This window comes from Diplotaxodon limnothrissa, linkage group LG18 (genome assembly GCF_057381915.1).
Source record: "Diplotaxodon limnothrissa isolate DT_005_m linkage group LG18, D_limnothrissa_male_GT1.1, whole genome shotgun sequence".
NCBI lineage: Eukaryota > Metazoa > Chordata > Actinopteri > Cichliformes > Cichlidae > Diplotaxodon > Diplotaxodon limnothrissa.
The window spans coordinates 18,674,327-18,816,008 of record NC_140613.1 but is presented as its reverse complement, the minus strand read 5'-3'; the positions used below and the strand labels follow the sequence as shown (position 1 = coordinate 18,816,008).

The 141,682-nt window shown below is 41.1% G+C and overlaps 9 protein-coding genes and 4 non-coding genes across 21 annotated transcripts in view; 8 read left to right on the top strand and 5 right to left on the bottom strand.

Annotated features, from left to right (window-relative positions):
- The window catches only part of LOC146613430 (solute carrier family 12 member 9-like), an 11,572-nt gene extending 3,287 nt beyond the window's left edge, over positions 1-8,285 (top strand). For both annotated transcript variants that reach the window (XM_085377745.1, XM_085377746.1), the window contains 12 exons: positions 394-531; positions 611-717; positions 972-1,173; positions 1,370-1,477; positions 2,256-2,367; positions 2,699-2,856; positions 3,287-3,369; positions 6,133-6,257; positions 6,383-6,575; positions 6,678-6,852; positions 7,106-7,252; positions 7,399-8,285. In XM_085377745.1, the coding sequence (XP_085233871.1) occupies positions 394-531; positions 611-717; positions 972-1,173; positions 1,370-1,477; positions 2,256-2,367; positions 2,699-2,856; positions 3,287-3,369; positions 6,133-6,257; positions 6,383-6,575; positions 6,678-6,852; positions 7,106-7,252; positions 7,399-8,285 (2,435 nt within the window). The remainder of the gene's footprint in view (positions 1-393; positions 532-610; positions 718-971; positions 1,174-1,369; positions 1,478-2,255; positions 2,368-2,698; positions 2,857-3,286; positions 3,370-6,132; positions 6,258-6,382; positions 6,576-6,677; positions 6,853-7,105; positions 7,253-7,398) is intronic.
- Positions 8,286-21,372: 13,087 nt separating this feature from the next.
- On the top strand, positions 21,373-59,597 carry per2 (period circadian clock 2). 5 transcript variants are annotated; one of them, XM_085377806.1, is made up of 25 exons: positions 21,373-21,539; positions 24,582-24,714; positions 27,828-28,394; positions 44,034-44,126; positions 44,319-44,473; positions 44,964-45,085; positions 45,206-45,407; positions 46,349-46,400; positions 46,926-47,068; positions 47,550-47,628; positions 47,731-47,837; positions 47,933-48,086; positions 48,232-48,346; positions 48,582-48,722; positions 49,348-49,438; positions 49,572-49,752; positions 50,049-50,173; positions 50,358-50,564; positions 51,839-52,102; positions 52,654-53,546; positions 53,852-53,968; positions 55,860-56,055; positions 56,816-56,942; positions 58,293-58,443; positions 58,530-59,597. In XM_085377806.1, the coding sequence occupies exons 3-25, from the start codon at positions 27,946-27,948 to the stop codon at positions 58,677-58,679; spliced, it is 4,314 nt and encodes a 1,437-aa protein (XP_085233932.1). In that variant the 5' UTR covers positions 21,373-21,539; positions 24,582-24,714; positions 27,828-27,945; the 3' UTR covers positions 58,680-59,597. The 5 variants fall into 5 exon arrangements, with proteins under 5 accessions (XP_085233932.1, XP_085233930.1, XP_085233931.1 ...); XM_085377804.1 differs by lacking the exon at positions 24,582-24,714; XM_085377805.1 differs by having other exon boundaries at positions 21,373-24,714.
- Positions 59,598-62,791: 3,194 nt separating this feature from the next.
- hes6 (hes family bHLH transcription factor 6) lies at positions 62,792-64,040 on the bottom strand. The gene is made up of 4 exons (XM_085378262.1): positions 63,875-64,040; positions 63,714-63,800; positions 63,530-63,611; positions 62,792-63,207 (listed from the first exon to the last, which is right to left on the bottom strand). The coding sequence occupies exons 1-4, from the start codon at positions 63,947-63,949 to the stop codon at positions 62,792-62,794; spliced, it is 660 nt and encodes a 219-aa protein (XP_085234388.1). The 5' UTR covers positions 63,950-64,040.
- A 1,886-nt stretch (positions 64,041-65,926) lies between these two features.
- Positions 65,927-69,971, top strand: itm2cb (integral membrane protein 2Cb). The gene is made up of 6 exons (XM_085377031.1): positions 65,927-66,051; positions 67,880-68,017; positions 68,132-68,323; positions 68,420-68,530; positions 68,689-68,839; positions 69,545-69,971. Exons 1-6 carry the CDS (start codon positions 65,965-65,967, stop codon positions 69,634-69,636), a joined length of 771 nt encoding a protein of 256 aa, XP_085233157.1. The 5' UTR covers positions 65,927-65,964; the 3' UTR covers positions 69,637-69,971.
- Positions 69,972-73,032: 3,061 nt separating this feature from the next.
- LOC146613426 (G protein-coupled receptor 55) lies at positions 73,033-74,726 on the bottom strand. The gene is made up of 2 exons (XM_085378775.1): positions 73,971-74,726; positions 73,033-73,257 (listed from the first exon to the last, which is right to left on the bottom strand). Exons 1-2 carry the CDS (start codon positions 74,724-74,726, stop codon positions 73,033-73,035), a joined length of 981 nt encoding a protein of 326 aa, XP_085234901.1.
- Positions 74,727-81,830: 7,104 nt separating this feature from the next.
- snorc (secondary ossification center associated regulator of chondrocyte maturation) lies at positions 81,831-87,178 on the bottom strand. Its single transcript, XM_085379015.1, has 3 exons — positions 87,100-87,178; positions 82,126-82,284; positions 81,831-81,940 (listed from the first exon to the last, which is right to left on the bottom strand). The coding sequence occupies exons 1-3, from the start codon at positions 87,176-87,178 to the stop codon at positions 81,831-81,833; spliced, it is 348 nt and encodes a 115-aa protein (XP_085235141.1).
- Positions 87,179-91,542: 4,364 nt separating this feature from the next.
- On the bottom strand, positions 91,543-111,990 carry gigyf2 (GRB10 interacting GYF protein 2). 3 transcript variants are annotated; one of them, XM_085377697.1, is made up of 29 exons: positions 111,908-111,990; positions 110,019-110,070; positions 109,686-109,848; positions 109,400-109,495; positions 109,103-109,211; positions 105,760-105,865; positions 105,617-105,657; positions 105,486-105,518; positions 105,164-105,340; positions 104,522-104,733; positions 104,226-104,373; positions 103,205-103,444; positions 102,937-103,109; positions 101,305-101,461; positions 101,037-101,203; positions 100,581-100,675; positions 99,691-99,819; positions 99,452-99,582; positions 99,265-99,365; positions 98,959-99,099; positions 98,086-98,244; positions 97,754-98,002; positions 97,548-97,670; positions 96,286-96,525; positions 95,150-95,355; positions 94,847-94,998; positions 94,546-94,745; positions 92,410-92,551; positions 91,543-92,326 (listed from the first exon to the last, which is right to left on the bottom strand). In XM_085377697.1, exons 2-29 carry the CDS (start codon positions 110,054-110,056, stop codon positions 92,259-92,261), a joined length of 3,996 nt encoding a protein of 1,331 aa, XP_085233823.1. In that variant the 5' UTR covers positions 110,057-110,070; positions 111,908-111,990; the 3' UTR covers positions 91,543-92,258. The 3 variants fall into 3 exon arrangements, with proteins under 3 accessions (XP_085233823.1, XP_085233821.1, XP_085233822.1); XM_085377695.1 differs by having other exon boundaries at positions 104,226-104,376; positions 111,908-111,987; XM_085377696.1 differs by having other exon boundaries at positions 104,226-104,376; positions 105,239-105,340; positions 111,908-111,987.
- Positions 111,991-113,677: 1,687 nt separating this feature from the next.
- Positions 113,678-113,749, top strand: trnap-agg (transfer RNA proline (anticodon AGG)). Its single transcript has one exon. It is a non-coding gene; the product is annotated as a tRNA-Pro (tRNA).
- Positions 113,750-114,032: 283 nt separating this feature from the next.
- trnaw-cca (transfer RNA tryptophan (anticodon CCA)) lies at positions 114,033-114,104 on the bottom strand. Its single transcript has one exon. It is a non-coding gene; the product is annotated as a tRNA-Trp (tRNA).
- Positions 114,105-114,444: 340 nt separating this feature from the next.
- trnai-aau (transfer RNA isoleucine (anticodon AAU)) lies at positions 114,445-114,518 on the top strand. Its single transcript has one exon. It is a non-coding gene; the product is annotated as a tRNA-Ile (tRNA).
- Positions 114,519-114,805: 287 nt separating this feature from the next.
- Positions 114,806-114,877, top strand: trnag-ucc (transfer RNA glycine (anticodon UCC)). Its single transcript has one exon. It is a non-coding gene; the product is annotated as a tRNA-Gly (tRNA).
- A 4,323-nt stretch (positions 114,878-119,200) lies between these two features.
- kncn (kinocilin) lies at positions 119,201-124,408 on the top strand. 2 transcript variants are annotated; one of them, XM_085378939.1, is made up of 5 exons: positions 119,201-119,348; positions 121,388-121,456; positions 121,553-121,624; positions 123,024-123,117; positions 124,339-124,408. In XM_085378939.1, the coding sequence occupies exons 1-5, from the start codon at positions 119,201-119,203 to the stop codon at positions 124,406-124,408; spliced, it is 453 nt and encodes a 150-aa protein (XP_085235065.1). The 2 variants fall into 2 exon arrangements, with proteins under 2 accessions (XP_085235065.1, XP_085235064.1); XM_085378938.1 differs by having other exon boundaries at positions 119,201-119,354.
- A 3,049-nt stretch (positions 124,409-127,457) lies between these two features.
- tmem275a (transmembrane protein 275a) lies at positions 127,458-128,093 on the top strand. Its single transcript, XM_085378807.1, has one exon. It carries the CDS (start codon positions 127,473-127,475, stop codon positions 128,091-128,093), a length of 621 nt encoding a protein of 206 aa, XP_085234933.1. The 5' UTR covers positions 127,458-127,472.
- The last annotated feature ends 13,589 nt before the right edge of the window (positions 128,094-141,682 follow it).

Sequence of the window (141,682 nt, the reverse complement as noted above, 5' to 3'; positions counted from 1 at the left end):
AACACAACCATCTCGAAGGTTTACGGAGGACAAAAAGAACGCAAGATCAGAAAGCGGCAACAATTTGCACAGCCTCACTAAAACTGGACAATCGAAGACTATTTAAATAAGTCCTGAGATGCAATAAAAAATACATCTTTATTAACATGATCAGTTCCAGCAGTTGTAGACCATTAGCTCTTTCTCTTTTCTTGTAATGATGGTCCACTGTATTCTTTCTCAGGAGATTAGAAGTGAAGCATTGAAGAAACTTTCATTCTAATTTAGAGCTTTCATCCATGTTCATGACACTTGAACACTTTAGGTCATTTCAGTCCTTTAAGACCCCCCAGGGGAAAACTAATTATTCCACTGCCACCCTCAAGTCAGAAATTCCTCAACTTGGACCACCAGACATGATCAGCCGAGCCCTGGGTCCAGAGTTTGGTGGCAGCATTGGGATCATGTTTTTCTTTGCCAACATTTGCAGTAGTGCTCTCTACATTTTGGGTTTGGTCGAGGCTATTACATCTACCTTCGGGGTCCCAGAAGGTGAAGTCTATTGGGACAAGATGGGACATGTAGATGTTTTGGCTTGTTTATGCACTAACTCTGTTTTACTGTCACTCAGAGGGGGCTGCAGCTGCTGCAGGTCACCATCACATGCTGCCATCAGGATACTGGTGGTCTCTGCTTTATGGCACCGCCCTGCTTTTCCTGTGTTTCCTTGTGTGCCTGGTGAGATTGGAGTTTTTCATTGCCCTTCTTTTAGATATATTCTAAGATTATTGAGATATTTACTGTATTGTATGAGAGCTAAACAAATAAAGAACTGAGGAATTTGAATGTTTTAAATCAACAATTATTACTGTTCCAAATTTATTTTTTAAGCTATACTTTTCTTTTAATATTTATATCTGAATTTTTGATTCATGCATAGAAACAATGTATAGATATTTAAGTGGAGTAACTTTACCAGCTTATGATTACAGGTGGGAGCCCACATCTATGCAAAAGCCACCTTCATTATCTTCATCGTAGTCATGACGGTCCTGGCTTCGATCTTCATTAGTTTCTTCATTGTGGGGCCCACCGTGGTGACTCTGTCACACACGTCTGCAGTGAACACCACCAGCATGAGCACTGCCAATTATACAGGCTTCAGGCTGCACACGCTGGAGGGAAACCTGTTCTGTAAGCATTGGACACGTCATCAGATGTGTTGATTGGCTTTTATTTAGTTTTTGCTTTGTAAGGAGACAGAAAAATGCAATTACAGATCCAGTTTTCCAATAACGCTTTGAATTAGTAAAAAATGCTGACATTTACATTCAAACATCCTTTTTGTTTGTATAAATGACACAGTCGAGCCTCCTGTTACTCCCTCTAGCCGCCTACACGGTGGACTACACCACTGGTGCCATGATGAGTTTTACCAGAGTGTTTGCGGTCATGTTCAACGGCTGCACTGGAATCATGGCAGGGTCCAACATGTCAGGTAAAACTTCATTAAAAAAAGATGAGGGAAAGCAGTGGTGGCTTTCTCTAGCTGTATGTCACTTCAGGAATGATGAAAACAACAAGTTTAACATGCTGAGTGCTATAATTCTCGCAAAAGCCATAAAAGAAAGTCCTGTCAGAGGATCCATAGGCCAGAGAGTAAAAGCCTGTAGTTATTGTACTTTATTTGATATTAATCATTTGGTTTTTAAAATTTACCACTTTTTTTTTTTTTTTTTAGCTGCTGTGGTGTGTAGAAGTATTTTCCTCCCAAATTTATTTTTTTCGTTTTGTCACACAGATCATCAAATTAAGTTATTCATCAAATCTGCATGGGTCTATGTGGTATAGCATTTTTTTCTCTTAATAAAGGAAATAATTTAAACTGCATTTTGTATTTACTCTGGTTATTTTTGTCTATTGTTAAATTCTGTTTGAAATAAAACATGCGAATGTGACTCGCATGCAAGGAAATCAGTGAGGGGAAAAATACTTTTTCACAGCACTGTATTGACCAGCAACTGTTGACAGCCTGAAAGGAAAAATGGAAAAATATGCTGTGAGAGTGTACGTATTAAGCTGTAGGTAATCGCCTGCTTGCAGAGCAAAATAATGGGTTGACTAACGCATCTCTAGAACTGCAGGTTTTTCTTGGATCCAGGCGCAGATTCGGCACGCCGTGTATAATGTGGGAAAGGTCTGAGTTTGGCCAAACCTTAATGTTTCTATGTTTAAATGTGTTCAACATGGATGCTGATTTATTTTTCCTCCTTCAGGTGATCTGAAAAACCCTGGCTATTCCATCCCGAGAGGAAGTCTTGCTGCTGTTTTTACAACTTTCATCACATATAATGTGCTGAGTCTGCTGGCGGCATGGTCCTGTGACCGGTTAGACACACAACACACACAGATACTCTGAAACAAGTATAAACAACTACTCTTGTTTAAGATGTTGACAGTCACTGCTTTCAGAGTCGGATCTGTGAAAACAAAACTGTCTGTTTTACAAAAAAAATTTTTTCCTTCCCACTGTCACTAAGTGCTTGCTCACAGGAGGTCGTCTGATTGTTTCTTTCTAATGTTATAGCATCCTTACCTTACAATATAAAGCACCTTGGGGTGACTGTTGTTGTGAATTAGAACTATATAATTAAAATTTAATAAACTTTTTAGACTTTACAACTAGTTTCACATGTCAAATTTTCCCAATTTCTCCTAGTTATCTTCTCCAAAGAGACTACAGCTTCCTGGGGGACATTAATATATTGCCACCCATGGTCACAGTTGGCATTTACTCCTCGGCCCTGTCTGCAGCAATGAGTAACCTTATTGGAGCCTCCAGGGTGCTGTACGCCCTGTCCAAAGACGACCTGTTTGGTGAGATTCTTGAGCATGCGTTTTGCTGCCTGATGATTGTAATTTGGATTTCTTGTCTCTAACATTAACAATTTCCTATAAGAAGCCATCAGATGTGGATGCTAACCTTTCCTGTAATAAAAAGGAGTTAATTACTAATGATCAGGCTGTGAAGTGTTGATCTGGATTATATAAAAGCATATCCAATTCATCTGGTCTTCTGTAGCTGAGTCGACATTTTAATATTCAGCCATCTGCTGAGCTGGGTCTCCATCTCAAATGTGCTCACATGTTAATCTGGAAAGCTTCGTTTGACAACAGATGGCACGCGGTGTTGACTTTCTCAAAAGGAAAAAAAGTCCTCGTGTGACTCAGTTATTTATTGGATTTGGGACGATGAGCGAAACAGACAGAGAGACTTTGCTTTTGTTAGTTGTCTAAATCTCTGCAGGCGGTGTTCTGGCTCTGGCAAGGAAAACCTCTCAAAGTGGAAACCCCTGGGTCTCAGTGCTTGTCTCTTGGTTGCTTGTGCAGGTAGGATATCAGTATCACATCATATGTTTGCATTTTCCTCTGTGTTTGAAGTTTAGACAGTCTCGCCTTGAAAGCAGATATCTCATTAGCTTATAGGCTGAGCCATCTTACACTGATTGTTTACACATACCCAGTAATCTAGGATACAGCAACCAATTCAAAATACCTGATGAAAATAGATGAATGGTAAAGGGCAGACACATCATCCTCCAATTCTTCTTGGTTATACTATGAAGTCCTTCCAAACACCTCAGTTCAGCATGACACACAGGTTTTCTTTCTGCAGTCTAACGTCCTCTTCAATCAGTTTCTTGCGTCAGAGATGGTCCGCCACAATACCTCTTAACATCTGTGTCCCACAGCGAGGCAGCCCCAGTTGTCTCATGTTAAAGCATCACATGGCCATCATGAGGTAGTCAGTGATTGCGGGTGACACTCAAGATCTTCAGTAGGTTCCTGTAGGTGATGGGGCTCCTCCTGGAAACATTTAGGATGGCACGAAAAGACTGCTGGGTGGCAGATGTGGCTAATAACCTCTTCGTAGGACATGCTCGTTAACTACTAACTGAAAACACTGCAGAGTTCATTCACATCACCACAGACGGCAGCCTGTCTTGCAGCCTGTTCATCACTTTGAAAACTAGTTTTTGAGCTCTCTGGCAAGAAAACTGAAGAAATTTTCATATAAAGGTGCAGGAAGACCCAACACTTGGAAAATACTGCTTTCTAAAACTTCTCTCCACTGATGTTGAGGTCTGTCAGGTATAGTCCGTGTACTAACAAGAGGAAACCTCACCCTTCTTGAAGACTGCAGTTGCCATCACCCTTTCTTACAACCACCTTCTGCTCAAACTAGTACATCAGTATGATCAACATTGGCCCATATTCTGACAACGCAGAGTCCTGGAAGAGGCCACGGCCCCTGTAAGGAAGTCTGTCAATAGAAAATTGTACTTAGTAGTCAGTATAATCTTTTAATAATATAAGTTTACATATAGTAGTGATAGGATATGCGATCCTTAATAGTCTGCAAAGGCTTTGTGTGCATTCCAGAGTGCTCTGGCATTCACACCCACATCCTGGGAGCATGGGAAAGGTCGTACCTAAACGTAGCTATGTCAGTTTTAGTCTAAGTGCCTTTTTTACATTTAGATGAACTGTTGGATTTTCCAGACCAGCAGGTTTAGGGAAGTCGTTTATGGGGGGACACACACACACACACACACACATACACCTCCACATTCCAATGTAAGGAATAAACACCCACTGATGTATGAAATAAAGACCAGGGCAGTCTCAGAGTGCGAGTCCCTGAGCCCTCACTCTCGTGCGAGAGCTCAGAGCTGCCCTTGCTAAGCAACAAGTAAAACTGTGTGTTTCTCCTCTCTGATTCTCAGCTAAAGAAGTGTTTTAGAATACATCTCTTAACAAAGTCATGCTTTATTGCCTTGAAGATCAGTTGTAATATATTGTTGAAGACCCTGCTGGAGTACAGTTTCCCCCCGACAGTCACTTGCACCTTTAAAGTTATATCATTACACTCGACACGCTTTGCAGTACTGATGGCCCCACTAAGAGAAGGTTCCCAGCATGCAGCTGTTATCCTTCAGAACCTCGATTTTGCAGATAACATCTGCCTTCTTGAAGACACGATTGAAGTTGCAAAATAATTTCTGCACAGACCCAAAAGTGCTACTCAGTCTGTACCTTAACACTTTTAAGACCAATGTCATGCACATCAGTGGACCAGCTTATTGCCCATTTGCCAAGTATGGCTCTGCCATCAAACCGTAGACGCCCTCAAATGCATGAACATGTTTACAGTGGCAACTGTGACTAGGCGAAGCTTGGCGAGCTTCTTGTAGCTTTGCCAAAGTGCAGAAGGCTCAGATTCAAAGGTTAACCAGACTTAAAGTGTCCAAGTCACATTTTGAAGGGATCTTGTTCTCTTGGTCTGAATTATGGACCCTGAATAAAATTTGAGGAAACTAGTGAAAAAGTCAGTAATAGCATATTAAGAAAAGTAATTTAAAAAATAAAAGAAAATCTTTCCACTTCCACCCTGTCTTCTGTTTCTAATACAGGTGGGGAAAAATAAATTAGGATGTGTGTAGTGATGCTGCATCAGCACTGACGTCATACACTGTTTGCTAAAGGTGCAGTGCTGTCTGCAGTTGATTGTAAATGAAAGCTGGAACAGAGGAAGGAAAAATCAAGAGCAGACAAACTGATAGCTCATTTAACTTTGCTCATTCTTCAGCCGCTGCTCAGCGATGCAAAAAGACTTTGAGCATCATTGTGCTCAGCTTCAGATTTTCGCTCATTTGTCGAGTGAAGAGGACTCACAGCTTGAAAGGTTCTGGCAGGGAGACGGAGCTGAATGTTGTCAAACTAATAAGTGAATTCTTACAGTACCATGCTGCTTAACTTCAGCTCATTAGCTCGAGTGAAAGGATTTTTGTATTTTAAATTTTATCCTGTAAATTCAGATACAGTGTAGCTGTTTAAATTTGTGGTGTCGAGGCAGCCGGGGGTTCAAAGCTATCATAGTTGACGTATGGTGAGTTTTATTGTTGCAAACATTGTTCTGTTGCATTTTAATGGTGCATGTCAAAGCCTGTTCACTTGGTATCATTTGACTGGATATTTTTCTGGACTAAAACAGGAGAATTTTTGGTCTCAATGGCATATCAGTTTGAGATTTTCTACTAAAGCCACTCTTAATTTTCACTAAAACCTGTTTTTTCCAATCGCCTCCACTAGATGGTGCTATTTGCAGGTAAATTGAACACCATTGCTGGTATTGTAACCATCTTCTTCTTGTTGGTGTATGCTGCTGTGAACCTGGCCTGTTTGGCTCTTGAATGGGCTTCTGCACCAAACTTCAGGTACAGTGCAGCATAAGGCAGTGGCTTACCTTTCTGCTTTAGATTTTATTTGCACAGGTAAAACCAAAATGGAACATTTTCATACATGTTCTTTCATTTTTGTTTATTTCTTGTTTTATATTTAGACCCTCGTTCCGTTTCTTTACATGGCACACCTGCACTCTGGGCATCCTCGGCTGCCTGGTCATGATATTTTTGATCAATGCAATTTATGCATTTGCCAGCATAGCCTTTATGCTGGTGCTCTTGATGCTTATCCACTACCTGGGGCCCATCAGCAACTGGGGCTACATCAGCCAGGCCCTCATCTTCCACCAGGTGCATAAAGTGTTTTTCACTCACATGAATCACAAATGTGACATAAATATGCATGAATCACTTATATTTAATCATTATTTACTATTTTCTGTAATTACCAAGGTGCGTAAGTACTTGTTGATGTTGGATGTGCGAAAGGACCATGTTAAGTTCTGGAGGCCCCAGGTGCTTCTGATGGTTGCAAACCCTCGCAGCTGTACAGGCCTCATGACTTTCATTAATGATCTGAAGAAGAGCGGCCTCTATGTGCTTGGACACATAAAGCTGGGCTTGCTGGGTAAGAAATGTGTACGCTGGAGCCCGATCTAGTGGATTATTGAGTACTTTAGGTCTTAGAGGGAGATATTTGTACCTCAGTGATAGTCTTTGATGAAAAGAGCTGTTATTTCTGAGTGTAAATCAGTTTTAATGAATCCTAACGTTAACGAGATTTCACAGTGAGAGGGAAAAGTGTTAAAACAGAAGTTTGCTTGTTTTTCCTATGAAAGTCTGATTCTTGTTATATTGTGTGTGCCTCTGTGTGTGTGCAGATGAGCTGCCCTCTGATCCTTTGCAGAGTCGATATGACTCCTGGCTCTGTTTAGTGGATCATTTGAAAATCAAAGCGTTTGTCAACCTGACCCTGGCTGACTCCGTCCGACACGGCGTTCAGAATTTGCTTTTCATCTCAGGCTTTGGTAGGTGGCTTTACCTTTACTGTTGTAGGATTAGGTCCTGTCTGTCACTGAGCAGTAGTTATGGCAGCATTTCCAATATAATACATCATTTTATCATTCATATTTTTCTTATTCAAAGCACAGTTGATACAAGTCTTTGATTCTAGGTGGAATGAGGCCCAACACCCTTGTCTTGGGTTTCTATGATGATTGCACTCCTCATGACCACCTCCAAGGTCATATTCTCCTGTCTACAGGCCATAGCTTTGATACGGTCTGTCCAACCAAAGTCCCTGGAGAGCAACGCTCTCCCTTCTTTCCCAGTCTGCGAGGTGCTGAGAACCCCAAAGACCTCCAGGAAGAGGAATACGTCTCTGTGATTGCTGATGCTGTAAAAATGGGAAAGAATGTGACTCTGGCTCGGTGTTTCGACCAGTTCAACCGGGACAGAGTCTTAGGGTCAGGAAGAAAGATCAGAGGTGTGGCCGGGCCATTCATTGATGTGTGGCCTATGAATCTTCTTCAGCCAGACAGCCATAGTTATGTTGGCATCTGCTCATTGTTTCTTCTCCAGCTGGCTTGTGTGCTTCACGATTCCCGTGCCTGGAACCAGGCGAGACTCCGACTCTTCTTGTGCATGGAGGCTGGCTACAGTCTGCAAGAAAAGGAGGAAGCAAAGCTCCAGGGTATGCTTAGGGATCTAAGGATCTCAGCTCAGGTGCAGATGGTGGCTTGGGATGAGGTGGTGGCGCTACACTGGCAGAGGCAAAGAGAAAGGGCTGAACAGAATGAGGAAGATGAGAGAGAAGACTGTAACCAGACATATCCCAATAATGCCTCTCAACTTACAGATGAGTACATCTGTGCCGTCAATGATATGATTTGCCGTCATGGTGTCCCTCAGCCAGCTGTGCGTTTCTTGTATTTGCCACACCCCCCAGCTGATAGAAGCCGTTACCGTGCCTACCTGCATCAGGTGGACCTGTTGAGTCGAAACCTTGGTCCGACATTGCTCGTTCACGGAGTCACTCCTGTGGTTACGACTGACATCTAGAATTTTACTAACTCTTTGTCATCGACTAGCAGAATCTAGTATCGTTCATGGACGGGGCTGTGCCTGTTGCCTCCCGATTTATTGACATGTTAGTCGTCAACCACAGTATTACAATAGATGAAAACACTGCAAATCTCAGTTTTAAACTTTAATCAAACATGAATGTTACACACACCTATTCCTCCCACTAATACACCAACAAACATGAATGCTTGAGGGAACTGAGGCTATCCCTTTGAAACTGAGATTAGGCCATAGTGGCATTAAGAAAATTAATCTGCACTTTTTTGTGTGAGAGGAGATGATTGTATTAGTAGAAAGCTGATTGGATGTTAATGTATTAGATTCTCATTTATTTGCTAAAATATTGCTGCCACAGTTGGGTGCCATCTTGCTATTGTGTGCTTTAAATTTTGCACAGATTTATAGAAAAATAAACGATTGTATTACCTGAATGGCCTGTTTATAGTTAGTAATTGTTAGGTACTACAAAAAAAGTTACACCTGAGTGTTTCCTGTTGAACCTGCAGAGGGCGATATTTGCCTAGCAAACTGCCCACAATCACAGCTATACAAGTAAGAATTTACAAGGCTCTTAGTGCACCACAATGGTGCAAATACCATGTAACTGAATGTGTACTACAAATAAGCTAACATAGACTGATCTGCTCATTCAGAACTCTCCACGTGGTCGGTCTGTTTATGATCGGCTTTCTTGCCAAGATAAAGAATGCAGTTCCCAGAAAAACGGTTGAAAACTTTTCAGGGCTGACAGGATCTCCTTCTGAGTTGTAATTATGGACCAAGGCAGTCTTACTAAACTAATAATAGAGTCCTATGTGTTCCAAATTAAACTTGGAGTCAAGTGTTTTCATTATTATTTTGGATATGACTTCTAGGAGGATTATGTTTGCTGTATACAAACAGCAAAGCACCATTGGCTTAGCACTGAGGGAGCTAAAATTAAATCAAGAAATATTAGGGGCGAATGTCAGGGCGCTATGCTACAGACTGGGTCATCCAACATGACATTGACCTGGGGTGCACAAATAAATGAACAGATGGTTTAAAGGAAAAGAAACAACAATTTTGGTCTGTAACCACCTTGAGATGCTGTGGTGTGAGCTGAGCAAGGCTGGACAATCAAGAAATCCCCCAAATACTCATTGTGCACTTCTTATCAGCATCTCCAGGAAATGATGCTGTTGTTAGAGAAGTTTCTTTGAACTACTAAATTCAAGACTTAACTTAGTTTTTCCAGCCTGAGCTGTGAGTGATTACTGAACACGATCATTAAAGACATGACTGTTTTATCCAGTCAGACTGTGTTGTACTATCATTATTTTATAATGGAATTTTTACTTGTAGTGCAACTTTTTGCCCCTCGGAATAAAGCCAGTGTGCAGATGTCGTATCTTTAAGTGTTTTTATGCCACAGGATAGTTTTAAAATAAGAATATGATGTAGATTGCTTGATAACAAGGCAAACTCATCTGTTGCTTTAAAAGATAATTAAAATACAGTGAAGATTTTCTGAATGACACTATTGTTTGGCACATGTATGCTGTGGTGGGTAAGGCGGCGCATACTGAATAGGAGCCAGCGGCATGTCGCATTTAGAGAAATTCTAATGGGTTTACAGCAGAAAACAACACCCACCTACACATTACTGTCAAACAGTATGTGGGAGGGAATTTGTTCACAGATGGCAGCAGATCCAAGGACACCGAGGCACCTTTTTCTCCACTTTTCTAATGAGTGCATTTACTTAGAAGTCACAAAGAAGCAATAGTGCACCAGCACACGGTGACTCCTGTGATCTGACAGTGTGGGCGCACATCGAGTCTGGCCCATCTTTTATATTTAAGGTTTTAAGCTGAAGGTCGGACTCGCTTCAGCGCCGCTGGGAGAACTGCTGGTGCAGTAAAAGTGTAATAAAAACACTTCCGGGCTGTGATACTTTTAAATACAGATTGCTGTAGTCCATGAACAAAAAAGTAAGAAAGTACTGTTGTTCTGACATAGTGTGAAATACTGGGTATGAATACATTTTTTTAGAGCTTGTAACGGCTTAATCTTGAGCTCCAAACACTCGCAGAAGTAAAGATGCTTGATTAGGTAGACTCCAAGCTATATTAGTGACTAAAATTATTGCTTAAATTATAAATTGCTTAAAATACAAAGGAGTACAATGCTGTTTGTTCTTGTCTGTGATTGATTTAATGATGTTGGGATTGGTCTACAGCAGGGGTGGAGAACTCCGGGCCTCGAGGGCCGGTGTCCTGCAGGTTTTAGTCATCCATCCATGTCAACATGCCTGAATCAAATGATTAGTTCATTACCAGGCCTCTGGAGAACTTAAAGACATGTTGAGGAGGTAATTTAGCCATTTAAATCAGCTGTGTTGTCAAGGACACATCTAAAACCTGCAGGACACCGACCCTTGAAGCCTGGAGTTCCCCACCCCTGGTCTACAGGCTTCTGGTGCAGTAAATCTTTCCATTTTAGGGCTGTTAGCCTTGCTTATGGTAGAACATTACAATGTTTGACGGTTAGGCGTGAAATATTACTAAATTAAAGACTAGAAATCTTAAAAATCTATATATATTTTTAGGATTATAAATCTGCACACATTTCCTTGACACATCAGTGTCCAAAATGACAAATAAGAGCCAGTCAGGGGTTATAAGAAAAGCAAGAAAAATGCTCCTAACATAACAATTATGTTTACTGACTGTTTTTTTTAGAAATGAAAACATCTTCTAGTATCCACCCCTGAACATAAATCTTTCCAAACAATCAGACTCTCCTCGTCTGTGTGTGTGTGATTCCTGGTCCAGTCTCCAGGAGCAGTGAATGAGATGAGCAGCCACAAAAACAACAGACGGTTTCTTGAATGTAATTATAAAAAAGCCAGGTTAAATACACACAGAGTCTAACTCTCTACTTAGCTGCTCTTTTAAACATGCAGAGTAATTATATGCGCAGCTTGATTTGAGTGGGGAACAAGTCCAGTGGGCATTGGCAGTCAGGCAGAGGACAGAGGAAGAGATGACAAAAAGACAATTGGAGGTCTCATTGCTGGGCAAGGATTTAAACACAGCAGTTAAATGGAGAGAAATCACACTCAGAGGATTAGTCAGAATGAAAGACAAATACTGAGGGCCCCACTTCAGCACCAAACAGCTGTGTATCCACCCAGCATCACCAACTTTGTTCCACTTTCAAAATGTTAATGAGCACCTGATCTCAGTCATTCGAGCTGACCGGGGAGCTGCAAAGCTTATAAAGAGTTTATAAAGAGATAAAGTGAATAATGAGCAGAAACAAGTTTATTGCTGCGGTCTTCCACAACAGTCCCAGTCCCTCAGTGTGGCTCCCATGGGGAAAATTAGTTGCCCACCAGTTTGGCATGACACTGAGCTGGCTGATGCAATTTGCCAACAGCAGATTTAGTGATTGTGGGCAACAGCTATAATGCATCTTGTGACGAAAAGACGGTGCCAACTGTTGCATACGTCACATTTGCTGCAGAGCTGCATATCTTTCGTATAAGTGTATCGACACCCGCCTACACCTCACTGACAAACTGCGTGTGGGAGGGAGCACGTTCACAGGCGGAGGCAGCCTGGGCTCTGAGCACTATAAGGGGATGCCACGTTTACAGTCATAAGAGTAACTCGGAGTGTTCAACTATTTTGGACTGGATACAACGTGCAGTAGTCCTACATGCCTCCTACGAGGAGAAGACTTTTTGCTTTTAGCGCGTATTTCTTGTGCAGCACTGGGGACTGGTTTGAGGGGGATTCCTTCATGCCCACAGGTTGACTCACTTCCGACTGACCAGCTGTAGAATGGAGAAGTGCTGATGTATGAAAAGTATAAAGAAGGATCAGTAATGAAAGAAAAAAAAACTGGACCTGCCTTAAGTCTTTAATTAGTGTACCAAAAACAAAATACTATAGACAGTTTGAGAGAAGGGGATAGATTAATGCCCTCCTGGCAAAAAGTTTAAATTAGGTCCAAAACCTTACATATAATTCAGGTGGTCAAATCAAATTTTTAACCTCCAACTTACCATAAATGGTATGAGAAACATCAGAGAAGCAGATTGTAGATATGGCAGCAAAAATGGTAATGACTAAAAATAGTTAAGCTGCTCATATGTTGCTGCTGGGATGACGATATATTTGCTAAATTTCTGTTCAGAAATCTGTTTGCTTGGATTTGAGATGGTCGGACTGCTCGTCTTCCTGTTGGTTCGATTCCCTGCTTCATGCCAGCCCAAAAGTTTGTATGCTGTTTCTACAGCCATAAGTAGCGTTCCAAAGGATGTATTGTATAAATGATAAGTGAAAGCAAATCAAATGCTTCTGCATATCATCCTCTACAAGCAGTATGACAACGATTTTTGATTCTTTCACTTTGTCTTTGAACAACAGTCTGTGACAAAGAACGGCAAATTTGCAACCTGCCATTAATATACAAAGAGCAGTCTGGGAAATGAAGTATATTTCATGTATAAATTCACATGCCATTTCAGTAGGCACACCTTGCTAGTACTGGGTTTGACCACCCTTTTCTTTCAGAGCTGCATTAAGTAATTGTTTCACAGTTTCAATAAGGTGCTGGAAACAGTCCTCAGAGATTTTGTTCCTTATTAACGTGATTGCATCACACAGTTACTGTCGATTTATCAGCTGCACATCCATGATCCAAATCTCCTGTTCCACAACACCCAAAAGGTGCTGTATTATTCTGTGATCTGGTGACTGTTTCTGTGTCACGCTCAAGAAACCAGACTGAGGTCATTGGAGCTTTGGGACATGCAGGAAGCAGCAATTAGAAAATGTATACACTGTTGTTGTAAAAGTATAGACATGGACAGCAGCAATACTCGTGTAGGCTGATGTGTGTTTAAATGATGCTCATTTGGAACTAAGGGGCCCAAAGTGTGCCAACACAATATCCCCTATGAAGAAGGCATTTCCACTCAGCTAATTCCCTGGATAATTTTTGTTTTTCTGATCACTCTCTGTAAACCCTAGAGATGACTGTGTGGGAAAATCCCAGTAGATCAGCAGTATTCACTCAGAGCAGCCCGTCTGGCACCAACAACGATGCCATGTTTATCATCTTTCTTTCAAAATTCTGATGCTTGGTTTGAATTTCAGCAGGTCATCTTGACCATGTCTCCATGTCTAAATGGAGTAAATTGCTGCCATGTGATTGACTCATCAGATATTTACGTGAAAGAGCAGTTGAATGGGTGTACCTAATGAAGTGGCAGTGGGTGTAATTCACCAGCTGATAGATGACGGTGTGTTTTTGTCACAAGTGTCCTCACGTGTCTTCAAGCATTGCGGTATTATCAAGTCTTTTCCGAATTTCCTTCTCTGACATCTCCTCTGTAGTCTTGTCATTATTAAACCTCTGAAAAGACACATCTATAAGTTCTGATTAACCATGAGCTGCATTTTCTTAAAGTATCAGGACCACTCAAGTGAAAAATAGTGTGAGTGGGAGCTGGCCGCATAGTGCTGCCAATATATGTACGCTGATGTAAAATTTTCCCACATCATCTGCCTCTACTCTCTAGATCTGCACTAGTGACGTAGTTCAAACTGCTGTTACTGTGGAAATAGCTCCACTTCATGTGAGAGTGGGCGGACTGGGAGGATATGTCGACAGTTTAGTCCTGTGGAAGTGTACGATTCTTTCTCCTCCTGCTGCCACAGCATCCATAGGCCTAGTTCAGGTTGAGATTTTACTAGAATCTTTCATGCAAAATAAACACTTGATCTTAAAAGTTTCACTTCCTGGTTAAATACATGTTAATAAATAATCAATTCCTAGCATATTATTTAGTTTGTAACTGGGGGATAAACAAAAGAAGGCTTTATGAGTTTGTCCTGTCAGTTAAATAGACAGATTTTTGTCAGATGTGGTCATGACTTAAAGGAGTAAGTGACTCGTTTTAGATGCATTTGTGTCTCCATTTACTGCCCTACATTAAGCAAATATAACTGTTATCAATTGAGACCACAGCAGGACCTTGGGCACAGTGTCAATAAAAATACTGATAGCTTTGGTGTATGTTTGCTTTCAACTTATTCACTGCTTTTATTTGATAGTCGTTTACTGTATCACATTGCTTTATTCTTTGCACACAGGTGGCTAAACTGGGGCACTTGGTCGAACCTGATGCAGCTTTGCCTGAATAAACTTTCCTTCATGAAGGTTATAATGTCCATTTTTAACCCTCTTGGAGAACTGGTCTAATTTCAGACTTAAATTTAAGGTGCTGCTGAAGTGTAGCTCATTACATGGATGGTCCTTTTGATAACAGAAACACCTCTCTGTATAATACAGTGCAGTTAAAAAGCAACACAACCTGCCGCCTTCAAAGACTGACATGGAGTGGCATTTCAAGTCTGATGGTAAGCGTTAAACTATTCCGTCATACAGCACTTTATTCTGCTGAGCTGTCTTTGGACTGTAGTAAGAAGCAAATGGAGAAACTCCACACAGGCGCAGTGGAAACATGGAAATGTCATAAAGAGATGCTTTAGCTAAAGTTTGAACCAGGAACCTTTTTAATGCGATGCGGCAGAGCTCACCAAAGTGAACACAAAGTTTAGGAAGCACTATCAGATGATTTTAGAACTAATAAAAAAAGAAAACAACAACCTTCTTGAAAGGCAATTGTGTCAGTGAGGTGTCCCTAATAAATTGACAACCCAATTTCAATTGCCACATAAATGTTTAGCATATGCTCAACATTAATACATACATACATGCATACATACATACATACATACATACATACATACATACATACATAAAACTTCACCCTCAATAAACTCAAAATAACAATTTTATTTAACATGCAAGTCAAATATTTAAAATCAAAGGTTAATTAATTCAAACAATTCATTATTAAGGTAAATGTGCTCGGTTTAAACTGAATGTATATGAATCAAGGAAGTTTCAGTTGACCGGATTTCATCAAATTTAGCATTTTATGTTGTGTTTATGTAACAAAATAACCTGCTTAAATTTACAGTCTGTGTGTTTTCAAGCATCGTGGAACACCATGTCATCATGGGGGCACGAATGACACCACAGAGGCTCGGAGATCTGCAAAATAATATCTCAGACCGGAAAACTACCCAGATCTTAATGGGACCAAGGATCAGGGGTTAATCATTGAACTGTGATCAGCTTGGAGCGTTGATATGGCAGGAATGGATCTCCACAGAGAACTACAGGGGTTACAAAGAAGAGTCAGCACTGTAAATCCTGACTCTCTGCATATACTTGATTTATTTACCAATAAAAGTCTTTGAAATTTAAAAAACAAAACATGACCTCGGGTCTCAGCATCTTCCACAGGCTCAGCTAGAAGTTTATTAGCCACTTTTGACCATAGGAGCTCAGGAAGTTGCCACTGTCAGACTTCATTTCTTGACCTTATCAGGATTCCTTTAGATCACTTTATGTAATAGAATATTATCACATGCCTACAACAGTAACTTGTATGATCCTAAATTACTCACTGTTTGCCTTGAGTGATTGTGATGGTCATGCAGTGGCTGTCTCACACCACCCCCACATAGCGGGGATGCCCTTGTTTTTATGGAGGCCTTGACAGCACCGTGGACCGATGGGCTGATTTGCGTCAGTCTCACTCTTTTACATCTTGGGATCTAACAAGGGAGCTGCTTATGTTGCATCATGATGTCTCATAATGTTTGTCAGCCATCAGCAGTTTACATGGGTATTACTAATCCCAGTTCAGTGAAATATTAGGATGCCTGCGTCACTGATTGCGTAGCAGTGGATTAGTAGGTTTACGTTTAGGAGCTCTGCAGCAGTGGCACTGGAAGCACTTTAATCATCCATCCATCTATTTTCTTCCATCTTCCTAATGCAGGATTGTGGGGAGTCTATCTGAGTTTTCACAGGGTCACTTTACTTTTACTTTACTTTTTGTTACGTTCAATCTTTAGTTTATACTGTATGGATTAAATGGAAAGACTTTCTCTCTGAATAGCTTCTTTCTTCGTAAATATAAATCGACCTTCTGTCTTTTTACATTCGTCATGCACGAATGTGTGAATGAAAGAGGATGTGACTGGAGTCTGGGTGTCATCTTTGTTTTTGGGAGGTTGCACATGTCTGGCACGCCCACTTTCTCGCCTTTTCGCATTGCCCGGCTCAGCCTTCTGCACAGCACAAACCACGCGGCACAAGCCAAATCTGACTAGTTCTTTCTGCCATCTGTTGCTCTCTTCCTTATATGGAAACAGTTTTTCTGTGTAAGCACAGACAGATGATCTGTGGACCCAGATAATGGTGAACTGAATGATACCGGAAGTTAGACCACAACTATTTTGATTTGGTTTCAGTAAAAGTTTAGAAGTATACCTCAAAAAACTTTTATGTGCTCTATTGGTTTTTATTTAAAGGGTTTAGACCAGGCTGGCTCATTTGGAAATGTGTGCACCACGCAATCATTTTACAAATCTTGAGATCAATGATGTCCAACAATCATAGATGTTCAAAACCTTCTTGATTGTATTTGTGAATACAAAACAACATAACTTTCAGATTTTAAATTGTGATGGGATGAGATCTTCTACAGTGCTTCCTTATTTATACCTTGTGCTATCACCAACTTGGTGCTTCACAGTACGTCTCTGAATCGGTGATCAGAGGTCAGAATAGTGCATGAGGTGTGGCGTTTGTTGACCAGTAGGATTTTTAGCACTAGCACTGTGACAGTGAAGCTGCGGGAGCAGAGGCAGTGAAGGTGGAGGGGTTTAAATACCTGGGGCCAACCATTCAAAACACCAGACAGCACAGAAGAGAGGTAAAAAAAGATAGTGGAGTGGGTGGAGATCAGTGTCAGGGGTGATTTGTGACAGGAGGATAGCAGAAAGGGAATGTTTACAACCTGCTATGATGTATGGTTTGGAGATAGTGGCACTGATAAAAAGACAGGTGGCAGAATTTGATGGGAATCAGCGGGACTCAGTCATTTTGAGACAAAGTTATATGGTTTGGACATGAGCAGAGGGGGGATAGTGGATACCCGGGACACGTTATGGAGCTGCCAGGCAAGTGAAAAAAAGGATGATAAAAGAGGAGGTTCATGGATGCTGTGAAGGAGGACATGCAGAGGGTTAGTGTGACAGAAGAGGATGCTAGGGAAAGGGTGAGATGCCAGAGGGCAGATCATCCTCTGTGGCGACCCCTAGAGGGAGCAGCTGATAAAGGCAAAATATGACTTTGTATTGCATTTTACCTGCGACAGTGAATGCATGTATGATCAGTGGCCTTCTAGCTTAAATTGTACTACAAAAGGAATATGAGGGAGTGCTGCGTGGTAGCTTTATGGTTAGCCACTCTGTGTGAAAAGATGAGCAGCACGTGTCACCCTTTGTCTGTGTGGGCTTCCTCCAGCTGCTTCTGTTTCCAGAAGTGCAGGCCAGGTGGAGACTACAGACCACTTGTAGGTGTGTGTAATGTGTCTGTCTGTCTTCATGCTGAGGTTAGCTGGGATATGCTCCAGCCTCTTACACATGATGAGAAGTTCAGTGTAGGATGAGAGATAGCTTCACATAAATCAGTTGGATTAGTTCACTGAAACATAATCGGTTGTCGATATCACACACAGGAGCAAACTGTAGAAAAACAAACTGGCTGTACATAAATATGGGCCATAGGCAACATACTCTACTCTCATGGCAAGCATACTGCAAAATGAATAATGTGCAAGTAACAAAAAATGCGGGTAAATTCATGCAACCTAGTTTGAGATCTCAGTATTAATCACAGAGCTGTTTGATACACCCACAGACAGTTAACACAAAAGACTTCCAATATGTCACCAAGCTTCACTAAGAAGAATGTGGGAAGCCACTATGTGACTGATTTTTTCCTGCCTCTAGTCAAGTGAACACACACAACTTAGTGGCAACTGGAACAAATGTAAGTGCCTGCTACACCAGCTACTCCAATGCTACACATTTAAAACTTGGCACTGCCTCACACAGTCAACCTGTGATACGTTACTGTAAACACAGAACAGGAAGAAATAATATCACAGTGCAAGCATCAACACAACCACAAAATGTGTTTAACTGTAAGGATTTACAAGTTAAATTATAATGTAACTGGAGCAAAAGCGAAGGGTAAACATGAATGTTGGTCTCGACCACTAAGACTTTGGGGCAAAAGACAAGTCAACAACCACAAGCGATGTACAAAAGAGACCCCTGAAGGGACATTTTAACTTTGATGATTTTGAATTGCTTCCTCCTGACTGTGCTAAGAGTTGTTACTGGGCAATATGAACATTTTATGCATTTATGTATGTAAAATTTGAATCATGTCTTGCTGTATAATGGACTAATTACTATGTAAGAACCAGTATATAGATATACTTTATTTACAAGAGTCTTTTCAGCATGAGTACAAGCTATACGTACCACCAGTTTGTTCACCTTTCTAGTACTGGGCTGGACCTCCTTTTACCTCCAGAAAATCCCCATTTCTTGATGGTGCAGATTTCCTATGGTTGCTGGAACATTCCTCAGAGATTTTGATTCATAAAGATGTGATAGCGCCACTCAGTTGCTGCAGATTTGTTTGCTGCACATCCAAGAGATTAATTTCCTGTTCCTACTTATCCTAAAGGTGATCTGTTGGATATGACTGTCATATTAAATAAACCAGTTTTAGATGTGTTGAGCTTTGTGACATGGTGTGCTACCTGTTGGAAGTAGCCATCAAAAGATGGTTAACGACAATACGCAGATTGGCTGTGGAGTGCATCCCACACACCATCACACCGCTACCAGTCTGAATCAGTGATACAAAGCAGGATGGGTCCATGTTTTCATGTTGCTTATGCCAAATTCTGAATGTTCATACTATTCTTCGTCTGGCTGTTGCATCAGAAATCGAGATCACCAATGTTTTTCCAGTCTTCTGTTTTGTGACGTGTAGCCTCAGTTTCTTGTTCATAGCTGACAGAAGACCCAGACAGCAGACCCAGACTTCTGCTGCTTTAGTCCATCTGCTTCAAGGCTGGACATGCTGTTCATTCAGAGAATGCTCTTCTGCATACTTTGGTTCTAACATGTCTGTGCTTGAGTTTCTGTTGCCTTCCTGTCAACTTGTAGCAGTCTGGCTATTCCTCTCTAACCTCTGACATCAGCAGGAAATTTTCACGCAGCTGCCACTCACTGGAAATGTTCTCTTTTTCACACCATTCTCTGTAAACCCTAGGGATGTGTGGAAAAAAACCAGGAAAATCAGAGTTTCTGAAATACTTAGAGTAGGTCATCTGCTGCCAGCAACCATCCCATGTTTAAAAGTCACTTAGATCACCTTTCTTCCACATTCTGATGCTCAGTTTGAACTTCAGCAGGTCATCCTGAACATGTCCACATGCTTTAAATGTGCTCAGTTGCATGACTGAGATACTTATGTTAACAAGCAGTTGAATGGGTGTATCTAATAAAATGGCTGGTGAAAAATGAGGACTTGTAAAATGTTTAGGTGCATTATTATTAAATAAGAAATAAACTGGTTCCTATATAGCACTGTTCTATTCTAACTGAGCACACAAAGCACTTTTTTATATAAATCATGCCACATTCCCTTGTTTCTATGCTTTCTATCTACCATTCATACAAATTCACATCAGAGAGAGACTTGGAGTTAGTATGTTGCTCAAGGATATTTGGCACTGGAGAAGACAAGGAGTGAACCCCCAGCCTTCAGCTTAATAGGTGACCTGCCCTATCTCCTGAGCCACCTCAACACTTATTATTATTATTATTATTATTATTATTATTATTATTATTCCATCCACCCATTCGCTTCCGCTTATCCTTTTCAGGGTCGCGGGGGGCGCTGGAGCCTATCCCAGCTGTCATAGGGCGAGAGGCAGGATACACCCTGGACAGGTCGCCAGTCTGTCGCAGGGCCAACACACAGGGACAGACAACCATATTATTATTATTATTATTATTATTATTATTATTATTATTATTATTATTATTATTGTTGTTGTTGTTGTTGTTGTTGTTGTTGTTGTTCTTTTATTATTATTTTTTTTCTTTTTCTTTTTTTTCCCCTATAGCTCAGTATCCAAGTCCACGATATCTAAAAAAAATTTTTTTTAAAAAGGCAGAAAAAACCTACATTCAGCCACAAGAGGGACAGGTCGTCCTGCAGAGAGTGTGCCTCCCCAAAGAGCCCTGACCTCAACATCATCCTGTCATTATATGAAGAGACAGAAGTGAAGAGACCTGTGTGTATGCCTACCTGAAGGAACGACAACTCTGAGAGGAACGGTGGTCACACCAAAATATAATTATCATTTATTATTTAATTTTACTGCTTGAGTTATGTGACTAGTCTGCAAACAGGAAAAACAAAAACAAACAAATACAAAAAAAGAACAAAACCTGCCTTTATATCTTGATACGTCATCGTCAGATGATTTTGCACAGTTCTGTGTTACGACATATCTTAGAAGCAGCTTCAGCGACAAGTTCCCACTTTTTTATGTAAGGGTGACTGTAATTAGGTAACAGCCGCGATCAATGAGACCTTGGGTTATATCACATTATTTTAGGAGAGTCAAGGAACTTTTCTGCTTAGGCGAATGACTGCGCACTTCAGCCACATTGGTCATACGCACACTTGTATAACCGTTTAGATAACAGTCGGCCGCTCTGAGCCGCTGTGAGCCAACCATCGCCACTGCTTCATTCACCGGCAGCTGCGTCGTAGTGATTTGCTCTCGCTTCTCTCACGCCGGCAGTAGCCGTGGGTTTCCACGTGAAAGCGGTGACACACTTATATAAAAGGAGTGGCATAAGGGGGGACCAATCACAGTGCGGAGCGGCGGTTGGAGCCCCGCCCGTGAGGGGGCGGCTGGCGCTGATTCGATGCGAGCGCCGTGACGTAGAGACCGACAGGTTCGTGGGCCAATGAGCGAAGGAGCTGGAGGATGGCTGTCGAAATGAGGTCACTGCCAGCGCTGGAGATCCAGGCCAGAGTCCCGGTGTGAGTGGGAATCAGGACGGGGTAGAGGGCATCGCTGAGAGACGAACGCAGGGCTGTCGGGACCCGCTAATCATCGCAGCACGGATCCAACCGCAGAACTACACCAGAGGCCAGCCTTTATTTCCCGGAGACACCCGGAGCTAAAGACGATCAGCCTTCTGTCAGGTTGGTGGGAGTTTCTCTTTTCTATCTTTCTTTGGTGCGTAAGACGCTGCAGCGCTTCTCCGGGTTGTAGAACGTGTAGGGGTGAAGCCGACTCCACTTTTATCCAGCTGTGCTCTGAATGTGTAAAAAGGCTCTGCTGTGGTGGTCTGGAGGTGAAAAGTTGCATAACTGTGTGTTGCCGTGGGGGTCAGGAGACTCCAACGGGACACCAGCTGTGCCTATGTAACAGCGGGAGCGGAACGAAACTCGCCGCACTTTAAGGTGAAATACCGGTGGTGGCCTGCGCTCAGAGGACCTTTAACATAAGGGTTTAATCTGGCAGGTATTTCACAGCGGCGGAGATGCATAGGGCAGCGATGGCAGAGTCGCATATGGCGCACTGTTTGTAGTGTCACTGACACATGAAAACTCCTGACGACTTACATAAAGAGGCTACTGCAGCAGCACATGGCAGAAGTTCACACGCAGTTCCTATTAGAAAACCTCTGGGCTGTGCGCCACGCTTTTCTGAATAGGCAGAGTCAGGCTGCTGGTATTCGCTACAGTGAGACAATCCTTATATGAAAGCATTCATTCATCTTCAACAGCAGCAGCAGCAACAGAAGTCCTTACAAGGGAGACTGGAGAGAAAACAAAGTAAATGCTGATTTTTAATTTTGCTAAAAGAGGATAAAGACAAGTCAAAATGCGGCATGCAAATGTGGATCATAATTAATGGAAGAAGTGTCTGCGTGGAAGGCTTAATTTGGGTGTATTCACCTTGCCCTTTGTGACTGAGGAGGGAGGAGAAAGATGAGTGACGCAAATAGGGCTCAGTGGAGATCTCATTTATGCATTTTTGTTTTACTGTTGCAATAAGAACGGTTGCCTTGGCACAGCACTCCCTGCCCACAATCGCAGTGGAGCAGGAGATGAATTTGCAGATTTCTTTCTCTTTTTTTTAACCATATGTCACTCGGAGTTTATTGTTATGATAAATAGTTAAAAACATCTTAAAGCACACAGTGCTGTAGGACAGTCTAAGGGAAAGGTGCCAAAGCAAACGTGCAGCAGTTTTGATGCAGTCGTGCTGAAAATAGTTGGAATTTTCTGCTTGGACTCTGGTGGTCTACAGCAAAGAAAGTCTTAGGTGGTCTCTGCAGGTGTGCGCGCGCGCACTACGAGTCTTATTTACCGCAAGTTTTTGAGCTGTCATCAAGGACAGATGTAGGTCAGGGAATTATGAAATAATCCCAAAGAGCGACTGCAGTCATGTCTGCACGTGAGTGGAGTCATGGTGCATACAAGTCATTGTTTTGCACTTTTTTGCATGCATGTAAGAACTGAGACGCTAAAGTAAAAACATACCATCATATTAAAGTGTGCAAGACACACCATTCACACACTGGTGGAAACCCCCACATTAAATCCATAAGACTTCAGACTCCTTGAGACTAAATCCTTTAGCCTCTCTTTTAGTACTTATAGGTAGTTTATAAATTAGGCTTTTCAGCCTCCATCTGCTAATTTAAACATGCAGTTAAATTTTGTGGTAACACAAATGATGGTGTAAGAACTTTGCCTACAAAAACAAATCATTGGACAAATATCTTGAAGTGGTGTTTATTTTTTATATTAAGCTTCTAAAGTCATTATTGCATCATTGTTTCAAGGGCAACCCCATGAATCTGAGGTTCTCAGACATCATGAGGGGGGCAGAGTGCCAGAAACACTTTGAGAAACACTGCCTGTGTGATAATAATGGAAATGTAATGGACTCCTTCTGCACGATGCACATAAATCTGCATCTACTTCTGTGCAGTTATACGAGTTGTTTTGAGTCCAATTAAAGTGTAATAAACATATTAATTATGCAGTTGTGGTGTGTAAAGATTAATTATGAATGAATCCTTAGAACGTCTTTCATTTGGCACAGTTGTGTAATCTGGTGCTGGTTATTTCCCCTAGAAAAGATGAATTACATAAAAATCACACGAAGGGGAACGTAGTGAGCAGATGGCACAGAGTATCAATGAATGTTATGAAATAAAATTACAGCTTGATATGGAGCTGTTTGTAAAGCTAGAGCATTTTTGATCTTATGGACTTTTTCATATTCAATTTCAAGTCTAGCATGCAATATGCAGTAAGGAATGGGTAATATGGTTTGTTTTTTTTGGTGAGAGTTATTATGATATAATCTCAGGTTCCTGTATAGGTAGCAGTTAAAACATCTGGAAGTCAGCTGGTACTCACAGTGTATTACCAGTACGGTGACATTTGTACCTAACATAGTGGATCTTATTAAGTCTTATTGTTAGGATCTCAGGTTGGAAGAGTTTTGACTTTTTAAACAATGAGTCTGTTGGGGTTTTTTTTAAGTCAGCAGCAGGAGGTTTTAATATTTCTGGTAACTCTGAATAAGACCAGCAACAAAACAGAAAAAAACTCTAAGAAGGACCAAGGTTATCTGGAAATATGTTGCAGACAGTCTGTTTTTCCAGCCGTCTAGGAAAACTGCGGTGACGACTAGAGCGATGAATAGATTCAGGGGGCTGAACACATGTAATCAAATCTTAATTTGCCACCTTAATTACAACCTTAGTTTTAATGTTTTAAGCTCTAAATGGGACATTTTGTCCTTGAAGATTCAGAAAGGCCAAGTGAGCATCGTGTTCCCGGAAGAATCTGATTGCATTAAATGGATTGAAAGTGTTGGCGAAGATTTGCTAATACAGAGGCTGTAATTGGGTTATGTTTCTGATCTTACCTTGTTTGTCACCTGTTACCTCGTCTGCTTACCTCAGTGGAGGATATAAAGGCTTCCTGACCGCTTCCTTTGACAAGAACTGCATTGTAACTCAAGCTTAATAGTGTCACTGCCTGTGTGTATTGATTATGCAAAGCTGGTGAAAGATAACCAAAAGATAACCCTGCACAAATGTCACGTGAGGGACGAGTATGAGTCAAGGTCCCTGCGAGCTTACCCAGTTAAAAATGATGATTAGTTTCTTAATGGGCAACAGGAAATCCATTTCGTTCTCTCCTCTGCTTCCTTGGCAGCTCAACTGGATGGAAAAGACCCAGTTAATGACAGGAAAAAAGGAACAATCAAAGATGCTGAAGTGGCCTCGGGTAACCTTGACTACAGAGAAGAAACGGACATCCATGGGCTTTTTTGAGAAACGATTAACAGGTGGTAGGCCAAGAGTAAATGCTGAAAATGAACCACCGTTAATGACTTTTATTGCATGGGTTTATTGACTCTTTCTTGTTAATTATCTTTTACGCAAATAAAAATTAGAGAGGGGGATCTATTTTGAGTAAGTCCTCAGCTTCCATAAACAAAATAGTGTAGTGTAGAGCAATAAATTACATAAACTTCTCAGTGTTGCCAGAGTAGCTTGGATTGTCATTGCTGGACCATCATGTACTATGTAGCCTACTTTGAGGATGGATGAACTTTCTCTCTCTTAGCTTTTCTAAGTATCTGATCCTGCTCGTGTTTGGTAACTGTCTCTCTTAGTATCTTTCTCAACCGACTGTCTGCTGGTATTGAGCCAACTGGCATGATAATGAGCGATAGAGGTCAATGTTTGGTAGGTAGTTGGCAACCAGTGCGAACTCCTGGACTTTGTGACTGTTAGAAACATTGCCAGTCAGCTCTTCAACTTTGGACCAGACTTGCTTTTGCATTTTTTGCTTCTGCAGCAGCGCCTGCAAAAAACCCCATCCATTTAACTAAAACGAACTGGTCAGCGGTCAGTGAAGAATGTTCAGTATGTACACTATGTTGGGTTTAACAAACTCTTTCATTTATAATGTCCGCTGTGCATCATGATGGACTTTTTGTGTGAAAGGAAAGACTGAAAAAAAGCCACAAAGCTCATCTCACTTTGCAGCGATGACAAGTCATTGCCAAACTCACTGCTCCAGTTAAGCTTGCCAAGCAGTCTAAAAACTACAACACAAGTTGCTCACTTGTCCCTTAATTGTCCCTATTATTTGGCTGTACGTTGACCCAGTTCACAGAGAGAATATGCCTACTTCACAGCATGTCAGGGATATGCAGGCTGCTGACTGCCAACTGCTTTCTGCCATTTGAAAAGGCCAACAGAGCTGCTCATTATTAATGCAAATACCTCAGTACCCTTGACAAAGTAAGGATGACTGTGTGATGTTGCGCAATCGATGGGCCAGCCCGATTTGCAGACAATCACGTGCACACATGCAATAAAAGTTTAGTAAGTGATAACGTTTTTAATGCAAAGTCAAGAGGTCAGTGTTGCAACCTTCGCCTTGAACTCTAAACTGCTCAATGAGCCAAATTTTTCTGTTTTCTTTTCTTTTTTTTGTATCTTTAATAATATTTTTGTGTGAATTTGAGAAACTGAGTCGCGCTGCTTGTGTGGTCCTTGTGTTTTTAGTTGTATCGTGCTTTAAGAAAAGTATCAAATCCCTCTGCGCTTGCTCAATTCTTGTCAGTCATTCTGTCTAATTTGACCTGTGTTCTATTTTAAGTAAAAGACAAACAGATGATGGTCGAACTTATCGATCAGGTGCAACGTGAGTAGAAAGTAGGACAAATCTGCAGTTTTAAAAACCCATCAGAAACAACATGAAAAACACATTTTTGTCAAGCCAGCAACTTTTTTGTCACATACTGTACACACACACACCTTTCAAACAGGTCATTACCAGATCAATAGACAACAAACATTAGTGACATCCAAACACCTGCCTACGTAAAAGTCGTTGCACTTCTATGGGCTTGACGTTGAAAAGCTAACTCTGTGAGGCTAAATCCACTTCTGCTTCCGGGCTTAGTGACTTAAGGAGGGCATAGAGCTGCCGTGTGTCTTCAGGCTGAGGAGAATATAGACATTTTCCATTGCACGGCTGGGGAAAGGCATTCTAGTGACGAGGGAGATTATTCCTGGAAGGCATCCAAGACTAGAGGTTAAACACGGGCACAGTGTGGCTTTAACTTCAACATGCTGCCCAGAAACAGAACTGAGTGACTGATAAGATTTTATTTGAATGACTGTAAATCTCAAGTTTGAATATATGTTTTGGGAACATTCATCTTTCTTTGACTAAAAGGAAAAAAAAAACAATATTTGAACTTAGTTTAGTGAAAAGTTCTTGCACACCAAAGCAATCATACAAACCATGGGTTACACTGCATCACTGTGCGTAATTAGTTTAATTCTGTATCATTACAGAGTGAAGCAGCACATACTGCCTTTTTAATCTGCCTTTTATACCATTTGGTCTTGCACATGTCATACACGTGACTCTCACAAAGGTTCTCACCTGACTGATTTGACTGTGCAAATTCTCTTGTAAATTTCCAGTCTTTAGCTGTGATTCAAAGTGCTGCCCTTTAGAAAGAGTTTCGCTGCTGATAAATCAATTTCCAGAAACGGCCTGTTGAGGGAAAAAACTTTTAGCCGCTTCTTCTGATCATAGCCATCACCATGGCCTTTTTCTTGTTTACTCCAAACACGACACTGTTGATGTTCTCACCGAGCTCTGCGTCACTTACTGTAACCAGAAGTAATTCCAACCACCAGTATTTGGGAATCTGGCTTTTGTACTGCATCATTATTTAAAAGAGCACAGATTTTGCACAGTTTGTCAAAAAACCACAGAAAACAGGCCAAAGCCCCTTCACTGTTGGCCTGCAGTGTATGATGGCATTCAGCTTGTCTGGTGTTTCATGTGTCCCAGAGTGAAAGATCCTTTGAAAGGGTTGGTGGGCTCACATGGGACAGGCCTGCTGTTCTTAAAGGCCACGCTGTCTGTACCACAGAGCCATTTTTACAGTACATCAGAGAAGAATCTGCAGGGCTCTTCACAGGTCAGGGGTCAAAGAGCACAATGTGCTCTGATTTCATACCAGACAACGACGAGACAGCTTTTTGAATGATGGGCGCAGCATTGATTTGTGTCTCAAAGACTTTCTAAAAATATGTTGTTGTTGTCTGCAAATGAAATGCTGGTGGGTTCTTTATGTTTTGACTAATTAAATGCAAATTGCGTATGGTTTGGAGTAATCCTGACCAATCTCGCAAGCATGTGTTTGACTGACCTTGCTTCACCCAGGCATCTATTGAATTCAATTTCTGTTGGCATTAACAATAATATAATAGCACATCAAAACTTAGTTGACTCAGGGTTTTTTTTTCCACTATCACTTCATTCCATCATATATTACCCATTTATTTACATATAATGCAGTCATAAAATGTGGAATGGACAAGTTTTACTTCATTACTAACATGTGTACTCTCTTTCTCTCCGCAGATCAGTCCACTTCTTCTTTATTTCCCTCGGCTATTACCCTTGTAAAAATGGGGTGATTGGGTTTTTTTTTTTATCATCTAGTAAACTAACCTGGAACAAGGCCTGTGTAGATCTCCTGATGTCAGAAGATTCAGACTCCAAGCCCTACTGCTTCCCAGGTTTGGAAGATCAGGATGGAGCCTCGAGTTGCAGAGCGTCCACTTCATGCAATTCTATCCCAAGGGGGGACTCAGGGTGCAGCTCCATGGCACAGCTGCACCGTATGGGTGCCTTCAGCCAAGGTAGGCCTGACCTGGGCCTCCCTTCTGAGGGCAGCGACAGCAGCGATCAGGACCCTCCCGCTTCACCAGACAACCATCGCAAGAACGCTCGCTCTCAGTCACTACCCGAGGAGGATGTGGAGATGAAGAGTAGCGGATCGAGCGGGAGTGGGACCGAATCACACGGCAATGAAAGCCACGGCAATGAAAGTCATGGAAACGACAGCAACGGCCACGAGTCGATGGGAAGCTCCACCGGCAACAGCAAGGACTCGGCACTGCTTGAATCCTCTGAGAGCAATAAGAGGTCAGTGGTGGTTGTGGGAATGATAAAACCATTATGAGGGTTGCGCTTCGTCTTTGCATAGTAGCACATACAGACAATCAACCAAAGTACTGCGTCTTTGACAAGTCTTTGGCTGGTCTGACAAGCCAGCAGTAGGAGATAATAAATGGGGTCAAGACCCGAGGTTGCTATCTCGGGAATCTGCAGGTAGTTCAACAAAAAGAATGATCACAGCAGTCTGTGTCTGTGCTTACAAATTACCGTAGCAGCTGATAAATGTTTTTTCAAGACCCCATTAGATAAAAAAGAAAATGCCAAAAATGCCAATCCGAAGATAACACCAGCTTTCCTCATGGGAAAAACTGTGCTGGGTTATTTATGCTCTTTCCTTTTTCCTTTTTCCTCTTACGTAGTTACGTTTGCCCTTTGCTAATGAGTGACAACAATCGGCATAAAAATTGACCATCAACATGTCACAGTCATAATAAATGCAGTTAGCAGCGGCTGATGCATCCGCCCCCATTGGCTAATGCATGTAGATGAGTGAGTGAACCAAGGCTTCAGTGATGGCTGTCGTGCTCTTCGCCCCAGAAGCCCAATTGAAATGTAATTGTACACATCCTGTTTGTCATAAAATGTTACGTTGGGACTTTTGCCAAATGAGGATTAATTTGACATTATTTAGTGTCACCGCAAACATGTTCTCACTCCCTAAACTAGATCTCATTGCCAGCTCACATTGCATAGAAGTGAGTCATACTAGGAGCAGTTGGTGTCTGTTTTTTGCACTTTTTATAAAAGAATCCAACTTGATAAACATGAGCTGATTTCTATGTAGGACACACAAAAAACATGTTTTGGCAAGATACGTCCATGTGCTCCACGCTTCTGTTCGTTCTGGAGTAAACAGGTTGAAATGCAAACACTTGTACTGTGATGCTGTGTGGTTAGTGTTTAATTATAAAGGCTATTTTCATGAATTGTGAGGTGGTTTCAGCTTTATGTTTAAAGATGATCCTCACGAGAATTTAAAGGGTAGCATGCTGTGTGTTTTTCTGGATTTATGTTTACAGATGTGTTCTAATGTTCACTTTTCTCACTCTGAGTGAGAGTTAATGTTTGCTTACTGTCCACGGCACACCTTAAAGTTTAACTTAATGTTCAGTCACATCACAGCCTTAGTATCTGAAGAGTTGTTGGTTACGGCATTTCTCAAAGAAAACTTTAAATGACTAAAGTACGAAAAAAATTTAAAATCCCCTGCCTCTCCACAAACGTGCAGACGTGACTTCATCATGATTTAAAAAATGTTCAGACGCAGTGCAGCCTGCCCAAGGCATGACTACAGCAGTGGAAAAAATAGCAGATGGGTTGTGTCATGCTCGCCAGCTCCTTGACATTTCTATGGCAACAAAATGTTTGTCTTTGTTTACTGGGTGGCACCGGCCAAGTGGAAGGCATTGACGTTATACTGCCTCACTTTCAGCCTTGACTGGCTTACCTCACTTGATCTTTTCACTATGGAGTTTTTTTTTTTTTATTTGTTTAAAAACCGCTCCTCTTCCTGTCCATATGCGCCTCGCACGCAATAGCTCCCTCCCTCAAAAAATGCTATTACTTTTTTTTCCTCCCTCTTCTTACTCACGCCGCTCTCTTTATTTGAACTTTTAACCTTTTGTACCAGTTTTTTTGCTATTTTTTTCCCTCAGCATCTAAAAAATACTCCGTCTTTCTCTGTGTTTAGTACCTTGCTACCTGCATCTGTTGCTCTTTCTCATTCACCTTCCTCATTTAAATAGCAAAATTTAAGTGACAAAAGGGGGTTGGACATTTTGGTCCTTAGTGACACGGCGGCATCACACATTTGCTGCAGAGTTGTCAGCCTCACATCCATGATATGGATACCAACTTACCAAAGGTGCTCTATCGCACTAAGATCTGGTGATTGTGGACGTCGTTTGAGTACAGTGAACTTATTGTTACGTTCAAGAAACCAGTGTGAGATGATTTCAGCTTTGTGTATTCAGGTTGGCTGTGGTATTTAAATGATACTCAGTTGATGCTAAGCAGCCAAAAGTGTACCAAGGAAATATTCCCCACAATTTACCGTCAGCAGCCTGATTCGCTGATACAAGGCAGGATGGATCCATGCTTTCATGTTTCACTTGTTTACTCCAAATTATGGCCCAATCATCTGAATGTCTCAGCAGAAATGGAGACTTGTCAGACTGGGAGTCGTTTTCCTTCTGTTCAATTTTGGTGACCTCGTGCAAATTTGAGTCTCAGTTTCTCATTCTTAGCTGACAGGAGTGCAACCTGCTGCTGTAACCAATCTGCTTCAAAGTTCAGCGTGTTGTGCATTCATTCGCCTTCATACCTTGGTAATGAGTGCTTATTTGAGTTATAGTTGCCTTCCTATCTGCTGAAGCCGTCCTCTGACATCAACCAACAATTTTCACTCAGAGATCTGCTGCTCACTGATTATTTTCTCTTTTTTGACCATTATCTGTAAACTCTAGAGATGATTGTGTGGAAAAATCCCAGCTGATCAGCAGTTTCTGTAATACTCAGACCAGCCTAACTAACAATCATGCCACATTTAAAGTCACTTACAACACCTTTTTTCCACTTTGTGATGTTTGCTTTGAACCTCTGCAGATTATCTTGACCATGTCTGCATGTCTAAAGCTTTGAACTGGTGATTGGCTGATTAGATATTTGCACGAACAGGCAGGTTATCATGTGCACCTACTTAAGTGGCTGGTATTTCACCCCATATTTTGTGTAAAGAGTAAGAACTCAAGTCAAATCATGCTTCTAATACACTGAAGCAAAAAATTAATGAAAAGGGGACAAAAGTAAAAGCAGTTAATGAATAAATACACACTATACTCTCTCTGAGCCTGTAGCTCCAGGCTCAGGTCCATCACTGGTCTGTTAGACAGTTTCATGTTGTGAGACCTGCAGGAGTATCCTTCAATTTTCCCCTTTAATATCCCACTTTATCCACCTGTGATGCTCGAGAGTGAAGCAAGGAGGGGAATGTACTTCAAGTAATAGTGTTATATGTGTTAAAGTAGGAGCAGACATTTGACCTTTAAAAGCATAGGTGTGAAATTATTCGTACAGCCAAATCCAGAAGAGCCACTGTTATGTCACCTGTCCTTTTTCTCCTGCGACAAGTCAAAATGTCTTCTGAGAAAAAGTAAATCTTTGTCGGCTGATATAACTCAGTTAACAGCCCCACATTTTAGCGAGCGTGGGTGACTGCCACCAGTTCTTCAGCTTTTAACATTTCTGTCGAGATTTATATCTACCAGACATACAGAGATAAGCCAGCACGCAGATTTGAAGGAAGGGAAAGTCCAAAGTAAGAAACAGGTTCACGTTTTAGTCTTTAACAACTCTGGATCACAGTGCATCAAATGTGTAGGACATGTATCAAAATGCACCAATATGAAAGATATAAAAGATATATTTTATAAGTATTTATCGCTTAGTGTGGACAGGTGTTTCCATGTATGTATGCAGGATTTTAGACATAAAAAGGTTAAAAATCTCCATTTGTAAAGATATTTACTTTCCATCAGTACTCCAAAGAGGAAGTCAGTCAGAAATGGGTCTAAAATATATTTCTTTGGAGTAAATAGTTTAACTATATAAAGAATCTGCACAGCTATCAGTGAATGAATAACTGTTTGACAAAAGGCTTTGAATAGAAAATTGCATCCCTACAATCACTCTCTGTGTAGGAGTACGTGCGTCACGTCTGCATACTCCTCTGTAGAAATAATTACCATGTAGTGCCAGAACTGGATATCACTCGTACACTGCTATTTTAATCAACTCCCTAAAAAAGAAAATCAAAATTTTAAGTCACATTTCTTGTTGTCTTTTCTCACTATTCATATAGTTCATATAGCTTTATAGTCGTCGTAGAGAATGAGCCACTGTTTTTAAGCGCACTGCAGTGTAAACTTACCTGTGTTATGGCTTCCCTGGGTTATTTATGTCTCTCAAATGCGCATAAAAACTTGTCGCTCTGCAGTTTAAACAAGACCGCCTCACCCTGATCATCACCTCCTGTCTCTGGTGCACAGTGTAAAAATTAAAGTCTCTTTGAGCCTCTTTTTTTTTTTAACTAATTGAAATAACTCAGAGTTAGAGCCACATTGTGAATCAGCGTGTCGACACTAACGCATGGTCACTCTGTACAGTCTAAAACCAGCTGTTGCATTTCCGAAGGCAATGTTTGACAGAATTGGGCTCTAATCGTGTTTGGACAGACTCTTTGTAAATAATATGTTTTCTATTCTTAGCCAAGTGATGAGGTTATTCATAGCAGCTTGCCGAGTTATAGTTCAGGTGAGTCAGTATCGCATAGCGGATACAGTGCAGTGCACCACTGATATTTGACAGTTTATACATATTTATCTTGAACTTTTTAGCCTTCTTTGAGATATGACTGTGGAGAAAGGACAGAAAAGCTGGAAGAAAGAGCCAGAAAAGACACCGCAAATAGCAGATTCAACCCAAGGTCTCTGCGTTAGCCTTACAGAATATAGGTCATCTGCTCTACCCAGTGAGCTAAACTAGCACACAAATGCCAATATGCCCCAGTGTTTGTAGGAAAACTAATATCAGTCTCTTTGTACCCATGGGCAGTGGGCATTAAATCACTCCCAAAAACTAATTAATAATAAACATGTTGAAGTTTAAGTTAATTGTGGAATTTAATGATCCATACTCCAAGTTACGATCTCTGCTTCCTCTGGGTTGCTTTCTCCTCTCTCGCTCTCTGTCCCTTTCTTCCTCTCTGCCTTTGCCAGGATACTGTTTGCTCTGTCTCTCCCTCTCACTGTGTGTTCATCTGGAGCCTGTCCCAGATCACTTTGAGTGAGATGAGACATGGTACTCCCCTGGTCTAACACAGAGATCCAGACAATCACACATGCTCACTTTCACACCTACAGCCAATTTACAATCACAAATTAGCCTAAAATGTTTAGCCTGTGGGAGGAGGTCAGAACACCTGGAAGAAAACCTCATAAAAGGTAGGGAGAACAAAGCCTGTACAGAAAGTAGTCGTTTTAAATAAGTCTGTATGAGGTAACACCACCCACTACAACCTGTTACTAAGAGTACATGGTGTTTACCATTGCATCCCAGCAAAGACCCACCTAAAGAAAAATGATCATCCATTAAAGTGGACACCACACTTGTAATATTTTCATCACTTTACCTTGCTGCCCTTTCCGATCGGTAACTGAAGCCATTATTTTGATCTCCTCCAAGCCACAGGACTGAGTTGTCAAGCAGTTAGTTTACCTAGTAGAACATGTGAGTTGCTTCTTTGCAGCTGCCTAATCTGTAATCACTAAACTTGATTATGTTTGTGACTTTGACCTGTTAAAATAATTAATTTAACGGTGGCCAGATTTAAATTAGTCATTTTTGACAATAGTTTGGCTGTTAGTTATTCAGCAACTACTTTTTTGCTGCCTTTTGATATCCTTTTCTTTGGTAATAAAAGGGTGAAATGATTAAAAATTGACATTTCATCTGAATTAACTTTTGCCAGTATGCACATAGTAGAAAATACAGTTCTGTGGTTTTGGACCATTATGTTACATTTTAAACAAACATGCAGATAAATCTGTTTTAACACCTGCTGCAGAAATGTGACTTCTTTTTCCATTAATACTCTGAACCTTAAACAGGATTGGCTCAGTTTGGCCCAGAAAGCCCAAACTGGGGTTGTTTTCCACTTATATTCATTCACGTAAAGAACTGTTCATTTTAAAACCTGCTTTTAGGCCCACTTACGCTGGCCTTATTCATGTCTGTGAAACATAAGAAAACCACAGAGTCATTGTGCAGTTCCTAATTAAACAGGATGGCATTGCCCTGATTGTCACCTTGTGTCCCTGCTGCAGACTAGCCTCTTTGAGCACGCTCTTATTGTAACTAGTTTAAACGACCTACAGACTTACTACCACAATGTGAATTAGGCTGCTCAACGCAAATACATGGTCAGTCTGTACAGTCTAAAACCAGCTGTTGTATTTCTGAGTACTGAAGGCTATATTTGACCGGATTAGACTCCTATTTGTGTTTGGAGAGGCTGTTCGTAAAGATGTTTTCTATTCTTAGTCAGGTAAGGAGGTTATTCATAGTAGCTTGCTGAGTTGTAGCTCAGGTGAGTTAGTTTCTCAGACAGCTGTTAATAGTCTTTAGACAAGCTTATTGGCTAATACGTGCAGTGGACTGGCTGCTTTGTTTATGTTCTGACTTTGTAGTGTTGCAACAGAACAGGTGCTCTTATCTTTAAATCAAATTGGTCAAAAAAGTATCAATGAGTACATTTATTTTATTTTTTGCTGCCTTTTGATATCCTTTTCTTTGGTACAGCTTGGTGTCCTGGTGCCTGCAAATTGCACAGAAACATATTGTTGCTTTTGAAGATACTAGTGTGGTGAAATACTAAATATTTACATTATATATTTTCCTTTTTCATTCCCTAACATTAACAATACTGTGTTTGTATGTATTAATGCATATAATATACTAATAGAGTTATAGTCAAATGGGAAAATGATGGTGAGATGAACTTTTTGGTAGCTTACTCTTAAATTTATTATTGCATCATATTTGTGAGGTTTTATTACTCCTGGTCCTGCCTTAATTTCCACGTCAGTCTTCTGTGAAGTACTTTGAACTGCACTTACCTGCTTTGGAGGTACTATACAAATATAGTAGGATTGACTGATTACTTGCTGCCTGCACTGTGGTGTGATACCAGTTAATCTGTGACAGACCAATACCAGCTGACACACATATATATATGTAGGTCATTCAGAAAAAGAGGGTTTAAAAAATGCATATATATGCAGCATCAAAGTGTAATAGGTGCATGTCGTAGTAAAAAAACAAAAACAAAAAACCCACCAAGGGTCTAAAGAATAAAATGTTATTAGGTAAATTATTTACACCAATGCTGTCTATTTCAAATATTGTGTCACTGGAAAATAACTAATTACACCTTTGAGATACTTGTACTTGAGTACTTTTTCCACAAAATTAGCTTCACTTTTTTACATTGGCATGGAAATTTGAGCACTGACTGAAATTGCAATATTACCTAGCCCAATTAAGAGACAGCTTTTTTCATTGAAAATATTTGATACCTTTGAGTCCTTCATGGAGCACGATTTGAAGCGAACTCAGAATAATAATAAAATTGCGACACAGCTCAGGTTCTAATTACTGCCAACATCTATGTGGAAACTAAAATGAACTATGTACTGCGGTGCTCAGAGAGTGGCACACAGACTTAGTAAGTGCTCCTTTGCAATCTAGCCTGCTTTCAAAAACACTTTCTAAGTCTCACACACTAATACATGCTCAAGCTGTCCAATCTAAAACCAGTCGTGGCTCAAGAGTTGGGAGTTCGCCTTGTAATCGGAAGGTTGCCGGTTCGAGCCCCGGCTCGGACAGTCTCGGTCGTTGTGTCCTTGGGCAAGACACTTCACCCGTTGCCTACTGGTGGTGGTCAGAGGGCCCGGTGGCGCCAGTGTCCGGCAGCCTCGCCTCTGTCAGTGCGCCCCAGGGCGGCTGTGGCTACAATGTAGCTTGCCATCACCAGTGTGTGAATGTGTGGGTGGATGACTGGATATGTAAAGCGCTTTGGGGTCCTTAGGGACTAGTAAAGCGCTATATAAATACAGGCCATTTACCATTTAGCAGAATTAGAGACTCACCTGTGCTTGGAGAGGCTATTTGTAAAGGTTATTTCTATTCTTGGCCAGGTAAGCTTGTTATATACAGTAAGCTGCGTGATAGTTAGTCAGTGTCCTCGAGCGCTGTTGATTTTATTGTATTAGTGTAGTGTTAAGCTTGTAGGTTAACACCTTGGGTCATACATGTACAGTATAGATGCATCAGTCGACATCAGGTTGTGCAGAATTAGGGCTCTAACACAAGATACAGAAGACGGACCGAGGAAAAAAAAGCACACCGTTTTATCCAGAGTAATCACAGAATTGTGCACAGGACCGCACACTGAGAAGCATAACAGATGTTGAGCCAGAGACTGAGAGGAAGGCATGACTATTTATGCATAACGAGGTAATCGGGGAAGTGGAAACAGGAGGGCAACAAGACACAGCTGAATGAAATCAAGCCAATGAGATAAGGTGGGAAGTAAAAATAAAAGTGGGCACAGGAAATGACCAACTATCAGAGCAAAACGGGAATGAACCCAAAGGATAACTACTAAACACATGAACTCATGCTGAGGCAGGAATAACAAAGTCACAATAGAAACTCAAGAGCTAACAGAAAATTCATCACCAAGGAAACCATGAGTAAAAAATCAGACACAAATAATACAAAAAAATACATAATAATTCAAACAGACTCTTTAAGAAATAAATGGGGACATTAAAAGGTCAACAAAACAGAACTCTAATCAGAAATAGCATTTAACAAACTGGCCTAACCATATGAGACAGATTGATCTAATATACTACAGGAGTAAAATATTTTAAGTTCAAAGTTGGATACCACATGAACAATGACTAAAATACATATAGAAATGTAAAGACCCAAACCCCTTTGCTGCACTCCCAATGCAGATTTATGTAAGGTCACCACAGAGGGAAAACCAACCTTAACTATACTTACAGTTGAAGAGAGCTTCTTTTGTAACCCAGCTATTTTGAAGCTGCTGCTGGGACACCGATCACTGATTCACATTCACAAAGGCAGAAAACAGCAGCTTTCTTTAGCTCAAGTATAAAAACCCTGTTGTGAGTTTGAGTATACTTGTTCCTTTATTATAAGAGTTACATGTCATTATGTTAGGTAACTTGAGTATAGAGTACTTATTATTTTATTATTAGATATCCAATATTCTTTTGGGTGATGTAATCACTCTAGAAGTGTTTGACCCAGTATTTTGAGTTGTTAAGTTTTGGTGTGTTTGTGCATTATGGATTGTTTTCTTATTCTCTTGTAGTGCTTGTGGTGATGATGATTATTAGTTTCATGTTTCTGTTTATCCGTGTTTAAGGATTTGTTGTTTCATGAATTGTTTGAGTTGCATGTGTCTGTCTGCCTCTCTGTCTGCGTCTTTGTTTAGTGGTTTCTTGTTTCCTGTTTTATTGTGAAGGTCTGTGTCTCATGTGAGTGTGTTCAGTTCTGTTAACGAAATTGTCTCGTTAGTCCAATTTCTCCCAGCTGTGTCTCCCTCCTGTTGCCCATTGCCTGATTACCACCCTGTGTATATTAGCCCTGTGTTTTCCTCTGTTTTCCTGTGCTCAGTGTCGCGTGGTACCCTTGGCTTATGCCTGCACTCAAAAAAGTCAACTAAGGCAGTTGTTTGATTAATTCAATAGACATTTGTCTATTTAACATGAACATATTGAGTTTAGGTTTTTAAATCATTATCAGTTGTTGGTTTAACATAAAATAACAAAAAGTTTAATGAACTAGATTTGCATTCTTCAGTTCAATTAAATGTAATTATTTTAAATCAACAACTCTAAAACCGATGCCTAGTGCGCATGCTCAAACTTCCCAAAAGTGAAGAGGCGGGAACGCGGAGAAGTTATGTGTTCAGTGGACTGCCATTTCCCTCTGCGGAATCTTCCACAATACAGGTAAGTAATAAATAACTCAAAATATCTTAGTCAAACGAAGTTGTTTTGTCCATTAATTGTTTAACAATGTTTTTAATTCCAAATGTGTAAGTTGTCATTAGACAGCGGGAGTGGAGCAAATACAGTGAAAATCTGGTATTAGACGGTGCCAATCGGTACCGTCTAATACCTGATTTATAATCCGCTCTGGGTATATTTATACTATTATTAGCATGTCCACTTCATTGTTTTTCTTTTTTTTTTTTTTTTACCCGTTTTTGCAGTTAGTCTTATAGTGTTTTTAGCGGTTATTGATATGTTTAATTCAATATTTAACACGTTTGTAATTCACTTTCAAAGTAAATGAAGTTAGCTAAAGCTAGTATGGTTGTCTCATTGAACTTCTACCTAGCTCTGTTAGCATTCACTTTGGTTTTAAACGACGGTTATTGCAAGACATGGTCTTTGTTCACTTTTTTTATTATCATTTGCATTTTTTCTTTCTTTCTTTCTTTCTCTCTCCTTTTATTTTAAGCATTCGGCCTCTCACAGTAATGCAAGTTAAACTAGCATGCGCGATTTGCTAAATATTAGCTGTGTCCAAATTCAGGGGCTGCATCCTTCGAATTGACTTGATGCTAGTGCATGGGAAAAAGAGCATAAACACGAGGTCAGAGGAAAAGGCAATGGCGGATAGTTATGAAAATTGCCTGTCGGACCTATACCGCAACTACCAGCATCTTTATTGCATAGTGTGAAACACTGCTATTACATTTGGCAACAGATTGGATATTTATCTGTGAATTTTTTATTGCAAGAGGTATTTATATGTATTTGTATTTTTTTTATACATTTGCAACAAAGTAAAAAAAAATCCACTGTGGAATTTTTATAAAATAATTTTTTCTGTTTTCTTTACCATAGTAACACCACAAAGAAAGCTGACCCCTTTTTCTGATTGTTTGTGCCTCCTCTTTAATACATGGTAAGCCTTTTACCATCATATATTTTTTATGATAGTTTTATGATTTAATCAAAGTGAAAAAAAGGTGCCAATAAAACTATCCTTAAAACTGCTTTTCTTTTTTTCTTTCAGTGACTTGTATGTGGCAGTGCAAGCGTTGTTCCATCAGGGAGAGTAGTAGGTACAATTATTGAAACACTGTACAGGGCTCGCAAAATGGCTAGCCCGACGTCCCAGGGCTAGCGATTTTTCCAGTCGGGCTACCAAAATCTATCTCTGCCCTGCCCGTCGGGCTGTCATAAGAAGGAAAAATATATGTCAATGCTTCTGCATTCTTTCGGAAATGTAGCTGGGTAATTATGTCATTGGCATCGGTGAGCCACTGTCAATATGTGACATATTGAAATCGCGTTTGAATTTGCGCTTGTTTTTTGCTTTCACTTTGCAATCGCGCGACCTGTGTATAGAGAGCGACAGCACTGATCTGTGAGTGATGATAATTTGTGCACCAATTCCTCTGACATCGTCTTATCAATCGTTAGCTTACTATGCAAACATGACAAGTGAAATCTCCCGCAGCTTAAACATGTGAGAGGTTGATCGCGCAGACAATCGCTGAGTGTTATGTGAGTGCGTGTGTAAAAGCAGCAGGATATTAATTGTAGTTCTGCTTAGCCAAATAAGACAGGTCAGGGTGAAGAAGTGACAGCCAAAGAAAAGCTTACCACAAAACGGAAAAGTTATGACAAATCAGACTATAAGGCAAAAAGAAAGTGCAGCTTTATGGTTTCATGGACAAAAGAATTTCTGTGGCTGCAACATGACGAGCTATATAACCGGGGCTGCACATAAGTGGTCCGCAAGTGCGTATTTGCTGTCAAAATAAAAAACGCGCACAAGATAAGAAGTTGCAACGCGTGTTTGCATACATAAGATTTTCTGGAGGAGGACATATTTGTTTAGAACTCTTAAATATGTCGAAGAAGCTCCTTTAAGCAATTACTTTGGTTTTCCTCCACCTCCAAAGAAATGTCAGAAGGAGTCCGAACCACAAAAGAAGCGCGTATTCTCGCAAAAGTGGTTGCAGGAGGTGAGCTGGCTTCAAACAAATGATGAACACACAGATGTGGTGCAGAATGTGCCGTGAAAATCCCACTCTAGCGGACAAAAACAGTGCCTTTTATATGGATGCAAACGTGCGTTGCAACTTCTTATCTGTTGCGCGTCTTTTATTTTGACAGCGAATGCGCACATGCGGACCACTTATGTGCACCCGTGTAAATAACATAATGTTCTGCCGGGTGTGTTGTTGGTTTTCCCTCGATTTCTGAGTCGACAAGCGCCTTTGTTACTGGGACCAGTCATTTTAAGAAAGGCCCCCATTAGAAATGGATTATTGCTCAGTCTGCAATATCTTTCCCAGAACAAACACCAATTGCAAATAATATACTAAAAATAAACCTGAAAAATCTGTTTAGAACAGCATACTGTGTTGCAAAGAGTGAACTACCACTGGTGCAATTTAGCAGTCTTTGCAAACTTCAAAAAGCAAATGGCCTAGATCTTGGTTCCACTTGCCTCTTACTTGTGACTTTAGTGGAAATTTCAAATTCAGTATCTGACACAGACTGATTCATGTCCTACACAGACAGCACTGATGTCTGCATGGTCTTCTAAAAGCAGCTTTAGTCAGCTTAGATGTGAAGTGAGTGAAATATACAGTTGCGTTTTTAATCAATGTATTTGTTCTCTATTGCAGATTGAGAAGGAGTTTCTGCGAATCACCACAAAGCCTCTGCTATCTACTTTCTTTGCCGAGCTTGACCAATACGCGCCACGCTTAATGGAAATCTTTCTGACCAAAGGAGGGACACGTGGAAAGAAAATAAGAGGTCTCATGCTTGCCATCTCCAAGGTTTGTATTAGGATTGAGTAGACTTTGTCATAGGCAGCAAAAATAACTTTTATTTGGAGATGAAGTTGTCAATTTTGTTTCGGCTTAACAAGTGGTACATGCCAGGTTCTAACCTAAAGAATAATTATGCAAGTTAACTGATTACCCTAGCTTTAAGAAAAACAGACTGGTTTTGGCTCATATTATCTCCTCCTCCTCTCCAGCATGACAACATCCATACCAGACGAGCATGCATCTTGAAGTCTTTGTGCATCCACCTAAACGAAGACTATGAGAAGTTAATAAAGGAGTACTTGGTGAGCCATTGTGACAGCATGTTGTCTGTAACATTCTCATACAAATTGTGACGTTGCCTCAAATGCAAATCATTAAAATTAAAATTTTGAGATTAGCAACAAGACACCTGGTATTGGGGAAAGGATGTCTTGAATACCAAACAGTATTAAGCGTTGCAATAAAGAATTTCTGGAATTTGGTATTGGAAGGAAAGAAATTTATGCCTACTTAAACTTGATACACAAACATACAATGCATTTAACATGCATCAAGACTATATTGCTTTTGAATCTGTACTTGGATTAAAACAAGTCCTGTTGTTTTTTCATTGTTATGGTCATCAGTATTTGTAAATAGAAATGTCTATGAACTTTGAGCTGTTTAGTACTAACACTTCTATACCTGTTTTATTTTAGCAGCTGAGTTAGCCTTTTCTCGAGTCCTGTCCCCCTAAGTTACTCTTGCTACGTCCGACAAACAAATGGTTTCCTCTGCGCACCAATGGGTACCCGAATGTGCGAGCAGACATGCGTCATAATGTTCGGTACATTTACCTGGGAGTGGGGCCATACACACTGTTTAATCCATTCACGTTGTTTTTGACTTTGTGAATGGAAAGAACACAACTCCTCCAGACACAATCTCTCGGCGTATCGGTGGGCACACCGCTTCTCCATCTTGCTTGAGGTTAATGTTTGTCAGACACAGTAACGGTTGCTATAATGTGTAATTGGACAATGGCCCTTTCGGGGGAGGGGCCGGTGAGAGGTCAATTATGCCACCTCTTTTGACATGAGAGGTGTATTTTATAATTTATGTATTGGAGTAATTACTAACAACTACTTTAGTGGTGTAATTTTCTGTTTATTACTTTGACTACTTGGATTTTATGAACAGCATAGAAACAGTTGTTTAAACAATCTCTTAAATTTTACTTTGTTGTCTTATACTTTTTCATGTAGGATACGGACAGCGAGGCAAAAAGCTGCATGGAGCAAACTGTGATGGGGGTGTACGTCATCCCGAAGGAGGGTGCTGAACCTGAAGATGACCCAGAGGACGTTGGTGTCGTGATTGAGGGTGTGGAGGCTAACACTGATTTGGGTAACATTGCACAAGCATGTGCTCTGTTGTTTGGACTCATATACCGTTTGAACCTGAGCTACCCACCAGAACTTAAATGCACCTTTGAAGTCCTCCAGAAGATACTTTTAAATCTTGATGGACAAAAGCTGTCTTCAAAGGTACAGTTTCTGAAAAACAAGCTTATGGGGTGAGAGCACTTGAAAATGACTGATAGGTCTTGAATGGTTCATTGGTGCAATGGTGATTTCCAATATATAATGTTAATATTTGAGTTGTTTATATTTTTTTTCTTTCATTTAAAACATTTTTTTTTTAAGTTTTTGGATTCTCTCTGTTGGGCAATTCACCTTTTATACAGCACTGCAGATGATTTTTGTTTGTCCTTATATAGATGGCTCAAAATGGATCAGAAGTACTGACAGAAGTACTATGTTGTGTTTATGTATCAAGGTCCTGTAAAGTTTAAGACCACTGCCACCTGTTAAGTTCACTGTATTATTGTTTCCATTTTGCTTGCTAGCATGTTTTAAAACACAGCAAAACTATATTGCTAGCTGTGGAGGACTGCAACCAAAATTAAAAAAATAAATACAGAAATATAAAAATTGGTCAAACTAATAATTATTTCAATGAGATACACCAAACAAATATAGATTTTCATCACCTATGGAATTTTTTGTTGTTGTTGTATTGCCCCCAAAATATTTCTAATTATTTTATTTTATTTTTCCAAATTCACACAATTCGATTTTGTCACATGTTTTAACTTGCCAAGTGGGAGATGTATTTTTATCTTTTAGTTTAATTTTTTAAAATGCAGTCGATATATTGAGCAAATTTTGCATCTGTTTTTAGTTGTGGAAGCTTTGGTTCCAACATATTACCTATGTAAATAAGTATTCTAACATTTTACCTTTTGTAGTGGCATAATGCTTGCAGGTGTACAAAAATGGTAAGCTTTTATATTGTCCACTAAATCCAGTTAATAAAGATAATGTTATCATAATCTGATTGTGACTTTTTTTGTAAAGTAGTGGGTTTCTAAATGTGTAACAAATGTAAACAAATCTAATTGAAATAATTTGGTTGAAATGAGTGAAATCATTGCCTTGATTAACAAAGTAGTTGTTGAAACAACAAGATTTAATTCTGTTTTCCTAAACTTTTTAAATTGTGTAGAATGAATTAAAACAAATTTCACTCTACATACTTAAATAAATCACTTCAAATCAATGTAAGTATAGTATGTTGATCCAACGTAATCTGATTACATTAAACCACCAAATGCTAAATGTGTTGGTTTGACATGATCGAAAAGGGTTTATTGTACTTGGTTAAATTGTGTGCAAAAAGGGTGCCATGATTAAATTGTGTTCATCCAACAACAGATTTTTTTGAGTGTGTGTGTTTTTGGTCTCAGTGGTCACTTTATGTTTTGTTTGATGCCAGCAATAAAGCTGTGGTTTTCAGTTACATTTTTGTCTCCGAGTCCTGCACTTGGATCCACATCTTCACCTGCTCACACACAGAGCCCTGACAAGAAGTGCATATAAAATATAAAACATATGCACAGAAAGTCACCTCTTTTACAGTTAGTTTCCTGTTGTTTAGTTATTTAATTATGAGTTGGTTTGGCCCACCTTTACAGTACAAAAAGATCACTTTAATCTATTACCTTGCACGCAAAGCATATACACCAGCACTCTAATAATAAAGATGATGTCGACTTTCATTTGCAGTGTTAAACTAAACTGTCCCTGTCCTCTTTTCCCACACAGTTCGAACTCCCATAGTCCATCTCCACCGAGCAGTTCAAACGCCTTCAGCCTGCTGAGCTCTGAGCAGGACAACCCTTCAACCAGCGGCTGCAGGTAAATCCACCACCTGTTGCTGTATAACTGAAGAAGCTTCTTGTCACTTCACGGGACATTCTCACTCTTTGGGCCACAAGAACACCTTACATAATAACACAACCAGCTATTGTGCCTGTTATTTAATCGCTTTCTGAGGGACTGTTTTCCTTGTCTGACTCGCCGCTGTGCGTGTATGTGTGCAACTTGCAGTAGCGAGGAGTCTGCCAAAGCCAAGACGCAGAAGGAGGTGATTAAAACTCTGAAAGAGCTGAAGTTTCACCTGCCTGCTGACAAGAGACACAATAACAAGTCGACCACGCTGAACACCCTGAAGTATGCACTTCGCTGTGTGAAACAGATGGAAGGTGTGTACTGTCTAAAAGCGTCAGTCTGAGTTCCTCTTGTTTCTGTGGTCTGTTCCTCCTTCTTAGTAGCTACTTTTTTATTGAAACACTTAACATTCATGTGTAAATGTTTGCTTTTGACTCCTATTTCTGCCACAAGAATGTCCTCTGCGCAATTTACAGAATTTGCTCAAAGCCAAACCCAAAAAGAAATAAAGGCATAACTTTGAGCAGGAGGGAATGTTTATGTAGGCAGTTTCCAGGTAATGATCTGTAAATGCTCACCTCATTCCTGCTGAAATGCTTGCAGATGTTAATGGGTGGGCAGATGTTTACTTGCGACGCATTTCAGCATAGCACTGAGATTTAGGATTACAGACTATTACATCAGCTCTGTCTTGATAGTCTTATGTTGATACTATTTTGTTAGTTTTGCTAGTTTTCATCTACTCTGAGCTTATATTTTGAGCATATTCTGACAAAAATGTTCTGTGTATATTTCTTCTTTCAGCCAATGAGGAGTATTACCAGCTCCTGATGACCAATGACAGTCAGCCTTCAGGCCTGGATGTGTCTTCATACACAATAGAGGAGATCGATAGCATCACCTCTGAGTACACTCTCAAAAACAATGTAAGATCTTGAAGTAGCTTTTAAAACTGATTTGTGCTCTTAAACAATAACAAAGATGCAAAGAAAAAGTCTTGTAATTATTATTTTTTTCCTCAAACCACAATTTCATGTCTTCAACAGGATATGTTTGCAGTTGCCGTGTCTCTTATCACTGGAAGGATAGTCTACATTTCTGACCAGGCTGCCTCCATCCTCAACTGTAAGAGAGATGTGTTCAGAAACACCAAGTTTGTGGAGTTTCTTACACCGCAGGATGTCAGCGTCTTTTACAGCTTCACGACGCCTTATCGCCTGCCCTCCTGGAGCATGTGCACTGGAGCAGGTATGGTGACGACAGAGATCTCTGAAGTAATTGTTCTTATGGACCACCAGAAGGGATTTCAACGTTAATATAAGGACAGATTTCCAATACAATAGTTTCAAGAACAGTTACAGTATAGCAAAAGAAAAGCCAAATAAGTACAAATATGGGTTTATCCAAGAGGGCTTAGCTTTTGAGCGTTTAAGTTAAATTCAGACAAGTAATAAGAGGATGATGTCAGACCATCCATTACAAGTACCAGAACTATATAAAGACTTCACAGAAATAGAAAAACATCTGAGAGTCTATAATGAAGAGGCTTAGAGGTACTTTATTAAGTTTATGTTCAATGGATTCAAGTTATCCATTTAAAACCGCTGATGTTTACCCCTTTTCACTCAGCTATATGGAACAGATCGAGCTGTCTCAGTCGTTAAAGCATAATCTGGAAATTATAATGGGTTGCCAAATGGGGAAGCTTTTAAAAGTCCACAAAAGAACAAAACGTGCAAATGTCCAAGACACAGTTTGAAATCGGATAATGAATACCCTTCATTTAATTTTCCCAGAGAGACTCTGTGTAACGGATAATGGCCAGCTTCACCAGTCAGTGTGGTGCCTTAAATCTTGTTTACGCACAAAGACCCTTTTAGAGGTCCTGCATTTAAATCCCAGATGAGCCCTGTGTGTGGGGAATATGGTGCTTGTAACACAAAGTGCTCAATAAGACTAAATATACTCCATAAATCATTTACTCTTTCTCCCAATTAGGCCTGGAATTATTTTGGCTGGTGTACCATGTATGTTTAAATTCATTTAAAGTAAGTGCAGGGCTAGGCTTCCAAAGGATGTTTATTGATGGAATTAATCAACCATTGGACACCTACAGGAGACCAGACTCTCACCACCATTTGGCTGGATCGTGTTGCTTTTGAATTAAAACGTTTCTCTTCCCATTTCAGAGTCGTCCCCGCCTGACTGCATGCAGGAGAAGTCCTTTTTCTGTCGTATCAGGTGGGTGGGTGCTGGGTCAAATGCAGTGTCGGGCCATCTGCTGCTCGTACCTGCTCTTAGTTCATATTCATACTTTCTATCCAGGCTAGATGCTTTTTCAATGAGTTTGTGACATCATATGCATAAAAACCTGTAAACAGCTGCTTTTTCCAGGCCAGCGTTAAAGACCATTTACATATTAACAACACACTTAGCATTTGTTAGGATGTTCCACAGACTTCTATAGCATTCTTTAAATCTTTTATTTTAAAGAATTCTTTTATTTAACTATATTTTTGAGTATTGGTCTGATTTATGGGGTCACATCAGAGATCTAAAACCTTAAACAGAACAGCTATTTAAAGTTGTGCACACAAACATTCACTCCTATTTACTGATGGGTGGAAAATGACCACAGAGCGCCCCCATGTGTTCAGATTCTAAAATCCAAAAGCGATTAAACTAGAGGGTATTTGTGCATACTTGACTCATGTACCCAGTCTCATCTTTGTTTGGCTCACTTTACCTCTTTTGCCTAATATCCAGCAGTGGTAAGGAGTGTGAGGGTGACCTGCAGTACTATCCATTCCGCATGACGCCTTACCTGATGAAGGTCCAGGATACAGTGCACACTGAAGACCAGTTCTGCTGCCTCCTTCTGGCTGAGAGGGTCCACTCTGGCTATGATGGTAAAAATACTGAATATGAATATGTTTCTCCTAATTTGGCTTCTCTTTACCGGCTCCCTATTAAATCCAGAGCTGAATTTAAATTTCTTCTCCTCCTATAAAAGGTCTCGAGATATCAGTCATATCTTAAAAGCCCTATTAGTACAATAATATCCTAATGGAGCACTTTGCTATCAAACTGCAGGCTTACTTGTGGTTCCTACAGTTTCTGAAAGTAGAATGGGAGGCCGAGCCTTCAGCTTTCAGACTCCTGTCCTGTGGAAGTGACTCCCAGCCAGCGTTTAGAAGACTAACACCCTCTCTAATTTTAAGATTAGACTTAAAACTTCCCTTTTTCTTGAAGATTGTTGGGGTTTTCTCTCTGACACCGTAAGGTCTTCATCATACAATTTTAAAAAGTGTGTTAAGAAGACTGTCGTTGTGTTTTGGTGCTATAGAAATTAAAGTGAACTGTATCTGTATATTTTTTTTTATCCTTAAGCACCCAGAATTCCAACAGACAAGCAGATCTTCACCACCACTCACTCTCCAAGCTGTGTGTTCCAGGATGTGGATGAGAGGTAAGCCAAGAATGCTTTTACTGCTGAATTTAAACTAAGTGATCTCTGAAAAAGGTGCAAACATTTGGTGATGTTGGCTGCTAACACTGCACTTTGTTTCAGGGCAGTACCTCTTCTTGGGTACCTCCCACAGGACCTGATTGGCACCCCAGTCCTCTGCCACCTGCATCCCAGTGACCGCCCGATCATGCTGGCTATTCACAGAAAGAGTGAGCCCACACAAAATTGACAGAAGAAACATCAACATCCAGTGTAAGCAGGGGAAATCAGCGCCTGTCTCAATCTGTTTGTTTTTCCTCTGCAGTCCTCCAGTGTGCAGGCCAACCGTTTGACCACTCGTCCATCAGGTTCTGTGCAAGAAATGGAGAGTACATCATCTTAGACACCAGCTGGTCCAGTTTTGTCAATCCTTGGAGCCGCAAAGTCTCCTTTGTTATTGGGAGACACAAAGTCCGCATGTAAGTATTTATTACCTAAACAAGTTGATACATACATTTAAATCGATATTAGATTAATATTTGACCACGGCATATGTGACATTATAGAAACAAGTTCTTAATTGGATGACAAAACTGCTTCACGTAAGATGTGCTTGTTTACCAGGGGCCCCGTGAATGAAGACATTTTTATGGGCCCAGTCTCAGGCGTCAGAGAGGTGAAGAACATGGACTCTGACGTCCAGGAGATTACTGAGCAGATCCATCGGCTCCTGCTACAGGTGAGGAAAAAAACAAAACTAATATAAATTTTATAAGCTGAAAGGAAAAAAATTCAGTTGGAAGGTAAAAGAAAGAGCAACATTTCAAGACCCTACACAGACTAAGGATTGATCGAGGGAAGGAGATTAACAGTTACTGTTATTGCAGGTGCAATGTCCTCTCTGTCCCTGGAAATAATCTCTTCATTTGTTCCTGTTTAATCTTTTTCTTTTGTCTTGTTTTTTATGTAACCAGCCTGTTCATAACAGTGGGTCCAGCGGCTATGGTAGTCTGCACAGCAACGACCACTTTCTTGAAATAGGCTCCTCTAACGAGAGCCTGTCGTACAACAAGATGCATCAAGAGGAAGAGGACATGAGGGGCAAAGCCAGACCTGTGAGTAAACCCACAAACATGCATTATTTCTTAAACGCTGCATGCACTGCATTTATTGTTTGACATTTTAGTTTAGCATCCGAGTTTGAGTTCAGCAGCCTTGAAAACAAGGCACGTGTGCATGCATGTCGCAGATCAAACACAGTCCAAATACATGCATGTTAGGTGCACTGGCAAGTCTTACCCTGCATGTAAGGGATATGAAGCTCTCGAGTTGTATAGAAAAAAAGCACTGTATGTGTGACGAGGTAAATGTGGCTTGTAGTCTAAAGAGCACTGAGTAGTGAGTCATGCTCACTTTCTCTTTATGGACGTCTGATTATTCAACAGTTGGCAGTGAAACTATTCAGAATCTTGAACCTCAAGTTGCTGCTAACCACTAAGTAAATTATTCACTTGATTATATGGCGAAGAAGTGACTAAGGAAGGGAATTAGGTCACTGTTACAGCTCACTGCAGTGAATCCTTACCCATGTGGTCAGGGTAACAGCACTTTTGCCTCAGGATTATGAAACAAATTTAGCCAAGATTAATATGAATTTAGTCTTAATATTCTTGTATTATTATTTTGAATGAAAAGTCTGAGCAGATTGTAAATGATTGACTCTTGTTTGTCTATTACCAGCGAACTTTTCAAGAAATCTGCAAGGGAATTCATCTTCAGAAGAGAGAAGAGCAGCAGACGGCAAAGCCAGACAACAAAAAAAGCAATGCCAGTAAGTCCAGTGAATAATTATCTGCATATTTGCTAGGTTGCAGAGCTAATTTTTTGCAAATTGTTCAGTCGCTGATACAATGATGTGATTTCATATTAATCTTAGACACTAATGCCTAATTTGTCTGCTGCAGAGTCTGTACAGAAGAAGAGCCAAGCCGTGGTGCGACCCAAAGACTCGGCTGCTCCTGTTAACTGGAAGGAGGCGGGATCACCTATGGAGGAGAGCAGAGCCTCTTTCCAGGAGGACCTGGCCTTCAATGATCAGACTGTATACTCCTACCAGCAGATCAGCTGCCTGGACAGTGTTATCAGGTACAGAGATGACTCATTAGAAGAAAATGCCAGCCATTAGCATTGCCCATCCCATGTAGAGGGACTTTATATGTTCCTGTAATACGTAATGGATACAAAGAAAGTTCAGCAAGTTCTCTGTATCATATTTCTCTGTTACTGTCCACATTCATGGTTTTACCAGGGAGGAATTGGAAAGAATTGTTACTATAAAATTCAACCTTTACAGAGTTCCTAAAGTTCTTGATTGTCTTTGACTTTTACAATCGGGTATTATCAGCATAAATACTAATTTTGTGATTGAAAAATCCCTGTAGGTACTTGGAGAGCTGTAATGTTCCCATCACCATGAAAAGGAAATGCCAGTCTCTCTCTAACACCACGTCCTCAAACTCTGATGAGGACAAACAGAAGGGATCCAGCAGCATGCAGCTGTCTAATGGTATGTGGCACTACTTCAGATCATCTAAAATAAGAATAACACAAACCTCTTACCTTTTTTTTTTTATCATGCAAAGTTACAGCCTTCTAAGGCTTTCAGACTCTTCCCTTTAAACTTCTCTATCAGACTCTTCTACAATACCACTTCCTTGTCAGTAGTTCCTGTTCTCTGTTCTCTTTGGCAGAATCATCCTTGTTGAAGGATCAGTCTGGTCTCTCTGCTTTGGACGATCAAGATAAAAAGTCCACTGACGCAGCCACAGCGGTAGTGGGCACTTCGCGGCCCCTACCTGTACCAAACAAACCAGAAAGTGTGGTGTCCATAACCAGCCAGTGTAGCTACAGTAGCACCATAGTGCATGTTGGGGACAAGAAACCTCAACCCGAGTCAGGTACAGTGACGTGAAAAAGTACTGACCTCCAACCAGATTCCCTCTATTGTTGCATATTTAATATACTGGAACTCTACAGGTATCTGATTATTAAGACAAAAAAAATGTTGTTCGATGTGAATCGCACACTCTTCAGCTTATTTCTGTTTAAAGAGCACTACAGAGTACTGAAAAATCACTGATTTGGAGTGATATTGGCGACTGTAACGGATGCAACAGATTGTTTTTTTTAAACCTATTACTGTGGATATTTTAGTGCTTTTTACTTCATGTATGCAAAAAATCCGTTTCTGCCTCTTGGAGATCTGAAACGTCTCAGTGTGGAAAAATATTCAATAATAGAAGAAATCAGAGGAAAATGGCTTCTCACAGCACTGTAAATGCAGCCTGTATGTGTACGTGCTGATTTATGTGTGTCTGTGTGTTTGTGATGCTGTAGTTTATCAGCAAAACCTTCAATACAGGAAAAAAAAACAATGGCAAATTTTCAGTTCAAGTTCCAGTATGTATGAAGTGGGTTTGTGTCCTATTTGAAATAACTGCAAAGGTTTATGATGGGGGGGGACAAAGACACATGCACACACACTATGGCAGTTTAACACACTAGACTGCCATAAATATACTCAGTTACAGAGAGTTTAGACAGTCAGTAGGAAAAACTGCAAAAAGCTAAAACGGCTCGATTGTCTGCACCAAAGCCCAGTATGACTTAAAAAAGGATTATCTTAAACTGAAACCATGCAAAGCTACTCTGCAGTTCAAACATGTAACATAATAATCCACCTTAGTTCAGAATAACAAAACCAACAGTTATGTCTATAGCTTCTGTTCTCTGAAGGAGAGGACTGAGGTACAACACGTGTAGTATAGGATATCGCAACGCATACTATGTGCTGTACTGAGTGAATCGACTGAAAATGAACTGAGCTATTTATGCAAAAATGCAGCAAAACTCTCACTGATTGTGCACCGCTTCATCTTAATACCTCAGCCCAATTTCTCTATATTCATTGGCTGTAACTGTTGTACTTCACTGCAATGTCTTAACTGTGCAGTTGCTTTACAGACTGTTGGCTTTGAACGTGGTTCCCAATTTGAGTGAGCCTTTCTTTCAGTGTGTCATTATATGTTCCAGTGTAGGCTACTGCATTGTTTTCTCTATGTTGCTTTTGTCTTTGTCGCTTTTAATAATAAAATGTTGTGTTGCATTAAAAACCCCACCTTCTGTTGCTTTACAGCTTATTAAAGTTATTCTCTTGCTGTCATTCATGCAGAGATCATAGAGGACGTACCGGGCACAGGGGAAGTGGCCGAATCCAGCCAGAACCTTGCGGCTCCTCCGTGTGCATTTTCACCTCCCAGTCAGGAGAGAGAGTGCTACAAGAAGCTGGGCTTGACCAAGCAGGTTTTGGCAGCACATACGCAGAAGGAGGAGCAGGCCTTTCTGTGTCACTTCAGAGAGCTTCGCAGACTCTCCCCCCTCGAAGCAAACTGCTCCGAGTACCTGGAGCGTCAGAAAGAACAGATCGGCAGCGATGGTACAACTAAACACCAACCCCATACTGACACAGGAAGGATAATTCTGGCTCACTGCAATTTACGTCCATGTCTATTTATAACCTGTTTAATCTCTATTTATAATTTATGACTCATTCCATTGATTAAACATCTTCGGAGATGGTGACACAGCTTTAAAAGACTAGAAATAGAGTAACAGACACAAACTAACTTTGAAATCAATCCCAAAGCTAGAGGAGTTTTATTTTGAAGAAAAAAAAAAGTGACAAAGAAATATTATGAGGAATATTCTCTACAGTTTACTGACTGGCTCCCTGTTTCAACCTTAATCTGTTATATTTCCACTAGCTATGACTGCACAGTATATTTGTTTCGGTGCAGCAAGGATGTTTTTATGTGGTTTAGATCACCTGCTTCCAACTTTTATGATATTTACAACAATATTTTTTACTCTCTCCTATCCTATTATTCATAGGAGGAATCTGTAAATTGTCCACTCGGACAATGCGTGAGGAAAATTTTCATGAAAACTTTAAATAAAATATTTTTTTTCATTTCCTTGATCGTCTAGTTGCACCTGCTGTTCGACCCAAACAGGGTGGAGCGTTTGCAGAGCCAACCACACGGAGAAGCACGCGGAATAAGAAGACCAAATCAAAGAGGGCTAAACAGGTCGAGTCCTCCGACAGCACAGCGTCCCATCAAGGACCACAGCTGCAGCGGCCTTCTTTTCCAAACTACAGCCTTAACCAGACATCTTGGTCTCCCTCTGAGGCAACGCAGTCGGCTTTTCCCATGGCCTACCCTACCGTGATGCCAGGCTACCCTCTCCAGGTTTACCCCAGAGCTGAGTCCATAGGTCCACGGACAGATACCACTACACAAAACTTTAGGGACAGCCAGGGTGCTCAAGCCACTCCTGGCCCCTCATCCATCCATTCTGCTCCCTACACCTCCCCCATGGTCACCCCCATTGTGGCTCTAGTACTCCCTAACTACCTGTACCCTGTAATGGGCCCCGGTCCTCCACCACAGCAGCCAGTGTACCAAGCAGAGACTGGGGTCTTCCCCACCCAAACATTGCCTTTTGCTCAGGCTGCCTTTCCATTCCCACCTTCCTTCAGCGGTCAGACTCAGTTCAACGTTCAGACCAATTTCACTCCTCCTCAAGCAGCAGGCAGCTCAACTCCATCATTCTGCTTCCCACCATCCTCGGAAATCCCTAAGCCTTCCGTTGAAGGACAGTCTCGGTCCTCAACGCCACAGTCTGGAGGAGCTGAAGGCCAGGCCTCCCCTCGCTTATTCCAGTCACGCTGCAGCTCACCCCTTAACCTGCTGGAGCTGGAACTGAACGTGGACAGGCAGGACGGCGCGATGCTCCCCTCTGGAGGACGAGGAAATACTGCAGCTGAGAGGGAGCAAACAGCAAGTGCCAGCCAGCCTAAGGAGAGGGAACTGAATCAGGTAAACAAGGAAATACAACTTCCCTTTGTCCTGTTTTTTTCCCACCTGGATCCTTCTTAATCTGTCAGCAGCCCACAGTGTCAAAGAATTTTAACGTCGTGGGCTCCCTTTATAGGCTGTGGCATGTTCCCCCATAAAGTTCACTATATATGCATCTCAGTTTGTGGGCTTTAATGGCGTTATGACAGTGATTTTATCCAAAATTATTTCCACTAAATAACTTCTGTTTTGCTATTGTAAAAACTCCTCCGATTAAATGTGGCCCAGGGTGTGTTAATCATGTTATTATTCCTTACACCCTTTAGCCATCTCTCAGTCTCCTTGGTCCTCCAGGACCGTTGTATTTCGGGGGTACAGCCTGTTTCTGTGAGCGTTTGTCTTGGGATAAAGTGTGCTCTAGGCTGAGTGCTTTCAGCAACGAGGTAGGCAAATCATCGTAAAACCTCCGCACTTTTCAAATCCCATTTCTTCCCGATTCCATGTCAACTGTTCCAGTTACTGTTTTCCTTTTCATGACTTATGAGTATTATTATTGCTTGTTCAGTAGACGCTGATTTTTAGCTGAAGCATGACAATGAAAACCGCCTAAGAAGCATAATAAAACCTGGAGGCACGTGCCCTCTTGAGGAAGTTAATTACAGGATAGTATTCTGTATGTGCACCTTTGGAATAATCCAGTTTTAATAATTGGTTATAAAATGAGAACTGATCTTTATTTAACTGACCATTACAAACACCAAAACACGAACAATTTAAGTTTTCTCTGTTTTTCAATCAACACAGCCATTAAGTATTTGTTGTGCTAGAAGGAAAATAACCCAAAATGCTATGTTTAACTGGTCAGAAATGCTCTGGCAGAAGAAACTTCAAATGTTTTTGGTAGCTGTGGGTTGAAGAGCATATTTTTCTGCCAAATTTTGGACTTCTCTTCCTCAGCTTAGCCAGATTCACAAGATGTCTGAAGTGAAGCGCTCTCTTGAGTTCATTTAACTGTGTCTCTGGGGTCTGACTGGATACTGGACAGATTTTTCTCTATTTGTAGTTATTCTGCAGTGGGTTTATTTCCAGGCCCAGAAAAACTCAAATCATGATCTTTTTTCTACCGTACAGCGCACATAGCGTGTATGTTCTCCCCCAAGCAATTCAACCTAACTTTCCTCAGTTCAAAAAAAGCATTATAGAGTGTCATATTGACAAGTCGAGGCACACGGTAAGATCAGCTTCCGCTGGCGTCCTGCTGCAGATCCCATCCTTCATCTCTCACCTTTTTAAATAAGTCAATTCAATTCAATTTTATTTACACAGCGCCAAATCACAACAACAGTCGCCCTACAATAATACATACAGAGAAAAACCCAACAATCATATGACGCCCTGTGAGCAAGCTCTTTGGCGACAGTGGGAAGGAAAAACTCCCTTTTAACAGGAAGAAACCTCCGCAGGACCGGGCTCAGGGAGGGGCGGGCATCTGCTGCAACCGGTTGGGGTGAGAGAAGGAAGACAGGATAGAAAACATGCTGTAGAAGAGAGACAGAGATTAATAACAAGTGCGATTCAATGCAGAGGTCAAGTTCTCTCTTCACACATGCCAACAGTGTGGTTTGACTTACTGGATTGGATATCTCCAGTGGGGTTTTTAAAGCCTGTAGCCCATGGGTCTACTATACTGTGGGTGTTTGAACTATGTGCTTCATATTACTGAAGACGATACACTAATTTGTGTGTTAGTCCTTTAAAAAAAATGCATTTTTCAGAATTGTTACTTTGATGAAGATCAGACCACGCTTAAACTGATGCAGCTACTTCTAAATGGTTCACCTTCGTATTTTTTCCATTGCACATACACTGATTTTAGCATGACCTCCACAGCTGTGGGAACCTGATTCACAATTAAACATGTGGAAGGGGGTATTGTCGTTTGTATTGTACCGAGATGATATAATGAAGAAAGGAAAAGTGGTTTGCAGCCATCTTCTGTATTTTGCAAATGCTTTTCTAATTATAATATACATATTGCATTCATGAATTATTGACTTCCCTCACTTTAAATTAGCTGGAAAAGGATCAGGATCATGTATCTAATTTAAATCAACTACACTGGTCTCCTCGGTCCTTGTGAACCAACGAGTGTTTGCTGAGAATGACAGTTTTTTATGATTAAGCAGAAACATGCTCCCAGGTGAGTCTTTAAAATCTGAGGCAGGATGTAAAACGGCAAGAGAAACGGCGTCTGCGAGTGTAATGAATGCTTCAGTGTGAGGACCTGAATCCTGCTCCTCTGATGTGGTGTTCCTTCAATATTTGTTTTTGCAGACAAGCTCGCAATGTGACGCTAACAACAGCGATGCCAACTCTTCATCCAGTGACATGCTGAACATTATCCTCCAAGAGGACTCCTTTTCGGGCACCGGCTCAGCCACCTCAGGGTCCATGGGCTACAGAACGTCAGCCAGCGGCACTTCGAATAGCGGGACATCTGAGGGCAGGACGTCAGCCAGCAGAGTCTCAGGTAGTCCTACAGTTATAACCATGTGTTTTAACTTGTGATTGCTATACAGATTTGAAGTTTTTGTCCAAGTTTTTTTTTTTTTTTTTTAACAGAGCAAGCAATGTTTAACATTTCTAAACGCAGTAGCGTTCTTTAGAAAGCATAAATTATTTCTGTTTGCATACAATAACAGAATTATTTCAAAAGAAAGACAAAAATTACCAGAGTTAGTATTATTAGCCCACCTGAAAAGCTGACCTTTTATTGATCCATAATGTAAACAACAGCTGTGGAATGATGTGCTTTAACTTCTTACTTTGCAAAGCTAACAAAATCAAGTTAAAAACTGAGGGTTTTCTTTCAATTTACACACAGTATAAAAACTTCAGCGAGGGTTCGAGTTGTCACTTGAGAAAGCATCCTGCTAAAAAAAAATTAAATCAGTTTAGACTTGAGAAAAAGAACCGCTGATGTTTAAAGAGCAGGAGATGGAAATGCTGTGATGACTTTGTATAGCCAAGTGTCAAGAACTGAACTGAGAAATCTCATCATTAAAGAGAACCACACAGTACAGAGTGAGCGTGGTAGAGGTAGGAAGTGAAAGGTTTCCAAAACTCTGCGAAATTAATATTTAGCCTGTGTAAAATAAGCATTGTCCCCTCAATGATAAATGTCCTGTTATTAGGTAGGCCAATGGAAAGCTTTTAAAACTACATAATTTGTCATATGATCATCAACTTACTTGGCCTCTAACAATACTCTGCTCTTTGGCTCCTCTCAGAAAGCACCAACAGTAGCAAATACTTTGGCAGTGTGGACTCATCGCTGCACAGCCAGAAGGTCAAAGGTCATATGAGCGGCAGAGATGGAAGACGCGGCAGAATGGAGCAGAGCGACCATATCACAAAGTATGTACTGCAGGACCCGCTGTGGCTGCTCATGGCTAACACAGATGAGAAGGTCATGATGACCTATCAGCTGGCCTCGCAGTGAGTGGGAGAATGGGGCTCAGCCAGTGAGGAGTAGGATAAATGGCCCTGTAGACACTGTGGTGTGGTAGTTATTCACCATCTGTTTGTAATGGAAGGTTCCTCAGTAATGCACTAGTGATAAGGCTGTGTGCGTGTGCAGGAAACTTGGTGTGGGATGCCTGAAGGCAACAGCTTGCTAAAAGACTGTTTAACATGTTTAACCGAGTCCCCACCATTGGAAAGCGTATGCGCAGTTTTAACCCACCCTGTAAAACTGCTTTACATTCATCACTAGCTAGCTTTGATCTCAGGTGAACCACTGGCTGAATAGATGTTTAACTACACATTTAATCCCATTTAATATAAAAAGAAGTGCAATGTCAACAGTGAGACTCTTTTTTTTCCTGCACGATGAAGAAATGATGCTGTCGTATGATGATGCTGTCTGGTGGTGGTCAGAGGGCCCGGTGGCGCCAGTGTCCGGCAGCCTCGCCTCAGTGTGCCCCAGGGCAGCTGTGGCTACAGTGTAGCTTGCCATCACCAGTGTGTGAATGTGTGTGTGAATGACTGAATGTAGTGTAAAGCGCTTTGGGGTCCTTAGGGACTAAGTAAAGCGCTATACAAATACAGGCCATTTACCATTTAAATGCAAGAAATCTGTCAGTACAAATAAATAAATGTGTTAAATTACAGAAAAGGCCCACTGCCCAGAAAATATTCAATATAAATTCTGGCATCCTTATTCTAATAGGATTAGATTAGTGCTAGTCTACAAGGCTTCTACTGGGATGCTGACTGACTACCACATCTTCCAGAGAAAGAAGATGCGATACTTTCAATGAACCCTTTTCAGGCAGCATCACTTGATATACTCAGACTCTTTATGCATCTACCACACACTCCCTTAACTGTGGTAGCAAATGTTCATCTTCCTGTTGTGTTGCATCATCTCTGTGTAAGAGGGAGCACGGAAACCTTTTGTGTTCAGTGTTTGTAAATGTGGAGGAAAAGAGAAACTGCAATCTGTAATCATGACACAGAAGCTCCAACCCTGATGGTTGTAGTAAGACTTTTGACCACTAGATGGAATCCTCACAACAAAAGAGATCTGCTGTGTTGGGTGTGAGGAGCCTGACAGCGAAACTTTGTTCGAACATAAAAGTAATAAATTATCCAAAAGTGCAACATAAGCATGCAAATCGAAGCTTCCAGTGTTGTTTATCTGAGCATTTGTCACACGTGTGAGCTGAATCGTGACCGTGTCTGTGCGTTTCAATGTGTCTGCAGTGATATTGAAAAGGTGCTGAGAGAAGACAAAGAGAAACTGAGGCAGCTGCAGAAGAGCCAACCGCGCTTCTCTGAAGAGCAGAAGAAGGAGCTGATCGAGGTTCACCCCTGGATCAAGAAGGGAGGTTTACCCAAAGCCATAGATATCAAGGTAGAATTGAATACCCCTTCCAGTTCAGATATCCACTGTTAATGTAAACATAATGCCTCATTTACACCTGAACATGTTTTTTCCAGATGTGCTCCTGGTGTGATGACGCCTTAGAGGCAGCGACGGCGGTACAGGATCAGCCGTACCAAGACCTCGATGAATCTGAGACCGCCGGAATATCCTGCCACGGCTCTCCTTCGGCCTCCGACTGTCAAACACAGACGGCGGCACAATAAGCTTCTCAAAGTGTCCAGAGTGACTTTGTTAGCCACTGGCTTACAGCCTTTGAAGAGGGACCAGTTTTAAATGTGCTCTTACTGTTTCTCTCTTGCTGTTCTGTGAGTTCTTCTTGTGTAGGTGCCAGCAAGAAAACTGGATAAAACAGTCCAGATTTTTGTAGAATGTGAACATGTGTAGTAGATTCATTACATTATATTTTAATCTACTTTTTAATTGTTCACTGTGTTGTTGCTTGAGGAATTGCTGGTCTCTAAGACTGCGCCTGTTTGTTGCGTCATCCCTTTTGTAGCATGTTGCCACGTGCGGCTCTTAATGGTTTTTATATAGACTTGATTACCAGATGCTGAGCCCAATAAAGGGAAAGAGAAAGTGTGCTCGCATGCCAGGCACCACCACAGAGGTCAAACAAACATCAGTCAGCTGGGGGCTGCTCTCGGTGGCTCTGTGGTGTTTGATGAATTCAGTATTTCGTGGCGTTTCCCCGAGTTGCAACGACACTTCTGTCATTCATACACATCAGACACCAAATGAGCACAAGTGCACTTTGCAGTTTAGTATTTATAGTTGAAAGAAATCTGATACTAAGGTAACTTTTTGAATCTTAAATTGTATATTTCTTCCCACTGGGTTGGATAAAGAAGAATGTAAATGAGACTCCTGTGGGTCTGATATTCATTCTGCTGATGCCTGTATTCAATTGGGGGATCTCAGCTGTTAAACATAGAGGGGAAAGATGTCCAATGTAGTACAAGCATTGCTGATCAAGTGATGGAGTTGATTTAAGTTTGCACTGAGTTGGGGGTGGGGGTGTGAGGCACATATGCTACACTGATTCACATAATGTCATACTTTAAAAAAAAAAAAGCTCATTTCAAACTTTTTACACTTCTGTCATTTGGTGACACGTCACTAAAAGCAGCTCTAGATTATTATTTTTTTCATTCAGCAGATTTCCTTTCATCTGTTTCTGATGAAATGCAGCATTTTTGTTTTTCAGCTGTGACACTCACTTTAAAGATTTCTTTTTTTTTTTTTTTAATATATTTCAAAGCTTGTGTTGGTGTTTGCAACACTCTCTGACTCTAGGCATATGTATAGGCTATATTTTTACATAAAATAACTGATAACTGTTTCTCTATAAATGAGTCAATGTGTTTTTAAGTTATAGTATTAAAAAAAAAAGTTTAAAAAGCAAACTGGACCAAAAGAATTAATATTATTTATTATAAGCTCTATTTTGAAAATGTGAATTCCATAATCAACACTAGGAAAGCCGCTCATCACAAACTGAAAAGTACCGAGCTGCATGTTTAGGGTGGGTGGTTATTGTAAAGAGATTATTGTGGTTTTCCCCAGTTTTGAAGTGTGCTGCATGACGCTCGACGTGGTCTGATGTTGCAATCATAAACAAGGAGAGGAACATCCTGAACAGACTGAAGCTCGTTACTGTTCAGAACAAACACTTCAGGCTGACTTTAGGGTAATTTCACTGTTACAAAGCAGCTTGGACGTCAGGTGGCTGAAGAGTTTTTTCACTTTGAAGCCTACGCTGTTGTTTGAGTCTCTTTGGGAACTTGAACATTTTTGTTCAAGTTTTTTGGGGGGGGGGTGGTCTTCAAACAGACACTGACATACACATTTTTATTTTTGTTTTTCTTATTTTTTAAAGGAAATGATTCCACTATGTTTGCTAACTTTTCTCAAAATAAAATGTTGCATAACTTAAAGCAAAGTGTGTCGTGCACCTTCTTTGCCAGTCCAACAACGACGAATAAGGAAGAGACGGGATGATTTCTGCAGACTGGAAAAAAAAGAAAAAAAAAAAAGAATGTTCCGACATCTTAAACTTAGCTTGTTACAGTTTTTCTCAACAGTGTCTGCAGAGCCCTAAATGCAGTTTAATTACAATTCTGTTAATCTTAGTGCCCCAAATCCCTGGATGAATATATGGATAGCAAAGTAACCTGATATATTTACTTGAATAAAGTACAGTTTTATTTTGGATACAAATGTTTTGTCTTGTACTTCATATGATTTATCTGCAAAATAAGTAAGGCTTTAATATAATTCTGCAAAGTGTCATTCCACACAATGAACACATTTAGTTAACTATATTTTTGTTATACTATATCTTCACTGTTAAGCTACTTAAGTCGGATGGAAATCATGCCCCATGTTTTGTACAGCATATTCCTACACTGATTTTTAACTCTGATTAAATAATCTGACTACCTGTGCCCTCCCCTCTTTGCCTTATTATGGGTTCCCCCTTGTGCCACACCATTTAAAAATCCTGGGAACGCCCCTGCTGCCGCCTGTCTTATACATATTTAAATGTTAAAGTAAAAAGACTCATGCTTCTCTCTGTCGTCACTTTTACCTTCGCAATGCAAATGTCTGTCTGTCCAACCACCGAAACAACAGACTTCTGCGCAGATCCTCCTGATCAAAGCGACCCTTGTTCACACCTTCATACTTACTTCAAACTGAGCGTGAGGTGCGAACATGCTTAAAAAAAAGAAAAAGAAAGAACATCCCCCCCCCGGACAGCTATACCTTCGGTGATATTTTAATACGGTGATATTTTAATACGGTCTGGTCACAACACAGCGGACTACATCAAGTTTAGCAAATAATAGGACCAAAACAAGGATGTATGGGTCGTCATTTAGTAGTTTATAATTTGAATTATGATAATTTACTTGTGCTTTCTTGCACTCGAGAAAGCTTGTTATTAATTTAAGTGGTCACAGCTGGGTTTAAAACGAAATATCACCTTTTTACATAAATAAACAACTATAAAAATACCAATGCTTAAAGTTTAAAATATAGGCCTTCTAACTTTATCGTATGGTAACACCGTTTGATATTTATTATAACAGTGTGTCGATCTTGTTTCTAGCAAGGGGGATTACAAAGAACAACAAAAGCAGATCGAAATCTTACCTGATTGTATTACCTCGATGTATAATTACTACTCTATCTGCTAAATAGGAGAATGCTCCACTATTCAATGCACAGTGTATTAGTCCTTTTCTTCTCATTTCACCAGTGTCCCCTATTAAGTCGGGGGTGGGGTGTAAAGACGTGACTCACACTCCACGTGGCATATGAATAGACTTGTTTTAGGATTGCTGGCTTTTCTTATTCATGCCTAGCAGTAGGAGCTAGGTGGTGCAGATGCAGAACACTGTCTGTGGCTCTCACTGAGACCACAGAAGTGATGTCTGACATCAAGCGAGCTGTGAAAGTCAGCAGCAATGGCAGCCTAACCCACTGCTACGAGATGACATGCTTAGATTTCACAGGTCTAAAATTATGTTCACTTCCACAGGCTTGTGCACCACTCCAAACTTGCAAAAAGAAAGAAAGAAAGAAAAAGATGACTGTTTGTGGATATCACAGCGCAATACAAAGCCAAACTTATTCCAGAGTCATGACTGTGCAGGTTATGTGCCCACGTTATTTAAAAAACGAGTCGAGCAGAGTTATAAATTCCATTTGTCAAGTTCTCAACCAGGACTATATAAGGAGGGAGTGAGTGGATTACTCATTTCACACCTCACAAATGCCTACGACGTGCTAAGGGATCTTGGAGAGCCTGTGCACACAAATGGTCCACAATTGCAGAGTAATAACAAATATCTTGGAAACAGCCGTGGGTGGGTGGTTAGTGGGATTCTTGTGTGTGAAATGAGGTTTTTTTTTCTCCTGAAGAGTCTGCTGCACAAATGGAGTACAAGTCTTTTTTTTTCCCCTAAAATATTTATTTAAAAGTTTTAGCTTAACTTAGATGAGGTAGCCTACTAGCAGTCAACTGACATGTATAAATAGAATTTTCAACAGATCCTAATTAGGAAATAATTTACACACACTCATATTAGTGCATTTCTGGTGGGGGTCTACTTTCTATACAGCAGTTATATTGAACAAGTACATATTTACATAAGTCAGCAGGCCCAAACAAGGTCACTAAGCTCTGTAAAGATATATTAGAATATCTTTACGAAGAGTTTATCTGATGCCCATTCAGGCAGTGTTGGCCTATTTCTAACCCAAGCTATTGTTTCGACAAAAAAACCCAAACTCCTATTCCACCTTAAATTGTCTACCATGGTCTCCACAGAGCTTTAGAGCAAGTTAGGCAGGGCAACGCTTCTTGACCGTCTGCCTCCTCAGAAGAAGAAACCTGGCTTTGCTCTGAGTCGGTCTCATCCAGGTCAGAGCAGAGGTCGTCGCTGGAGGTGGTGGAGGGTGCCGGGGACACCAGGGCTGTGTGAATGCTCTCAGACAGGGACCAAGTGCTGCTATAGCAAGGGCTGTCCGCTACGATGTCCGGGAGCATCACTCGGTGGTACTCGTTGTTGTTAAGTGGCATACTCTCCAGAAGGTGCTTCAACAGCTCCGCTGCCACTGTTGGGTCAATCCCCGGGTAGTAGGACACAAATGTGTGAACGTCGTGCATACACTGGATGTATCCGGCAGCGAAACGCTCACAGGCCTCCCGGTGTACAGCGTCTGCTTCTGTGGACAGACAGATGGAAACGACCGTTAAACCTTAGTTTCTAACGTGTAATTACTAACAGACACTCTGTGCTCTGATTGGCTGCGCCACGGTCGAAGCGCACCTGTGGCGGCCACAGTACAGTTGATTAAAATATTAATCCGCCAAGAGCAATGAATTAATCAGTAGTTTTACTAGTTATAAAGAACTATATTACTTGGCGGAAGAATGATTTGTAAATTGTATTACTGTTTATATGTCTCTTTTTTTTAAATTAAGCTTATGGTTAATACTGTACACTCAAGTAAATAAAGTTAAATAAGGTTTATATGTACGGTTTACCTTGAGCACGCCTTTGAAGAGTGCCTTCCACTCGTTTCACTGTCATCTCCAGCACTTCGGCATTCTCCATCTTTGACTGTAACTGCAGCAACAAACATCAGGAACACAAGCTAGCTTAGCCACAACACACTCATCAGTTTAATTGCTGTTGAGCAATGGCGCTACATAAACAACAGCAACTTACGTCTTCGTCGGCGATAAGGACTCTGAGTTCTTGTAAACTTTCATTGATGCGAGCCCTTCTTTTCTTCTCAACCAGAGGTTTTCTTATCTACAACAGTAAGGAAAACTGAGTTGTTTTGCCCCCAGTTCAAAGTAGCTCTGAATCCTCACATGGGATCTTACCTTTCTGTCAGGTCTGACCCCACCGCAATCATCCACTCTGTCCAGGCCGTGTGTGCTGCTGCTGATGGGGGCCATGTTTTTGCAGGCGCTGCCAGGAGCCGACCAGACTGGAGGTTGGTTAGTTGGTGTGTAATCCAAAGAGCCGTTAGAGGCCGTCAGTGGGACAGATGGCCGGGGCGATCCCAGCAGCAGTGAGCACAGAGTGGAGGAAACTGGGTGGGGTGGGGAATGCACTGTGTGCAGTGGGTTCATTTGCATGTGAATTGTTGAACGAGCAACGACCCCCCAACACATGTGGTCACTTTAAATTGTGTCACACACGATGTCTTAACCATGGAGCAGCATGCAGACATAAGAGTGCAAAATATGGACAAAGAGGCTGCAAAGGTAATGTCAACAACTCTGAAGGTTTTAGTTTGTAGTGGGTGAAAGAAAATAGTTTCAATAGCTTTTGACCACATTCAATCAATTTTGGTAAACATGTTACTTATATTAAATTCAGTTTTATTTATTTATTGACTGATTGATTGATTGATTGATTGATTGGTAATTTATTTCAAACATGTAAACAATATACAGGTACATATAGAAAAGAAAATAAGAGAGAAAAAAAATACTATACAAAAAAATCAATACATTTCAATATTGCTACCGTTCTGATTAATTTACATGTTGAAAGGGAGTGGGAAGAAGTAAACACTTATTTATATAGTGCTAAATCATAACAATCGCCTCAAAGCCACCTTTTTACTCAAATTGAGCACTCATAGTGCTTTCTACTACAAGTCTCATTCACTCAGTCTCACGTATACACATCCATACTATGCTTTTCTGTATGTGCTTTTTCTAAAATTTTACACACATTCAGATCAGCATCAATTTGGGGTTCACTCTGCCACTTGAGCCACAGCTCCTAGGGCTATAGACCGTATGTTTGCCAGTCCACACATTCATGTCTTTTGGAGCTTGTGAGGCATCACCCCATCTATAGTACTAGATGGGTCCCGGAGAATATGGACCACTCTTATGTGTAAAGCGCCTGGAACCTCTTTAAAAGTTATCAAGACCAGAAAACAGTGATGACACTGTGGAGAGTAGATCATCCCTATTGCATTAGGACTTCACTTTGCTGTGGTGTGGGTTGTAACCCTTTAAGGACACGCTTCTATCACTAACTATCAGCTCAAATTTCCTATATTGTCTAATTCATTGCTGCAAGTCTTATGTCTGTAGTGACTCATAGATGTAATGATTACTGAGGCAAGGAGATGAGAGCTGTGTGTACACCATGGCTGTAAAAAATGTGCATATATTACTGATTAGCATATTTCTTGTGATGTTCACTAGAAAGAAATGAATAATTTAATGTTACTATATATTAGTAACTGTTACTGTATATTAGAATCGTATTATAGATTCTTAATCTGTCTTACAAAGTACATTTTGTGACCACATTCATATAAATTAGATTATATGGCATATTAACCAAGTAATACACCTTGTAAAATATTATATATGCATTGATGAGCCTATGGACATCTGAGCAGCATTATCTCTCTTACTACTAAGTAGTGCTGACCTATTGATAACTTTATTGCAGTGTAGTAGCTGGATCAGCCAGTTTGAAACATCACAATATTTCCGGATGGTAGTGTTGAGAACATTGAGAATAGAAGATTCAGCTTTAAATAAAATACGGAAAGCACTTCCATATTGGGCGCTTGTCTTCAAAATAAGGGCACTTGGTAGCCAAATATCCTCAAAATCGAGGTAAATTTAGCATTTTTTCCACTAAAGCCGCTTTAAATGTTTAATTATATTCACCAGGAAGCAACTAAGCTCACAGTCTGTTATTTTTAGCGTTTTTCTAAAAGTCGAAGACCGATAGCGGCTCTTATTTTGACAGCGGCGAGGCGGCTTTTCCCTGAGACCCACACACTGCTTGTTCGTCAGAGAAGACGCTCTTGTGAAGTCACCGAGGCCCGGGGGCGAGCCTGGTCCGGCGCTATATAATCTTCCCGGTCCGGTGGACGAAACCAGCGCACTGAATCAGACAGGAGACAAAGCAAGCACACACTGAGCAAACAAACATGGTGAAGATCACTTTCCAGCCAGTGTCGGCGCAGAAGCCCGAAAAAGACAACGATGAGGACAAGATCATTATACCTCAGGCTCACGTGAGTTTGCACACTTTGTCTTTGTTTCATGCTGCGGCATTTGTCTTTTGTCTCGTTATAGCATAAGTAGATTTTTATTTCTGCATAGGCTATAGCTTACAAAAAAATAAAGTTTGATATAATTAGTTTCGCTTTCCTTGTCCATGCATCATGGCATTTAATGGGATTGGATTTTATGTGATTAACATGATTATAAAGAAAAGCCAGTGACTGCTTAAAGTTAGATATTGCATTTGTTTTCTTAAAAAATATAATTACACCCTTATCTACAAGCTTAAAGGTTAATAAAGGCAGTGGTAGTGTTTCTGAGCCTAAAAAAGTTTTATTGTGCATTAATATTACAACAAGGGAACAGCCCCAGCATTGCAATGCAATCCCACCTATGGGATGTTGGTATTACATCACCTTGTTTAGCCACAGCTAGGAGGCACACTGCAGAAGAGGCAGTCCTGTATACATGTGGGCAATTGGCAGAAAGAGGACATCATTTTACCAAGTTGTTCATAAAGTGTGCATGTATAAGATAAAAATCTCAGGCTTCTCGCTGTCAGCGTACAGATAGCCTTGGGCTTGTTTATTCTTTTGTCGCTGTGAGGAAACAATAGAGCTGTCAGATGTGGATACTGCACTAGTCTGTAATGTCACGGTGTTATACCACGTGTGTCCTGCAGGTAGTGCCGGAGAGCAGATGAGAATGAGCGGTAGTAATCAAGCAGCAAAGTGTGTGTGTAAAGGCAGCTTAACCCTCCCGAAACTAGCAGTATAAAAAGTCAGTCTCGGTTTGACCTAGCTGTTTTATAGCTCCTGCTTTCGATGAATATATTAGAGGAGATAAAACTTGGAAAATTCAGAGTTTATTTCAAAAAAATTGAGGAGTTTAGTTCTGTCTCAATTTCAGTTCTGCAACACTTTCAGTCTCCAGTTCTCAAACATGTAATTTAACTACATAGATGTAGTTTCTCAAACACTGATTTTTTTTCCTTGCTTGTGTAAAGTGGGGTTTGCAGAACGGCTTGTACCTGCGTTAGCTGAGTGGGAAGTCAGATCTGTCACCAGCTTTTCTTAGCCTCCTTTCTGGACTTCATCCCCAGAGTTGAACATAATTAGATATTTGGCACATAATGGATGTTCACATAAAGCTTCTCGTCTTTTTTCCCCCCCTAGCACACTGCACAGATGACGCACCTATCACTTCTGCAGACATATTTTACCAATGCTCGTTACGTCAACAGAAGGATGTGAAAGGCTGTGTGGATTTCCATTGGCTGCTATGGCAGGCTAGGCGTCAGAGCCAATGTGTGTAGATCTATTAATACGCCCGCCTCTGAGGGACTCCTGCTCTACGCAACTGTCCTCATTTTTAACTCCCACCAAGGGAGTTAAGACTTAATATCTGCAAATATGGAGCGTGGAAGTAGGCCTCTAAGAATAGACCCAGACGGCCACGTGCCAGCATCTTCGTCAGAGCATGCTTCCGCTCACCATAGCAACAGTAGTAGGGAGAGGCAGCAGATTGACTGAGAGACTGTGGGTGGGCATCTGGCGTGCTTTATTCATGTCCATCGTACGTCTACCAGATCTCAACTTGGCACTTGCTTCTTTTCAAAATTAACTCTGTTACAAATTTGGCTTTTGGGTATGAAAGTAAAGCAGTGTGAGTGTGATAGGATTAGATACAAATATTTCACACTGCACAAAGCAAATTCAGAGTTGCAGTGCATCATTTAAACTACTCTTAAAAACTTTCACACACTACTATGAAAAGAACCAGGATGTAGGATAAGATCTAAGATCTGAACTCTAACCAGTCTGCTTTTTCTTTTTACAGGGGCAGTCGGTTCACCCAGTCAGGCCAAAGAAGCCTTTTCCAACCGGCCTGTGCTGCCTTGCCTTGGGCCTGGCAGTTTTCTTGATAGGACTGGTGTTGGCGTCTGTCTTTATCTATCGCCACTACTATATACCTCAGGTTAGTCAGCAATTACCCCTCTTTTCTTAAATAACATCCTGAACACAGTGGGTAAAAATCACACAGCTGAAAGTAAACGTCATATGCTGACACAGCTCTGTTGCATCCCATTAGCAGATCCCAGAAGACAGTTTGTTCCATTGTCGGGTTATCTTTGAGGACTCTGTGTATGCTCCTCTGAGGGGGCGGCAAGAACTCGAGGAAAACGTCGGCATCTACCTTGAAGACAACTACGAGCAGATCAGCGTACCCGTGCCACGTTTTGGTGGCAGCGATCCCGCCGATATCATCCACGACTTTCAGAGGGTAGGTGTTTGTCTTTGCGTGTTTTTTCCTCTCATTACACTTGTTTGTAAGCGTTTGATTAAGGCATAACACGATTTCTCTCTTTCTCTGTTCCAGGGCCTTACAGCTTATCACGACATCGCACTGGACAAATGCTACATCACCGAGCTGAACACAACCTTAGTGATGCCACCACGCAACCTGTGGGAGCTGCTCGTCAATGTCAAGGTGAGACACGCAGTGGATTAGCTGTTAATGCCACTTGTGGTTGTAAGAGATAAATGGCTGTCTGAGAGTGAAGGACAGTGTGTTCCCACTTTCCTGTTGGCAGCGTTCCTCCCACAGACCGATCAGTCGAGTGATTCATTTTTGTCTCTTTGCCACAGAGAGGGACGTACCTTCCTCAGACCTACATCATCCAGGAGGAGATGATGGTGACGGGGAGGGTGAGGAACATGAGGCAGCTGGGCCCTTTCATTCACAGGCTCTGTTACGGCAGAGAAACTTACCGCCTCAGACGCCGCAGCCAGCGCCAACGTGAGTTGACATATTCACTTCCTTTTCCAGTCTGTTCGGAGTATATATGAAATGTTAAATAATGTAGTGACATGTGCAGGATTGCTTCCGCTTTTCGTCACCCTCTTTTTCACACCAGCTCTTGTCAGATGTTGAGTCAAGTGACGTGTGCTGGTTTGCTGTAAATTCTGTACCTGAGGAGGAAAATGTTCCTCCACTGAGTCACAGGGAATCCAGTGTCCAGAGTTGGTGTGTAGGAGTAAAGAGAGAGTGACAGAAAAGCAAATATCAACGGGGACCATATAGGGTCTTCCTTTGAACACTTGAGACAGTGCGTCTGCAGTGTAACATGCTGCTGTACCAGCTTGTGAGCCTGAATATTATTGTGTGTGTGTGTGTGTGTGTGTGTTTGTGTGGGCTCAGCCTGGGAACTTCCTGCTATGTGAGTCACTTGTAGTGCAGTGGACACATCCACACACTCTGTGGAGGTGTTTGTGATTCGGATGAGTGATATCTGTGTCGTCGCTGCCTTTGATTGGGTTTAGAGCTTCAGAAATGATGCAACAAACTTCCCCCTGCGTACATATATGGACGTGATTTGTGGGGATGGCTTCTGCTGATTCAAAATGGACATTGTAGGCAGAGTAGCTTGAGAAAGCATGTGAACAAATGTCCGCTTTCGATTCTGAACAGATTTTCTAAATGCGTCGTGTTTTCCTCTTCCAGGTATTGAGAGGCGTGAGACCAAGAATTGTCACAGCATCCGCCACTTTGAGAACACTTTTGTGGTCGAGACTGTGATCTGCGACCGGTTCTAAATCTGAGGTGGAAATCACAGCCATCCAACACTGAAGCCAATTTAAACCATACCTCTTGAATTCCTTAAGCGTTAAACTGCACTTTAAGAGCAAGCGTTTGTCTCGTAGTTTTAGTTTCAGATCCAGTTGGAATGTTTTTGTTTATGCTTTTATTTTTTTGAAACGTCCGTGTACTATGTTAATGTCTTTTTAATTTAAACGGATTCCTGGATAATGTTATAGATTTGTTTCGATATATCTGTAGCTTGTCATGTCGTGCAGAACGTGTTAACCTGTGCATGTAAGTTTGTGACATTTACATCAATGGACTTGATTTCATTTCATTTTTATACTTGTCCTCGTATTTTTTCAATTAAGTTATTTTTAGTTACTTTTTTTGTTGTTGTTTTGAATGTCGGAAGATGGCGAAACATACCTCATGTAGTTAAGATATTACTTTGCTGGTTGATATCATAATGAGTGGTGTATATAACTTTGACTAAGCAATATATACTGTACATTGATTTTCTTCTTAATTTCATATTGTTACATGCATAGATTTTTATCTGAGATCAACTTGTTTTGTGGATGATCATTTCTTTCTTGTTTGCCTTTTAGTTTTGTTCTTCTCACACTTTCCTACTCCTTGGATATAAACGGCTTTAGACTGTAATTAGTAGCAGTGCTGTAGAAGGACAGAAGGAACCAAAGTCTGCAGTCAGGGATGCTACAAGCTTGGTTTTAAGGACATATGAATTATTTATAAAGAACGCTTTATAGTCTAGATCACTTACTGTAGATGATATCAAAGGCTAAAAACTCACGTTGTCTTGCTCTTCCTCCTCTTCACTCAGATTTGCCTGTTGTCTTCAGCTCTTGCCATTTCCCAATCTTTCCTATCTTGGCATTATAATGTTCTCTGATGTTTCGTCCCAGCTTAAAAAAGGAAAAGATTTTGGGCTGTCTTTCTGATGTATAAGTTGGAGTAAATCTGATTCTGTTGAGAGAGAGAGATCTGTGATCTGTTGTCATATTTCACTGTCTTGGGTACTGTATTTCGCTGTACAGTCAATTTTTCTTGTAAAATCTTGCTGCTTTGAGAATAAATTATCAAACTTTCTTGGTCATGTTTTGAATGTTCTTCACCAACAGTTTCGGTGGCTCATAATCACTGTGTAGGCTGTGGGTTAGATCAATTGGAGATTGGCTGAACAGTACTGATAAAAGTAGGAGAACCAGCACAGCATTACACTGCCTTTGTGGCATTCTCACCGAAATGGAACAAAAATACAGTGATAATATCTGAAAGTTTTCATCTGCAGCTTTGTTATCAATTAAACATCATAATCTGTTCAGGTTATTTCCCTTCAAAACTGATGAGTAATACTTTTGTGATTTGATCAGCCTACTTTACAATGTCTCATTTAATAGTGTACATTTTTAAATATTCAGCAGTTACTATAGTTACAAAAATGCAATATTTAGGTAAAAGTTTAGTTTCCGGCTGCATTTCATTAATTAAATATTTAGGATAAATATTCATAATATTCACTCATAAATCCTTTTTGTTTTTGTCTTCACATTGTTTTTATTTTGACTTTAAACTTATGAAGAAAAGGAAAACAGCCCAGACCGACAAACTCCGTGGGTTGGCTCAAGATGCAGGGATCACAAAAGTATTTTACAAGTAAAAATACAATTGAGTACAAAATGCAGAAACTTAAATTATAATAAAATAAAGTTTCAATATGCAGGTAATGCAATGAAACCAGCATATGATGGTTTCAAAGAGAGCTTTTCACACATTTTTATGAAAGATATATACATTAAATACAACATTATGGTACGGTTAAGCCACAAGTGAGGCACGCTGTCATAAAACACAAAATGACCCTTCAACATCGGCAACATATGGTCAGCGACAGCTCTGTGTGCTTCATAAGCAGCTTTCCATTTGACTTTTCATGTGACAGCATTCACATAAACCCAAACAGTAATATGAAAACAGTTCTTTCAGCAGTGACCTACGCATGGCCGGGACTACATACTTACGGTTTTTAAACATTTCAATAAAACTATTATGCACCTAAGGTTGCAATCTAAAAATAAAATACAAAGTTCAGTACAGCTAAATATGAAATGCTACAGCTAACAATATCAGTTTATAAACAAAGCAAAAAAAGCATACGAAGTATCTTTTCATCTGCAAAACTATAAACAGATCACTTAATGCAATAATCATAAATGCTTTAGTCCTCTCTTATAATAATGTCACTTTTAATATTTTTTTTATATTATATTTTTTTAGTATAATTTATGAGATTTAAAAGACAGAAAATGAATGCAAAATCTATTAACAACGCACAAAAAAATCCTCTCTACTCTTCCTCAGGCCGTGTTTATTTCTATATTTGATTGTTGCTGTATTTCTGATTAAACATTTACATTTAATTATTATTTAATAAATATAGATGATATTGTTACTTATTTTGCAGTGAGAATTTTTTACAACCATTTAGGATCCATTGTATTATTTAATGTTTTAAAAAATGAAATGAACCACTGAAATTATTGCTAATGTTTCGTTTTTAGTTTCATATGTTTAAAGCTATACCTGTGGATGTGATTTATAAACCCTGATTCATCTGTGTACTCATCAAGGAAATATGCATATTTGAATTGTAATTAATTAGATATATTGGCATAATTTCGTTTTGTTTACTTTTTATGTAAATCTGCATTTCATAGATTAGAGATTCACGACTAAAATATGCTTATTATTACGGTTAGCTACCTTTTTTGAATATAAAAAAAATTATTATGCATCTGTTAAATTCGTTTAGTCTGAAACAATCTATTTTGTCTTTGATGAGAATTCTGACTAATAAGAGCCGTCTTTGTGCATGTTTGATTTCAGTCCTAGATAATATCACAAAGGCATTTTTGAACTGCCCGCCAGTATCAGTTTTTAGTTCTTTAAAATGAGTCATGCTGCCTGTCCCTGTCACTTTCTCACTCATTGTTGGTTTGCAGGTTTGAGTGACCTTTTCATGCTTTTAATGATTTTTTAAAGCATGTCAGACTGTGGCTTTTTAGTTCATGGGTTGTTTTGCAGCCTTCATTTAACGCATTAGAGCGCTTTGAGGTTAGAGAGGTGCCTACTGGCTTCCTGCTGCTGGATCAGATCATACAGCCTTGCATTCAGCTGTGTGGTTAATTTAGATTACACTCTGACCTGCTTCCTTACGAGCAGGTTAATTACTTTTAGTGCGTGACACTATGCTTATCAGCTATTGGGTCCACTATTGACTTGTCTCCAGCTTTACTGCTCTGATACAAAACAAGGTTTTAGCCTCGTTTTGCTATATTAACACAACATAACATCACATCAGTGATCCTCTAGGGACAGTTTTTGTCTCAACTTGACTCGCCTCTCTCCCGTTCAGAAGTGCTGTTGGTGGCTCTCCTTTGGCTCAGTATTGACATCCTTAAGCTGTGTCTGGTGTTCCTCACTTCATGGGCAATAAAGTAGTAGCACATGGCGTCCAGACAGCAGGTGATGTTTGACAGGCACATAGCAATCTGTATGAACAGGCTGAGATTGGCCTTGGTGCCACAGTCCTGAAATGCTCCTTGATGCACCTGCAAGTATGTGTGTTAAGGAAACATTAGTTTACCATCAAAGAATCATGTGTGACACTTTTGGTTTGTAGCAGAGGTAGCATTGCAGTGTGAAGCGCAGGTCCTATCTGTGAATTTTCCTATGAAGATCCTCTCTGTGCATATCTGCAGTACTTACACATGCTTACGCACTTGCCATACTCTCCAGTTTGATAATTAATTTCTAATAATTTCTAATAACGTCAACTTTTGAAGAAGAATTTTATTGCAAGTATCAAAATTAAACACAAGTACCCCTCAACAAATACCCCAGTGGTTACAACCATTTAGGCTTGTTTTGTCATATCATATGTGCTACTGACATAAAAAGCGCTGCTGAGTCATAACATTTGCAGCATCCTCCCCCCCCTGAATTTTTCTGATGATTACTCAACATAAATCTCAAATCAAAGTAAAAAAGCTGCAGAAAGTTAAATGTTTTTAACTGAAATATTAATAAGCTTTTTTTTTCTTTATAAAATAGGTTCAGTACACATTATATTTTTCTGATTCAGGCTACCCAGTGGATTATAAGGAGTTCGAGACTTTAAACATCAAAATTTTAAATGTTTACCTGCTGAAATAAATGTGATAAAGGACAGCTACTAAATGGACCCTAAGGTGATATGCTTTGGACTGTTGTTTCAGTTTCTTTACACTTAAAATGAGCATAAAATGAGCCTTGAGTTTCTCACCAGAAATTGCAGGAAGATGGCTAGGTGGCTCGGAGTGAAAGGCACCAGGAACGCGCACAGCCCGCTGTAGATGATCTTCACACAGGCCCGGCTCTGTGGGCTGTGCTGACCAGACTGCTGAAGTGTCCAGATGATCTGAACTGAACAGAAAACCACCACCAGTGCAGGCACAATGAACCCAAACACCTGCACACTGATGATGATGGGAGGTTTCCAGCCTTCCGGTGAAAACTCGTGGAAACAATGAAATGTGTTGCTCTTGCTTTTCCTGAAGTTACAGATGACTGGAATGACTGATGCAGACACAAGCATCCACACGGCTATACAAGTTGCCATAGCTGCTTTGGGTGAACGCAACTGCTTGGATTTAAACGGATGACAGATAGCCACCCATCTATCTACAGCTATACACATAATGATGTATATGCTTCCATATATCCCATAAAAATAAAGCCCTTCCAAAATTGAACACAGTCCGTGGAAGCTGGCGGGCCACTTGTGATTAGTGGCATGCATTTTGAAGGGAAGAATCAACAGGAGAACCAAGTCCATCAAAGCCAAGTTTATCATGTAGATAGCAGAAATAGCAGATTCAGTCTTTTTTCGCAGAAGGCCGCAGAACACCGCCAGCGCTGCAATATTGAGAATCAGACCGACGACAAATATAGGAATATAGAAGACCAGCTCCAAAACTTTCATCACTTCATCCACGTGGTCGAACTCTTTACTGCAGTTCACTGACATGTTGTTGGTCATGATGTCACTGCAATATAACAGTTGGATTCAATTTTATCTCAACATCTCTGCCAGGATTTCAAAGAACAGTTTAAGTTGTCTTTCCTGTTTTTGTTACTCGTTCCCACACAGAAACGGCAGTATGATACGCCACTATACCAAGCCACTAGAAACCTCTCAGCTGTGTGGGTACAGGAACTGTGAACTTGTTTTTTTGTTTCTGGTATAAACAACATAGCAAACAAGAGCACCGTGAACATTATTAACCTTTAGCCTCCTGATTCTCATGAAAGTAGTAGCAATGGTAGTCTTAGTAAAGTACAGGCCGGAGTAACTTTCATTTTACTTCGACATTTAGAAACAAATTGTGAATATATTATGATCAAGATTTCAAAGGAAATGACTTTCTGTTATTGTATTAGTTTTGCAATCTGCGACAGCACAGTTAAGTGGTTCTCTATTTGAGGTTATTTGTTTGGACACTAACAATATTCCCATTTACCTCGGAGTGTTTACTGATTTAATATCAGTTGAAAACAAATGAACAGGTGGTTCGTCACATGTTCTACTCTTCATTGCGTTGGTGTCAGGTTTCAAACCTGACACCTGTTCTATTTTGAGTGAAGCCATGGTTTTACAGGAAAATCCCAAATACATCTCTGACATGAGTGTCTGTGCATCGAGTTGACACTCGACTGAAATAAACCTAATGTAAAAAAACAGGCAGGTTTTGACTGCGTGTACTACGTGTCGCTGGCTGCAGAGTCCCTCCTTACAGCGAGCAAGCTGAAGGCCCTTTGCACTCAGATCAAAATAATTTGCATGAAGATAAAAAAAGCACATTATATATACAATGAAACCTGACTTTTAACGTAAGCATTAATTAGAAGTAAATAAGTAAATAAATTTTAAAAATAGATAAATAAATGAAATATGTCTTGTAATTTAAGTTCCTCACGTTTGACTCATCATCTACATGTAACTGCAGCACTTTTAACATCTAACCTGGCGTTCTTTTGCGACCAGCTAACATGTAGTGGAAAATGTGAAATCTAGTTGTGTTCTTACCTCATGCCAGTCAAGTTTCAGTGTGTCTGACTGTCTGCACGGTGCCAGACGCACTTCTCCTTTTCAAACCTTTGTTGTTTCATCACCACTTCCTGACTGTGCCACACATCATGCATGTGTTCAAATATGCATTATAGCTGTTTAAAATCAAAGTAACATGAACCTGCCCTGCACGTCTGCTGGAACTCTATTTTTGTGTAAACATCTGAAGAAACTAGCAGCAGCACTCACGATGATTATGTTTATGTTTAAGTGGCAAGATATTTTCCTAAAATGACTGGGCTTTATCCTGATAGGCTGCTTACCCCTCTCTATCATAATGGACTTTCTTTTTTTTTTTTTACTTTGACTGGGTTGGACAAAAGATAAAATCTACGTGCTGTGACTTAGCCGTTTCATGTTGATGTTTGATTTGAGTAGTTGTAGGCCTGTAAGGCTACATGACTGGCCTATGATATTACAAATCCACTGCACCACATTGCAATTTAAGGTAAATGTGCCTTTAAGGTTAGAATTACGCAACACAGACTACTAGCTAATTTGCATTATGAGCTAATCTATGCCAGTAGCTACTTTAAGAAGTGTGGCTTTGGTGCTTTAAATCAGAAAAGTTTATTTTGTCTTGTAATACTTTCAGTTTTAGGTTTGGGTTGGTTTACGCTGTGAGAGATAACAAGAGGTACCTGTTATTGGTTCAGATATGCTCCTGAAGGCTTGGTTAAAGCTCTTGAAAGGTTATATAAAAAATTTAGACAGTATAAAAACATGGGCACATGACTATTATGATCTCAGTCACTCATTTTGGGTCATACTGAATAGAAGATGAAGTTTCATTTGAAAATCTTGGTCATTCCTAGTTTTAAAATGGAGGATTGTCAGTGATATGAAACTGCAAAGTCATTAGCTAACCACTTGCGAATGACAAGTCATGACCCAGGGAGAGACGGTTTCAGTCAGACCCACCCTTTCCTCATCACATCTGGGGGGAGGGGGGGTTGCAACCAAGATGGCAATGTTGCTCAAAATGGGACTTAAGAAACCAATGGGTGGCATCATGTCAGCTACATCCACCTTTTATCCTGCCTGTGACCAGAACCCAAAGTGTGACCTTTCCCTAAATCAAAATAAATGGTTTTGTTGCCAGAACCTAACTAAAATGTGTGGCCTTCTTGGTATTTATTGTTTTAGTCTTGATCTGCATGTTTGATTTGGCAAGGATTTTATGACGGGCGTCCTTTCTAATGCAACCCTCTCCATTTATCCCTACTCCAGACCAGCCCTTGTGTGGCTAGGGGACATAATATTTATCGCCTAAAAATTAAAACCTAACATGGTAAATATTGTAGTACTTGCACATTTGCTCAACAAGTGAAAGATTTCCTAGTCGGATCGTGAGAGAAGTCACAAATTTCTTGACGTCAAGATGAAGTGTTATTGTTATTTATCCTTAGTAAAATCTGAACATCTGTGGCTTTTTAAAGAAATCCATCCTCGTTGTTTGATATATTTCACTAAAATAGTAGCAGTGAGCTAGTAGGACACACTGGAGAAATCCAACAGCTGTTGAGAAATTTTAAGTTGAACCAAAGTGGTAAGCCAACCTAGTGACCAGCAGACCAACTTTACCATCTTAAGTTCTGCAGTCTTAGCAAAGGATACGCTACAAGGTAGAACACATATCAGATGTAGACACAGGCTGCTGAAAATGAATCAAGCTGAGGAAACTGTTATTGATAAAAAATCTTGCCTAATACCACAAGTTTTTTTCATTCTCTTGCGGTTTGTTTCCTCAAACTGGAATTTCCATCATTATTTACAAATTGATTTGCATGAATCGTAAGAGATATGAATATCCGCTCCGAGCTCCCTGACCTGCACTCAATCTACAGCAGGCGGTGCCGGACCAAGGCCAGGAAGATCGTGAAGGACCTCAGCCATCCCAACAACAGACTGTTCTCTCTGCTGAGGTCAGGAAAGCGATTCCGCTCCCTGAAGACCAACACAGAGAGACTGAGGAGGAACTTCTTCCCGCAGGCGATACGGTCTCTCAATCACACCACCACACAGTACTGACCCACACATATGGTTCTTACACACACACTGGACTTTCTGGACTTTGGTTTTGCACAACACTGGTCACTATATTCTTCATTTCCGGTTAATACTTGTACAGCTGCTGTTATTGTGTATATATTTATTTATATTTAGATTTCTTCATACATTCTTATATAGTTCTATATTGTGTATTGTGTATTTTGTTGTACAGTTATTTTATTTTCAACTTTAATTTATATATTTTATCTTATTCCTTCCCAGTTAAATTTACCCTTCATTCTAATTTGTGTTGTACAGTTATTTCATTTTTAACCATAATTTATATTTTATTCCTTCTTAGTTAAATTTACCCTTTTTAATTTTTCATATTTATTTCCTATCTTATTCATAGCCTTTTCCTTTTTTGTTTTCTTTAGGTCACGAGCAGTTGTCCAAGCATTTCACTACATATCGTACTGTGTATGACTGTGTACGTGACAAATAAAATTTGAATTTGAATTTGATTTGAATTTGAATTTATAATGTGAATGTAGATTTATATAATATAAGATGTAACATTTGATCAAAATTAAATATAATACTTTAATGCTGAATATAAAGACCAGGCCTTGTCCATGTGACTTCCCTGCATGGTTTTTCTTTTTTTTAGGTCAACAACTAGTTTGTTTACAGTCTCTCAGCAGTCACTATTAATAAAGCAAGATGCCTCCAATACTGTGATTTCAGTAGTAGTGCTGTTATTAGTAAACGTACCGCTATGAGTTGTCCTATGTGAAAGAAAATTTCTGAACACTGCTTTCAAAGCCCTTTTCCTTTTAAGTCTGTGAGAAGCTGCAGAAGCAGATTTAGACTGTGATTATGTTTAAGAGTTTCCTGGTTTCATGTACTGAGATGACTTAACTGAATTTAAAGTGTGAGAATGTGCCCACAGCTACACTTCACAGCTTGAAGTTACCGTCATCAGTCACCAGAGAAATATAGTTAAATTCAAGTACGTGAGAAGAGATCGAATTGTGCTTTCAGTTTTAAACTGGGGAAAAAAAAATGCTTTCACTTTTGGGGAAACCATATGACACTTTTTTGTTTCTGTAAATGTGTTTCTTTGTATGCAGTCATGTGAAAAAAGTATGCCCTCTTCCAGTTCTAATGTTTTCAGGACATAAAAAGTCATCCGGTCATTGCCAAGTTCTTAAGAAAATACAACCACAAATGAACAACAGCGGATAACATACTACACCGTGTCTTTATTCAACACAAGCTGAGCTAGAATGCAGATACGGTGTGGGAAAAACTAAGTACGCCCCCTGATTCAGTAGCTTCAAGAATCACCTTTGGAAGCAATAACCTGAAGTAGGTGTTTTCAGTATGACTTTCTTAGCCTCTCACATTGTTGTGGAGAAATTTTGGCCCACTCTTCTTTAGTCTTGCTTCAGTTCGTTGAGGTTTGTGGGCATTTGTTTACGCGCTCTAAAAGCCTCGCCTCATCATTTCATTTGAGTTGAGGTTGGGACTTTGACTGGGCTTATTACAACTCCGTGAATCTTTTCTTTCTTTTCTCCTCAGGATATTTGCTTTGTTGCCTGGTCCAGTTTCATCCAAGCCTTAGATGTTGGAAATATAGCCACACGTTTGATTCCAGAATACTTTGGTACACAGAGGAGTTCATTGAGGACTCAGTGGCTACAGGTGCCTGTGGCTACAATATAAACCCAAATCATCACCCCTCCACTGCCGTGCTTCATAGCTGGTATGAACTGTTTCTGCTGATATGCTGAGTTTGCAACGTTGCCATGCTGTTCTGAACTGTGCTGCCATGTTCTTTTTAGAGAAAGGTTCTCTTGGCATCCCGTCTAAACAGGCAACACTTCTTCAGTCTTTCACTGATTCTGCTTTAATGGACTTTAACATTTAACATGCTAACTGAGGCATGTAGTTTTTTGCAGTTTCTCTGAGCACTGCACGGTCTGGGCTTGGGTGAATTTGCCAGGGTGTCCACTGTGAGGAAGACTGGCAACTGTCTTTAATGTTTTCTCCTTGGAAAGGTGAATTTCAAATTGTTTGAAAATGGCCTCATAAATCTTTCAAGATTGATGGAGAGCAACAGCTGTTTTCCTAAAATCATTGCTTCCTAAAATGTCCTTAATTCTTGTCACTGAGTTAGCACACACCAGCTGATGAGTTAATTTGATCAGTTTGAAAGTGTATTTGAGTTGCAGCACCTGTTATCTACTTACTCTGTTAACTCAGTATTGATTTTTTCACAAAGTACCTCTGAATTTTGGCTTTGTTTAGTTTAAATAAATTAAGACATGATGTGTGTCTTAATTCATTTATTATTTGTTTATTATTTGTTCATCTGACCCGATTTTTTTTTTTAAACATCAGAAGTGAAAGACGATATACTATAGTACAGGATGACTACTAACTACTAAAGACACATATCACATTTTAAAATTAATATTCTGAATTAAGAAGAAATAACAGTATTAGTTCTATAGTAAAAGTTAAAATTGAATAATTTCTGATGCGAGTCACTGTCTGGTTTTATGAAAAGCATTGAGCAAGGAGGTTTTTTCCAGTTGCCTTGTTTAGTTTTTGAAACTAAATGTGATGAGCAAGCAGTGAATAAGAACTGAAGGACATTGCTTGCCCATATGGTACTTATGACTTTTTAGTCACAAGGTGCCACGGATTATACCATGTTTCATCATGCTTATATATCTAAATGGTACCATAATTTACAAAGTGAATGTTTTGGTAAATATGAGCGAAAGCTAAGTACAAACCGATCAGGAAAGTGTTTACTGAAGTCAAACACAGAGGGACCAGTGGGGTCCCTTCCTTATAAACCCAAATAATTTGACTTCATCTTAGCAATCAGATACATGGCGCCCTGTTGGCCAATATAAAGAAAACAGCTTTAAAGCCCAAATGAATTGGCTTCAATTTTCAAACCCAAATGCGCATCTTTTATATACAGTCTGTAACTGTACACGAAAATGTATAATGTCTAAAAGAAAAAAAATTACAGTTAATTCAGTAATCATGTGCAATCACACACACACATTAAACTATTAAAATATGATTTAATAATTTTTGACTTGATGATAAAATGGCAGCATCCAGCTGTATGACTGAGGACTCTGGGTTGTACAGAAAAATATCTCATAATATACTATACTAATTTTCCTCCTGCAAAAAAAGAGAGACAAAAAAACCCACACAAACATGCAAAGACAAAAGGCACATTCATCCAAGCACTAACTGCATATTTGCTCTGCAGGTACAAACAACACGTCTGTTTACTTTCATTGAAAAAGCCCCTTTTAAAGATGTTCTATTCTTAATTTGACTCTACAAATGTTTGTTAATGGTTTAATACAAACTTGAAAACTTTTGCACGGTGACACCTTGGAAATATTTTTGAAAATTACTCAGGTACAATTACTGAGAAAGACCAATAAAAACCTTCCATGTACGGCTAAAAAAAATTCAAATATATTTCTCACTGATTGGAAAAGTAAGACGCAGACAAACATAACCACAAACACTTCCTGCTAACATAGAAGCAAAATCATGTATTGAAGAAAGGCGAAACATTGAAATGACTGGAAAACAACATGTTTAAAAAAAAAAACAACAACCCACAAGTGACAAATGTGCTACAGCATTGCACTGGAAGAGCCAGCCAGTTTCTAAGATGGTTCCTTCAGCAACAAGTGGACGTGTTTGAGCAACAATTTGAGTATTTAGGAAACCTGCAAATAGTCAGTTAAGGACCCTGCCACAATTTTCAGCAAAGCAAAAGACACGTTTTACACAAAGGTCGAGCCTGGAGTTCAAAGATGGAACTGAGAAGCAACAGAGAAACACAGGCACACAAACAGTCATGGTTTACCAACACACACACACACACACACACACACACACACACACACGCACGCACACACACACACACACACACACACACACACACACACACATAAACCATATGTGTTTCCTCTAGGAGGCGGTGAACTTCCTGAGTGTGATGACGATGAGAGCGAGGAGGACAGATGCTCCCAGGAAGACTGCTATAACTATGGCTGTGATGGCCCCTGGCCCCATGGCCCCTGCACACAGGCATATATATTTATTTATTTATATATATATATATATATATATATATATATATATATATATATATATATATATATATATATATATATATATATATATATACACACACACAATTAGGAAAGAAAATTTATTTGGTGGTTGTGTGCATGTTGATCAGTCAAAAATGGGACAACTTTACCTTCCTCTTCGTTGAAAACTTCTGTGGCATCATCATAGTCGATGGTGGAGGGATGGTCTGTTAAGTAGTGGGTTTTGGGGGTGGTGTCGCTGGGTGGCTCATCTCCAGACACGGTGTCTTGGTTGTCCCTAGTTGCTGGGGCAGTGTCTAAAACAGTGTCTGCAGAAAAAGGACAACAAGGATAGCTTTTATTTAAAAAAAAAAAAGAAAAGACATGGCTGATGTGCTGCATCAGCTATGATTGCATGTTTTCTTACTGAAGTCTTTCACTGCTCCTCCTTGAATCGCTACCTTATCGTGGTGGAGGGGTTTGTGTGTCCCAGGGATCCCAGGGGCTATGTTGTCTGGGGGCTTTTGCCCCCTGGTAGGGTCTCCCATGGCAAATAGGGTTACCGGGGCCCCGCCCTGGAGCCAGGCCCGGGGAGGGTGCCCGAGGGCGAGCGTCTGTGGCCGGGCCTTAGTCCATGGGGCCCAGCCGGGCACAGCCCGAAGAGGAGACATGGGCCCATCCTCCCGCAGGCCCACCACCCGCAGGAGGCGCCATAGGGGTCGGGTGCATTGTGTGCCGGGTGGCGGCCAGGAGCAGAGGCCCTGGCGGACTGACCCCCGGCTGCCAAGACTGGCAATGGGGACATGGAATGTCACCTCTCTGGTGGGGAAGGAGCCTGAGTTAGTGCGTGAGGTTGAGAGGTACCGGCTAGATATAGTCGGGCTCACCTCTACGCATGGCTTGGGCTCTGGAACCAGTCTCCTGGAGAGGGGCTGGACTCTGTCTCAGTCTGGAGTTGCCCCTGGTGAGAGGCGGCGGGCTGGGGTGGGTATTCTAATATCTCCTCGGCTTGCTGCCGGTACGTTGGGGTTTTTCCCGGTGGACGAGAGGGTTTGTTCCCTGCGCCTTAGGGTCGGGGAACGGGTCCTGACTGTCATCTGCGCTTATGCGCCGAGTGGCAGTTCGGAGTACCCAGCCTTCGCGACCCGGCCTCGGATAAAGCGGATGAAGATGGATGGATGGAGTCTTTCACTGACGAGGCGCCAGGTTTGCTAACGGACCTGCTTGTCTTTGTGTTAGTTGGGATGCAAAACTGCATGCATGGGGCTTTCTGTAAGGACTCCAACAGCGTCTCTCTTGTCTCACTGGGTTAACAGCTCAGGTCTGGGTATAAAGATCTCTTTGTAGAAGATGAACATTTTATCCGTTTGAGGTCCAGGTAGAGTCTCTCAACATGTTTCTTTTCCCCCAAAAGGGTTCAGCCAATCTTAAACAGAACAAACAAACAAACATCCTGTAGGAGATGAAGTGATTTGCCGACTCTGCTCTCAACTTCAGTCGTCTCTTCTCCTTCCATCCCAAATCTTCTTTGTCTGGCATTCCTCTGCTCTGAGCATGTAGTCACCCTGAGACTTTTCACACTGCTGCAGTAGCCAGAAAAACACGATGTCTCTCTGGACTTAATTTTTTGTGTTTCCTAACCAATTTTTAGAGTTTAGGAAATGCTCACTTGGAGAGTTTAAACCACTTTAACGGCTTGGTAACAGCTTTGGCAATCGAACAGCTGTACAGATGTTTTTTAGAAGTTAGAGGGGGAAAAACTGATCATCATCTCTGCTTAAAAAATAAGCTCGATGTAGACAAGCCCACCCATTCAGACCCTCACAGATTCAATTATTCTGTCCTCAACTCTGCGCATACCAAAAAACCGTAATGCAAACATATTTACACTCAGCTATTTGACCCTACATATTTACTTTGTGGCCTTTGATGCCCTCAGGAAGCTCCTTCATCCTTATTTCAGGCTCAAATGCACCTTATTTAGTTGCTAACAGAAGGGAAAACACGACAAAATTACTGAAACTAGTGCACATCATATCATGTCTTGTTAGCGGCAGTATCTCTGAAATTCTGATACGCAGCCTGATGTCAGTATTGACTCAGAGTTGTGTGCAGCTTCCTGTCCTGTAGCTGGCTGAAGGTTTGGAGGCCCGGGCCTGTGGCCAGCTCAGGCATCAATGAGGCCTTCAGCCGAGGGCACAAAAGGCAGCTTGTGCGGTCACGCAGGGCAGCAGGCTGCAACCAGTAACAACCAGACAGGCTCTAGCCAGCCAGTGGCTGGGCACTGGATGTCAAACAAACTTGTTTATTAAATATTCTCTATGTGTGAAAGGCTGCACCTTCTGGACAGAATGATTTAATAAGAAGGTTAAAAAAATAATAACATGTTTTCCGTTGGGTTTGTTTCCATGAGGTAGGGTTTGAATCTAGTCAGGGAGCCACTAGAGAAAAAAAATATTATCTACTGTCTGTGCCTCAGCATGTTTGGACTCACAGTTCTTTCACATGACCACTCCAATGGTTTTCTTATAAATGGATTATAATCTCTATTAACGTGGTGATTGTTATTGTGATAATTAGTCAAGTTTGGATTTATATTATTAGAGTTTTTGATATTGTAACCATTCATGCACAACATTTAGCTGTTAAACTGCAATACACGAGTGCATAATTAGTTCATAGTTAATGGAATAATTCATTATAAAGCATTTATGATTTTTAAGGTATACCTACAGAGTCTCACAGAGCTGCATTTTGCAATGGCACATCATGGCACAGTTTGTACTACTCCCATTAAAAAACCAGCACAGTTCATTTTGATATATATATAATGAAGTGCCTGTGAAACAGTTCTGACGTTGGACATCTTATTTGTTGTTCACCTTTTTGTTAGAGCAAGTTCTCACTGTTTTCTGAAAGTAGCAGCACGCACCAGTGCTATGAGGAGTTTTCATTTCTAAAAATAAAAATGAGTTTTAGAAAGAAGTTATTTTCATTTTAAGCCCACAGAGCATTCAGAGCAACAAACAGCAACAGCAGCCTTGAGTTGTGTTAACATGTGTGCTATATATATAAAATGACAGTTTTGTCTGTCCGATTTAACCATGTGAAGTGTGAACCAGGAAAAGATATTTTGTTTTTTGAACCTTCTAACAAATCAAATGAAATTACATATATGAATTTTAATTTGTAACATATTTGCTGCATCTGTCATTTACGTGCAGTTTCCTGCTCACAGTAGTAGCGCTCACTGCGTGCATATGTGTACATCGCGTTTTTCAGGGTGGAAAAAAATCTTTGCTTGTTTCTCTCTTTTTAAAGATACACAACTCCAGACGTTAGCCTTTCTTCTTATATAGCACAGACTCGCTACGCGTTTGGCAGGCTGTGGGCAGGGCTGATTTCAGACACTAAAAAGCACAGAGGCCCATTTGTTGGGGCCCCTGGCCTCCTTGCTCAGGATTTCACACAAGTCAGACAGGTGACAAAGCACGCAGACGAATGCATGTGTAAAGCAACCTGGCAGAGCATCGAAAACCACAAGTAATGCAGCCCAGACATGACACCGGTGGTGTTGTGTGCCCTCGCTTCGCAATCTTAAAATACCACAGTAGGTGGACACATTTTCCACAGTAAAATATTTGAAAAACAATTGGTGTGTGTTTTGGATTTTACTCTGAAACAAGGACAGCCTGAAGAGACTTTGTTTTCCATTTTCACATTACACAACTACACCACTGTCAAGGCTACGATTTTTAACACTGAGTGTATGTGAGTAATTATCACACTGTTTTTGCTGAAACTTCTTATTTGACATTTCTCTGTGTGTTTCCTATGCTGAGTCAACCAATGAAGCTGCCTGTCACGCTCATCTTGGATGATGTTGTGGTCAAGACTTGTGACAACAATTGACGACACTGCTGTATGACAATGCAGTCGTGCCACTGCAAATTTATATATGAAGTCAGCAGAGATGCAACCTGTAGCCATGACGACTTGGCCTTATTAGCACTTCTCCTGGCGGGAGTTTTTTTTTTTGCTCTGTGATCCAACAAAGCATTCATTCGTCAGTGTTGGCAGGCATAGAAGACATGCTTTCACCTTGCAACTGCACCCTCCAAAGTTAGAACAGCCCACAAAATGTAAAAAGCTGTAGGCAAGTCATAACTCCTGCAGACTTGTCTTTCACAATATATGTAGGTGTTGTGTAATCGGTGACAGGTCACACATTTTTCTTTGCCTCTTTCCCATACAAGACAGGGAGGACCTTGTTGCCCCATTGCCCTCTTGACTGCTACTCTGACCTCTAGGCCTGAGAGCCAGTCTACAGTCTCCCGAGGTTTTCTCGAGTGAATCTGAGATATATTCCAAGGAAACACTGGCAGAGGTAAGAGAAAGTGAAAGAAAGAGCAGTGATGTGGCAATCTGTCAAGGGCTATTTCAGATTGTCAATCCAAAATAGCCCTTATTCAGAAAACCAACAGTTTTTGTGTGAAATGTTCTTCTTACCATCTCTAAATTCTCTTCACGCACATAAAATGCACTCCAGAGGTACCAAAATCCAAACCAGCACTACGCTGAATCACTTCAACTTAGCTCGAGTGAGAGGGCGGCGGGTTTGAGTTTCATACGAACATCAGGCAAAGCAACTGAGTCATCCTGTTCGTCAAAGAGCAGCTTTCACAGCTCTCTCAGTTCTCACAACTGCATCATTTACATCAAGCCGCCGACACACACATCAGGCCCTCAGTGTGCCTTTGTGGGAAAAATGACATGAATACACAAAGTTTTTTGTTTGAGAGCTGTGAGAAACGCAGGCAACATTGTCTAAAAACCCTAAAAATGTACTCATATATAAGAAAAGCTCAGCTATAATAAAAGAAAATACTTTCTTCTTTATGGAGATTATGAAATTATCTCAGTGTCTGTAAAGAAATCACCTCGACCTACTTAAAAAAATGTAAGAAATTAATTTGCCCACATTTAAAATGCGACAGGCTGATGCTTTCTTTGCGGTTTTGCATGTTTCGTTCTGAAACATTTCCACCTCCATTAACTTCTGTGCAACCAGGTGATCTTTATTGTGTATTCCACAAATATACATACATATATATATATATGTTACTCAGAACTAGAGGTTTTACCTGCATGGACGAAGGCTACCAGGAGGCTGAAGAGTACCAGCAGGGCAACTCTGCAGATGCTGCTGCTGTTATGAACCATGGCGGCTGCAAGCGACGAGCGTCTCCAAAAACTCCTCAAGCAGAGTCTCTTAACGAATAGCTGAGTCTGTGAGGGGAGCAGGAGAAGAGTACGGGGGAGCACAGAAGGGAGAAAGGTGAGGGGAAAGCAAGCAGGAGAGAGAGGGATGGTGGGTGGAACTAGGTGTGCACAGGATTTTCTGGACAGTGTGGACCTTGTGAACACATCATCACGGGGGCCCACCCACTCCACAACTCCAGTCACATAGTTGGGGTGAGAGGTAAACATTCGGGCCTGGTCACATCACGCAGGCCTCTATTGGACATTCAATTCTTAAAGGAAATATCTGACTGCAAACTGGAGGATGTCAGTGATAAACTACGTACTGAGAAAATCTAAAGACAGTATCTTTGTTGATACTGCTTCAAATATGTGGACAGTATTTTAAAGGGGTGCTTCAGCAAACTGGCACTTTCAAAGAGTTGGCGGACTCTTCATAAAATACCAGCTTCTACATGTACGCTCAGGCGGAAGGCCCAGTGATATTTTTCTTCCGTTCCTGTTAAGTCACCTGCTGCAGGAATTGCTTAGGCGACCTACCAGTGAGGTCATTTTTTTATTTCTGTCGGTTTACTTGTGGTCTGCTCTATCATTTACAAAAAACAGTTTTCATGTGTATTAGGGATCATTGTCCTGTTGGAAGCCCCAACACCCGTCTAGCTGTTGGTTTGAGGTGAAGGTGAAGAATATGGAGGTAGTCCTCTTTTATTATTTCATCCACTTTGTGCAATATACCAATACAACTGGCAGCGAAACAACCCCAGAGCACCACCACCATGCTGGAGAGCTGGTAAAGTGTTATTATATTTGAAAGCCTCACCTTTACCCCTCCAAACCCACCTCTGGTCATTGTAGCCAAATAGCTCAATTTCTGTAAATACGCCTTGGCCTTGTCAAGTTAAGAGATTTTGTAGAACCTTCAGCACACTTCTTAAAAGATTTGAGAGAATATATATATATAAGAGCCAACTCCGCCATTGCCTGGTCCCAAATCCAGGATGAGAAAAGAGGAGGGTTGGGTGTGGGGCTAGCAAGCCCATCCTCTAAAAAAAAGCCATGCTACAGAAACTGCAACAACAAGTACATCCCGACAACTGCCTGGACAGGAAGACTCCTCTTCAGTGGGGCCCATGATGCGTGCCGGTGAAAGCAAGCTCGCCGACAAGTCTTCTTACGACCAATGCCAAGACCAGGATAGGGACCTGTAACATCAGAACCCTGAACGAAAGTGGGAAGTCAGCGCAGGTGGCCAATGAGATGAGAAGATACAGCATCAAGGTTCTCAGACTATGTGAGACCCGATGGATCGGAAGCGGCCAGACCAGACCGTCTTCAGGTGAAACCATAATCTACTCCGGGCACGAAGATGCGGACCACAATCACACCCAAGGACTTGCGCTACTGTTGGCGCCAGAGGCTACAAGGGCGCTGTTGGCATGGAAACCCGTCTCACCAAGACTCATGATAGCCAGGGGCAGGAAGATTACCATCATCCAATGATATGCAGACACTAACACAGCACAAGCAGAAGATATATTTAAGCCTGTATATATACTTTGACTCTGTGAGGATTAGAGAAAATACAAAACAAATTCAAACTTGCCCACCCGATTCTTGTTTTGTAAAGTCACTAAAGATGTATGTTGTCCAATCATTCTGCCCTGGAAAAAGAATAGTTCAAAGAAATCAAGAAAAGGCCAAAATTATCTTGACACGCATGGCAATGATGAGCACATATAAATTTCTGACCATGACTCATGGGTGTAGCCAACAATCTGGCAACGTAGCATGAGGACATTTCAGTTCCTATTTACCCTTTTGAATATTGATTTGATTTTGTCACTGAGAACAACACAACAAGCCTAATCACTGCACATCTCTGTCGTTTTAGGGGCTTTTTCACAACACAGATCAGTTTCTGGCTGGATGCAAACCTGACAGGTGCTTCCTCTGGGAACTACAAAATCAGATTATCATAGAAAGCACAAACTATGATGACATCGTCAGCAGGTGTATCTCATTTAATACCGTTGAATTAAATATTAGATGCTAAGTGCTTAAATTATTAAGTATTACCAAGGGAACTATTTTCACATTTTCAGAACAGAACCAGTTTAACAACCCAAACTGTACTGATGGGGTCATTTTCCTCTTTCTCACCAGCAGGCTCCTGAGTGTCATTTGAGAACCGGCCTACATTTCCACTGGTTCGACCACAGATTATTATCTGGTACTAATGGCTGACATTGGGATGTATCTTCCAATCACTGTCCAATCAGCTTCTTTCCTATCATCAGTGCTCTCAGTAATTCTGACTTCAGGTTCACCAATCTTGTGGTGAAAGTATGCAGAACTGCTTCTAGGCTGGGTATCAGGGCCATGTAGGTGTAGCAAAGCTCACAGCATGGGAAGTCTGGCGCTCAGCATTTGCATTACCTAAATAAGCTCTTGTCACTGGAGTGTTTAGCCTGTGTCGCTTGTAAACTAGATTTTAGGCCCATTAACAAAAGAGTTCCCCTTCAACATTGCAGCTGCTCGTGAGGAAGCTGGAGCTGACTGCAAGTTTTCCAGTATTTCCTGTCTGCAAACTTACACTTACACTAACTTTAAAAATGTTTATGTTCAAAGATTTTGTGTTTATGTTAAAATCTTAGTCATCTCCTTGCGAACAGAAAAATAAAACTCTCTAGGGCTGTCCTGTGGTGTCTTGAACAAGGTTTTAGTAGCAGATCCTTTGGGGCTTGTGGGACATCATGTATGTTGTGAACAGTACTGACTGTGAAGCACTGTGGTCAACATTGTTGTTTTAATATGTGCTATATAAATAAATTTTGATTTTGATTGAACTTGTACCAGAGCACCTAACTTGAGTCTGGGGAGGTAAAGACAGTTCAACACCTTGGGTTGTTTGTCAAGTCTCTTGTGCAGTTTTTGTGTTGTGGCAGGTGCTTTAGGTGTATCTTGGTCTGTGGTAATATGTAGCCGAGAGATTCACAGCCAAAGTAACTTCTGCAAAACATTTCATTGGAACAAGATGATTGTTATTCTTTTCAGCCATAGTTTTAGTGTTGTGGCTGATCACTATAAGTCGGTGGTGTTTTGATAAGTCATTCTTGGGAAGCCCATTCCTCATCACATGTTGATTCTCCAGAGCACGTGCTAAAAAATGTTTTGTTGTTTATGGGAGAATTTTTAATTTCCCCTTTGTGGATTTAAAAATATGACTTGACCATGTAACTAACACTAGCGCCAGCACTGTGGGAAAATGCAGTTTTACTTCCTCAATATCAGTAAGCTGTTTTTGATACTGTACTTTCGAGGCTTAAGTGTTAGTTTTGATTTAAAAAAAACAAAACAAACTGCTTATGTGGGAAAAAATTGAAAGAAATAAAGGAGCAAAAGTCTGGTTTACTGCACGCAAAATACATTAAATGGACTCTTTATTAGCTAAACCTTACTGGTACTGGGTTGAACTCCCATCTGCTTTCAGAACTGTCTTCAGTTAGATTAGTAGATTCAACAAGGTGCTGGAAACATTCCTCATATGACAGCATCACACAGTTGCTGCAGATTTGAGAGCCTCATATCTTCATATCTGCTTTTGTAACGCCACCTGGTGTGGTCTTCTGCTGCTCGAAACATCCAACCTGTAGCCCACCTCCTTCAAGGTTATTTTGTGCATGCTCTTCTTGGTTGTTTGAGTTACCGAAGTCACGCTTTCTTTTGTCTTTTTCAGATCATTCCCAGTTAATCCCAGAGATGGATGTATGGGAAAATCCCAGATGATCAGTAGTTTCTGAAATACTTAGACCGGCCTGTCTGCATCAACAATCGTGTCATGTTCACAGTTGTGCAAGTCACACTAATTCCCCATCATCTTGACCTTGTCCATGTGGTATATGTGATTGTATTAATGAACAGTTGAACAACTGTACCAAACACTGTGGCAAGTCAGTGTATGCTACAGCCTCAGCTGTTATTTTCTCTCTCTGGCGCGTAGTCATCTTTCTTCTCCCTTCTTATACTTAAACACCAGCAGGTCATCTTGGCCTTGTCTACATGGCTAAATGCATAGATAATTAACTTGTCCCATGGTTCCTAAATTTAATTTCATTAATAGACCCTCTTAATCACCTGGCACTGATGAAATTTCCATGCACACATTTCGAGCTTTTCACGGACAGGATGTCTAAAATGTGGTTTCCTGCAGTGTGACCGGGTTAATCGTAAAAAATCAGTTACACACATATTTTGCAGTTTTTCTGAATGGTTCAGACACAGGTGTGAACAGCCCACACAGACTGTTTTATTATTTCATACTGCAATAAAAAAGTATGACTCCAGCAGATCATTTTCATATATTATAATACAGATGCAGAATTGAAAGTTTATTCTTTAAACAGCCTAGTATTTTACAAGAAATAGATAACTACTTGGAACTTTTGAACTTGTCCTTAAAACAGGACATAAGTGGGCACGAATCCTTGGGCTCTACTTTGCTGTCATTATCCATGAACACCCAGCCAAAAAGAGGGAGGGGGGGAGGAAGGGGGGTGGGGAACTAAAGTGTAGGGGGGAACTCAATAAATAAAAACAAAAAACAATGGATATAATCTCCAATCTTTCCCAAGCTACCCCATTCATGTATCCACACTTCAAAATATATATAGAAAACAAAACAAAACAATGAGATACAGTTTAGGCCAAATTTTAAATTTGTTAATTTTGGATGAAGCAGCTGAAGAGATGTCAGCAAATCAGCAGACTCTCCATTAGTTTGACTTCCTTGCTCACTTGGTTGGGGGTATCCCTCGACTGTTTGCTCCAGTCTGTTTCTCTTTAGGGTTAAACTTTTAGATCAAAGGTCCATTTGCACCAGAAAAATACGCTCTGCCTCAATGGCCAGTGTACTCCTGATAAAAGGGAAACAGAAAAATAAAGGGTGAAAGTCGAGGAAGCAGTTGGGGGTTTGGGTAAAGCAGCTGCTGTTCAAATTGGATACAGTCAGTGGGGGTGGGGGGGTTTGCTTGGCTGCAGTCCCTTAAAAGTCCTCCAAAGTTTCAATCTCTCCCATATTCAATCTCTCAGATGACGCATTCACAGAAAAACCTGAAAATGTAAAAAGAAACAACTCAATTAGCACATGAAACATAAAAAAAGTAATCATTTTTCAGATGGATGTTTGTCCTAACCTAGTAGGCTGGGGTCTGCCCGGACCATCTTCTGCTTCTTTTTCTTCTTCCCTGAGGTGACTGTCTCAAAGCGCTGCTGCTGCCCACTCGTATGGTTGGACTGGTAAACTGATGAAGATCCTGTTCCACCCCAGACAGAATCCTTGGAAAGAGAGAAACTTGCACTTAAAAGACGGCTTAGCTCTCAGAGAAAAGGCTCAACGCAGTCCCACTAGATATCGCTGAACATAATGATGAAACCAGAGCTAACATTAATGCTTCGAATTCACTGTGGAGGGAAATGAAGTATGAAATAATAGGAACTGCCACCAGTGACAGCGTTAAAACTGTCACAAACGAACTGAGGTGCTAAATAGCAGAGCCTAAAAAAAAAAAAAAACAAAAAAATGCACCTTTTATTTATTTTTTTCCTCATGTCAAAGTTTCCACTTGAAGACATTAAACACACGAGGCTACTGATGCAACCTACTGTAATTGAAACAATAAACTTGGGTGACGGAAGGTGTAATGGTGTCATGTACAGCTCAGTTTGCCCTTTGTTACATATAATTGTTTCCATCAGCGCCACCTTCTGATCAAGGAACAAACTACTCCTGTAATTCTACCCCAACTACTTTTATCATCAGAATCAGCATACTTTATTAATCCCTAAGGAAATTATGTAGGTTACAGTTGCTCCAGTACAGTAACATTAACAAAAACACACTAGACTATTTAACAATACAATATGTTAAGATATAAGGAATAGCACAATATATACAAATCACCAAATAATAAATATCCAGGGTTGACAGATGTGATTATAAATAAATATCAAGAAAATTGAAAGCAACATTACCGACAGACAATCTGACTGCACAGCTGGGACAAGCCAGACACCTGATGATTGTTCAGTTAGCTTTAAAAAGTTCACTGAAAGCCTTGCATTTTCTAAATATAGCCAAAAGACATGTGTTCACTGAATGGATGCCCCACTTTTCTTCACTACTTAGAAAGAGGCCAGCTCAAAGGTGTGTTAAACAGACAAAGGTGTCAAAGTAACACATCTGTCACCACAACATAGTGTTGCATGAGCTTCATAAGTGTAATTTTACAGATTATAGTATGATTAAAATCCTGGATGCTCAAAAATAACATCTTAAAAGTAAAACTATGATATACTACACTCAGTCCACTTTAATCCACAAATATATATATTTTTTATATAAATATGAGCTATCAAACTTTTCAATTAATGGGAGTTTGCTTTGGAGGAGTGACTGTATGTAAGCATGATCATACAGTCAAGGCTTCACATATTTAACTGAATTCTCTGATGTTTTGGCTATTTGATAAACTAAATTGTATTTTACCTTTTAATAAAAAACACAACTTACTAAAATCAGCCCAACCCTGATGGTAGAAGAACCAAACCTGTTAATATGATCAAGCACTTTGACATAAATTCCACTTTTACAAAATTATGACACTGAGTTTTTAGTGCCATTGTAAACAACACTATTAATGCGCAATATTGATGTGACATTGGGAGGTGTTGGTGTTCTGGACTGCATTGCATTTAAAAGTGTTCCTAATATTCTGCCTCCCTCATTTGTGGTAATGTGGTGGAAAACAATGTGAGAGTGCCCACTGTGTTTACAGTTCAAAGAAACCACTACACTCAGATTATTCTTCCAATAAACAAAAATGATTTTCATTCGCGTGTCAGGTTTTATACAAACAAAAGGTGCAGTGCTGCTCTGACTACAGACAACATAGACGAAAGGTGGCCTTCATGTTTTAGTAAAAGCAACATGGATTAATCCTTCATAACATTGATGTAGTGATAAAATTCACCTTTTCGACAATCTCTTTTTCTATTATTTAAAAAGAGCAGGCTAAAAAAAGAAAGAAAAAAGAAGTGCCATGTCGGCACTTGCTATGACTTAAGATTTATAAATTAGCTGATTAAAAAAAAAACATTGTTATAGATGGCATCTTTCTGGGGTCATCTAAAGGGTGATGCAACAGTTTTAGTTTTTGCATACAGCCAGAAAAGCCACATAGTGAAGTGAAACATCACTTTCACCTCATTACAAGTCATATAAGGAAGTGACAATTGGTGTAACAACCCTTGTTCTTGTAAGTCCTGCTCACCTGCTGCTGCTGCTGCTTGAGGGCTTGCTGTTGTTTCTGTGGTGCCTGTTTCTGTTGGTTAGCGTTCTGTTTGGCACGACGTTCTAGGAACTGCTTGGCAAAGTCCTTGGCCTCGGGAGTGTCCCCCAGGTAGGCCCTGATGTAGTCGTGCACCTCGTACGGAGAGTCCACTTCTTTGAGGAAAGATGCAAACGTAGGAACTGGCAGAGAGGAGGAGGAGAATATTTGTGTTTGGCTTCCAGAAAGGGCCCATTAATAGTTCCTGGTGGGATGACTTAGTAAATCATATTTAAAGACTCACCATCCAGGTTGTTGGCCGTGTTGAGGGTGTGCAGAGTCTGCTCACACCATTGCATGAACGTGTCCTGTTGACTCTTGTTGACACCTTGAAACAACTTTAGCAGCTTCTCCTCCTCCTCCACCTTCTTATTGGCTCGCCCACTCAAAGAGTTACTTCATGTGCACAAACAAATGAAAGAGGAAGACAAAGTAAGTCACTAAGATCTGCGTGTTACTCATCATATCCCTCACGCTGCAAATCATGCTATTCATCACAGCCCGTGACTAAGAGGGTTTGTAAAGTTTTGTCACTCTAAATAAATACCTGAGGTTGGCGTTGCCTTTATTGTTCTTCTGCGCGTTGCCTTTTCGGGTCTGTTGAGGTTGCTGGACAACTTCTTTCACAGCCTCATCCCAGAAACCCATATTTGAGTTGTGGGTGTCACCCCAGATGCTGCTGGAGTCTGAGCTCCAGTTACTGCTGCTGCTGCTGGTGTTAACAGACCCCCACACAGAGTTACTCAGAGAAGTCTGTGAAGAGAGCCAGACACGTCTCAGGTTAATTGGCCCATTACATTCATGAGATATCAGTACATTAGTTGGTATATAAAATGCCTAAAAATGGTAAAAGACAACTTAAAAGTTTCCAAAGAAATTGACTGATGTGATAGTTTTGTCCATCTATCAGTTCAAGAACCCAAACAGATTGATTTCTTAAGAAATAAAAGTGTAAAACTTCACAACTTTAAAGTCAGAACAAGGATGAGTTGCAAATATTTGGTTACAAAGTAAGAAAACAAACAGATTATGCGAAGATCTGCTGATTCTGAAAATCTGCGGATTTGCCGATTCATCATAACTGGTGTAGTTGCTGGAATTCCTTTTAGCAGAAGTGAAACGTAAAACCAGAAGAACAACAATTACTGCCTTGTGGTTAAAGTGCCTCGAATAGGGAGGGAGGGAGGGACAAAGAAAGACATTCTACATTACAGCCAGGAAAGTGTTTCTGCAGATCATAATGATGCCACAGATGATTGAACACATTAGTCAAAAGAACGAATTAAAGTTTCACCCGACTGGCTTCTGAATTCTTCAGCTGTTGCTTAAACCGACCATCAATTTTTAATCAGTTCATCTCTGGTTTCAAGTAAACATCTGTGCCAAATCTGAAGAAACATCTGAGGTATACCTCTGATCACAGCTGTTGCTCGTGCAGAGGCATAAAACAGCAGATTTGTAAAATCACTAATTTAAAAACAAAAAAACAATCAAATCACAATTTTGTGAACTCCTCCTGGGATTTAAACGAAAATTTCATTTGTCAATATTTTGGATGTTATTAATGATATTCTGCCTTAAAATGCTGACTCCACTAACGACTCATAAACAGCTCTGCTTTTCTACGAAGCTCTTATTCTGTTTCAGTCAACAATATCTTTTGTTATTGTTTGTGTCACATACAGTTCTGTTTTGAGTGCGCGTTTGTGGGGCAACAATAGGATGTTGTTGCTGCTGTTGCTGCTGCTCCTTCCGCTGTTTCATCTGCTGGGCTTCCTCCCTCTGAATCTCCAGCAAAGACTTGGTGGCAACTGGCTGTTTGGCCATGTTACCCCAACCTGACAACTTGGCATGAGGCTGCTGAGCCTGCTGCAGGGCCTGCTGTTGCTGTAGCTTAAGGATCTCTTGCTGCTGACGTCGATGCTGTGAAGTGAACACAGTATTAATATACATATAAACACATACACACATATATAGAAACAGCATCTCAATAACAAGAAACAAAGTACTGATGACAGACCATTATTGCTAAAAGTATTCACACACGTACAAACTTGAGCGATGTCCCATTCTTAATTCATATGGTTTGATATGTTGGCCCACCCTTTGTAGGTAAAACAGCTTCAACTCTTCTGGCAAGATATTCCACAAGTTTAGCAGTGTTTATGGGAATTTTGCACCATTTTTTTTTTCGGAAGAGCATTGGTGATGTCAGACTGGCTTGTTGGATGAGAGGGCCTGGCTTGCAAACTCTGCTCGAATTCATCCCAAAGGTGTTCTCTCTTGGGTTGAGGTCAGAATTCTGTGCAGGCCAGTGAAGTTCTTCGACGCCAAAGTTGCTTATCCATGTCTTTATGGACCTTTACTTTTTGCACTGGTGGAAGGTCTTGTCGGAACAGGAAGGGGTCATCCACAAAGTGTTCTCACAAAGTTGCAAGCATGAAGTTGCCCAAAATGTCTTGGTATGCTGAAGCATTCAAAGTTCCTTTCACTGCAACTAAGTGGCCAAGCCCAACCCTGAAAAACAACCCCACACCATAATCCCCCTCCACTAATTTTACACTTGGCACAATGTAGTCAGATAAGCATCGTTCTCATAGCAACCACCAAACCCAGACTCATCCATCAGTTTGAAAGATGGAGAAGCGGGATTCATCACTCCAGAGAACACATCTCCACTGCTCTAGTCCAGTGACAGCATGCTTTACACCACTACATCTGATGCTTTGCCTTGCACTTGGTGATGCCTAGGTGCCTGATTTTATACACCTGAGGCCATAGAAATGACTGGAACATGTTAATTCAATGATTTGGATGGGTGAGTGAATACTTTTGGCAATTCAGTGTATGAAAAAATTAATATAGTGTATACAGACAGGTTACACTTTTGAAAAGCACATAACAGCAGCAGTTCACTGAAAATTAAACTGGTCCACTCTTCTTACCTCGTCCCGCGCCTGTCGTTCTCTCTCTTCCTCCAATTTCTGGATCTCAGCCAATGACAGGGCATTCTGAGTCTGGTTTATAGTGTTTGGTGACTGCTGGCCCCACTTTGATGAGGATGGAAGCTGTGGACCAGGATAAGGCATTTTGTAAACTTTAAAGTCATCTCGTACTCTGTATTTTTAATAAATAAGGGTTATGTTTATACCTTCATTTGTGCAAGCTGCTGCTGTTGCTGCTGCTGTTGTTGCAGCCTCCTGAGGGCCTCTTGTTGCTGTTGTCTCTGTCTCTGCAGCTCCTGCTGTCTTTGGGCCTCCTGGTCTCTCCTCTTTTGCTCTTCCTGTTGTTGGGCCAGGGCAGCTGCCACTGCAGCAGCTGCCACCTCTTCCTCTGCTCGCTTCTCTTCCTCACGCCTCCGCAATGCTTCCAGTTCCTCCTGCTTTCTGCGCTCCTCTTCCTGGTGAAGCAGATACAAAAACTCAATAAGCTCAGTGCTGGGTTCAAGAAGAGGAATTATTAGACACGATTTTGTACCCTTACCTGTTTGCGTAGGAACTCTTCTCGCTTCTTTCTCTCCTCCTCTTCCCTCCGCCGTTCTTCTAATCTTCGAAGAGCTTCCTCCTGTGCCATTCTTTCCTCTTCCTCCTTTTGTCTCCGATGTGCTTCTTCCTGTTCCCTTTGCCGTCTTAGTGCCTCCTCCTTAAAATTCACAATGTTGTGTCAGTTCAAGCCTCACACCAAATGAACAAATCAAAGGGTGACTCCAAAACATAAAAACCCAACTGATATCTTTTTTTTTGACTACCCAGTGGTTGTTGTCATTGGAACGCAACATGAATAAAGCCTGATTACAGCTAGTCTGTAAACAATATTACTAAGAATTTGCTAAGCAATGAATGCTTAGCAAATTCCAAGCGACACTGCTTACAAACTAGCTGGTGCCACCTTTTTTACGTTACAATGCAACTCTGACATACTGTATCTGTATAAAGCACCTGATACATCAATACTGCCCTTTGTTTTGTTTTTTGTCTCTACTACAAAAAAACGATCAGGAAATGGGTTCTACTTTACAGCTTCAACAGGCAGAAATCTAGAGGGAAAACGTCTTTCCCTCTATACAGTAAAAGTCAATTCCGCATTTCTAGCTTCATGGGTAAAAAGTCTGCTCAACCCACTTTAACATTGAATTTTGCTGCCCATGTGAATTTTTCACTCTTTACAGTACTGACCTAAGACTCCCTTCATTGGTTAGAATTTATTTAAAAGACAGAAATGAGAGGCCGGAGGTGCAGAAGAGTCTGCCCCCTCTTACACTGTGTGAATAAGAAAACCTCAAAGATTGTCTTTTGCCCAGTGCCACTAAGACATGTACTCATTCCATTTTTAAGTGCTTCTATGAAAGCGTTCCACCTGTTTCTGCCGTGCAAGCTCCTCTTCTTCCAAACGTTTCCGTTCCTCCTCCTGTCGAGCTCTCAGGGCATCCTCCAACCGTTTCCTTTCCTCTTCCTCCCTTTTAGCTCTCATTTCTGCCTCACGCCTCTCAAGCTCCAGCTGACACAAAGAAAAATAATGAACTTAAGGCATTGTTCACAGAAACGTGATCTCAAAATAATAGTCGGACATTTCAGACTTCTATTGCTGTATTCCAAACTTCTGAGATCTTTAGAGGTTAGTAGAGACACTGTAAAACACTCGTAGACCAAGATTTTTAATCACCTTTGCATTCTTTGCCTTCTCAAACTGTTGCATCTGCTCAATAGTTGGAGCCTGTGCCATGGAGTCTATGGGTAAATCCCATACACTGCTGCTATCCCACGCTGTTGAAAATGATTCAATTTTATACATTACACTTGCCACAAAAACACATTTCCATCACTTCAAGATACTAAAGTAAGAAACTCACTGCTCTGAGAAGCTTGTTGGAGGTTAGTTGTGCAGGAAGCCTGAGTAGACGGGTTCTGCATTTCCCACACAGAACCAGAGTCTTGTACAGACAGAGATCGGGTAACAGGAGGTAGGAGGCTCTCAGATGCTCTACAGTAATATAAAGCAAACACATTAATGGATTCAATTTCCCTTGATGTCTCTAGAGGTAACATTTTTAAACACTGAAATACTTATGATAATAATGATGCTATCAACCTTATCTTAAGAGCCTGGTATTGCTGTTGAAGCAGGTTGATCTGCTGTTGGTGCTGCTGCTGCTGCTGAAGAGGAGCTGAGCTAAGAGCTGCAGCTTTCTGCTGGGCCAGGGCCTGAGCATACTGCTGCCTAAATGGAGGAAGATGGGTAGATAGTGATTAGGAAAAAAAGCAGTATAGTGGCTGGGGGTTTCGTAGTGTGGAATCAAAGCAAAAGCAGCATGGGTTTGAACACTTTCAACCCTTTCATGTGGAGTTTGCCTGTTCTCCCTGCTGTGTTGCAGGTTTTGTCTGGGAGCTCCTGTTTCTCTTGGCATTAAAAGCATTCCATAAACCTTTTTTTGGTAAATAAAACCACAAATAATGTGGACAGTTCACAGTTCCATCAAGCAAGGCAGTTATTGATAAATAAGATGACATTCAACAAAGTCAGATGCTGATATTTATGCATTGTGTCAAATCAATATTGGACCAGCTGCTTCTTCTTTCAGCTGCTCCCTTTAGGGGTCGCCGCAGCAGATCATCTGACCCTATCTTTAGCATCCTCTTCTGTCACACCACACCCTCTCACGTCCTTCACTGCAGCCATAAATCTTCTTGTCCTCACTAGCTAAAGTGGAACTTTTTTTTAAACCAACTCAATGTTTGATGAAGTGTTGAGTCAATAAAACTAGTATTTTTAATCGAAATAAGTTATTGTTGCACAGAAAGCAAGAATAAATAAGCAATAATGTCTCAACTTAAACGGGAACTCTACCAGTTTTACACACCACAGTCTGTCTGCAGGTCTTGGGCAGTAATACTTCATATGTAAACCAATTTGCCAATTTGTTGCTTCAAAGTGAGCTGTGTGAATTTGCTGATGTAGTGTTAAATCTGAGCCTGGCATACCTGAGGAGGTATTGATATTGGAACTGCTGTAACTGGTAAAGGTTAAGAGCAGTGAGCTCCTGGTGCCTCTTCAACCTCTCTTGATCCCCATCTCCCTTCAAAACATAAGAAAAAAGAATTACAATAAAAATCATGTTTTTAAATCAAGTTGGAGAAAAAGCAAAGCATTAAAAAGCTTCCGATCTCTCTTTCTAGCTGCCCATCTAATTCAGCATCACAGGGAGGCTTGAACTGTTGCCTCTCACTAGGTGAGAGGCGAAAAGAGTTCATGTTATATTGTGCTTTAAAAGATAATACAAGGAGGTTTCCTTGCGTTTCTATACACACCCTTCTATTTTAAAAAGGGACTACTACACCACCTACAGGATAAAAGGTAGTACTGATTCTACTTCTGATTTGAAAAACAGTCCCTCCACATTTAAGAATCAAATGGAGAACACTTTGCAGGATCCTTACCTGTAGAGGTGGAGGTGCAGAACCTGGAGTAAATGGTACCCTGCCCCAGATCTTCACGATCTCTCCCAGAGGCTGAAATACTTCATCACACCCTCTTTTGACCAAAAGGTTCATTGTGAAGTACCCAGCCTGAAACCACTCTGTCATCTCATGGTTACTGAATGGACCTAAAGGAGCACAAAAAGACAGCAGAAAACATTCAGGAGTCTGTTTTTAAGACAAAACTACAATCTAAGCTACACTCTGACCAGATGAAGTCCAGGCTTACCCTGTATCTCCCCCTGGGGGTCTTTGTAAAACCACTTGAGAGCAGCTTCATGGGTCAGGGGCAGGCCTGCAGGCTTGGGCTTCTCTGAAGTCTTTGCTGCAAGTCTGTCATCATCCACCCCACTGTCCTGTAGGTACGCTACCATCTTTTCCGCCTCCTGGAAAGGATTTTTTTTGTTTTTTTTAAAGAAAGGCATTAAAATTACTCCTAAGCCAAATCAAAACTGACACAAAAGACTGCCTTGTCTCAGATGATTAAAAAAAACCCAAAACATAACAGCTTCTTTCTGAGCAAAGAGTTGCTTTTAAAAACCTGATCATTATCCCTCTGGGGTCCAGGGAATAATTGGCCGTTTTTGATTACTTTTGATTTTACCTATATTTCGCCTTCAAAAACCTTTTATCTTGCATTGTTTGGTATCAATATTTTGACATACTATATTAGTACAATTGATCTAAATCAAGACAAAAAAATTATCTGAATAGAAAAAAGTTATTTTTTACTGTACAAACCACAAATATGCTTAACGAATCATTTTCATAACTTGAAATGCAAATAGAAATGGCAAATTTCTAAAAATTATGCACAAGTTCTGCAAACGACAAAGTTATATGGTACTATTTACCTAAAAATGCAGCCAAGGTCTCAGGTGTTTTTTATATAACAAATTTCCCACGTGTGGGACTAATAAAGGTTATCTTATCTTATCTTATAACCATTTAAAACTATTTACAGAACAATCAGGTGTGCAACATCAAATAAGAAGGCACGCAAATTATTTATGCAACTCCAAAGTTTCTATCCACTATAAGACAGAATTCCACAGGCCTAAACCCTGCAGGTCTGACAACAGGAGGGGTATCAGTCCTCTCTTCCATGTGGAGACAGCATTTACACTGGAATCTGCCATTTGTGGCTTCTTTGGATCAACTGTGACATTTAGCAGTATAACTGACACACAAAACAAAACAATGACTACACAACACACTAACTATAGCCTCCAAACACTATTAACGTCACTAATGTCTCACATATGAAAACTTGCTCTGTCTCTTTCTTTCGCTCACCCGCTTTCTCTTGCCAGTGCCACTCCTAAAACTTCCCTCTCTTCCTAAACAACCAAGTGCCACATGTTACCATATCTTTTTTTTTTTGATTGACTAGCATGGTACGCTTTAACACCAATAGGGAAGGGGTGATTTTTCTTTTTTCACTCACAAGCGGAGCGTGTTTGGTAGCGCTGTCCTTAGAAAACGCTGTTTTTACCGTTTCTTCCTGCCGTAAACACCACTGTTTTGTTCAGAAAAAAACTCTTCATAACTCTGGTTCTACGTGGCCCATCGACACAATTTAAAAACTGGTATATAGTTTGAAGTCCACACTTTTGACCCAAGTTGAAATGGAGACTTTGGGTTGCTGCGTCGTCTTAAATTGGTTATGTGAATTTGACGCACCGGCGCGTCCATAGACCCCAGAGGGTTAATGAAATTAGTCAAATGTCTGGTATTATAATATTCTTGATATAGTTTCTCCTTTAGCAACAAGATTATAACTGATCTCATGACTGTGGATTTCTGGTTGATGACCACAGTCCTGCTGACACACCTTCATGATAAAAGTTTACATAATTACCTGTTCAAAGTGTTTTAATCCCTCGTCTTCATCAGTGTCATGTGACACAGTGTTGGGCCTGCCAAAAGGTGACATTATATTTGAAGGAAATGGTAAAGGATTGTTCATTGGCACAGAAACCTCTATGGGCTTTTGCTGTGGTATATGGAGAGTAGGTGATGGAGCAGAAACTTCTGTATGGAAAAAAACAAAAAACAAAATGTTTGTATTTTTGGCACATGCAGAAAAAATAAGTAATATTTACAGTGAAACTGCATAAAAGTCCCACCTGTAAGGGTGGTAGAAATGTGGGTCATAGGAAGAGATTCCAGTATGCTATTAGACATGGGGACATGCACAGGGACTTTGCAGGGCTCTGGGGGGAGTTCCAGGGGTGGCTGTCGCTCAGCTGGCCTCTCAGGGTCTTCTGTCCTGCTAGGCAGGTTTGGGGACAAAGACTGAGCAGGAGAATGGGGCTCTGAGACAGTTGGAGGAACAGGTGGGGCCTCCTCTGGTACTCTAGCCAACTCTAAAGTAAAAATTACAAATCATAATATGAAATTGTCATAAATAATAATTAGGTTTTGTAATATTAAAAAATGTGTATTAAAATGTGTGCGTTGTGTCAACAGTGATTAGTTGATATTGTATCACATCCACATAATTTTCCACATTCTTTTGTCATGTTTGAATCACGCCTTTAAACAGCCATCATTTTATTTTAGAAAAATGGTTGAAGCACAAAACAGGCCAGCATCTGCAGCGCAATCCATTGTGTTTTTTAGTGTCCTTGAGACTGTGGCTGAAAGACTCCCACAATTTCTCCTTACAGACAATACTTTGACTGAAAGTATATTAATCTAAGCAACTGCTGGGATGTATATGAAAATTTTGCATTAGTACATCTCAACCAGTTTCCAGTCAACATGCTCGTCCACTAATGCTAGGCTCATACTGCAAGACCTTATAAATCACTGAAATCTGACTGATGACAAGTATTTTTCTGGAATCTTATGTTACTGGTCATACTGCAGCACTCACACTAAAATCTGGTTCTGGAAACTGCAGACAAAATGTTCGAACTATAAGAGATTTTTTTTCCCCCCTTCTGTACATTGAAGTTCATACAGTAAGAGACCGCCATCACCCTGAAGGCTGAGCTTGGCTTCGGGGAATGCCATTTCCCAAAAGTGAAACAGCCCAGTCTTTTTGTGCGCTTCATAAAAAAGACTTTCATTTCCAAAGTGCTTACAAAACTGTGAGTCTTACAGTCTATTTAGATGTACTTCTATGTAAAAACCGTGACTGACCTTTTCGGTCAGCTTCTCTTTTGGCCTCGGTTTCTGTCTCTTTGGTCTCCTTGGGTTGGCAGTCTTCGTCCTCCAGGCCCTCTTCACACACTTCCAAGGGTTTGAATTCAATCTCTGCCTCTTCCAAGATCGGCTCCTTGGAGGCTTTCTGCTATTATGAAGGGAAAAGAAAAAAAAAAAAACACTTTTGAAAATTTGGCACACATATATCCCTTAAAGCCATCAGCGTTTTGAAGCCAGTTCAGGATAGTCAAGTCTTTCCATTTATCAGTATAATGGTTTCTGCCTGAAATCACCTTGAGTGAGAGAAATGCCCCCGATGAGTCAAAGGTGCCCGCCTCCTCGTCTGCATCCTCCAGACACCACTCTGGCAGGCTGTCCCTCTCATCTTCAAGGCTGCCACTGCCTGACCTTGGCCTCCTGTAGCCACGCTCGTCTTCTCTTGCATCAAATGGGAAACGGCGACGCTGGTCTGGGTGTTCCCGCCACCCTGCTGACCGAGGCCCATCTGGAGAGACAAAATAAATACAAAAAAAACATTGGAAAATAATGAGAAAACCATTTTACTCATGATATACTTTAACTTCATGCAGATGTTCAGCAGTAATACATTTGCCTGTGCAAGTGAAATGCAGTTTAAAATAAAGAATCAATGGTGAAGAATCACTCATCTCACTCTTAGCACGCTTTGTTGGCTGGTACTTTATAGAAGCAGTAAATTACTGACAGCCAAGCTAACAAAACGCCCATGATACAGAAAGAGGTGGAGCTGGAGAATTCAACTGAATTCAACTTTGTGCGCTATCATGAATACCAAAAACCAACCAGCAGTTTGGCTGTGAAACAAAAAACTTTTTTCTCAAACAGGCAGTGGCAGTCACCACAAATACATTTATCTCTGATAAATGTATCGGTAACGTGGACTGTGCAGTGCCCACCTGGGCTTGGGGGGCACCACCGGTCATTGTCCCGCCGAGAACCTGCCGGGCGCCAACCCCCCTCATCATCCTCACCATTCTGATCATCACGAGAAGTACGCCAGTTCTCACTTTCTGAACGCGTGAAGTCGTGCTTCCTCGGGAGTCCTGCTCCACCGTCCTCATAATTACCTCGCACTGAAAACGATGGAGTGAAAGTTAAATAACGATTATATTGACAATGAGATCATAATTTGTGTTACCAAACTCATGCCTCATCGACATTCTTCAAAAATCTCAACTTCCTATTGGTCAAAAGTTCAACTTGCATAAACACACTTACTGTGATTGATCTGAAAATGTCCTGGAGCAGCATCTGTCACAAAAACAAAGCAACAAATAGATAAGCTAAGTTCATTCGCCCCAAAAGATCACCACATATTGATTATTTGAGGAGCAAAATGTGACACCAACCTGGGTCTTTTCGACCTGGTTTTTCAAACCTTCTATCTCCCCTATTGATAGAAAGAAAGTCATTATATAAAGTTATGACTGTTATGCCAAAAGGAAGAAAAAAAACGTCAAGCTTTGACAGAAAAAGATGAACATTTTAATACCTTTCTTCCCAGCTTTGGGAGCGATGCATCTCCCTTACTCCACGACCAAAACCTTCCACATCGTCAAAACTTCTTTGGTAAAACCCTCCATCTCCTCTGCCCCGACCTGAAAACAATCACAAACACTAATGAGATTCAGTTGCTCATAATCATATTCCACAGGCTTTCCTTTGGTTGGGATATTTAACACGGTTATAAAGGAACAAATGCCGCTAAGATACTCCAGCAACTCCTCTTGCAAATTATTTGCATTCAGCATTATATTCATCAGCAGGAGTTCTACCATGGTCCATAAACCCAAATCTGCTGAATCATGATGGTGTACTCTCCATTCACATTTTTATCCAGAGGTGTACAAGAAAGCAGCTCCTGAGATTTTTAATTGAATCTTTTCTCTCATGACTCACAGACAACACCCTTGAACAAGGACAAATCAGTTTGGCTGATGAAGTATTCTGCAATGTTTTACTGCCATAGTAAATGGCCTGTATTTGTATAGCGCTTTACTAGTCCCTACGGACCCCAAAGCGCTTTACACAACCAGTCATCCACCCATTCACACACTGGTGATGGCAAGCTACATTGTAGCCACAGCCACCCTGGGGCGCACTGACTGCTTCTAGTGAAGAACAATAACTTACTTTCAGACTTTTTTGTGTCACTGACTAACTTTCTATTTATAATTAAACTGCCTATCTATATAGCTATAGCGTGACCTCTTAATCAAACTTTAAAGTATTAGTTCAGGAAAAGTATACCTGACATGACCAATGCCAGTAAAAACAGTTCTTTTGTTTATGAATATTAATAGCTATTTCTGATTAATATTTAACCTCGCCCACACTGTGTATGTAAAACTGAACATGTCGACAGCAAAAGATCAACAGTCCAGACATCAGGGCCTTAAATTGTTTAAAAAAAAAAATGTAAATAAATAATCTGAATTTCAAGACCAAACTCTGGTAGCTGGTAACATAGCAGTTTCTATAAAAGACGTTTGTTTCTTAACACGTTATATTTTAGAAAATTATTACAGATAAAAGGTTAAGTCTTTGAACTAAGTCAAAGGTCAATGTGAAATCATAGTGACATACTGTTGCCACACACTTAACATGACCTCTGTCTAACACTGCAACTTTACTGGAGTGCATTAGCATGCAAGAATCTTGAAATATTACACCGATCCTTATTGCAGCCTACAGTTTGCAAGCAAGCCATGCCATCATTATGTAAATGCCTCATCTTATTATTTACAATTTCCAAGAATGATGAGCGAAAGAAGAGGTAGACTGATTTTGTGAAAAGCCATGTAGATGGAAAGCTGAGAATTACCAGCAACACCCACCTCTCCAGTCAACGGTTTACACCAGGAAATTTTACAAATTTCCTTTGGAATAATCTGGGATTCACAGATGAACACTTTATGCTCAGCAGAAGGCAGAATGTATATCCTTTGCTCCAAGGCTGATTAACAGTAATTTATTTTACTCTGGTGTGAGAAAATACTCATTTTTTTAATAGATCTGCATCGTGACTACGCCTAAACAAACGTCCGTCTGCTTTCAGAGACAATCTTCCAACTTTAGGGCACATCAGTGCGAGGCAACATTTTGCTGAGTAAGCACATCACCTACGGGATACTAGTATTACACTATACTGTCTCAAACTCTGGACACACTGCCAGGCTGTTTTAAAGGCACTTTAACTGTATCCAGTTGTCATGACTTTCCTGAAACTGCATACACACATCAACTACACACAGATGTGTCTGTTATACTGTGGGGGCACTTGGTTCTGTTACTTCCTTTATTTTATAGAGGGAAATCAAATAAAAAGTTGTCAAGAGGGATCACTTTTATCTTGTGACAAAACATTTCTATACTGATTCACTGATTAAACGTGTGGGAGCTTCTGGACTGGCATCTAAAGGCCTTTAACTTCCCTGGACAAATTTGCAGGATTTATTTTTTGAACCAAGCTCAGTTTTTCAGCTCCAAATAAACCGATCTGACCAATCAGACCACTGTAGGGCTGCTCGATTATGGCAAAAATGATAATCACGATTATTTTCACTGAAATTGAGATCACGATTATTTGACGATATTTATTTAACCCTTTAAGACCTACTATAGAACCAAGTCCACCAGAGCTTATATTATTTTTTTTACATGCTGTAGTGCCATTTGTGGGAGCATTTCAAGTTGCTATACATCAATACAACTGTTATAGCCCATATTTTAATAATATGTATGCATTAAGTCCATAGTAATTACATAAATTGCAAAAAAGTGCAATAAACTACAAAAAAATTGAAAATCGCTTTTGTTTTGTTTACATATATTTCTACTTGGAGAAATTTAAGAGGTTTATCCCTCAAAACTTTAAATACAATAAAGTTGCAAAAAATAGTTTCCCACCACAGGAAATTTATTTTGAGTGTCTTCATAGTTTTATTTTGGAGATACAGCAATTTTTATATACTGCAGGAAAAACAAAAAACAATCCTATGATGCAAATTTGCAAAGAAAACAGCATGTGCATCATTTCACTGTGGGAAGTGTTATGAACAGCTGATAGGAACGGCAAAGCGTGTTTCTGGAATATTATGTTTTTGTTCCTGCAAGCGCTTTTTATGCAATTTTTGCAAAGCTATATGTGGAACGAAACCGTGACCGAGGACAAGCTGATGGCATAAGATGTAAGTACAACTCCTCCGGTTTCATATGCAAAACAAATTATTGCGTTAGCTTACACGGTTCAGGTTCTACAGGGATTTAAAAATAGTTACGCAAAACGGAGCATGCTGCTCTGACCGGCTTTAAAGGGTTAACAATGACTTTAAAAAAATAATATAAAATAGTGTGCAACACCACTGAAGTTTTTTTTTTTTTAAACTCTCTTTTCAACCAACGGCAGTCACTCTCCAAATAACTTCTGCTTAGCTTTCCGAGCTTCCCTCGGGTCCTCTTAATCAGCGGTCTCCAACCTTTTTTGCGCCACGGACCGGTTTATGCCCGACAATATTTTCACGGACCGGCCTTTAAGGTGTCGCGGATAAATTAGGGAGGGGCTAATAATCGGCTCAGTCATTTTTAATGATCGTTGAAAGCCCAGATCGTAATCGTGATTAAAATTCGATTAATTGAGCAGCCCTAGACCACTGCATTTGGTAACAAAGCAGTGGTAGCTCAAAACACTCTTGTTGGAAGAACACAGCCTCATTTCTCCAACAAAGAATTAAACCTGTCTGTCTAGAGATTAGATCCAACATATTACTTCTCCTTGAAATTATAAAAGGAAACACAACTTACTCATGTATTCATGAGCTTAGATACATTCTTACCTCTACCCCTTGAAGTACTTCGGCCTCTTGGTGCCCCTGCTATCAGCCCACCTCCACGCCCTGTGAGCCGAAGTACAGCTGCACTGTTTACAGACATGGAAAAATTTCTCTGCAAATACAAACAGAAGGGAGGGGAGCAAACGGAGGGGAAGCCAAGTCTGAGCTCTTGTCTTTGTATCCGCTCTGTATTATAAAGCTAAATTAGTAAATACAATGCATATGCCATTAAAATAATAATATTGCAATTGGCCTCACGCCAGCTTGACATTAATGTCATTGTTCTGATCTGGTTGATACCTGTTCCTCCTCTGTAAAAGACACGAGTGCCAGAGGTGGCAGGGGCTCCTCTTGCAATATGGGCAGAAACTCCTTATCGTGTAGGTCTATAGGGATCTGGACAACACAAACGCACAGTACGAGTTTTCACAATTAAGATACATTTCGTTCAATTTTCAAAGACTATTATAGCACAACAAAATATGGGGGATGAAATTCAATCTTGGCAGTCACACACTTTGTATGAAAATCCCAATGGCTACGATCTTGCGTCAACATCTAACGCTGACGTTACGGACGTACCCACCTTGTTATCCTTTACATAAAGTGCTAACATTTCTTCTCTCCCGTAGCGATATTCTGCAAGTTTATACTTTGGCAATGCAGGTGAGAGGGGTGGAGAGGCAATAGCATTGCTGCTTCCACCACCACCACCACTGCTGCCTCCTCCTCCAGACAGGGCACGCAGCCTGCAGACAGAGACAAAGCAGTAAAAACATAACGGACAGAGAAACATCAATCAAGCAACAGGTCTCAACATGAACGAGAAAACCTGCACTAGGCCCACGCAGAAAACCAGTTTCACAACCTAAAAATCACTTCATCCACACCAATTATTAAATCACGCCAGTTCAATTACCATTCTGGTCCAAAGTTAAGTGTCTGGGTTTCGGCCATTCTCCCTTGAAGTTCTGCAAATGTGGAAATGGAGGTAAAGGATTAGTGCCAAACATCTGCCATCCCCGCCCCCCAAAAAAACAACAGCAAAAAAGAACACATAGACAGTCATGCAGCCTAATACTGCTTATAAGTGTTACTGCATCCATTCAAAATTGGATGTGTGCATGTCTTGACTTGGAAATATAAATGGGTATTCCAAAATTGCATGTGGCATAAACAGACAGGGGAACTGCAGTACTGGTCTGCACCTGTATATACAGTTTTTACTTTAATTGCTGAAAATCTTGAAAACTAAAACTCAGGCATGTCAAACACATTAGGGGTTTGTCCCTGGCTTTAATGCATTTCAACTCCTCAGGCTATGTAGCCCATCCCACAAGCACACAACCAGTGTACAATTTCAATGTGCTAAAGCTATTTTAGGACATCTCTCAGCCCGCAAGGAGGCTGTGGCAGACACCTGTAATTGACGACTGAGATGGACTTTCTTTCAGCAAAAACAACTCTCCCCAAAATAATCATGTTATGCCAGCATCATTAGTTGTTTGTTTATGCTAGTGTCCCTACTACCAAGACGTTCCCTTCACCCTTAACCTGGAAGCACAGATCTAAGGCACAGGCCTTCCTCAAACATCAGGCACAAAAGGCGACAGCAGACTTACAATAGCCTTGACCATATGGAAGCCTGAATAAGCCACGTGTAAGTTGGTAGTTACAGCAATAAATACAGCAACCGGAGGGGGGCTTGCGATATTTGTGGTGTCTCTTCTGTGAGTTTAGGCACACTTTAAAGCTAGACCTTTGATTGGCCGGCTTTATATAACGATACGGCGTGTTTGAAATTATTAACGCGTAATCTGTACACAGCAATATAACTTATCAGTTTTATGAAGTCAATGTACCGTTACAATTTTGTTAAGCAGCTTAAATGGTACAAAATACGAGTGAGCGTTAAACTCCTGTAAAGTTTTCGGGAAAGTCACCGAGTCCATCGTTTAACTCCTAACAAAACTACAGTAGTCAAACTCCAGCCTTGATTACGTACTAAGTGAAGTTAATGTTGCTGAATAATGTTAAAGCTGGCTTTGCAATGCTCGCTGTGATGGTCACTGAGGATGGTTCAGCAAATCACCCTCAGCTGCCAGCACTGCGTTAGCCAACGCAGCAAACTAGCAAGTCCTGTAAACACCTAACGTGGATATTTAAAGCATTCACTGCACATTCGTGACTGTCATTATCCAGCATGTTTTGCGACTGTTAAATGCTCATAGTGGGGTTATAGACGTGCGGAAAGGTGGCGGCAGAATTGTAGTTAAAGAAGCGCTTTACTGCCTGGTGCAGAGTATTTTTTGCTATCCAGAAAGACGATGGCCAACGGTGGTTATCCCAGCGTGCTAGCTAACTAATTAGCCAGCAACGTTTAATCCCAACCTAGCTATCGTATATGTGTGACAAGTAAAGGCAGACGCGTGTACTGACACTGTTTTAGTTTATCACAAGAGAGTAGGTAAAGCTTATAATTCACATAAACTGTGTAACACTGCTCCGGAATAAGTTAATCCCCCCCTCCCATCCAATCACCAATGCTTATAGCTAGCATGCTAACGGGTTAGCCAACTAGCTCCACGCGGCCTCCCGAGCAGCCTAGATCGACGACTACCTTTCCTTGTCAAAACGGCCCGCACACGGAGGCACTGGGGCCCGGTGCTGCAAGGCCAAGTAAACATGGTGGTAGAACCAACAACCCCAAGCGCCCCAGATCCTCGCAATTTGCCCCCCTGACGTGGCGGCTACCTAACGCGAATGATTTTTTTTCCTCGCTAGTGTGTCAAACTTTGGCTGTCTTACCTCCGCTTGTTCTGACAGCACAAGGTTTGTATACGAGCTGTGTGGCTCTCTCTGGGCTCTCTCTCTCTCTTCGTTTTCCACAAGATGGCTGAGCGCAGGTCACATGACAGCAGATATATAAACCCGAATGCCGAGAACAGATTTGCTGACTGCTACACACAGTAGCAGCCTGTGGTAATGTTCTGGCTCATAATGTTAATTTTAAATAAAGTGAACTTTGTATTTATCCCTTAAAAACCTTGAGAAAAGGACGTGACACGGGCCTCTCCGCAATAAGCCAGTAAACTCAGTATAATGCAAACTTTGCATATGTAACACCATATACGAAACATGTATAAATGGCTCACTGTACAGCAATAATTGTATAGACTACTGCCATAAATAAATACAACTGTACTGGAATACTATAAATGCCATTAAAACAGCCCTTAACATTTTGATTTCTGTTTTCTTTATTAATTTGTAGAATGATAGGAAAATAGCGCTGTTTTTGATATGATCCCATATTAAGTAAGTACAGGCCCAGTATTACTGATATCACTACCGACACGTTAGGTCGGTTAGTTAGTCAGAAATTTCGAGTTTTTCCGAGTTCGCAGTTGGAATTTTTATCTGATTTCGAAAGTCAGAGAAGCAGATAAACCAATTTAGCAATCGAAGATGGCAGCACTGAATATAATCAAACATTTTAATGCCTATTAAATACCTGCTTGTGTTACCTTCCACAATAATTAGTTAACACAACAAAACAAACAAACTTTTCATTGTTTTGTTTTTGGAAAGGCACCACTAAAGCACAATAAGAGAGAAGGCACATCTTGCTATATACAGCTGTGTTAAAATATGTTATTATTGTTGGCTGCTTGAGGTAACTTGTGTTTAATTGTATCCCCATGTATAAAAAGGTACTTCTCAAAAATTTGGAGTTGACACTCTAAACAGAGAGCTAGAGAGAGTGAAATGAGGGGTTCAGTAAAGGCCAAATTTGCTTTGTGGTCCTCCAACTCAGAGTTGTAACACAGTCATGACAAAGGTGACACAGCCAGACAAGGTTCCTTTTTTTGGTCAGCTTTGAGAACTACCACATTTTACAGTGCAAGGCTGAATATGGTATCCAAGACTCCTTAAACAATAAACAATTCAGTTCACTTACATTCAGTTCAGCATTGATGTGTCACTCTTACATAATGCTTAACTAACAGGTTATACCAGTAGGCCTGGTCACTGGTTAATGCAGGCTAGTGCTTAGCCAAGTGAGACCAGTGAGTGTTAATATTGGCGCTGTCGACCCTGCAGGGCAAAATAGCATGGTGGATTTAGGTATGTGATTTTCCTTTTTGGATTCAATGCACGGATTTCTCCACCCCAAGACCCGAAATGCATGTGGTGCTGAGTAATTATAAAGTTTATGTAAGAGTATGAGCCAGCTGCTTGCAAAAACTTCGAGGTAAAATAAATCAGGTAAAGTTAGTCGGACTGGTAAACACTTTTTAATGAGCCTTACTTATCTGTATTGAGATGAATCCTCCCGTGGCCCTAGCATTACACTTTCTGTATCCATTTTTACTAGCCAGTCGGCCGAACAATAACGACAGTTTGTTATTTGTTTGTTTGCTTTATTTTTACCAACTCATGTAGAGATCTATAGCTAACAAAAACAACTGCAGTTACACGTAACATAAAGATTTTTAATTTTTAAACTACTACTAATTGTGAGCTCAGGACCTGTTGTTGGTTTTGTTGGATTACGACGATGCTGCATTTCGAGCTGGCTCGTTGGTCTAGGGGTATGATTCTCGCTTAGGGTGCGAGAGGTCCCGGGTTCAAATCCCGGACGAGCCCACCGTTTTACTTTGTTATTTTGAATTGCTATTAATAATTCTCCTTGTTAACGTTGCCAATATCGCTTTCGCAGATACGCAATTAAATGCAAATGCGATGATATTTAGGATTATAAGACAAAGCTTCTTCAGAGTGAGAATCTTCACCGCAGCAGCACTCAATCTAATGTCGATAAAAAAACTGTATTCATATTTACCACGCGTGCAAACGCGGTAAGTAGCAACTTGTAAGACAGAAGATTACAATTTAAGCGTGCGTTTTACTGTGGAACAAAAAAAAGGTTTGACCCCGACGTGATTTGAACACGCAACCTTCTGATCTGGAGTCAGACGCGCTACCGTTGCGCCACGAGGTCTGTGGCATAAACCTTGTATATGCCTATCATAAAGGTGGGCATGCTGTGCTGTGGCTACATATGGTCTTTAGCTTGTGTCACTAAGTGATATTTTATGAAAAACGTCGAAATGTGAAAATTCTGACTTTAATCTCAGAATTCTGGAAAAGAAAGAGTGCCCACTTTTTTTTTTCCAGTGGCCCTAATCCTCTTCCGTAATAAGTCCTAATCAGAAGGCCTGTTTTTAAGTAAGACAGTAAAAACCTTGGGGCTGGCTGTCCACACTGGTATTGTATTGTGGGCCCAGCCATTAGTCATTTGTATATAGTATATATAGTGTACCACTGTATCTTTGGTAAGTGGCCGGTTAGCTCAGTTGGTTAGAGCGTGGTGCTAATAACGCCAAGGTCGCGGGTTCGATCCCCGTACGGGCCACAGTTGCGTTTTTTTTCTCCCTTCTTTGGGAAAATTATTTTGCTGCTCGATTTTATTACGGTGTGAAAACAAGCCGTGTCAGCAGTATGGATGTATTTGGTTCGGCGAAAAAATAGAATAAAATAGCCCCATGTTATGGCCAAATATAGACACTTCTAGAACGGCAAATATTTGTAGACAGACTACGAAAAGCCATAATATGCAGTACATATAAAATATAAACATACATATAGTTCATATAAATCGATATGGATTGAAGTGAATTTGAGTAGCCTTCCTCTAAGGAGGCGTTGGTGGTATAGTGGTTAGCATAGCTGCCTTCCAAGCAGTTGACCCGGGTTCGATTCCCGGCCAACGCAGGCTATTTTCTTTCTTTTTTTAAAAAATAATTTTCTTCCAAATCCATAAAAATACAGTAGTTGAAACTGTTATCGTAATGTTGTTACTGCATGTGCATATGTTAACATTCATATAACACATATGACAGTCTGGGTGTGACTCATCTAGCTGGCTGTTCCTTTCTGTGTGGAGTTTGCATGCTCTCTTGTGTGAAAGCTTGTGTGGATTTACTCCGGTTTCCTCCCACAGTGCATGGGTTAGGTTAGCTGACGTGTCAATATGACCATGAATGGTTTATCTGTCTCCCTGTGTTAGCCCTGTGATAGATAAAAGGGCAACATTGTTCATGGTCAGTGTTGGGAAGGTTACTTTTAAAATGTATTCCACTACAGAATACATGCCCCAAAATGTATTTTGTAACGTATTCCGTTACGTTACTCAATGAGAGTGACATATTCTGAATACTTTGGATTACTTAATATATTATCATGCTTCTTTACAACTACATGAATGTACTATTGCTGTGTGATTTATTACTATTACTGAAGGTTACTCGCCATACCAATACCAACTAGATTTTTAAATCTTAATATAAAATGAGTAACAGTAGGGTGGACAATAGGTAAGGCTGCGCTTTTTGCAACGATCTCATATAGAAAATTATTCCGAGGCTCAGAACCGTAGTAAAGACACCTCTGGCTAATACGGTCAACTTTGCTAGCAAGAGACAGAGAGAGGAGTTGAAAGGCTGCTCCAGCGGAACTTATTGTTTCGGAGGAAAACAGGAACACAGCGTACAGTCGAGTTTTAATAGCTTACTTACAACTGGGCTCGTCAGGCACTCTTCTTGGCTGCAGTGGTTATTATTATATTTACATGTTTCCAGCTCCCGTTTTTGCTCGATGACAACTTGTACTTTTCGACTCTCCTTTTTCTCCCTCCTCGCGCTCACAGACACATAACATAACGCGCTCTCTCACCCAGGAAACACGCAGAGCGAGAGCGTCACCCTGTAACCATGGCAACCGCAACGCTGCCGCCTGGAACTACAGAATGTAGCTGTCAAACAAAACCGAAACAGTCCTGACCCGCCACAATATGAAACAGGAAAGTACCGCCGTGTAATCCACAAAGTAACTGTATTCTAAATACCACCTTTTTAAACGGTACCTGTAACAGAATACAGTTACTCATATTATGTATTTTAAATACGTAACGGCGGTACATGTATTCCGTTACTCCCCAACACTGCATGCTGGTGGAAACCCAAACAAAACACACATTAAGAGGCTCAAATGCCTGTGTCTCAATCTCGTGTCTCATAATGACGTGAAGAAATATTTTTTAAAATGAAGGCAACAGGCAGAGTGTTACAGGTATCGCCTTAAAGAATGTAGCCTCATGGGCAGTGTAGAACGATGGATTGGATTTATATAGCGCTTTTCAAGGCACCCAGAGTGCTTTACAATGCCACTATTCATTCACTCTCACACACTGGTGGAGGCAAGCTATGGTTGTAGCTTGGGGCAGACTGACAGAAGCGAGGCCGCCATATCACGCCATCGGCCCCTCTGGCCAACACCAGTAGGCGGTAGGGTAAAGTGTCTTGCCCAAGGACACAACGACTAGGACAGAGAGCCCGGTGATCGAACTGGCGTCCTTCCGGTTACAGATACGCTTCCCAACCCCCTGAGCCACGGTCACCCGCAATGGACTGCCATACCCGTTATGTGTCTGTGAGCCTGAGGGAGGGAGAAAAAGGAGAGTGGAAAAGTACAAGCTGTCAACGAGCAGAAACGGGAGCTGGAAGCATGTAAATATAATAATAACCACTGCAGCCAAAAAGAGTGCCTGGCATTTGAGCCTCTTAATGCGTGTTTTGTTTGGGTTTCCACCAGCATGCAGTGTTGGGGAGTAACGGAATACATGTACCGCCGTTAAGTATTTAAAATACAAAATATGAGTAACTGTATTCCGTTACAGGTACCGTTTAAAAAGGTGGTATTTAGAATACAGTTACTTTGTGGATTACACGGCGGTACTTTCCTGTTTCATATTGTGGCGGGTCAGGACTGTTTCGGTTTTGTTTGACAGCTACGTTCTGTTGTTCCAGGCGGCAGCGTTACGGTTGCCATGGTTACAGGGCGACGCTCTGCGTGTTTCCTGGGTGAGAGAGCGCTTTTTTGTTGTTGTTGTTGTTGTGCTAAGCTAATAGGCAGAATGCAGAATGTAGCTTCATGGGCAGTGTAGTCCGTGCTGCAGGGAGAATGGACTGGTTATGTGTCTGTGAGCGAGGGAGGGAGAAAAAGGAGAGTCGAAAAGTACAAGTTGTCATCGAGCAAAAACGGGAGCTGGAAACATGTAAATATAATAATAACCACTGCAGCCAAGAAGAGTGCCTGACAAGCCCAGTTGTAAGTAAGCTATTAAAACTTGCTTTGTTGGTGTTTTCCTCTGAAACAATAAGTTCCGTTGGAGCAGCCTTTCAATGCCTCTCTCTGTCTCTCGCAAGCAGAGTTGACCCACACAACAAAGTAAAACAATTTTTCGGCTACGAGCCCGACACGGAACTGTATTAGTCAGAGGTCCCTTTACTACGGTTCGGAGCCGCGGACCTTCAGTAATAGTAATAAATCACACAACAATAGTACATTCACGTAGTTGTAAAATGCATGATAATATGTTAAGTAATCAAAAGTATTCAGAATACGTTACTCTCATTGAGTAACGTAACGGAATACGTTACAGAATACATTTTAGGGCATGTATTCTGTATTCTGTAATGGAATACATTTTAAAAGTAACCTTCCCAACACTGCCAGCATGGAATTACAAAAAATAGCGAGGGCATAGCCTGACATATGAAACAGGAAAAGACCACCATGTAATCCCTTTATTTCAACAAAGTAACTGTATTCTGAACACCACCTTTTTAAACGGTAACTGTAACGGAATACAGTTACTCATATTTTGTATTTTAAATACGTAACAGTGGTACATGTATTCCGTTACTCCCCAGCACTGTCCATAGTGTATGGCCTTGCACCCTCTAAGAGCTCAGTTGACTCCAACCTCTCTGTGAATTGTATAATCAGAAAAGAAATACATGGACAATTGTGGTTATTTTCCCTAATGAATGATCAGATGTATACAGGACTCTGTATTATTATTCAGTTTGTTAGCCCATCAGAATCTGTAAACATCAGGAGGTTCAGGACTTCTAGTGCTTCTCTTTCTGCTGGGGGACAGCAAGAAAAAACAAATACCTTGAGCAGAAACTACATCTCTGTCCTTCAGAACTGCTCCTTCACTTTCTGCGACACCATGATGGGGATGTTTCATGAGTCTCTGGTGTAATGTGGCATTTTTATGTTCTGGTCTGCTGGGGGACGGATGACCCCAAAGGACTTGATAAATCTCTTTGGAAGGCTGGTTCACTCCTGGGGATTTGCAGCCCCTTGCAAGTTAGCTTGATTTTAAAGGTTGACATGCCACAAAGGCTGTCAAGAGTCATTATTGTCAGCCATTAATTGCTGTGTCACTAACACACACACACACACACACACATAGGACCCGCATTACCAGCATTGATTAAAAATACATGCAATCATCCAGAAAAGATGGAGTTTACTTTCTTAACAGTAAATGTGTCACAGTTTCTCTTCCACCCAGTATGCTCATTTGTTACCCTACTCACCGGTGTTAATCCTTCTAACCCCCTACCCACCCTTCCTCCCCCGTTGCCATGGATATGCTATTCCTATGGCAACTGCATGCCTTTGTGGATGGCTTCAGGCCCCCACCACATGGAGAACTCTCTGAACCTTTCATTACACATTCCCTTCAAGCTCACAGGCAAATCAGAAAAGTAGCGTAATCTAACTGTCTCTCTGTCACAGTTTCCTCTGTGCTGCCTTTGTAGTCATGCTGCCATACCTCGCCTTTAAGTTTCAGCATATTGCAACTCTACAAGACTTGTTAACAGTTTGAGAATTGCAATTAGGGTATTTGCTGCAGCCCTGATACTTGATGCCGGAGGACTATGATCAGATTTGTAGCATGGGTTTCACAGTCAAAAGAGTCAGAGCCACTAGTTTTCTAATTTTCTATGTCAATGGAAACCAGAGCTCTATCTTTAAAGATGCATGAGGTATCTTAAGAAACAGAATATAGTGACTGAGGCTTAACTAGAGAAAGTGTTTCTGCATCATTGAGAGTGAAAAACGAAGTGGGGTGAGGCTCGGGGACATTAAAGTTGAGGGCCCAAGTTAAAGCAGAGCACAGTGTCGGGGCTCCACAGTGCATGTGGTGGGGGGAGCAGGCGGGGAGCATCCACGTGCTGAATGAACCCTGTCAGCACCGGAGAGTACCACGGGCTACGGGTAGGCTCAGCCCTGCTCAGCATTGTGGCGGGCTGCATCATCATTGGGGTATCCAGGGAATGCGATGCTGATGCAGTCGGAGGTATCTTCCTGGGAGCGGGGGGCCTCGGTGAGTGTGTCTTAAGATTTTATAGGTGATGCAGTTATAGGGAGAGTAATAAGCCGATTCTGGATATTTGGATTACATTTGTTTATTAAACCTGCTTTTTGCTATTGCTGTGTGTAACTTTTAACTTATGACATTTTTCAGGAGGTCATGACAGATCTGTTGTCTCTCATGCACTGCAGCCCTGAACTTTCATACAACAGAGGTTCATGCAAGAAATTTATAACTGAGTACAAAGTCCGTGTGATGTCCAACTACACACTTTTGAGAGAGCCCATATGATATGTTTGGCCTTCTCTGTGCCCCCCAGAATAACATATTATACACATCATTTGATACATATTAATACACATTATTAATACAATAATATTGGCTAAGGTTTTGCAAAATTAGTAGTTTTACTTCAGGTACTTTAAGCAGTTTTTGATGCTAAAACTTCTGCTATTACCACACAGTGTATTTTATTATGCTCTATTTCTGTGGCTTTCACATTTTTTTTAACCTTTTAACAGCCACCTGGTCATCTGGTGACCCATGTGGTGTTAGGGGTAGAGTCCAATCGATATATTGGCCAAGAGGCTCAAGTGGGAAAAGCCGTTAAAAGAAAAACTGTAGTGCCAAAATTTAAAATGCAACATTTCAGACAGTTTTCTGATTTAACATGTAGCATGTAGCTAAAATAAAATTCAACCCTGGCCCGGGAGGGTTTACCAGTGATACGTTGTATATTAAGAGGTTAAACAGAAGGTTTTAGGTAATAGTTGTATCTAAACATTATGGTGCGTCACCGGAGAGATTATTACACAGTGCATTTCTTTGTGAGTGAGTTAATTTGTTAATTCACTAAAAATCCAATTCAAGAAGGCCAAAAAAGTGAGGGAGCGCACATTTATATCTCGCTGGAATATCTATTTGAAATGAAATGTCAAAAACTCAGGTGAAAGATCAGCGGTCAGTGTCAGTTTTCCATCCCTCATTCATTTGATACAGCGCTGTAACTGGAGCCAGCTGATAGCCAGAGGAACTGGGCTGCCAAGATAAAGGAGTGTCTTTACCGGTTTCCTGGAGAGAAGGAGCAAAAGGGCAGGGTTTTCAATCACAGGACGACGGCATCAGAGTGCATGCATAGTTAATGCAAAAAACATCCTCTCTGATGAGTTGATCATCTTTCAGTAACTAATTTGACTTTGTAATGTGCACTAAGAATCTGACAAATCAACACTGCGCACAGCCGCTTGACAGAAACATTCGCTTTGGCAGCATTTGTGCAGCTGAGTAGCATCTAATTATGTGTTTTGGGGCTTGTGTGCTGCGATGCTGCCTCCAACACATAGGCTGACTAATGAGTATGAACAGAGTGTTCTCAGCAGATTGTTTTTACTCCTTCCGCAGTTTCATGACATTTTAAGCACAAACATGCATCACAGCCACCCTCAGGACTTGCCGGGGGTGTAATGCCAGATCTTTTGGCTTATAGAGGGAAATCAATAACGTTTGAATTGGAGCACAGTGCCACAGAGAGGCACATGAGCCCAGCGGTTCAGATATTACTTTGTACTTTGAGTCGAACTGAACGAAACATCGCACACTGTAGCTGCTGCACTGAGAATAATCTGAAGGCTTTGTCGAGTGGATTTCAGTTTGGGAATAGATATTTCATCAAACAGCCTTATTGTTTCTCCGCAAAGTCTCCAAGTATGGAAACTTCTATTAAAAACTGTTATTTTTATGAGCCGTTAAGGCTCACGGGAGCAGGAGGCAGTGAGATTGCATTTCAAACAACTGAACAAAATAAATTACACTGATTGGTGTGAATTAGTCCATGCAGGTGATTGAATTTGTATTTTTTAATACACTATTACAATTTATGCCCATTTTTAATGAGGCTTCTCATTGCATCTGCAGCACCAAATGCTTTCCTCTCTCGTGGTGACAGTTATCTGCACTAACACTGCAGTAAATCTGCTGCTTTTCAACCATAAGGGAACTAGAGTAAAGCCAGGCCTTAATTAATAAATTTATTGGACTGTTATGCTTTCCAGGCCTGCTAATAGCAATCTACCCCTTCATAAAAGCTTGGCTGAACGTCAACCACATCCTTCCATCCTTTGGTAAGCAGTTTGATATATACCTGTATATTTTTCGATGCTATTATTTGTAAGTGTGTTCACGATAACAATAAAAGGCATTTTGGCTAAAATCCTCAGCGAACTTCAGAGTGCACCCCGCGCCTGCCAATCCTGCTCCTGATCAGCCAGTTGAGACACTGAGACGAGAAGGTGGGTGAAATGAAGGAGCGAGCCAGTGAGTTAATAATGCTATCGTATAACACTCAAAGGCACTTGATACTGATCTGCATTGAGTCTATGCGCCTTATTTGTTTGATAAAATCTCAGACACCTGTAGAAACACTGCAGTTGACAGCAGCGAGGCAGATGTTGTGCTCAGGCTGTTATCAGAGAGAGCGCTTCAGCCATCTGTCTAATGTCTCACTGAGTGCGCTTAAAAAAAATAATATAATTTCCTTCTTTCCTAACTGCTTTTTTTTTCACTTAATTGTTAACAAATATGAGCCAGGGGAAACGTTTGTCTGCATACAGTTTTTGCGCTGTGCAGCCAACTGTGCATCTGTGCATGTTTGTGCTCCAGTGAAAGTAGGTTCATGTTTTTGACATGCTGACTTCAAACATGGAAACTATTACCAGACTGAGTGAAACATTTGCAAATTATGTGTTTTTGTTTCGTTTTATCAGTTTGAGTTAAATGTTGCATATTAAAACTTATTGAAATCATATGTGAAGGTCAAAATCACAGGAAGATTCAGGAGTGCCTGCATTCCCGTCCTAAAATTCCCTCTCTGAAGCTATATTCTTGCACTTAGATGAGCTGCTTATACCTACGCTTATGATCATAGGTTTACATGCGCACTGTCTTTTAACTTGACAAGGCCAAGGTCCGTTTACTTCTCAGTAGTCATCGCGATCACGATCATCTTTGCCAGCTTAAAATTTATTTGTTTGATAGCACTCACTCCAAAGTCCAAAGGACTCCGTGAAGATCTAAGAAGGAGAATTGTAGATTTACACAAGTTGAAAAGGTCTCTTGGAGTGATTTCTAGACAACCACAGATTCCAACATAATCAGTTCAAGCAATTTTCATAAATGCAAGTTATTCGGATGTGTCAACATTGGAACTGGAAACTGCTGGAACACCAGTGTTACTGTTCAGTGAAGTGAGTGTTACGAGAACATGGACTGAGAGAGTGGTGACCAAGAAAGAAGCCCCGGGTCCAAAATCATCAACTTCAAGCTCGACGGAAAAGTACATGTACGCTGTACAATCATTCCAATCTGGAAAAAGAACAATTCAAAGAAATCATTAAAAGCCCAAACTACCATGATATTCATGCCCATGAGGAATGAATGATTGTATGTAAACTTTTAACCACACCTGTATCTGTTATTATCTTTTTAGTTTAAGTTAAGCGTTCATTTAAAACTATCTGCCTTAATTGTTAAGGCCCATGTTATATACATATATGTGACTATACAATCCAAATAAGTGTTTTCCCCTCTGTATAACCCTTCTCAGTATGATCTAGTGCTCATTGTTTCACATGCTAGTTAAACATGTACTGTTACACTTAATGCTTCCATGCTCTCTTGTTGTCTTGCCAGGGACTCACAGTCAGATTAATCTGGAACGGTCTAAGAGTCGTATGGGAACCTTTGTGGAGGCTGGAACAATAGCTGAAGCCAACCCGGATGAGGGGTCTGTCTCCTTTGATAATTATACATGATCAAAATAGGGATGTGAATGGTACCACAGTACAGCAGAAAGGCATTTCAATATACCTTATCTGTAATATAGTTCCTGTGACTGTAATGCTATGTTTCCTGGATATAAGAGTACTTTTAATTTCCTAAGCTTTGCAGTATGAATCACATTTTGCAGAAACTAGTCAGCATGTTGATAGACTTATAAGAATCTAATCTGGGCATGAATGGATCTTGGAAAAACTACAAAAACCTTTGAGAGCTGTGATAATACACAAGCCAGCAGCTCCATAGTAGTGCAGTATATCTCACATGCAGTACTATCGTGGGCTTTACTCAGAATCTTGATATGTACAGATCTGCTGTGTCGCCCGATTGGTAGTTCTTGTTGCTCTTTATGCCTTATATTAATTAACTGTTTGCTATTTTTAAAAATTATAATATAAACACTAAGGTGTTAAAGTAAGATCGAGAAAAAACACTGAAATGTTACTATGTGACAGTCTCACTGATGACATGTGCTACTTAGAGAATGTTGACTTCCTTTCAGCACTTCAGTCTCTACTTTTCCATTTGAATGACTTTCTAACTAGGTTTATCCAGACAGGTAAGGGTTACCTTTATTATTTCTGAGAGTTAAAGACATTTTTTTTAAACCATAGCCAAACTGTCAAGAAAAGAATCAACAAAACGCCTTACATAATGACGTGGGGCTTTTTGTTGGCTGACTACAAGCAATTTAGAGGAGAATGGGGGGTTTTTGAAAGTGAACATTACCAAGTATCACCTCCTTTTCAAAGTCACTCACTTTTAATTTTGTTACTATGGCAATGGCGCTACCACATATATTTCAATCATGTCATCATGCATTTCATGCGCTGTCCTGTGTGACAACAAACAGACAGCAGAGTCTGCACTGACCTTCAAAACGAAGCAGTTTTTCAGGTCTTCACTGACATTTGTGAAAGAGAGTACTTTTCAATGTGTAGCATCTTGAAAGACAGACAACTGAAGTCACACTTCAGCACTATAGTCTCATTTAAACAAGAAAAACAAACCAGATAACACACTGATGCACTGTTTGGCTCAGTTATTTAACAGATGAGGAATTACGTAGTGCAGATCATCTAAAATCTCAGTTATATCAAGGAAAAGGTTTTAGTTCAGCGAACACAACGCAAGCCTCCCTCATGACTGATCCGTCTGTCTTTTGCAGGACTTCTGCGGACATGCCGGATGTCTTATCAAGACGGAAACTAAAGCCTTCAGATCAAGATCTGCCATGAGGTCATCACGTAGCAAGACTGGCCGCTCCATGTGAAGGAAGCCGGATGCAGAAGGTTGCAACTTCTGCAGAAGTTGTTTAATTTTTCTGTATTGATCTTGCTTCACACTTAGTACAAAAAAGTACTGCTGTGTAAATCTCTCTGCTGTGTAGATCTTTATAAATCTCGTTTTCCTGTTCATATGTGATATCAGCTCATCATGTTAGCTGAGATCACCTCATTATATATATATATATATATATATATATATATATATATATATATATATATATATATATATATATATATATATATATATATATATATATATATATATATATATATAAAACAGCATGTCATCTAATAAACATCCAGAGATTGTGATCATTAGTGGAGTTTTTTTTCTATTTTACATCCTGACACTGAGTGAAGCAAATTAGGCCCAATAGTCCAACTCCTGTGCAGCTCCTCTAATCATGGTACAATGCTCTATGCCACCAATTATAAAATTATGACAGTCATTAAGCGATGATGGGTTTTGGATATTATTCAATTCCCCTGCATGTGATTTCCATGAGTAGCACACACACAAATAAATGAATGCACATACACACACGTGGCAACATCCATGGCGTGCACACAGTGACCTGCGACCCACCCACCCCCTCCGCAGTGAAACGTAATACATTGATATTCAGGACAGCACCGGCAGAAAGCGCAACAAAAAAAGTGTAACGTGCTGTGAAGCTGAATAATGCCGAGCTGTGTTCATGAGCTGTGCACAACAGGAGCCCCGAGGAGTCTGCGGTGCAGCTTGATTGTCAAACCTCAAATCACAACACCACAATCCCCCTGTGTCTGGGAGTTAGACAGTGGAGGAGCACGTAATGAACTGCATATACAAATATAGTCCATATTTTACAAGATAAGTAAATAACCTGGGTGGCAACAAGAAGGTTTAAACCCTTTTAAAACATTTAAAGGACTGTTTTGTTACTAACACACTTTTGCGGTCATGTATAGATTCAGTAGCTGCAAACTAGCTGACTTACTGCAAAGGTCGTGACCCTTTTGAGTTTTGATGACTCATCTTTTACCACAGCAAGCCAAAAGTTGGTCTAATAATAGCTATCCTCGATTTATTACCAGTTAATTTAGCTGATAGCCAACAATGTAGACACTGGATCATTATCATCATCATGAGCTACATGATCAAAAAAAGATCAAAATGAATAAACAAGTAAATATTTTAATAGAAAATATTCATATAAATAATATACAATAACAAATAGTCACGTAAAGAAATACAATATTTTTGCCTATTAAATTATAATATAAAATAATAGATAAACAAATAAATAAATATTTTAATAGAAAAATATTCTTATTGAATTATAGTAAAATAATAAATAGCTACATAAAATAATACAAAATGAATGAATATAATATTTTTTCTATTTTTCTATTAAATTATAATATTAAATTCTATTCTATTAAATTATAATATTAAATAAATAAATATTTTAACAGAAAAATATTCATATTGAATTATATTATAAAATAATACACAGCATAAATAAATAATAATTTTAGATAAAACATTTTTATATTCGAGAGAGCTGTGGAATAAATTAAAATCCTTTGCCTTTTTCAAGAATCAGCAACATTGCGGTGTGGGCTGAAGGCAGAGAGCAACAGCTTTCACCTTCATCACTCCCTCCTCCACTTGCACACTCGCTCGCGCACACAGGGGTGGCTCGGGAACGAGCTTCGCATCCAGCGGTCCGGCGACGGAGGGAATATGCTCAGTTCAGATATGAATGAATGAAAATATGACAGCTTCACACAGACAGAGATGTCTGGAACACCATTTCCGGTTCGGGCTGACCTGTCAGGTGTTACGTGCTGCTCGGTCCACATCTGGAGCAGCAGCGCGCGGTGTGTCTGCTCCTAAGAAATGCCATTTCACCTAAGTGATCTTCTGCCTGTTTCTTCTTCTTCTTTTTTTCCACTCTCGGATTTTATCTTGTCGGTCGCCTTGAATCGTGTGTGCGCGTGTATGTGTGTCTGTGCGTGTTTGCTTGAGCCAGTGATTGAAGGGCTTTCATGACTTGTGCCCTCAGGACTGTGAAGCCACGAGAACAGGATGAAAATCGTTCGTTTGGTGCTGATTCGCCCTTTCAGCGTCTCAGTTATTTCGCCCCTTAATTAGAAGACCGGTAACCGCGGTGAAAATCTGCTGATCAAACAATGGAAAGACCTTCAGTGCATCAACCTAAAGGGTGAGTGTCTCGCCCCTTCTTTCATGGTTTAATTTTTGCAGAAATGCAACATCAGTGGAAGTAAAGGCGCATTTAAACGCCTCTCAAGCAAAACCCGTTTTATAAACGTGCCAACTGCGATATATCACACATTTACAGACACATATTTACAAAAATATATTTTTCACACATCCCCTCTGCTTAGGTCTCGTGTCTGCTCTTGAATGGGTGCATGCTGGAATGAAAGGGCTCATTTGATTGCAACTAAACACTCACAGCCTTTCCTCTAGTGGCTTGGGTGGCATGAATGAAGCAGCTGCACGGTGACTGTACACAGTTTAAGAGAAAATAAATAGAGATGCCATCTTAAAGACATGTTATTAAGTACCACTGAGGATTTTTCTTAATGGGCTCATGCTTCCCTTTTTTTTAACGGAGCTTATTTTAGGCCATCTAGAGTGAATTGCCCGTCCATGCGGCTGTTGTACAGGTGCTGTTTAGATCCTTTTTTGTTTTTTTAAACAGTGTAATTGATTTAGGAAGATTTCAGTGGCCAGCTGTCTTCACATGTTATGCAGGTGTCACCAATAGATGACCACTACCTGAGTGCTGCTCACTCAACTTTTTACAATCTGTTCTCATGTCTGTATTCTGTAGGTGTAGCAGCGCAATGAGGTGACAGATCAAAGCTCACTGATTGACAGAGCTTTTCTACATGTGCACACCAGTGCCATTGTAATGACTTAAAAAAGCTTATTTTCCTTTATTTTGTGTATCTACAAAAAGATAGAAGATAGAAAGCCAGAGAGCCTGGAGGGGAAACCATGGTCATCGCTGATAGAAACACCGGCACCCCTGTGCCTAAAAAGGAGCCCCAGAAGAAAAGGAAGTCTCGCCCTCATGGCCTGCCCTCTCCGGCACTCTGCTGTGCTTGTGGCCTATGCATCATGCTGGCTGGACTCAACATCACCCTGGTGGGAGCATTCGCCTTCAGCACACTGATGCCTTCTGCCAACCCCCCAATCATCATCGGACCTATCCTGCTGCTGGTGGCCTTTTCCTTTTTCGGAGCGTGTTGCGTGTGCAGTCGACTCCCGCCTCCACACAGCTCACGAAGGTCCAAGGTTGGGGGCAGAGGGGCTGGCTTGATGGGACACGGCGGGCAGGCTGGCGGGGCAGCGTTTGAAATAGAGACCAGCGAGCACACGCTGCAGGACACTACAGCTGTGCAGCTGAGCCCCACATCCTCCCCTGCATCATCCCAGGCATCCAGCTCAGAAAAAGAGGCTCCTGATGCTGATGCAGCCCTGCCGGGACCTTGCAAGCTCTTCACCATGGAGACAAACGGCCCGTCTTGTGTTTCTGCCACCGCAGTCTACTCAACCTCCGCAGCAGCAGGAGGGGAGGTGAAGCTCAACCTACCACGTGAAGAAGTGGTCATCTAGCAGGGCAGAAACTCTTAGTCTATGCTAGTAGTGTAAATATCCTTCTGGGCAGAGGGGCTGCTGGGTGTGATTGTATTCTCTAGTTTACGTACTGCCATATTTCTAGTTGTGAAAAGGTGTCAAAAGTTACACTTTTATTTATTCATTTATTTACTTTCTTGCCGTGCCAACTGGTAAATAGCATGCAAGTATTTGTGGATCAAAGGTTTCGGAATTCAAATTCCTACCTCTCTCGTGTCGTTTTCTTACAGGTCTTTGTTTTTAACGTGGGGCATTATGAACTGATTTCATGAAGAAGTCAAAGAGTCTGAAACCTTAAACACTCTTTTTCACTCTTGTTCTGATTAATGGAAACCTCAACTCTCAGCAGTGACTTTAGAGGGCTAACTAACAAAAAAGACTAAACATCTGATTATTTATTTCTTCTGAAAACTTTACACGTGAAAGGTCAGTAGCTAAACTGGACGGAAACGCATTTAATGACATTTGGCATTTTGTGTGCCATGCTCAGTGCTCAGCTTGTTTTGGGGGTGTAAGCTATTATAGGTCATACATGTGCCAAAGCAATATTCCCTTGAAATGCAAAGGGATTGCACCACACAATAGCCAATTGCAATGTATACAGGTGTAACTATATACAGTGTCGTTCGAAGTCATTATTTCTGTAGTTTGATGTAACGAATACCATCATCAATGCTGTGAATATTATGTTTCTCTCTTTTCATCTGGCGGTTTATAACATGTTAAACTTTTAATCGAAGGCAACCCCATCAGTTTAAGGTCATGTTGATCAGAGCTTTACTCGGTAGTTCCTAATGCAGTCGGAGCAAGGATTTCTTTCTCCTCTTACTCAGCGTGCATTTCATTACTTTTTTAGAGTGCTATAAGAGCATCTTTTCTAAATGTGAACAAAGGAATTTCACAGGAGATGTTTTCCTCCTATGGACCTAACATTGACAGCACTGGAAAGCCAAGAAGTTTAGATATTCCAATTATATAAAATGCATCTGTTCCCCGTCACTGTGATGGCTTCATGTCAGTTTAAATCTGCCTAGTAGACATTCAACCCCTGATTTCCTTTGAAAGGAAAAGTTGCCTTAGACTGAGATATCAGGATCAAACTAATGAGGGCTATAAAAAAGTGCACAACAGCAGTTTTCTGCGGAAAGCCTTTGTTTGGCTCCAGATTTCTATTCAGCATTGATAAGAAAGACTCAGTGATTTTGTGTTTTTTTGTGTTATAAATGCATGCAGGATGTGCTCAGAAGTCTGTATGAGGTAGCAGTTGCATACATACAGACAAACAGACACTGTTTGACATTTTTAAAAAAAAGCCAGTTGGTGTTCCTTCAGAGTTCGTCTCTGATGCTAAATTAGAGTGTCAAGCTTAATTTTGCATGCTCAGAAAATGGGTTACGGGAATGCAAACACCCTGATGTGAATGATTAATGTTGTCTGTGTGTTTTAAATTGTGTAGCACCTATAGAAAATGTGAAACAAAAAAAACATGTAAAGGATAGAATATTTTTGTCAAGACTCTAATTTAAAGGACCCTAACCCAATGTGATTTCTTTAAAAGGCATAAATAAAAAGGCTCTTTCTGTAAAAAATACTTTTCAAGTTTATATTTCTTGTGTAGTCTTCTTCCACTAAAAATGACCTGCATTACTGTTAATATAGTAATTATAACAATTGGTTTTTTTTTTTTAAAGTTTATGGCACATTTGAAAATAGAGGTGAGTGTCCACCCCAGTTTCCTTGCTTGTTTTATTTTTCCCAGCAGCAGTGCAAAGCCTGAAGACACCCAAATTACGCTGGTAAAGAACAGGGGGTCAAATCTGCAAGCTTTTGCGTTATTTACCTTTTTTTGTGGTTAAATTCTGTCAGTTGACTAATTGATTGAATAACTGAGTGTTTCAGTCAGGCAGCCTGGCTGAAAATCTGCTGTGAAGAACCAGAAATGTTGCATCTACCCGAACACATTAGATCAAGATGGCCTTGAGTGAAGAACTCCATATGAGGTCCATCTGGCTCTTCTGCTAAGTGTTTGCGTATGCGCTCAAAGCTGCTACCACTGGAGGTCGCTACAACCACATGTGTGCGTTTCAGTGAGGTTACGGAAAAGCGGCTGTCATTTTACAACAAGCCAAGAGATGTCAGTCGCTCATAACAAGCCTCTCCTGTGGAAATCACACTAACCAGTCTTATAGTGGGTTATATTTAAGTGAATTTGAATCCACATAAAAATTACTGGCATTCAAAGATCAGTAGAGGAAGCTGTCACAAATGTCTGCAGTCTCCATCATATTCCTAGAAAGAGTATGAAAATGTGACAAGAAACTGTTTTTGGCAATCTCACCTGATAATCACCTCTAATCAGGGTAGCAGACCATCGCTTGCCCCCACTCCCGTTTTGTACACACAGGATGATCAAGGCACAAATCTGGGGTGCTCTACTTTCCGTGGAAGCTCACAGATGACAAAATAGACCCAGGATGTTTTCCTCAGACTCCAAAAGCGACTCAATACCTCTGCTAAATTCCTGATACAGTGAGTCTTGGGTTGTCAGCACCACTAATGAAACCCTAAAGAGATTTTGAGGCATTAGTATGTAGCAAAAATAAAAAAAATCTCATTATACTTTGGTTTTCTAATAAATGCATTTCGAATGATGCACCGACACATACGTTTACAGTGACAGTGAAGTAAAGTGCTGGAAAGAGTTTGAAGCAGCAGATGCTTGGTTGAGGCTGGTCACAGTTACTGGATGAACCAGACGAGGACTTCGGCCAAGACGTCGTGTCAGTCATGCATCGACTGCGTATAATGGGATTCTGTGATTAAACCTGCGGCAGAACAGTTGGTATATTGCAAAAACATGAAAACCACTCCAGGTTTATGTTGTCCCAAACATTTCCCTCGGACCTCTGTCAAACATGTTCCCAGCATCTTCTGCCTCTTGGCCTGGAGTGAAGAGACTTGTATAACACGTTAAACCTTTATCCACCTGAAGGCTGGAAGATTTACCACCTTTTGAAGGTGAATGGGTTTGTGGCAAAGCTGCAGGCTGAGTAGAAATATTCACATTTTTATGGCCTGTGGGGGCAAAGTTCAGGAATGGGACGGTCACGTTAACTGCACTAGTTCAGCTTACATGCCATGAAAAAAACAAATGGATATCGCCCTTTGACCCTTGAAGTCACCTGTGTCCACACAGACTGCTTTTAAAGTCATTTTTATAGTGATTAAAGCCGTGATTTCCTCAACATAGTCAATGTCCACTGTAATATGGGGAGGCTATAAAAAGTGGATCATTTTCGTTTGGGGTTTTCATCACCAGCCAGATAGTGGTTTTACAGCTCCACAGTACAAGAAGGAAGTCTTCCTTATTGCTGAAATCAAGATATAATTCTTGGACAGATTTTGCATCAGTGCTTCGTATCAGATTAGGGGTAATGATAAACACCCTTAGCAGACACACCGCCTTCAGCCTGTGACCTGGATTTCTTTCTTCTTCTTTTTTTCCATCCTGCATGTGTACCTTGTGACTGCTGACTTTTGCTTTATCAGAATAAAGCAGTATGTCTAAAGTCTGTCAGAAAGCTGAAGTGAAAGAACATTCATAGAAGCAGAGGCACACAGTAAACAAGTGGTAGTAAATGTTGACACATTGTGAAACATTGCTTTGTTTCCACTGTGATAAACTGTGAGAACACATCCATTGCCAGCTGCTTTCTTTCAGCTCCGCTGTGTGTTGGTATGTCAGATATTAAGCGTGCACAGTAAAAATGTAACTGTTTCCCCTCACAAACATCAACCAGACCAATACTGATTGTTAGTGATGCTAAAACGAGGCAGGACTGCTGAGCATACACAGCTGACCTCAGACGAAGCCTTCGTCTTCTTCTTCATCATGACAAGATGTGGCACAGCGACAAAACAGCTTTTGCACACACTCGTGCTCACACCTGCAAAACACAAGCGTCCCATCCGCTCCAAACCGGAGCGTGGCGGATCCTGATGCACTGCTCGTGCGCTCCCGCGTGGATGTGCTTGTGCATGGGAAGGCTCTCAGTTGAATGAGTCGGCAGAGGAGAGGGAAAGGAGGGTGTAATCAAGCTGAAAAGATTAGGGGAAGACGAGCTGCTGAGGATCTATGAGAACAGACATCGGTTATATAACCCTAACCCAGTTCGCTCCGCTTCCAAAAGACAGACAGGGAGGGAGGAGAGGGAAGATGGAGGAGCTGGGTGAACCCTTGTGTTTAGACTAAAATGAACCAGGAGGGTGGTTATTTTCATAAGGATGAAAATGCATGTTGAATTCTTATTATTCTCCATGTCAATAATGATATCACAGACTGCTCTTTCAGAATATAAAGCAATCAGGTTTAATGCAGGAGAAAATGATGACTTTTGCTGCTGGCCACCTTCAAAGGTTCAGTTAGTCCACTTGAGAAAATACTTCAGGCCTTGTGCAACCTTGCAAGTCAAGTGTTTACTGAAGATTGTGCACTGAGTACCTTTCAGCATGTGATTTAACGTGAAAACATATCAAAGTTGACTTTATTCTCGGTGCTGATAGGATAAGGTTGTTTTGGTTCTCCAAGTGCGTTGTATGGGCGGGCCTCGTGACTGCCTGGCTGTTTCAGTTGGTCTCCAACAGGAATAGTCCGAGGGCGACACGGAGAAGAAAGCGCCTCACAGATCAGGGGGCAAAGATACAGCAGATTTTCATCAAAACTGACGAGGGTCCTAATAGTAATGCCGCAGTGTTCTGCATACCAATGACCCTGACAATGGCTCCATTGCTGTTCTTAACTCCTCCATTCACCCCTCAGTAAATGGCAGCATATTCAAGTGGCCGGGGCTGTTACATAACCTGGCTTTTCACAAATCTACGTGGGCCCTGGCAAAAAGGAAACGTACACAGTAGTAGGAGCACGGCGCAGTACTGGGAAGAAGAACAAAACAAAGCACAGCAACTCTAGTGACGAGCAGAACGCGCGTGAAAAGCATCAGTGCAGAAGCAGTCAAATCAATCATTCTCTCCTATATCCAGCCATTAACAAAGCCAATCAATGCTGCTTTCACTTGCTTCAGTAATGCTTGGCTGCTATGGTAAAATGGTAAATGGTCTGTATTTGTATAGCGCTTTACTTGGTCCTAAGGACCCCAAAGCGCTTTACACTATACACAATCATCCACCCATTCACACACTCACTGTCCAAGGTATGCACACAGCTTGGACAGTGTCTCTTTACCTCCGGTATGGGTCTTTGAACTGTTCTGTGAATGTTATCCTTTAGCCTGCGATCGACTGTTTAACCAAGCAGATCAATAGACAAACTGAAAATAGAACAGTGCTGTGTGTGCATGCTGATATTTAAGGCTGATTACTCTGCAAATATTCAACTCATGGGTCATGCAAGTCAAAATAACACACTGTGGTGATATTCACGTGCTGTCTAGAGCTCTGCGAGCACTGCACCCCCGGTGTCACGTGAGAATACAGTCTGTATTTAAGGATTATGTTTAATGAGACAGCTAACATGCTCTGGTTACAGAACAGAATGGGCCAAGTGAATACTGTATTGGGATGTCCTGGGGTGCAAAAAAAATGGCTGGTAAACAACATGTGGTACCGCTTGTTTCCAGCAGAGGCCCCTCTTTTTAAAAGAAATGCAGACGATGAAAAACACCACTCTCCCCAGCAGACTGCTTCAGACCGGTTTCTCTGCTCTACATTTGAGTGTCACTGTCAAACTCCATAAATCAACATTAGACTGATGTCAGCTTATTTTTTCAGTGTTTGCCACATCTTATTGTTTTATACGCAGCAGTTAAGGTTGCATAAAAGGGAACTGCCCTCATGGCTTTCTGCAGTACAGGCAATCTTCTGGCCTTAGAGTCAGTGCAAACTGCTACTTGTACATTGATCGCAGCATGTTGTTAGGTCTGTTTTGTGGCTTTGTAATGCTTTGTTAATGAGGGTCATTTCACCGGAGAAAGGATGAGAGGTATTTTTCTGATTACCTGTGCAATGTCTACTGTGCCACTTAATTATATATTGCATGAAATAATGATGACATGATTAGTGAGAGGACACTTTTTGTTTGGGGGAGGGGGGGGGGGGGGAATCATCCTTGTTTAAATTATAAATTAGAGTCATGTTTTGGGTATCAGATATTCTCTTGATCATCTGTAAATAAATACTGACAAGCTGATCTTTGGAGCACATGGCACAGTACTGACCAACAACCACCACCTCAGCGAGTCAAAGACACTTTCCTGAAGGAACAAAAGGCCTGATTTAGTAGCTTGCTGGTATATGTAGACACTGGCCACCTGTGGAGGAGTTGAAGCCATTTTCAGTGAGCGTCCGGCAGGCTGGTTTTTCTTGCAGAGAATCCGTTTGCCATGGCAGCGGCTATCGGCACACACGGCACTGTGGGGGTGGCCGATCTGTGTCAGCACTCATTAACATCCACCGCCTTAGTGGAAGCCTCTTCCAGGACTCCTTTAGAAAGAAATAAAAGAGAGATGCTTTACACTTTAATGACTTTCCCACAGTGGCTCTCCAAAACAACAGCTTCCCTTAAATTGCTGGGCACTGGCTGGAGGAGAGTCCACACTGCTCAACAGAGAAAAAAAAATACAGAGTCCACTGTCTGTCCACTCTGCAAAGCCAGCCAAAAGGAGGGAATAATCAGATCTTTATCTGGTATGAGGCCTACAGGGGACAGCCTCAGTATTGTCCCTACTGCCCTCCCTCTATTCGGTTGTTCCTCTGGATCTATCACAAGATCTTGTTGAGATACCCTCACAACCCAGACTAAGGTTTGTGCATCTACTTGTTCCAACCAAGCAGCTGGTGGCCGGCCACTTTAAAGCAAATATTTGAGGCATCAGTGTGTTCTCAGTTTTAATTTAATTACAGTTTTTTACCAGGTACTTGGCCTCATTTGGATCTTTACTTGGCAAGTTTGTAAAAGTAAATATGATTTACGTGGCTTCCTTTGCTCACGCGACCACTCTGTCCTTCCAAAAAATGCTGTTCTGTTTTATTGGAACTGACTGTTGACAAAGCAACTGATTACCAAGAGCGTGATACTGATAGTATAACACTGCGAACAGACTATGAATATTGACTGTAAGTGGGAACGGTAAACTAATGTCAACCATAGTTACTTCAACAGAATTCACATGTCAGCTTCACAAGATCACAGTTGTTTTCAAAGCCAGTTACGTAGCCACTGAGATGTGTGAAGTTATGCAGTCTTGGTTCATTTCTCCAGGGACTTAATGAAAATAGCATAAACAGGTATTTTTAAACTATTAAAACATGAGTCTGTTGACAGCGATTATGCTGATCTCGTCACATATTTCCCATAATTATGCAAAACCCTCCTGACACTCTGAAACACTGATATATTAGTACGAATACTGCATGCCCAGTTCCTACACTGCTGAGAAAAGATGTGGTTCATATTGTAACTAAGTGGCTGATAGAAATGTACATTACATTTTTTTCATCCATAAATGAGATGTTTTTGCTCTGAAATTAAAACTATAGAAGTTATAAGGTGTTATAGATGCATGAAAGTTAAAAAACAGGCCATGTTACCCCATGGTTAGGTGGTTGCTAAGCAATGTGAAGCGATCAGTATGTGTCATGCATAATTCAGCGTTTGTGTTACACTGTTGAAATGATGGGCCAACTCATCTCCCGTGCAACATATTTATTTTTACAGAAAACTGTAAAAACAGAGAAATAAGGCAATCAGTTATCTTTGGCGCGCAGGCCGTACGCTGCCTCTTCATCACTGACACTACTTCTTCTACTGTAGCTGACATTACTTTATACAAGTAACTTATACAGTTTCACATTCACATGCACCACCTTTGTAAACTGGTTAAATTACACAAATACATTTTACTATGCACATGAACAACATAGTGAACTCATTACAGTTTTATCTTGTTTTTGCTACTGTTTTAATCTATTTATCAACCTGTCTTCTTAACTGTATTTAATAAACTAGATCTCTTTCAAATAAATGTTTTTCTTAACATATTTCTATAGCATTCACTCTTCATGAACTAAACATAAAGCAATTCACACTTTCTCTTATTGTGCAAAATATATATCTTGTGGCTTTAACCCAAAAATACACCTGCACCGAGCTCACAGAGTTTCGGTACAGTCTAACACTTTGATCGGCACAGGCTAACAACTGGACCAACTTGGAAATTAGCTCTTTAGCTTAACATTCGCCACAAACAAGACATTTATCATTAATCGCCACTGCTGTCTGTCACTTTTATAACATCTGTTTATATTATCAACCACCCAGCTTACCTGTAAAAACAGAAAAATAAGGCAATCAGTTATCTTTGGCGCGCAGGCCGTACGCTGCCTCTTCATCACTGACACTACTTCTTCTACTGTAGCGTCAGCTACCGATGCGTACAGGACCGAGCGCCCTCTGCTGGCGGAACTTATACAACAGTAAAACTTACATTGCAGTGGCCTTACTAAAAGAAAATGTCTCTGAGCATCAAATAAAATGGGGGGCTACTATTTTCATGTCTCTGTCTTTAACATAGTGCCACACTCTCCCCCACAAAATTAAATGTCACCTGACATTTCTGTGTGCATCATCTATTCAACCATAGCTTTAACACACTCCCACAGCCCATGGTCTCCAGAAGCCATTACAGTCAATAACCTGAGCCATAGTCACTGTACAGTTCCTCTGAACCAAAGTTGGCTGACCTAAAGTGTCATAGCTCAGTACCGTTGGTTGCTGTCTTTGTCTTTGAGGTCGCTGCCTCACAGAGTCAGTCTCACCACCAGTTGCAGCTAGAATGTCAGTCATAGCATCACCACTCAATGGCCTGTCATTGTCAGAGTCAGGGCCTTGGATCTGCCCAGGCCCAGTCTCTTCAGTTTGTAGTGGCAAATCCTCTTCGCTCTGTAGTGGCAAATCCTCTTCGCTCTGTAGTGGCAAATCCTCTTCTTGACAGTGGAGACTCAGATGAGGCTGGAAGGACTCTGCCAAAGGGTTAAGCGGAGTCTGCCTCTGTCGTCTCCCTGGAACCGGCCTGAGGTACCACTGGAAGGTGCCACTGTCGTCATCATCCGATGTGTCGCCATTCCCTGGCTGCTGCTGTCTACGCGGAGGTCTGAACTTCTTCCTTGTCACAGTCGGAGAGTCTTTTTGGGGCTGAACAGTCTGTGTTGATGGCTTCTCACTTGGTAGGAAGTCACAGGGCAGTAGGAGATTTCTGTGCACCACTTTATCTCTGCCTTGGCCATTTTCAGGGCTGATGACATACACTGGACTGTCATCTGCTTTCCTCTCCTTCACTTTGTAGACTTGGTTTTCCCAAAAGGACTGGATCTTCGCGGGACCACCACGAGGAGTGAGATTTCGGAGGAGCACTCTATCCCCAGGCTGAAGATCTCTCCCTTTAACTTTCTTGTCGTAGTACGCTTTGCCTCGAGCAGCTTCCTTGGTAGCAGTTTGAGAAGCCACTGTGTACGCCTCCTGCATTCTCTTTTTCCAGCAGCTAACATAGTCATCATAGTCCACATGAGCTTCATCCCTTTTCAGGTTGAAGAGCAAGTCGATGGGCAGGCGTGGGGAACGTCCGAAGATGAGGTAATATGGGGCGTAGCCTGTTGCCTCATTCTTCGTACAGTTGTACGCGTGGACGACTTTAGCTAGCGACTCTTTCCAATCATCCTTCTCCTTGTCCTCCAGGGTCCGCAACATGGACAGCAGGGTGCGGTTGAATCTCTCCACCTGTCCATTACCCTGTGGGTGGTAGGGTGTCGTGTGGGAGCCCTGGATACCAGAGAGTTCTTTCAGTCTTGCCATGAGTTTGTTTTCAAACTCCTTGCCCATGTCGTGGTGTAGTCTGGTCGGGAAGCCAAACTTGAGTGCAAAGTCATTGAAGAGCTTGTCAGCGACTGTTTTAGCTGCTTTGTTCTTCGTTGCATAGGCTTGGGCAAACCTCGTGAAGTGATCCATGATAACAAGTATATACTCGTAGCCCTGCTTACACTTTTCCAGGTGAAGGAAGTCTATGGACACCAGCTGGAATGGGTAAGTGGACTGGATCGAGGACAAAGGTGCACGGGTCTGCTTACTCGGTTTCTTCTTCTTAAGACACTCACATTCTTCTGTAACAAAGTGTTCAACCTCTTTCGCCATTTGCGGCCAGTAGAACCTGTCTCGAATCAGGTCGAGCGTTCTTTCCACCCCTAAATGGCCCATGTCTTGGTGGAGTTCTTTAAAAACCAGGGGACGATAGGCTTTAGGGACCAGTAGCTGCTCTCGGCGTGATGTTTGGCGACGCAGGACACCATTCTGGTCGACGTGAAGCTTCAACCACTGCTTGAGTAGTGCAGCTACTGCAGGATGCTCTGACTTCACCTCAGTTCTACTTGGTCTTCTACCCAGCGACTTATACCAGAGCACTCTTGCCAGAACTTCATCTGCTTCCTGGGCTCTGCGTATCTGGTCTGGTGTAAAAGACTGGGTAGTGTCAGAATCTTTGATTAATTTCAGAGCACTCACCTGGATAACTCCAACGCCTTGGCAAGGGTCTCTCTCCTCCACCGTTACAGACTCCATTGATGCGCTTATGGCTTCCTGTCCAACTTCAGCTGTACAGCTCTTCATGTAGCTGTCAATGTCCAGCGGCATTCGCGACAGCCCATCAGCATCTGCGTTGGTCTTGCCTGGACGGTAGCGGATGGTGAAGTTGTAGCTGGCCAGCTCCGCGACCCATCTGTGACCTGTGGCGTTAAGCTTCGCAGTAGTGAGCACATATGTTAGTGGGTTATTATCAGTGTACACCACGAACGATGGGGCATGGTACAGATAATCCCGGAAACGTTCACAAATCGCCCACTTCATAGCCAAAAACTCTAATTTGCCAGAGTGCAGGTGGTACTTTTTCTCTGCTGGACTCAGGGTGCGGGAGCCATATGCTACGACTCTCATCTTGCCTTGCTGCCGCTGATACAAAACAGCACCTAGCCCAACCTGTGATGCATCACAATGTAACACAAAAGGCTCTGTGAAGTCGGGGTACCCAAGAATGGGGGGTCTTGTAAGTGCATCTACAAGCTGGTTCAATGTCTCCTGGTGGGAGGTCGTCCACTGAACGGGCGCCCGTGATGGTAAGTGGCCTTTACTTTTCTTCACTTCCTTTTTGCACTTGTCGGCTGAGACTGGACCAGAGTTCTCAGAAGATGGAGGGCTGAGCAGGCTGTAGAGTGGATGGGCTACACGGGAGAAGTTGGGGATGAAAGGCCTGTAATAAGAGAGGAAACCAAGCATTTGACGTACCTCTCCGACGGTTGCAGGTGTCTTTTCCTTTAACGCCATTACCGGGGCCAACTCTGCCGGGTCCATTGTGTAGCCTTCACCTGTTACCAGCTTTCCCAGAAACTTCACACTTCGCCTGAACAGTTCACATTTCTTTGGGGTCAGCTTAACACCATGCTCTCTGTAACGCTGGAGGACAAGGCGGATATGTTCCAAGTGTTCATCAAAGCTGCTGCTGTGCACCAGGTTGTCGTCCAGGTATGGGAGGCAGATAGTGTCTCTGAGGCCTGCCATACAGTGCTCCATGCTTCTCTGGAACTCAGCGGGTGCGGAGCTCAGGCCAAAGGGAATGCGTACCCACTGATAGAGCCCCCAGGGTGTGATGAAGGCGGTTAAGGGGCGGCTTTCTTCATCCAAGAAACCCTGGTGGTACGCCTTACCCTGGTCTAACACAGAAAACCAGGAGCTCCCGCCCAGAGCATCCAACATGTCTTGGATCCTTGGGATTGGATGGCGATCTGGGACTGACTTGCGGTTGAGCTCCCTAAAGTCACAACAAAGGCGGAGAGTGCCGTCTTTCTTGCGGACACACACCACAGGTGATGAGTAGGGGGACCGTGATGGTGTGATCCAGCCTTTGGTAAGCAGGTCTTGCAAATACTCTTTCACTTCGTTGTGCAGGGGTTTTGGGATGGACATGTAAGTCTTTTTCACAGGATTTGTGTCATGGAGGCTTATATGCATCCTCAGGGATGGTATGCAGCCGACATCGTCACTGTCATATGCAAACGCCTCACATTCCTCTCGCAACATCTTCCTCGCAGCCGCTCGCTGATTTTCATCCAGATGCTGGAGATCCACTGGTGGGTCCCATGACTTTGGTCTCTGTTGGTTCTCTCGTGTCTGTGTGTTACTCGGGTTGTGTGACTTTAGCTCTGTACCATTTTTGTTCTCTTGTGTCAGCTCATTTACTTTAGTCTGGATGCCAGCTGTGTATACAGTCTTTACTGGTTCAAGGTATCCAATCACTTTACGGCTCTCCAGATAAACGGTGTGGTCTGTGGTGTTAGTCACAGGGATGGGCACATATGGTACTTTTCTGTCTGGGATTTTCACCAGTACATCACTGAATATTATGCCCTCTGGTTGTGGGTCAGCTCCATCAGGTAGAAAGAGCATGTCTTGGCCCCGGGCATGTGAACTAACGTGTGCCCGTACATAAACTGTAGTGACTTGGTTCGCTGACAAAGGCACTCTTCTTACACCAGTCCTTACCACACCTGTCTCTGGGCCTTCACTGCTGTTCTGCACAAGCTTGACAACATTATGTGCAGTGCGTACAGTTATTTCAAATGCTTTACTCACATAGTGTGCTAGCTGTTTTCTTCCTCCTTTGGTCTTTACTTCTTCCTGGTTCACGATAGCTTCAATGACATTGTAGCCAATGATGGGATCACTGGCCACAGCCGGGTCACTGGATACCAATATTGGGACTTGCAGCTCACTGGTTGGGGACAAATCACTGCCTAGTCTGAAGCTGACTTCTATCCAACCAATGTAGGGAATGGGTGTGTCATTTGCAGCAAACACTGTGAGCGTCTCATTGTCTAACAGTTCTGAAACAGGTCTGACGACTGTGTGAGGGAGGTGGTTTTGCCGCCAGTTTTCATTTACTATGCTGGACTGTGCCCCTGAATCCCACAACACCTTAGCTGGGTGATTGTCCATAAAACAGTTCACAGTACATCTGTTTCCCACCAGGCTTACTAACCGTGACTTCCGTTGAGGGGGTAGATAGTGAACCTCAGTTATCGCTGATGGGACACCAGTTGCAGTTTCTTTGGAGGATGTTGGTGGGCTTGACTGTTCATTATGGGACCGTGGGCTTTGGACTACTGTTGGTCCCGTCTCAGTAGTCCCTCCCCGTTTCCCGATGGCAGTCTCGGTGCTCGGCATCCACGGGAGTAGTGGCCCTCTCGCCCACATTTGAAACAGTGCAGGCAGCTCTCTCCTTTCCCCTCTTCTTTGCACTTTTTACAGCCTTTTTCTCGTTGCTTTGGTGCCATGGGGCGGGGACTGGTTTCCATAACAGCCATAAACATTTGTTTCATCTCTTTACGTAGTTCTTCTATAATCTGCTGCGTGTCTGACTTAGTCTCTTTATTTTTCACTGTTGTCATGGCCACTGTAGCGGGGGATTCTCTGGGTTTGGAGGGGCTCTGAGCAGATGTCAGGGCTGTTTGGC

What these genes read in the sequence shown, in the direction of transcription:
- LOC146613426 (XM_085378775.1), bottom strand. Translation starts at nt 74,726, where the DNA reads ATGACCAACAACATGTCAGTGAACTGCAGTAAAGAGTTCGACCACGTG. An exon ending in CCATCTTCCTGCAATTTCTG is followed by an intron (nt 73,258 to 73,970) that starts GTGAGAAACTCA and finishes ACATACTTGCAG; the next exon opens with GTGCATCAAGGAGCATTTCA.
- itm2cb (XM_085377031.1), top strand. Translation starts at nt 65,965, where the DNA reads ATGGTGAAGATCACTTTCCAGCCAGTGTCGGCGCAGAAGCCCGAAAAA. An exon ending in TCATTATACCTCAGGCTCAC is followed by an intron (nt 66,052 to 67,879) that starts GTGAGTTTGCAC and finishes TTCTTTTTACAG; the next exon opens with GGGCAGTCGGTTCACCCAGT. An exon ending in ACGCCGCAGCCAGCGCCAAC is followed by an intron (nt 68,840 to 69,544) that starts GTGAGTTGACAT and finishes TTCCTCTTCCAG; the next exon opens with GTATTGAGAGGCGTGAGACC.
- tmem275a (XM_085378807.1), top strand. Translation starts at nt 127,473, where the DNA reads ATGGTCATCGCTGATAGAAACACCGGCACCCCTGTGCCTAAAAAGGAG.
- per2 (XM_085377804.1), top strand. Translation starts at nt 27,946, where the DNA reads ATGTCAGAAGATTCAGACTCCAAGCCCTACTGCTTCCCAGGTTTGGAA. An exon ending in CCTTCAACCAGCGGCTGCAG is followed by an intron (nt 44,127 to 44,318) that starts GTAAATCCACCA and finishes TGCAACTTGCAG; the next exon opens with TAGCGAGGAGTCTGCCAAAG. An exon ending in TCCATCGGCTCCTGCTACAG is followed by an intron (nt 48,347 to 48,581) that starts GTGAGGAAAAAA and finishes TTATGTAACCAG; the next exon opens with CCTGTTCATAACAGTGGGTC.
- snorc (XM_085379015.1), bottom strand. Translation starts at nt 87,178, where the DNA reads ATGGTTCATAACAGCAGCAGCATCTGCAGAGTTGCCCTGCTGGTACTC. An exon ending in GGTAGCCTTCGTCCATGCAG is followed by an intron (nt 82,285 to 87,099) that starts GTAAAACCTCTA and finishes CTTTTTCTGCAG; the next exon opens with ACACTGTTTTAGACACTGCC. An exon ending in AGTTTTCAACGAAGAGGAAG is followed by an intron (nt 81,941 to 82,125) that starts GTAAAGTTGTCC and finishes GCCTGTGTGCAG; the next exon opens with GGGCCATGGGGCCAGGGGCC.
- kncn (XM_085378938.1), top strand. Translation starts at nt 119,201, where the DNA reads ATGAACCCTGTCAGCACCGGAGAGTACCACGGGCTACGGGTAGGCTCA. An exon ending in CCACATCCTTCCATCCTTTG is followed by an intron (nt 121,457 to 121,552) that starts GTAAGCAGTTTG and finishes TAAAATCCTCAG; the next exon opens with CGAACTTCAGAGTGCACCCC. An exon ending in GAAGCCAACCCGGATGAGGG is followed by an intron (nt 123,118 to 124,338) that starts GTCTGTCTCCTT and finishes TGTCTTTTGCAG; the next exon opens with GACTTCTGCGGACATGCCGG.
- gigyf2 (XM_085377695.1), bottom strand. Translation starts at nt 110,056, where the DNA reads ATGGCCGAAACCCAGACACTTAACTTTGGACCAGAATG. An exon ending in GATTAAAACACTTTGAACAG is followed by an intron (nt 101,462 to 102,936) that starts GTAATTATGTAA and finishes AATCCTTTCCAG; the next exon opens with GAGGCGGAAAAGATGGTAGC. An exon ending in TCAAGCAGCAGCAGCAGCAG is followed by an intron (nt 92,552 to 94,545) that starts GTGAGCAGGACT and finishes TCTCTTTCCAAG; the next exon opens with GATTCTGTCTGGGGTGGAAC.
- hes6 (XM_085378262.1), bottom strand. Translation starts at nt 63,949, where the DNA reads ATGGCCCCCATCAGCAGCAGCACACACGGCCTGGACAGAGTGGATGAT. An exon ending in TCCTTATCGCCGACGAAGAC is followed by an intron (nt 63,612 to 63,713) that starts GTAAGTTGCTGT and finishes TTGTTGCTGCAG; the next exon opens with TTACAGTCAAAGATGGAGAA. An exon ending in TCTTCAAAGGCGTGCTCAAG is followed by an intron (nt 63,208 to 63,529) that starts GTAAACCGTACA and finishes GTCTGTCCACAG; the next exon opens with AAGCAGACGCTGTACACCGG.